At 33.1% G+C, this 119797-nt stretch overlaps 13 protein-coding genes, 1 long non-coding RNA gene, 1 other non-coding gene and 1 pseudogene across 28 annotated transcripts; 8 read left to right on the top strand and 8 right to left on the bottom strand.

The window, feature by feature from the left end:
* The first annotated feature begins 2164 nt into the window (after positions 1 to 2164).
* LOC100796293 (chaperone protein DnaJ) lies at positions 2165 to 5087 on the top strand. The gene is made up of 3 exons (XM_006585422.4): positions 2165 to 2572; positions 2800 to 3365; positions 3571 to 5087. Exons 1-3 carry the CDS (start codon positions 2432 to 2434, stop codon positions 4016 to 4018), a joined length of 1155 nt encoding a protein of 384 aa, XP_006585485.1. The 5' UTR covers positions 2165 to 2431; the 3' UTR covers positions 4019 to 5087.
* A 622-nt stretch (positions 5088 to 5709) lies between these two features.
* Positions 5710 to 12566, bottom strand: LOC100810658 (membralin-like protein At1g60995). Of its 2 annotated transcripts, XM_003531543.5 has the most exons (15): positions 11885 to 12566; positions 11320 to 11382; positions 10227 to 10664; positions 9995 to 10076; positions 9557 to 9618; positions 9278 to 9372; positions 8978 to 9057; positions 8762 to 8845; positions 8488 to 8604; positions 8003 to 8088; positions 7778 to 7884; positions 6858 to 6949; positions 6698 to 6774; positions 6064 to 6370; positions 5710 to 5963 (listed from the first exon to the last, which is right to left on the bottom strand). In XM_003531543.5, the coding sequence occupies exons 1-15, from the start codon at positions 12035 to 12037 to the stop codon at positions 5956 to 5958; spliced, it is 1851 nt and encodes a 616-aa protein (XP_003531591.1). In that variant the 5' UTR covers positions 12038 to 12566; the 3' UTR covers positions 5710 to 5955. The 2 variants fall into 2 exon arrangements, with proteins under 2 accessions (XP_003531591.1, XP_006585484.1); XM_006585421.4 differs by having other exon boundaries at positions 5710 to 6370; positions 11885 to 12564.
* Positions 12567 to 14011: 1445 nt separating this feature from the next.
* LOC100795772 (importin-4) lies at positions 14012 to 21319 on the bottom strand. 2 transcript variants are annotated; one of them, XM_041018278.1, is made up of 21 exons: positions 20925 to 21319; positions 20681 to 20813; positions 20276 to 20412; positions 20132 to 20177; positions 19111 to 19323; positions 18508 to 19011; positions 18248 to 18382; positions 17921 to 18136; positions 17744 to 17833; positions 17424 to 17668; positions 17220 to 17308; positions 16719 to 16759; positions 16539 to 16569; positions 16325 to 16447; positions 16029 to 16246; positions 15862 to 15957; positions 15624 to 15736; positions 15305 to 15440; positions 15042 to 15146; positions 14611 to 14954; positions 14012 to 14387 (listed from the first exon to the last, which is right to left on the bottom strand). In XM_041018278.1, the coding sequence occupies exons 1-20, from the start codon at positions 21197 to 21199 to the stop codon at positions 14754 to 14756; spliced, it is 3147 nt and encodes a 1048-aa protein (XP_040874212.1). In that variant the 5' UTR covers positions 21200 to 21319; the 3' UTR covers positions 14012 to 14387; positions 14611 to 14753. The 2 variants fall into 2 exon arrangements, with proteins under 2 accessions (XP_040874212.1, XP_040874211.1); XM_041018277.1 differs by having other exon boundaries at positions 14611 to 15146.
* Positions 21320 to 22548: 1229 nt separating this feature from the next.
* LOC100810128 (uncharacterized) lies at positions 22549 to 25386 on the top strand. Its single transcript, XM_003531542.5, has 7 exons — positions 22549 to 22799; positions 22969 to 23068; positions 23442 to 23562; positions 23677 to 23798; positions 24120 to 24241; positions 24328 to 24487; positions 25091 to 25386. Exons 1-7 carry the CDS (start codon positions 22673 to 22675, stop codon positions 25203 to 25205), a joined length of 867 nt encoding a protein of 288 aa, XP_003531590.1. The 5' UTR covers positions 22549 to 22672; the 3' UTR covers positions 25206 to 25386.
* A 3673-nt stretch (positions 25387 to 29059) lies between these two features.
* On the top strand, positions 29060 to 36863 carry LOC100809594 (cell division control protein 48 homolog C). 2 transcript variants are annotated; one of them, XM_003531541.5, is made up of 10 exons: positions 29060 to 30046; positions 30276 to 30886; positions 31136 to 31288; positions 32319 to 32435; positions 32535 to 32639; positions 32930 to 32995; positions 33090 to 33154; positions 33240 to 33441; positions 36360 to 36503; positions 36603 to 36863. In XM_003531541.5, the coding sequence occupies exons 1-10, from the start codon at positions 29182 to 29184 to the stop codon at positions 36648 to 36650; spliced, it is 2376 nt and encodes a 791-aa protein (XP_003531589.1). In that variant the 5' UTR covers positions 29060 to 29181; the 3' UTR covers positions 36651 to 36863. The 2 variants fall into 2 exon arrangements, 1 of the variants encoding a protein (XP_003531589.1); XR_415550.4 differs by lacking the exons at positions 36360 to 36503; positions 36603 to 36863 and having other exon boundaries at positions 33074 to 33154; positions 33240 to 33324.
* A 1352-nt stretch (positions 36864 to 38215) lies between these two features.
* LOC100795234 (3-ketoacyl-CoA synthase 7-like) lies at positions 38216 to 40518 on the top strand (annotated as a pseudogene).
* A 167-nt stretch (positions 40519 to 40685) lies between these two features.
* LOC100809049 (pentatricopeptide repeat-containing protein At1g10910, chloroplastic) lies at positions 40686 to 46651 on the bottom strand. Its single transcript, XM_003531540.4, has 10 exons — positions 46401 to 46651; positions 46239 to 46323; positions 45426 to 45692; positions 44745 to 45047; positions 43734 to 43838; positions 43426 to 43525; positions 42551 to 42870; positions 41679 to 41855; positions 41469 to 41597; positions 40686 to 41129 (listed from the first exon to the last, which is right to left on the bottom strand). The coding sequence occupies exons 1-10, from the start codon at positions 46634 to 46636 to the stop codon at positions 40911 to 40913; spliced, it is 1941 nt and encodes a 646-aa protein (XP_003531588.2). The 5' UTR covers positions 46637 to 46651; the 3' UTR covers positions 40686 to 40910.
* Positions 46652 to 47610: 959 nt separating this feature from the next.
* LOC100306211 (RNA demethylase ALKBH9B) lies at positions 47611 to 52992 on the top strand. Of its 4 annotated transcripts, none has more exons than XM_014779092.3 (6): positions 47611 to 47835; positions 48416 to 48928; positions 49759 to 49844; positions 49930 to 50240; positions 51784 to 51841; positions 52019 to 52992. In XM_014779092.3, the coding sequence occupies exons 1-6, from the start codon at positions 47724 to 47726 to the stop codon at positions 52091 to 52093; spliced, it is 1155 nt and encodes a 384-aa protein (XP_014634578.1). In that variant the 5' UTR covers positions 47611 to 47723; the 3' UTR covers positions 52094 to 52992. The 4 variants fall into 4 exon arrangements, with proteins under 4 accessions (XP_014634578.1, XP_014634577.1, XP_003531587.1 ...); XM_014779091.3 differs by having other exon boundaries at positions 47612 to 47835; positions 52016 to 52992; XM_003531539.5 differs by lacking the exons at positions 51784 to 51841; positions 52019 to 52992 and adding exons at positions 50623 to 50694; positions 50786 to 51264 and having other exon boundaries at positions 47613 to 47835.
* A 7992-nt stretch (positions 52993 to 60984) lies between these two features.
* Positions 60985 to 69927, top strand: LOC100794706 (phosphatidylinositol 4-phosphate 5-kinase 7). Of its 2 annotated transcripts, XM_006585419.4 has the most exons (11): positions 60985 to 61048; positions 61264 to 61427; positions 63094 to 63270; positions 63396 to 64460; positions 65143 to 65310; positions 65851 to 66016; positions 66249 to 66359; positions 66438 to 66625; positions 67497 to 67651; positions 68954 to 69110; positions 69546 to 69927. In XM_006585419.4, the coding sequence occupies exons 3-11, from the start codon at positions 63251 to 63253 to the stop codon at positions 69823 to 69825; spliced, it is 2310 nt and encodes a 769-aa protein (XP_006585482.1). In that variant the 5' UTR covers positions 60985 to 61048; positions 61264 to 61427; positions 63094 to 63250; the 3' UTR covers positions 69826 to 69927. The 2 variants fall into 2 exon arrangements, with proteins under 2 accessions (XP_006585482.1, XP_014634575.1); XM_014779089.3 differs by lacking the exons at positions 60985 to 61048; positions 61264 to 61427 and adding an exon at positions 61663 to 62989.
* A 5318-nt stretch (positions 69928 to 75245) lies between these two features.
* On the bottom strand, positions 75246 to 76956 carry LOC121175313 (uncharacterized). Of its 3 annotated transcripts, none has more exons than XR_005892602.1 (3): positions 76706 to 76956; positions 75821 to 76621; positions 75246 to 75743 (listed from the first exon to the last, which is right to left on the bottom strand). It is a non-coding gene; the product is annotated as an uncharacterized lncRNA (long non-coding RNA). The 3 variants fall into 3 exon arrangements; XR_005892601.1 differs by having other exon boundaries at positions 75246 to 75728; XR_005892600.1 differs by having other exon boundaries at positions 75246 to 76621.
* Positions 76547 to 76736, bottom strand: MIR166H (microRNA MIR166h). Its single transcript, NR_048781.1, has one exon. It is a non-coding gene; the product is annotated as a microRNA MIR166h (primary transcript).
* A 5157-nt stretch (positions 76957 to 82113) lies between the features above and the next one.
* LOC100807984 (uncharacterized protein At1g10890) lies at positions 82114 to 87138 on the bottom strand. Of its 2 annotated transcripts, XM_003531538.5 has the most exons (5): positions 86908 to 87136; positions 86408 to 86650; positions 85009 to 85224; positions 82900 to 83119; positions 82114 to 82517 (listed from the first exon to the last, which is right to left on the bottom strand). In XM_003531538.5, the coding sequence occupies exons 2-5, from the start codon at positions 86542 to 86544 to the stop codon at positions 82251 to 82253; spliced, it is 840 nt and encodes a 279-aa protein (XP_003531586.1). In that variant the 5' UTR covers positions 86545 to 86650; positions 86908 to 87136; the 3' UTR covers positions 82114 to 82250. The 2 variants fall into 2 exon arrangements, with proteins under 2 accessions (XP_003531586.1, XP_025985449.1); XM_026129664.2 differs by having other exon boundaries at positions 85009 to 86650; positions 86908 to 87138.
* A 6942-nt stretch (positions 87139 to 94080) lies between these two features.
* Positions 94081 to 96915, top strand: LOC100807443 (transmembrane emp24 domain-containing protein p24delta3). The gene is made up of 4 exons (XM_003531537.5): positions 94081 to 94451; positions 95147 to 95356; positions 96352 to 96428; positions 96538 to 96915. Exons 1-4 carry the CDS (start codon positions 94143 to 94145, stop codon positions 96680 to 96682), a joined length of 741 nt encoding a protein of 246 aa, XP_003531585.1. The 5' UTR covers positions 94081 to 94142; the 3' UTR covers positions 96683 to 96915.
* A 2805-nt stretch (positions 96916 to 99720) lies between these two features.
* On the bottom strand, positions 99721 to 102843 carry LOC100806911 (F-box protein At1g10780). Its single transcript, XM_003531536.5, has 4 exons — positions 102053 to 102843; positions 100643 to 101386; positions 100224 to 100504; positions 99721 to 100135 (listed from the first exon to the last, which is right to left on the bottom strand). Exons 2-4 carry the CDS (start codon positions 101382 to 101384, stop codon positions 99899 to 99901), a joined length of 1260 nt encoding a protein of 419 aa, XP_003531584.1. The 5' UTR covers positions 101385 to 101386; positions 102053 to 102843; the 3' UTR covers positions 99721 to 99898.
* A 684-nt stretch (positions 102844 to 103527) lies between these two features.
* Positions 103528 to 106095, bottom strand: LOC100306679 (uncharacterized). The gene is made up of 6 exons (NM_001251692.2): positions 105770 to 106095; positions 105342 to 105455; positions 104459 to 104554; positions 104290 to 104364; positions 103906 to 103973; positions 103528 to 103750 (listed from the first exon to the last, which is right to left on the bottom strand). The coding sequence occupies exons 1-6, from the start codon at positions 106070 to 106072 to the stop codon at positions 103678 to 103680; spliced, it is 729 nt and encodes a 242-aa protein (NP_001238621.1). The 5' UTR covers positions 106073 to 106095; the 3' UTR covers positions 103528 to 103677.
* Positions 106096 to 107821: 1726 nt separating this feature from the next.
* On the top strand, positions 107822 to 118618 carry LOC100794179 (uncharacterized). Of its 4 annotated transcripts, none has more exons than XM_006585413.4 (11): positions 107822 to 108234; positions 109308 to 109536; positions 110487 to 110634; positions 111345 to 111443; positions 111811 to 111968; positions 112272 to 112437; positions 113488 to 113624; positions 114388 to 115066; positions 116629 to 116741; positions 117831 to 118086; positions 118202 to 118618. In XM_006585413.4, the coding sequence occupies exons 1-11, from the start codon at positions 108054 to 108056 to the stop codon at positions 118496 to 118498; spliced, it is 2463 nt and encodes an 820-aa protein (XP_006585476.1). In that variant the 5' UTR covers positions 107822 to 108053; the 3' UTR covers positions 118499 to 118618. The 4 variants fall into 4 exon arrangements, 3 of the variants coding, with proteins under 3 accessions (XP_006585476.1, XP_040874210.1, XP_040874209.1); XR_415548.4 differs by lacking the exon at positions 118202 to 118618 and adding an exon at positions 117121 to 117233 and having other exon boundaries at positions 107842 to 108234; positions 117831 to 117970; XM_041018275.1 differs by lacking the exon at positions 107822 to 108234 and adding an exon at positions 110224 to 110309 and having other exon boundaries at positions 109414 to 109536; positions 110479 to 110634.
* Positions 118619 to 119797: the final 1179 nt, after the last annotated feature.

Genomic DNA, 119797 nt, shown 5'->3' with positions numbered 1-119797 from the left:
TAAAAATGTCAAAGATAGCTTCCATTATTCTCATCACAATGTCACATAGATACCGTTACCAATTTTTTTTCTTGATATAACTAGGAAGTGTATCTTACCATCTTTCATTTGTCACTTCATGCCCAAATCAGAATCAAATCTTAGACATTAGTTAAAGAATCTAAGTGTTGAATCATGTTTGTCAACAACTTTTGATATACTGTTACCAAATGATACCTTAACAAACTAACAATCATGTACAAAATAACATTATTGAGAACTAAGCCAAAGTATGATTGTGAACAGAACATGAACATTCAGGATGAAATTGCAAATAACGGGGACACAACTATTCAAGCAAATTCTGCTGCTAAGGGAGTTACCTCTGTCTCCTTTGCACCAGGAAGAATCTCACAATACCGTCGTCGTCGCCGCCGTCGCAGTGTAGAATGTAAGCCGAGTACTGATCCAGATAGACTCTGCACAAATACTTATTGTAAAACAAGAAGAACTCCCTTGTGGCGCAAGGGACCTCTGGGACCAAAGGTAAATAGTGAATATGTAACATCAATACATGTATGTATGTCTGTCTTTTTTGGTAATGTATGTATATCTGACCAAACCCGGTTTGTTATCTGTTTTTTATATAGAATTTAATTAGAATTGATCCTGCCGTCTATTTACATATCCACACCTAGTTTACTTTTATAATAACTCCTTTAAGATCAAATTTATCGTTTTAGTTTTTAGAAATATAGCATTGTCCCATTAATTCCTGAAATTAAGATTTTTTTAAAACCCCCTACAATTTTCAGTTATTTTATATAAGTCCCTAAACTCAACTGTTTAATGTCATTTTAGTCTCTAAACACATGTTAATATTATAATGTATGTCACGCTCTTTTTAAAAAAATTTTTTTGGACTAATGTAATTGGCGCGGATTACATTTTTTATATACTTTTAAGGATTAAAATTGCAGTTTACTTATTTTTGATTAACTGAGAATGTAAATGATAACATATGAAAATTAAACTTTTTTATGTGATATTCATACATGCAAGTGTTATTGGATACAAATACAATTTTAAAGCTCATTCAACATATGAATGAGCATGCATGGTTAATTGAAGACCAATGAGTTTGTTTTAGTATTATTTTTTTGCAGACTTTTTTCTTTGATCGATAAATGTTAATGGTTAAGTTTTTGTGAGTAGGAAAATTGAATTTGTCATCTTTTTTTTTTCTTCTCTTAGCCATTCAACTAATCTTTTATATATATATATATATATATATTTTCTGCAGACTTTGTGCAATGCTTGTGGCATTCAATATCTTAAGATAGTGAAGGGTACAGGCAGTGGCCTCCCTGCTGCAGTTGCAGATGATGAAGGTGATGCTTCTCCTGGTCCTGTCCCAGCTGCTGAAATCGTGGAAGAAGGGGATTCAAATCTCTAAATGAAGGGCCAATGTGCTGCTCCACCTTTTGTACTTCATGATCATTTCTCCATTTTTGAATTACATAGTTCGACTATTTGTGTGTTTCTCTTGCAGTTTGGGATTTGTTTTTATGGATAAAAATGATAGAATGAAGGCACTTTCAATATGCTAGGACTGCCAGCATTCAAAGCCCACCCGTATTTTGCTTTTCAATATAAGTATCACATTTTGGGGTGATAATCATATCCCCATGACATTATATATGGTGGTTTTTCAATATAAATTATATTTTCTTTTTGCTGAACAATATTACAGTATGTGACAATACTTGGAGACTAATCTTGGAATAAATTAAGAATACTACACCTTCAGTATTTTTTAAAGAGCTAGATAATTAAGTAATAGTATATTTTATATTATATTTCTTATAAAAAAAGACTAGAAGTAGTATATAACCTTGCAGTATGGTATGGTATTGTCGCCTAAATGATTAAGTAAATAAAATTGAAAAGCTAGTATATATGCAATTTCTTTCAAAATATTGATTATGTTGTGCGTGTGTTTCTACGTACCGTGAGACTATTGAAGTTTTAATATTCATTCAATTTTTCTATATTTTGAACAAATTTTGTTGTTGCATACATTATTTTATCCACCATCTAAAATTTCTAGCTAAATCGGCCAAATTAATGAACATATAAGACTAAAATGATTGGTGTGTTGATAACAACCGTAAGAAGCATTCTAATTACAATTAGTTTCGTTCGTTTAGCACAAGTTGTACGTGTTTTGGAATAGAGATTATCACGTCTCACCACACTAAATATAGGGTAAAGTCCACGTAACATGAAAACAATAACACAATGAAACGTGCCTGTTCCAAACTTTCTTCACCTTTGTTTCCTTTTCCACCAAACTCTTGTCTTCCTCTTCCCCCTCTTGTCTTTAATTTCTTCATCCCTGTTTACAATATATCTTCTTTTTCTTACCTTTAATCTCTGCTCCTCAAGTCCAATGGGAGATCACCCACGTTCTCAACCATTGGATTTGCACAACCTCTTTAAGATTCCAAAAAACAAATCCTTGAAAGATGTTAGCAAGGCTTACAAATCGCTTGTATCCAAACGGAACCATCATGACAAGAAAACCCCCGAGGTAATTAATAATCTTAAAAATGTGTGCAATATTGTGCATACTAGCTCCTCCTCAACATAATTTTCTCAAACAACACATATAACAGACATTGCTACATATTATATAGTTTTGAGTTAATGAAAATAAATAATCATGCATATGGATTCATATAAAGTTACAATATATATGCATCATATGATGTTATCAGATATTATTGTCATTCTGATGATGATCTTTGATGCATGCAGGAGCCAACAACACCCCCAAGGTTTGAGGAGAGTGATAATAAAAGAGTGGATCAAGACAATTGGAGTCCTAAGTTATTTTCAAGGGCTGCAAGCAGAAGATCTAAAACGCCAACGCCAAAATCAAGGCCTATGTCAAGGCACGGAAGCAGGCGATGCACGACACCAACCTCTCTATCGAGAAGTTCTTCTAGTTCTGGTCGAAGGAGTGCCACAGAAATTGCTGCATCATCTCTCAAAAGGATTATGAGCAAAAGGGTTTCTCCGCCTTCTTTATCAAGTAATAAGTTGGACATCTCTGAACCTGAGTTAACCAACCATGTAGCATCTCCAACAAAAGATGCAGATGCTGGCGCAAAGACAACCACCCGAAAGACTCAACATATTCCTGCAGTCTCTCTGTCAAGCAATATGAGTTGTAGGTCAACAACACCTATCATATTTTCACAGACGACAACTAGAAGGAAACCCCCACAAGTTGAGAGGACGCTCTATTGCACGCTTGAGAACTTATGCTTTGGATGCAAAAAAAATGTTAAAGTTACTAGAGATGCCATCAAATTTCCCGGGTACATATGTTTCTGTCAACTGATCTTTTTATAGATGAATATACTTTTGTGTTGCTAAGATAAGATTGCTCTAGTTATTAGGCAAATTGCATATGCAGATGCTATTCTCTATATATGGAGTGTGTTAGTGTACATAGGGTGTAGAAATTCAATGTTTCTTTGAAGTGCATTGATTAATTAATTACTAACTTAAATTTTTCAATAGGGTAATTATCCAAGAGGAGGAGATTTTAAAAATTGAGGTGAAGCCTGGATGGAGAAAAGGAACAAAGATTACATTTGAAGGGGTAGGTGACGAGAAACCTGGATACCTCCCTGCTGATATAGTATTCTTGATTGATGAAAAGAAACACCCTTTGTTTAGGAGAGAAGGCATTGATTTGGAAATAGGTGTTGAGATTCCACTAGTAGATGCACTTACAGGATGCTTCATATCAATCCCTCTATTAGGAGGGGAAAATATGGGTTTGTCATTTGAGAATGATGTCATATACCCAGGATATGAGAAGGTTATTAAAGGTCAAGGAATGCCAGACCCCAAAAATAACGGGATAAGAGGTGATCTTCTTGTCAGATTCCTCATTGAATTCCCCAGAGAATTAAGCGAAGAACGACGGAAAGAAGCTGCTAGTATCCTGCAAGACTGTTGCTAATAATGACCATAGTTGTATGCAGATGCACTAATTTTTTTTGCCACAACAAGACAGAGGACAAACAAACAAGTATTTTTATTATCATTCATGCATAGTCGGTCCTATATCAGATTACCAACACACTGAAGCACAACAATAATGGATGCATTTCGTGCCGAGAGAATGAAGATGTTGTTGAGCTTCCATATGGGGATGGTCAGGGCTGTTGAAAAAGAGAAAAGAAACTTCCATCAGTGACTCCACTGATGTTGTCTTCAACAGTTTACAGTTACTGTCTCCTTCCTAAGATAAGAAGCTTGCATCTTGATGTGGCCAAATTCAAAATCTTTAGATTGCTTCCTTCCAATCCAGATCGAATATGTAACTTGTCAAATTGCCTATACGAGCACAGTTTGCACCATTATTAGCACTAGGTTACTGACTCGTAGGAGGACATAACTGTTACTTAACCAAATATTTGAGGAGATCAATGTCTCCAAAGATATAATTTATGTATCTATCTTTAAAATAGTCAACAAAAGTAACTAGTTTTTCACCAGGTCTCTGTTACTTCAGCATCTGCCGGAAATTACTATGAGCAAAAATCCATTTTCCTATTTTCAACCAAACAAGACAAGGGAGAGAGAAATTATTAAAGTGAAAGTAGTAGCAATTAGCAACCTTTTTATATTGGCTGTATTAATATGCTTCAAGGTTGTTGCATATGAAGTCGCATTATTAAACTATGCTAGCCTGCTGTGTTATAACTAAGCCTACATTTATATTTTCCCCTTCCTAAGAGCTTAGAATATTCAAGATATAAGATGAGTTGAATGGTTAAAAAAGAAGGGAAGAGGGAAAAAAGGTTGTGGGTTGGATCCTCACAGCTAACAAAATTAACATTTGTCTATCCAAAAAAAAAAAGAGCTTAGAAGATCAGAATCAGATTAATTATTTCATGCAGAAGGGGAGTGACAGAAGAACAAATACCCTTCATTGTTTAGAGAAATTGAGTTCAATAGACGGGTAGCCGCATTCCATCAGGAAGGAAGCAGACCTTCCTGAGAAGTCAAGTTACCAACTGACGATCACTAGTGGACATAAAATGATATGATACTAGAAATTTATGCAATAGCAAAATATAACCAAATTTCAAATAAAGAGTATTATATTCCAAGCTCTTTACGTTAGAGTAATAAAACAAAAAGTTCTTTAAGTTAGTCTTTTAAAGTACCGAAAGCAATATTTTTATAACCAAAAGTTATGAAACTAACTCTGACAGCATGAAGATTAACAAAATAAATTTTATCTCTCTCAACAGAATCATTTTCACATGCACAACTAGGAAATCAACTCTATGGACCTTGTTGGTCCTTTTGAATTATGTTCTTGTTGGTGAGAGGAAAAAAAACTCGTTGCATTCACAGGTCGTTTTTTTAGCGGAAATTACACTAACATAACTCGTAACATAACTGTTATTTTAGGACGGAGCACCCTGAGAATTTTCGGAACCGTACCCTAGTATTTTGGATAAAATGCTAAAAAAATTATATACTTATTCAATAAGTTAATGAAAATAATAATTTGTTTATAATTTTAACCGTAAAAATAATGGGAACATGTTAAAAAAATATAATTTTCTTTTATAAGATCAAATAAACTCTTCCAAATGCTCCCATTCGGTAAAACTGTGTTTCAGTACAGAACAAAACTCGCATAAATTTTTAGCATTTATAAAGCAAAGGCTATAAAGAATATATATTATACAAACATTTTGTTGAGCTTTTTCATTTGGACCGTCGTTGACCTATATGACATCACGTACATTGTTTTGTTCCTTCCTATATTAACAAGCTCTCCACTTGTTCACCGCCGCTATCTGTTGTCGATATTATCCTGATTCTCAGGGTTTTCATTCGCAGCCCCAGGTGTTTCATTAAAAACTTGTCCTTGCTCTCTCACGTCTCTGAACATGGAAAAAAACGAGTTTAGGCCCTCAGACGAAGCACCTCCTAAGATCCATAATAATAAAGAACTGAATGAATTCATGGATCCAGGGTTCAGACCCCTTTCTGCTTGTCGAATGTCAGCTTGCCCAGGAATCTGGGCAGGGTTCGCAACCCTGTCTCGGTTGTTTTCTGACCGACCTTGAGGGTCGGCAACTCCTGGTCCATTTTGGGGCATTGATTGATCAAAACCAGGTCTCAACCCTGCTCCAGTTGGCAAGTCGGTGTTATTTAATCCCTGGTTTCTTGTGTTCAATCTTGTGATGTGTAACGTTGATGCAAGAATGGTCGAAGAGGTAATGTGGAAGTCTGGGTGTTGTTGAAGTTGTGACCGTCGATTTTGCATGTACCTTTGCAGTGCCGGTACCTTAATAACATAGTATTTACATTTCAGTAAAGTAAATGTCAGCAAATTTATAATTAACATATATAAAGCTTCTACCAGAAACGTGATTACAATAATAGAAATTTTAAATATAAACAAGAATTAAACTCTGAAAATCACAATTCTTTTTCCCAATTCTAGAATGAATTCGTTAGCATTTTTTTTCAAACCTCACCTAGCCCACGTTTTCCTATCCCCTCATCAAGTCTCTTAAGACAAAAAATCACCAACAAAAAAATTATTATAAAAAACCCAAATGGAAAGAAAAACATTGAGATTTGTAATAAGCCAATGGTCATCACTCATTACCTCAAACCGATTCCAAAAGTACAGGATAAGGTGTTGCATAAAAGCTGCAGTTGTAGAAAGGGCCAAATATGAAAAACCTGGAAATTTAAAACTCATTATTTCCAAATGAAATTAACTTAAGCCAACTAAACCAAAAAATAGAAAAATAGTACGAACATACCATAAGCATAAGAGAAGAAATATATGTGGAAGACCAGGAAATACAGCAAAAAGAAGCGAGGAAAGAACTTCATTGATATTGGTGTTCGGACACTGCAAGTTACAATACACTTGTATTATCATACGCTGGACCACAACCCTACAAATGTGCATGAAAATGTATAATAGATACTGGTCCAGATATTAAAAGAACAAACAAAAATATAACTTGATTGATGTGATCCCCCCTTATCCAAGGTTCAAGGAACTGGGGTTAGGAAGAGAGTTATTACAGAACTTTCTTCCCAAGGAATACCAAAAGAACTGATCAACACCATCCCTCTACCTTCTCTGTCGTCTTTTTATACTAGCCTAACTAATTAACTATTCAAATAGATTACAAGCTTAACCAAGTAACTAACAGGGGTTGGCCCACTTCATTTCTAGGGCTCATTGTTATTTCTTTTCTAAATCTTCCTGATTAGGGATCAAGTGCAAACAATGTTGCCAGATTAATCATTTGTTAATTAAGTACAGTCATCAGAATAATAAATTAATAAATTGGCATATAAACACCAGTAAAAGGCATCTTTTTAATTATGGATGAAATATAAAAAGGTAGTTTTGCTATAGTTGTATTCCCTTTTAACCAATCCAAAATCTGGAAAAGTACATTTGGACTTGCCCTCTGAAAGGAATAGTAGTCCAATGGCCAAAAGCTAAAAATAAATAGTAAACTTATGATGCAATAAATGAATATAGCTCACAATACTTTAGGGAACAAAAATTACAATACATGCTAATTGAATTGGATAAATATGCAACTTAATGACCCAACTAGCATTTACCAAAAATAATTTTTGAGCAACAAACCCACCGGACATGCTGTCTAAATAACATACTTGATTACTCACATAATATTGAGAGAAAAGAGAAACAGACCTAATGAGAGTAAAAAGTTCACACAACCAGACAAGAATCAAGACCATGAAAGCAAGTAGCTGATCATCATAAAACTCAAAGAGAAAAAACAGAATGCCAATCATAATCTGCAGAAATCAATAAACAATTTATCAGCAAAGCTAATAAAATAAGAAATAGCACAAACACGAGACAATTTAAATAGAAACTTTTGACAAAAGTAAATCAATTAAAATGAGTGCTTACAGGAACAAAAACTAGTGATTCAATCACATGTACAAAGATCAGCTGAAATGTTGGCAGGCGATGCCGTGCATGATGTTGAAGCTGCACTGTAAAGACTAGCAGAGGTGAAAAACTAATCTCGGGTCATTTGCAGAAAAGTATGGCAAAATCATGAACAGCATTGGCATATTTGATAGTGGCAAATGACTTTATAGTTAGCACACTTAATCCATAAGATTTTGATGACGAATGACCTTTTGAATAAACCTTCCAATCACTATTAGAGATCAATTCTCATGCTTTCAATCACTCGATCACAAAGTGATAGCACCTCTGGACAACCCTCACTTAATGATTGCCTCTAAATTTATTTTAGGTGAATTTAAAAGCAAGAAATTATCACATGGGGCAATGGGCAAAATAATAGGATAGATGCAACGCAAGCAGGAATCACCAAATCAATTTTCACATAATAAAACCTCTGTATAATGAACAAACAATCCTACCCGTGAACTTCAGCATGCGAGTCTGTGTTTCTCTTAATGTAAATGATACTGACATTGTGGTAGTAAAAAATACAAACAAGGACATCATCAGCACACCACACTTTGTTACAAGGTAGTCTGCACAGGCAAAATGACACATGTTAGTTGTTACAAGCCAACAGTAGGAGTTCTGAATTATTGGGCAAACAGGAGAAACTCAAATAATGTTGAGGTCATGAAAACAATCTCTTCAAATATGGGGTGCTCAAGCAAATAGAAGGATAAATTAGCAAACCTCCAAACCTAGCTGGCCCTTCTGGAACTTCTTGTGCATAACTAAGGTTATAGAATTCCTTTGTTTGATAGTTATAAAGATAACCTGCCATGAAGTCCAAAAAGAATTTGAGCGATAATTAAATTCTGAAAGTTCAAAGTATGTCAATGACGAAGTTCAAAGCAGTTGTTAGTGGACAATTATATAAATTAGTTTATCCAGAAAAGGGGCAGTTACCTTGACCATGAGAACTCAATAAACTATTGATTAAAATCGTATCATATCCAACAAATCTGTTTATTAGTAGTTGCTGCCACCTAAAATGAAAAATATATTCAATTGAAAAATACAGGATAAAATATTAAACATTACTATATAATATCAATGAAATCCTGAGAAAAAATGTCCTATCAGCAAAACAATTTAGTTCAATTTACACCTTTTGCCATCAAAACTATGTAAAAGTAGGCTCTCAATGGAGATAACTTGTCACTTTCTAGATTGAAACAATATAATCATGCTAATACTTATTCTTACTTGTTTCCAAAGCAGGAGTACCAGGCTGATATGCTAACATTCACAGTATGTATATTATGATGAGACTTAGCACTTTCAGGTAACAAGAAATACCCCTGCAGAATAAGATTACAAAATCAACAATAGAGAAGAGAAGTCTCCAACAAATTACAGAATCAACATCAAAAGTAGCTTCAACAAACTGACAGAATCTACTTCAGAAATACATGTATGTACTATGTTTCAGAAATTTCAGTCTTAATCAACTTAAAAGTTGAATACAGAAGAAAAATAACATACCTTTTCCATAGTATAAAGATATGTGGGTTCAAATAACTTGCCTTTCTTGTTAAGCCATTGCACTGAAATTGAAAACAAAACTTATTGAACAATAATACAAACACAGAATGTCAGAAACAAAGAGAGAGGAGTGAGTCAGATAAAAATTATACACATTCATTTAGGTCAAATTCATAAGGCACATTGCAAAGGCTCGGAAATTAATTATTTTCAATATCCTATACTTCATAAATTTCTAATTAAGACAATAAAACATAAAAAGCCTTTTATGTTTCCTAATTAATTTTCGTAAGTAAATAGATTCTGAAAATCCAAGAATACATATAGAACCCTTTTTACACTAGCAATAATTATCAGCATGTGAAATTTATTAAGTGAGGGACACAAATTGCAAAGGTAAATTATAATTTAAACATAAGAGGAAAATATTTTCATTACCTGCATTAGTGTTAAGCCTGTCCAAACGAAGGATATGCATCCATTTGGGGATATCAAGATTTAGGTGTACACCAGCAATATTCTACACTTGAAAATTCAAAGCTTAGCAGATTTTTTTAGTAAAATTGATATTGACTTAAATTTTATAAATTCTGGCTAGAAAGAATCAGAATTCATCAGCATAACATATATGGTCTAATCTAGCTCCAAGAAATAATATAATTCTACTTACCCACAGCTTCTGAAAACTTCCGATGATCTGCATTGTGTGTCTCCAAATGAATGAGATACGCCTATACCACTTTTTACCAAAATGTATAATTGCTGCTTTTAATGTCTCTTTGGCTGATAAAGTAAAACTTTTTGGTGGGTCCTCTTTATCAATTTTGATGACAGAATCCTCACCCACAGACCTGGTGTTTTGATTACTTGTAGAGGTTTCAGCTTGATGTTCAAGAAACTCAGTCTGAGTTTTCCAAAACTTCAATACCAATTTTCCTCTCCTAGCACCTGAACCGATCCAGTTCCCCCAAAGCTTGGAAGCCAAAAATGTCAATTTATCTCCACTGACATCAGAAATCTCCATTTTATCTTTTACAATTTTGGTTTCAGGGGGATCTATTCTGTTTGATTCAGAATCATTATGAGACCACAGGCCGGCACTGGTTATCTAAAACAAGGAATTTACATGTGTCATGTATGCAACAAAGCAACTAAAGGAACATAGAAAAATGATCTCCCAAATAATAGTTAAACCTTAAAGTATGTTAATTGCTACCAAAATGAAAGATGAAAGAAACTGGCAATTTCAGGCTTTTACCTAGGAGAAAAGTGATATGTTTAAAAACAAATGACCAAAATTGCGATTTTGGCCCCCTTATTTATTTTCCACAATTTTAGTCCCCAAATTTTAGAAAATCCATAAATTTGGTCCAATCCTCAATTTTGCATACGCTCATTTCTTTGATTTTTTTACATTTTAATCAATTAATTTTTTTTATATTGTTAAATGTTAATTTTCAACCCATCACAATACTGACACATCATTAGTCAACCATTAAGTTAAACGGTAAACATATGCAAAATTGCAGATTTTTTTAAAATTTAGGTACTAAAACCGCGGAAAAAAATAAGGGAGCGAAATCACAGATCAAGAATTAAAGGAGGACCAAAATTGCAATTTAGCCAAAACAAATATATATGCTTGAAGTATGTCAATATTAAACTTACTATAGCATAATAGACAGTATTTATTCACATAGTTTGATTCAAGGAGAAAAACTTTTAAAAGCACACATTTAGTATGTGCATTTAAAAGCACATACCTTAATCTGAATAAGTTGGGCTTCTGATGTCACGACTCCAGATAGCTCACTTGAACATCCAGGCTTCACATAGAGAAGAAAAATATATAAGAAACCAAAGCTAACTTACTTGAATAGGCAAAAACTAAGATGGACTATAGGTTCTGATACCATGTTAGATTTTAACTTAAAACCAATTAGCATTAAGTGAAGTTGACCAACAGATATACAAGCTGCACCCCGAAAATTGAGACAGAAGATGTGAGACTTCCTAACAATTCAAACCCAAGCAGCAAACCACGAATAATTACGAACTATGAAGTAAACTGGAACTAGCTGGATTCTTGGGTTACCAAACAAAAAACACTAAAATCCTCACATAGGATAAGGAACAAGTAAGTTTTCTAACCGCTCATTCATGGTTAAGGCTGGCGTCTACTGTGGACTAATGAAAATGTTGCAACAACAATTAGAGTGTTTGTTCAAAAGAAGTCGGTTTGCATTTCCCAAAAAGTAGGTTCAATGTTGAGGTATATTGAGGCGATCAAAACCCTAAATAAAAAGAAAGGAAGTTGAAATTGAATACCTGTTGAACGTAATTGGCATGCATAACAACGAGAATGCAGAACAAGGTTATGGCGATGAATAGGTAGAGATACTCCAAAGCAACTCTGACTTTGGGAGTCAGCATCTGCGAAAACCTCTCCTGCACGCGTATGAACGTCTGCTCCGGGTCCATCAATACATACGAATGAAACCGAAAAATCAAATTAGAGGTTTTGTTTGTTGTGGATGATCATCATCATCTTCAAGTTTCCCACGAGGAACTGGATTAGTACCAAAATACAAATACAATATTTTATGATCTGTTTGTCTTGTCGTGCGTCACCTGTTTGGTGAAGGGAATGAGATAAACTATGTATTCTAGCGCAGCGCAATCAGTCATCAGATCGGGAATAATATTATACCGTCTATGCGTCCTGCTTCATTTCCAGCTCTACATGCATTACTCTTTTTTTTTTTTTCTTCTTCTATATTTCCTTCTCTAAATTACAATTTTGGTTCCCTTCAGATTTTTTTTTATGTACAAATGTTAATTGTTAATCCTTTTTTTTTTAGAATATTAATGGTGCAATTTTTTTTTCAACCACTTAATTAATTTTATATCTCTTTGTTTCCTATAATTCTTCATCCATAATTTATTCTTCTTGTTTAAATTGTTTTTATAATTTTAGTTTGATATTTAATTTTGCATATATTTTTTCTTTTATTTTAATCTAATTCAACCTTAAATCTAACATATTCCCATTTTATAAACAAAACTTTCATAAACATAAGATATCAAAATAAAATATTTAAAATTTAATGTGTTAAAACAAAATAACAATAAAATATAATCGACCAAAACTAACATTTGGTCTTTTTATATATATAATAATTGACAATAATTTAAGTTAACTTATTTTTTTCTAAAAAAAATTAAAAACAACTTCATGTTACAAATTAAATTATTCTTTTTATATTTAAAGATGTTTTTTTATTATAATTTTAATTATAATATAATATATTTTAAAAATATTTGTTTGTGATAAATGTTAATTATATAAAATATAAATGTTTAATGTACAATTTAGAAATACAATTTTTTTAAAACAAAAACTGGCAATTTTTTTTAAAAAAAATTATTAAAATACAAATAAAAATTGGAATAGAAAAAGATATACTAAAATACATATTAAGAAAACCAAGTACAGAGAATATGAAACAGGATGAAAATTTTGGGATAGTTGAAGAAGAAAATTTTCATCTACTTGCATGAGTAATTAGTGAAATACATATCTAAATCTAAATGAGATAAGAATAACCTTTTCTCTATTTGTATATACCAATAAGATCATGCAACTTCGGTGATCTTTACCACTCAAGGATTAGTCCCATAATTTTCAACTGTAAGAATATCTTATTTAAAAAACAAACTATCTATATAAATTAAAAAAATTTGCATAAAAGCATATTTACAAGTTATTTACCAATGAGAATGTTTTAATTTCTTGTCTCTTCTGATCTATTGTTTTCAATCTTTATTTCTAAGTTGAATCTATGTTTAAAACAAAAAGGAAAACAATATATTAACAAGCTTTATACGTGTTAAAAGGATGCAGATAAATTTAAAATGTCTGTTTATAGTATTATAATAGAGAGAGCGCTCAAAATAATTGTTTTACTATATTTTCGAAAAGACTTTAAAACAACTTGAAAAAAATTACATCATACAATCACTTTTCAAGATAGTCTAACAAAAGCTTAATATTGCACCTAATTTATTCTCATAGATATTCATTTAAAAGTATGTTTAAATAAATTTCATACATATACACGTTATCGTTATTCATTTGATTCAAGTGCAAATTTAATTTGGTAACCTGGAATCAATCACTTTCAGAAATTTAATTCGGTAAATAGTTGTTGAATACATTCCAAAATTTCACGAATATTTAATACATTCTGAAGTGTGTTTAAAAATCTTCCTAAAATTTTAATTCCAACATATCCTGAAATTTAATTCTGGAACTGATTTGATCACTTCCAGAATTAAATTTCAGAAGAAAAAAAAAATCCAAAATTATAATTCCAAAAAGCAGCACTTATCTTGTTCAGACAAGAATAATTTTGAAAGAACAAGAGGTGGTGCAATTAACGCAAAAAAACAATCTCCCCTCATGTTCGAGGGCTTTCGGAAGATACAATACTATTCAGTATTCAATCAGTCACAGTGTTTGGCCCACAAACCAGTCAATTACAGTGGATGGTGTTTGAAAATAAAAACAACTAGCATATCACAAAACTGTAGAATATATCACAAATACCTTTGGAAGAACCTATAGTTTCTCGGTACATAAACCTCAACACGACACAACTCTCACTCACCCCTCCAAGCCAGTGCGAAAGCGCACCAAACAAAATTTCATAATATGGAAGAAAGGAAAATTAATATACTTTAAAAACTAAAGAATAACACAAGAAATAATTAATTAAAAAATGGGGGGAAAGTGTCTCCCAAAAAAAAAAACGAGAAGGCACTCAGCATCCTGCAGAAAGAAAAGAATCAAAACTCAAAAGTAAGTAGTTGATTGAACTTCAACAGCATTTTTGATTGAAAGGATAATACAATCACAAGGCAATAATTTAGCCAAGGTTGTCAGGAAAACACAGGGAAATTTTGTCTTGCAAGGAAAACTCTACCTACCAAATCAGTTCCTACATTGGAATAACATGTCAACCAATTGGTAACATTTTCCAAAAGTAGCATACCTGGTAAAGGCAATGGACTTCTGGCCGACCCAAACAGCTCCACTTAAAACTGTGTAACAGGACATTTCTTCAAAAACATACTTGATAAGTAAAACAAGTAAAATAATTGCATAAAATTTTCAATTTGCTCATTGTTTGCACGATCAACTCCGTTGAGCAAATGCAGATAATGCATTTGCATGTGCAGGTGGGAGATTGCTCAGAAGAGGTTGAATTTGTTGCCCATATAATGAAATTAGATGAGAAAAAGCTCTGCCTACTACAGCTTTAACTTCAGGCGTCTCCACAGGTGATACCACCACTAGAGCAAAAAGATTAACTAATTCAGGGACTAGGGACAGGATCTGCGTTACATTTAGAAAAGGACAAACAGAATTAGGTAAGACAATATTATCATTGAGGAAACAACAAAACAAGGAAAGAACCTTTACCTGGGGATTGGATGAGAATACAAGAGTGGAGACACAGCTATAGACAGCCATAGACTCCTCGCGGTCTTCTTTTAATGGAAGAACTCGCAAGAAAACAGGAAGAACCTGTAAAAAGCATCAAAGAGATTGAATACCAACAATTGGCTATCAAGTATACACCACAAAATTAAACTTGAAGAAATTAGAGCAATGTACCATCAGTTTAAGTATTCATGACAGAGTTCTCATTGAGAAAGCATGATCCATATAAATAAAGACATTACCTGATTTAATGGGATAGATTCAGGGTGTACCATGATCATCCTTGCCACGGCACCAGCAGCATTATCTCTCACTGCATCATCAGGCTCAGACTCACCAAACAAGGGATAAAGTCCACGTAAAATATTGTCATAGTATCTGGTATCGGATTTAAGAAAATGTAAAGCATACGGGAAAAGAACCTTACCCCCAAAAGCGCATATATATATATATATATATATATTGACATGAATCATCATGTACATAGTACTCTTGTAAACTAACCCAAAACATAGAAAGATAAGTGTAAAACTATCAAATGGGTGGCATGAAAAAGGATACTTCAAAGCTGGTTCATGACCATTTTTGCACAATTCTCCAACACAAAATGCAGCATTCCTTCTATTAGTTGCCTCGGATGATGCTAGTTCTTTAAGTACCAAGGGCATCACCCTCTGAGAAAGATAATATCACGTTTTACAAATCAATTACAATTGTCAAAATTCCTACTTTAATTGAAAAATGAAATCACAAAAGGAAAAAGTAAGAGAGAGATCAAGAAAAAGTGTAACAAAATTACATCAACATAGCTTGCAATAGGAAAACCCATGTTCTGAGCAACTTCAGCAAGGCAGGCAACTACCATAGTCCTATCTTGAGGAGGACGAGAAGATTTCTGCATTTCAAAGTGAGGATATTAATTTGTGATTTATTCCTAACAATAAAAGTTATTGGTTGTGAACTCACTGCAAATTTCATTAGAGGTTCAAATAGCTGTGCAAAAATGGGAGCAAATTGAGCACCAATGGACTTTGCAAATGCAGGGAGAAGATCTGAAACTGCATCCATAAGCACTTCATCGTGTGCACTATCAACATCATCAATTTCACTGTCTGACTCTATCTGCTGACAAGAAGATTTCTCCTGAAGCAACAATGAAGTTGCATCAACAAGCTGGGACAAGTCTGATAGTAGAGTAAACCTCACATTAGCATCAGCTCAGCAAAATAAATTTAAATGAGAGGTCAAAATTGTATGCTTACACGGCTCAAGAGTTGCATAACCAAAATCTCTAATGATGTCAGCCACACTAGTGCATGCTTGAGCAACCACTTCCTTGTCATCATCTTCAACCATAGTCTTGATGTAAATATTCATCACAGTATCTGAGGAATCAAACAGCCTCAATAGGTTATACAGATAAAATGAACTGTCTTATCATTACCATATACAAAATCAGAGAGTAAATGTTCTCACCAAGAAGTTCTTTTGCTTTAGCAGCCCCTTCCTGAAAAACAAAGCCAGTGTCAATTGTGGTGTTAAAATCAAACAGAAGATGGGAATGGGACTAAGAACAAAATGATTAAATAAAAAGAAGTCCATCTATGAAAAAGTAAGAATGTGAAGTTAAAACAAGGAGGTATTGGACAAACTTACATTTTGACTTTGGAAGATTCCATGGGCCGCAGTTAAAATATCTGCAGTTAAAATAAAAAAACAAATCAGCAATCAATGGCAATATAAATGTATGAAAAAAACTGAGGTATTTATTTGAGAACCCAAGTAATGTAGAAGGACACGTATACAAATTTGCAGGAGAAAACATATAAATTATCATACTCAAACAATAAAGGCAGTTTACTTCCACTGAATTATATTTTTCCCTCTTTTCCTCATTGCTTTTGTATGAATATATGGTTTGATTGATAGGTTCATATATCATCATGGGACTCTTGGGCATGTTAATCAGCATCATTCAGATGAATATTCTACATGGTACGATGCATTTTGCACAGAACCAACCAGAAACAATTATTTAAAAAAGTACAATGTTCCTACCATGCATAAATGAGGGAAACTGCAGAAAACGAGAATAGGAAAAACAAACAAGCACAATTTTAAGAACAGAACAACATTCTGAAAGTAGTTTCCCCTTACGTTTTAAAGAAATGATAGCCTGAAGTCTAACGTCTTCATGGAAATAACTGGAGTGTTTAACCAAGATTCTTAGTGTCTCCTCCAAGTAGCTTGAAATGATTAAAGAATTCAAACATAACTAATAGTGTTATTTTGTTGTTTGTTGTCAAAGGAGTAACCAGAACCAGACTATATATAAAAAAAAAAAAATCAGTTAAAGGATACGGTGCATAAGAAGTCTTTGTGTGCTGTGCAAACAGGCCAAGGGCCTGGGTTGCAGCTGCCTTTTCATCCAACACACCAGTTCTAATACTTATATTTCGAACTCTTGGTTCATCGTGAGCTTCATCATCTGATGAAACTCCTCCAAATCCATTAGTGATTTCATCGTCACACTCATCAATGTCAACCGCAGAGCCATCATCAAGATTGCAGGAAGAAAATGCAAGAGGCACAACATGAGGAAGATACTGTTTACCAATACAAAATTTCAACTGTAAGAGTAAGCAAGATATAGGAATAATGAATAGTGAATCTATGCATACATGTGCAAAACTGTCATCCAAAATCTCAGCAACATTGCTGAAGAATCCATGGGTGTACTCCCGAAGCTCACTAAACTCCAGCCCAAATCCCTGAAAATAACAGAAGAAAATTCAAATTATTCCAGGACGAAGGCATATAGCACAATCAGTGACAGAGTTAAGTGATAAGGCAATTACAGAAATTGCAGCTTCTATGTAAGGAGGTAATATTGGTTCCATTCTCACTCTCCCTACAGACATTGCAACAATTCCAACTAGTTCAGTTGCTCTTGCACGGGAACGAAGATCCTCGTCATTAGTTAACACCATGAAAATTTTCATCAACTCTAAAACCCTTTCGGCATAAGGAATGAATGCTTGCTCTGCAGCAGAAGCTATAGAACCAATGGCAGACTGCAAGGACATCCAGTGGACAATATAAATTTAAATTAGAAAAATAACAAACCAATAGCTGATACATTGTAATTGTGACAATCTTTACAGCATACTAAATCTTCCCCATACCATGCATGTTTCCTGCAAAACTCGGGAACTATTTTGGAGAGCTGTCAACAGTCTTTTCATCAAAGGATCTAAGAAAGGAAGGATGTCTTCACCCATGTTCTCGCAAAAAGCAGCCAACGCATAATATGACTTCTCCTGCATGAATATAAATCTAATGCTTAGACAACATGCAGGCAATCTATTTAATTTTTAGCTTTGGTAGTAGCATCTAAGGTAACATTCTTTTGTATTGATAGGCCACTCTCTTCTCCAATGCTTACCTTTACTTCATCAGAGGCATCCTCAAGAGCATTTAAAATGCAGGGAAGAACACTCTCATAATGGGATACAATTTCAGGCTGTAAGTGCTCAGCAAATTGACCCAAAGCAAAGGAAGCTGCCCCTCGGACCATTTGTTCTGGGTCCCTTAGAGCTCCCAGGACAATATGGAGAACAGGTTCCAGCTTAGTTTTCATGAGTTCCAAACAACCTTCTGAAATGACACCCAAAGCAGTAACAGAAGCTTCCCGAAACTTCGGGTTTGCATTTTGACAGCTTACAGAAGCAAATTCAAAAACTGGTTGGAAAACATGCTTCGGGATGTTTAAAGCCATGGTATCAATAACTTCGGCAGCAGCCCGATCCGGTGCAAGATCATCATCTTCAGTTTCATTAGTTGATTCAGCAAGCAAAGGGCATAAAACTTGTAGAATAGGTGTGATCAGCTTATGCTTTTTCAAAGTACTGGACTTGTACTTTGCCAGCCATGAAATGATTTGAATTGCCTGTTAGATGGAGCAAATAACATGAACCTAGTGAATGAAACAACCATAACAGCAGGAGTATAAAAAGTCCTAGCAATATACTTTATGATCCTAACCAACCTGATGACGTGTGTTAGACTCTAAATTTTGACTTGAGCAAACCTCAAGGGAGAACTGCACTATAGATTTCACTGAATCTCCGAGAAGAGGTGCAGGAGATTCTATCAGCTCATCAAAAATTTCAAAAGCAAGTATGGCAACATCTTCTTCTCCTGAGGCAAGGCACTGTCGTGATACATTCAAGATGCTTGGAATGAACTCACGAAACTTAATCTGTACACATGATAATACGAGTCAAGGAAAAAAAAACTAGGAGAAAATACACAAAATACAGCTCCAGCTGAACAGGTAACATAATTTTAGAGGCAGCTTGCAAAACTGAAAAATTGCACACAAAGCACCAAGTTTACTTCACTATAGATGTACCAAATGAATGCAATGAACATCAAGATTCCAAAACAAAGATGATTACTTCTCATGATGAATAGCTTCATTAACAACACAAGTATTGCGTTTGGAAAGATCACTACAGCTAACACAAGTGCAAAATACCATGCATGACATGCAATCACTAAGACTATGTACTAGTACCAATAATGTAACTCATTCCAAAACTTGCAGATTATCCCATAAACCACTCATAATAGAGAAAAAAATCTACTATAATTATTGTGCCAGCAAGTTTCTTGGCAAACTGTGATAGTTCAACAGCTCGTATAAGTACAACAAAAACAGAGATTTAAAAGGCGTTATAATAGAAGCATTAAATAGCATTGATATTTTAAAGTAAATGTGAATTTGTTGCCTGGTACAGTTGAAATTGTTATTGCGTATTTCTTCCTTTGCCCCTCTCTCTGAAGGTTCTAAATTCTAATCTGGGAGTTGATTGCAGTAGATTAATTCTCATTGATACACTATGCATTAAAATTTCCGAGTTATGAACTTATTACAGCCAATATGGAAATCCTTCACTAACTAGTGATAAAATTAACATAGTTTGCTAACACTAAAAAAATGAAAACGAATAGCAATACATTTTTTTTTTGCCTTTTATTTAACTACTGAAACAGCACTGACTCACCACTTCAATCTCGTCATGAGTGAATTCCAGAAAAGATCCCACTGCCCTGACAGAACAGGTATAATTCTCAATAAACAAACAACAGGATACTAAAATAATTGCTTATTGTGGACAAGCTTACACCAAGAAAGAATATCAACTCACTTGAGGGCAGCAACTCTAACCCGGTTGCTAGTCTCGTCCTGCAAGCACTTGAGCAGAAGATCTTGCAGACGAGTAAAATACGGCCGGAAAGTATTCCCAATTGTTTCGGTTAAAGAGCTGAAGAGAATTAATGCCACCTTACATCCCAAAAAAGCAACAAACAAACAAACAGCACTTGGTTAGATGCTAAGCTCATCATACAACCGACATAGTATTAAAGGCATAATGAAATATGAAGTCAGTAAAAACAAAAACATCATTCATTGATTCATTCATCTTCTCTAATAAGTCATTCTAAAATTCAACTACATTATCCTATTCTAACAAGAAATGCTAAGTGCGTAGCAATCACGTAGTTTAGAACATGCCACATCATATGGCGGTGATGATGAAGAAGGCACTTACTTCTCGATGGTCTTCCTGCGCACTCTGACTACGTTCGAAGAGAAAGGGCAACAAATCGGGCCACTCGCCGGAGGGAACGGCGTACTTGGCAACGATACTGACAACGTTGGCACTGGCTTTCCTAACAGGGGGACTGCACAGCACACAATTCAATAGTAAATAAGCAGATAATAATAATAATAAGAAGAAGAAGAAGAAGAAGATAGATGATTATTAAAGAAATAGGTAGGTAGGAAGTAGGAACCTGTGCTCCATGGTAATGGTTTCGATGAGGGACTGCATGACGAGTTGTTTGAGTTGGGGAGAGAGCTTGGCCCAGTGGCCGGTGATCTTCTTGCGGAGGAGGACGGCGGCGAGCTGGCGGACGTTGGGGGTTTTGGCGGTGCGCATGTGCTGAACGAGGGCGGGAACCACCTGGGGGTCCTTGGCCAGACGCTTAATTTGGTCCTCGGCTTGACGGCGGGCGTCGTTGTCGGGCATGAGGAACTGAATCAGCAACAGCTCGAGAGACTGCGCCATCTGATGCGAGTGAGGGTTTTTGGTGCCTTTGCTTTCTCTCTCGCTCTGAGGTGGGAAGGAAAGGGAAGCGCTTTTATATTGTGTCTGCCCTGCTGCCGCAAATACTTCACACACCACAACTTAGCAGGGTTTTGGTTTTGGTAAATTATTATTAGCAGCTATATTAACATGTGGTAAATATTAATATGCTGTCCTAATCCTTGTCCTACCCCGCCATACTCACCGCTTCTTTTTCTTTTAATTTCAAAATATAGAATTAAATAATATGAAATTTATCTTTTTAAAATATTTATTTTGGTCATTTTAACTCTCAATTTTTTATTTTTATATTTTGACTAAATGTGAGAAATCTCAATTCAATTATAGGTAATGCATTTTTAAAAAACGAATAATTTTAAATGTGTTAAAGTCTTGGACAAAAAATTAATCATATAATCAATCTAATAACATCCAATCCAATTAAAATTTTACGGATTTGGTCGAGTCAGGCTTGTGAACTTTTTTTTTTACATGCCCGACTCAATATAACCTGATCATAAATGATATGGGTTGTGTTGGATTAATCAAGTCTGGATATTTAAAATTTATTTTTTATTTTGTAAAAAGTAAATTGTTTTAAAATAATAATTTGTTATTATTTAAAGTTTTGTAAGTATATAATAACTAAAGGCATTTAAAGATTTTAAATTATGATAATATTTGACTAATATAATTAATGATTTCAATGCTGATATAATATTTTATTTTAGATAAAAAAAAAGTGTTTGTATTAGCATGAGAAAATATAAACAAAATAAAGACAATGTTAAAAACAACAACTTAATAAGGAAAAAATCATGGATGATTTAATTTAATAAATAATGCGAGTTAAAAATTAATGTGATTTATATATAATAATAAATTTAATTATATAGTATGAGTTGAATCGAGTTGAAAAAAATACAACATATTATCTAATCCGTATATAATCAAGTCTTTATTAGATTAGGTCAAATTCAACTTTAAAAATTTAATCAAATTTAATTAGGTCAAGTTGATCCAGACCCATAAATAACTTACAAATGACCTAAATATAGTGTTACAAGAAAAAAAAAATTCCAATTGTTGTTAAAAGAGTCATAAATCATTTTTATTAATACCTTTGTTGAAAGATTTAAAAAAAAACCGAAAATATTGCAGGTGCACAAAAATTATAATTTACCTAGATATTAATATTAAATATTAATGTGATGCCATTGTCAACAAACTTACAAATTTAATAGACTAAAATTGTAGAATTAAAAATTGAAAATTATAGACCCTAAAGTGCAATTTAATATATATATATATATAAAAGCAATTCAGAAAGAGTAAAAGAAACGCAAAGGGAAAGAGAGGAAAACTGAGAATGCTGGAGGGGAGTATTCAACACCCACTGCACACGGCTTCATAACTAAACCGCCATCGCTATCTTCGACTTTCTGCGCCCCAAAGATGAGAAAACGCACCGTTTACGCATGGCTTGTAGCACTTCTTTGCTTCCTAGTTCTCATGATCGTCACCCCATCCATCCCCCAGTCCCAAGAATACCATGATTTCGCCGACCACCGCACCTTCCTCGGTTATTAATTATTACTTTCTTTTATGTTTCCTATTTTTATTTAACCTTTCTTTCACTTCTTTTCATTTCGGTTACCTAAATAAATATTTTTAACTCCACTCTACTGTATACGATTTTAGAGGATGGAGATTTATTTATTCTTTCTAAAATGTTCGCTGTTAATTTCCAGGTATTCCTAATGCACTTAACGTCATATCCAATTTCCCTTTTCTGGTTATTGGCCTCGTTGGACTTGTGCTCTGTTATCATGGAAATTACTTTAGGCTCAGGTACTGTACTGTGACAATCAATTTCTCACTGCTTGCAAAAAACCATGATCCTATTTGTTGTTATATGTTTGAGGTCCCTCATATATATCATTATATTACTGATTTTTGTTTTGAGTACCTGATAATTTTTGTTGTTGTTCTGAGTATCTAATGTATTAAAAGTTTTATTACGGGTCCATGTTAACTGATAACATGGCACCATCTTAATGGCTCTTTCAATATATATCCGCTGTTGGGATGGTGTCATGTGATGACTTAACTGACGATAAGTACCTGAAATAAAACTTTTAATATATCAAAACAACGAAAAAATTTATCAGCCCAAATGTTATTTAAGGCATATAAATATAAATATGCATGCCATTGCCAAAAGCTTGCAAGGTGAACTATGGGGATGGACATGCTTCTATGTTGGTGTGGCTGCAGTTGCAGTTGGATCTTCATTCTATCATCTCAAGCCAGATGATGCTCGCCTTGTGTGGGATCGCTTGCCCGTGAGTTCATGCTAACTTCTATTTAGTTATTGTACAAATCCTTTCCGTTTGCCCCCTTTTTTTGGGCCCATTTTAGTTTGTTAACTTGAATTCCCATACTGATTATCATTACAGATGACTGTCGCTTTTACATCAATCATGGCAATATTCATCATTGAGCGGATTGATGAGAGGAAGGGAACAGTTTCAATTATACCTCTAGTTTTGGCGGGTATAATAAGCATTGTGTATTGGAGGCAAGCCCACTGTTTATTTTGTTCCATCTTTTATGACTATAATTGAAGACAGTTGTTCTTTCTTTGTATGGATAAAACATGAACTACTTGTGAATTCTGCTAATATATTTGCCATATATAGTTACATGATTCATTGTGAGGGATAGTAAAATCATGGAATAATTCAGATTGCCAAAAGTTAGATTAGTCATTTTCAATGTTATTATTCTTTTATGCGATTTCCATTTGAGGCTAATTGTTAAGTAATCAACCATTCAGTTGAGTTAGTTACCTGAACTGCAAACTCTTGAAATAATTGCTGTTATCTTCCATTTACCCCAGATTCTTTGATGACCTGCGCCCATATGCTCTAGTCCAATTTGTGCCATGCATTGTCATTCCTCTAATGGCTATTTTGTTGCCTCCAATGTACACACATTCAACATATTGGCTCTGGGCTGCAGGTTTGGATTTTATGTTATGGTATAATTCCCTCTCAATATTCATTATAAACGCAAGCCATGCTTAGATTTTAAAAATTTATTTCCAGGGTCTTATCTTCTAGCTAAGGTGCTAGAGGCTACTGATGATGTGATCTACGAATGGACGCGACATATTGTCAGTGGTCACACACTTAAGCATCTGGTTGCAGCAATGGTTCCTGTCTTCTTAACATTCATGCTTGCTAAGAGGAGTGTTGAACCTGAGAGGTATTTGCATGTCTGCATGACTGCAACATTAAAACTGCATATAATTAATGGATTTAATTATTTCTGAATATGAACTGTGTGCAAGAAAACAGTCTCTAATTGCGGGAATGCAAGATGTAGTTAGCGGACAATGAATTCATATTAGGCTTATGTGCTCTATTGAAATGTCTCAGCCTTGGTTATTAGGATGTACATGGAGCAGTGTTGTTAAATAGCCGCTATGGCCCTGCCATGGTGGAATGGCATGTTTATATGGTGGAATTTTTTGCCTTCCTCCATGTTCCACCATTGATAACACAAAAAGAAACATTAATAAACTTTAAGAAAGGGAACCTAGTTGTTGATGATTTTTTCTGTTTCTGTGTCTGACTATGTGATATATATTTTGATTATGAACACTTTCTTGTAGTTCTTTTATTGCATTTGGATAAATTAAACTTCTACTTTCTTGTTAGCTCCAATATTCACCCACGATTGTAGCATTAGTGGAGAACTTGTAGTTCCTTACTTCATTTTCCGTTGTTTATCGGAAACTAATTTACAATTGCAATATCAGTTTGACTACTATCTTGATGTCATCTGATTGCTGTGACCTGCATGCAGGCAAAGTTTGCTTAAAACGTGGAGGGTTTCCTGGACGAAGTTCAGAGAGGGCAACTCCAACACTGAAAGCTACTCTTACTCTTACACAAATGTGCAGGCTGTGGAGCCCCAGTGATGTGCTACTTTCCCATAGAACAAAAAATAATAAAGGCTTATACTGGATTACGGAATATTGTTACACTTGACTGTGGACTAGGTAAAACAAGACATACCAAGTTAGCTTTTACACAAAAATATTAACTGTAAACTTTGTATAGTTCCCGATCTTTATCACATAGAGAGGACCATTTTAGATCTGTGATTCTGTATGTGTTGTCTATTTTTTGTTCAGCATGGTTATAATCTGCACACCTTCAAAGTTCAAACTCTTGTAGTGCTTGACATGGGAAATCATACTAACTGATATTAATTAGGAATTTAGGATATTCCTGGTAAATTACTTGACACTGTTTTCAATTTTCAATTTTCACAGATAAAAAAAATATTTTTGTCTTATCTGATGAGATTTTTTTAAAAAAATATCCTTCATTTGATTGGAAGTTTATGTTTGATATCAAGTTTTATTTTCAATGAAGGGTAGTTTAAAAGTTTGTTTTTAAGTGAAATTGACACAATTTAGTGAAATCTATTTTTCAAAATTTTCAATAAATATGTATCAGTTTTGTTTTGTTTTGTTTTTTTTTATAAAAGAGAACGGAGGAAATACTTATTTTTCCTTATCATATTATTAGAATATTAAAAATCTAACACATTGATTGATTTAGTTGTACTTTGATACTGTCATTCTCAATGAGCCTGATACTGGAGTGCCTTAATGACTTCACTATCTATACAATCTTGTTTGTTAAACTTAACTTTCTTAAAACTTGAATTTTATGTGATCTTTCATATGTTTAGAAAAATTATGGGTGTTATAATTTCTCTATATTTTATCAATATAAATAAAATTCATTCATTGTGTTATAATTTTGAAAACAAAAAAAAGGTTTTTTATGTCTTTTTTGTTTATTTGTGTTATGTTTTTATTTTTAAAATTATATTCAATATTTTTATAAAAATACTTTTTCTATAGTGTATGTATAGTAATTTTTATTTTAAAACAACACTTGTTAATTAAATATGTTATATTTTTTTTATCAATTGAAATATGTTATTATAATTATAGATACATCCACTTTTTGGATAGTATATCAAAGTCTTTACAACTTAGTTGTAGTAATTTATCTACTAATTTTTTTTGGTACATCGTGAAGATTCTTACATCAATCTGGCTCTATCAAACGTTTCATTACTGAATATACAATTATTTCTCATATTCCAAGTGCACCAAATCACAGCACTCCACACAATCCTCTATTTGCTAATCTCAGTGTTATACTTTAAACAAACCGGATATTGGTGAAAATGATCAACGAACAAGTTTGTAGAAGCACTAGAATAGTTAAACCATTTGAAACAATTATTCCAAATCTGCATTATTTCCTGACATTGCACAAACACATGGTCCAACGTCTCCATATGATGGAGGCAGAATGCACAGCAGCTAGAATATTGTAGAACCACATTCCTTCTTAATAGATTGTTTCTACACAGGAAAGCTCTCCAAGGCAGGAATTGTACCTTCGGTGGAATATCAATTTTCCACACCATAGACCACATTAAAGGCCTTGAGTTTGATACATGTATTTTCATGGGCACAAGGGAATGCCATACTGTTCAATACACAGACTGGTATCAAAGTTTCGTATCAGCAACCCTTTATAAGTTTGAATAAAAAACAGAAGAAAAAAAATGTACATCAGATAGACCCGGGTTGCCAACTTTCAAATACACTTTTAAGATATTTTCACCCAATGATGTCTCCAATTCACATCTCTTCATTGAAACATTCCTCCAAAACACAGCCTGCTCCTTAAAACTGTCATGACTTCCATAAAAATTGTCAAAACATCTTCGCAAGCAGCGCAACAAGCCCACCAGCTATTTTTGCAAATATCAGGACAGACTTAATGCTTGTTTGATTTAATATTGGAGAAATAATTTTAAGTTTAAAATTGATTTTATATATATTTTTATATGTTTGATTTTACGTTAGAGAAGAATTCAAAATTAATTCTGGATTAATTTTTTTTAATTAAAATAATTTTAAATAACTTCTATGTTCAATCTAAAATTTTATAGTAAATTTTATTTTTAACTTATTTTATAATAAAACATCTCAACATAAATTATGTCACTTCAAAATGAATTTCATTTTAAATTAATTTTGTTAAGGTCCTTCTAAATACACATTTAATGATTTTGATTCATTTTACTAGATAAGATTTAATAAATATTCTAATACTAATGGTGTTGATTCATTTTACGTAGTGAGAACAATATTAAAAAATTAAATTATAAAAAAAATATGTATTAAAATATATAATTTTTTCAAATATATTCATTGTTTGTTGACATTTGCTATTGACAAAGGCAACCGTTCCATCTCATGTACACAGATGTTACTTTTAAAAATCACCCATAATTACAAGTAGTTACTCTATGATTATCATCGAGGGTGTATTTAATTAGAATTTTAAAGAATTTTAAAAGATTTTTATATAAAAATCTTAAGGTATTCCATCAAGTAATAAAAATACGTACCGTGGTATTTAATCAAGATTATTAGGATTTTTTTTAAAAATTTAATAAAGTTTGTTAGTATTCAATTAAAAATTTTTACAACTTAAAAAAAGTCTTTTGTTATTCAAAGTTATAAATTTTCAATGGATTTTTTCATAAGATGAATTTCATGAAAAAAATACACATTAAACAATCTCACATAAACCCTTGAGATTTCATGAGATATTTTTTTATTTCTTTTTTTGTAAATCAACATGCTTTTCTTTTTTCATTACACATAATTTCTTATCTCTATTTAAAAGAGTAGACATTCATATTTTTTTTTTACCCTTTCCACCAATTGTTAACATGTTCTAAAATATATGATAAGAGAGATTTTCTCAATTCTTTGAATTTGAGGACATCTTAATTATATGCTAATACATATAAATGAATATGAAAAATATACAATTTTAATGAATTTGGGGGCATCTTAACTACATGCTTATATATATGAACATAAAAATATATAATTTTAATGGACCTGAAAAGTTGACTAATATATAAGTGGATAAATATATAAATGGAATTTGGAATAATTGTCTGATGGAATCATTATTGTGGGGATGATTACAAAATTTCATACTACCTATCTATATTGTGGTTGCAATTTTTATACAATTAACATGATTGAACGAAAATGAACCTATTATACTTATAAATATGCTAGGAAAAAATTGATTTATTATTTAACATGTTATAATTATTTGTATAAAATGAGTTTTATTTAAATTGTTAAGTAAGAAAAATTTATGGATCTTTATCAATTTTGAATATTTTTTTTAAAATTCACAAAATCCTTTAAAATATTAAAAATCCACAATGCCTTTTCAAATTTTATGAATTTATAAATTTATATTTTATAAATACATTCAAATTTGAACTATAAAATTCTAATCATATAAAAATCTTTTAAAAACATCTTAAAAATCATTATATTTTTATAAAATCTTTTAAAATCAATATGATTTTTATATTAAAATAATATTTTAAAATCTCGATCCACCTCCTATAATTACATTTAACTTAAAAAAAGCAATTAATTTTTTTTAGAATAAGTATTGAACACAATATCAAATATTTATAACATTCACATGTTCAATCAAATTTAATTTGACAATCAAATTTTTGAAATTTTCAAAACTAAATTAATTTGTTTTTAATAATTTGAGGATGAAATTAAATATTTTAAAAATTTAATTGTCAAGTTAATTAATTTTAAACTTGGACATGTTAAAGATTTGTGAACTAAATTAAATCATTTAAAATAATATAAGATCAAATTAATAATTAAGCCGAAAATAATTGAGAATTACTAGCAATTTCAAAGATTTTTTTAAATAAGGTTGCAGATGACTGATGACTGCGATTATTGTTAGGGTTTATCAGGTGAAGAAGAAGAAGATAACAGAAAGAAAGGGTTTGTGAAGATGGGAAGAAGAAACGGTGGTAGGTCCCTTCAAGAAACCCTCCGTCGCCGACTTGAGTCATGCAAATCCAAATACTCCACCGCCGAAGAATTCGCCAACCATCTCCGTTCAACTTATCCCGATTACCACCGAACCAAGCACCAAACCCTAATTCGATTTGTTCAGGAAGCTCTTCATTCCACCGCCAAGCTTAATCACACTCCCACACCCAAGCACTGCGACGGCGACGACGATGACGACGAAGAAGGAGAGGCTCAAAGCGCGTCTCGAAAGCGGCGGAAGAAAATCGATGGGAGTGAAGAGAGATTGCAGAGGATGGAAGCGTTACACGTCCGAAGCAAGGTGCAGAGATCTTCCTCATCGTCCTCTGCTTCGGAGAGCGACGATGAAGATGAAGAAGAAACCGTGTCGACTTCGGAGGACGCAATTTACGGGGAGAAGGTGGAGCCTGAGTTTGATTTGATGAAGACAATGCTGCGAAAGTCGTATACGCCGAAGAAGGTTGCCGCGGAGGAAAAAAACGTTGAATTGGAGGTGGGGAATAGCAGTAAGGACACTCTTGTGAACGAGGAAAGGAAGGAAGTGAAGGGCTCAAGTTCGGGTTCGGTTTCGAACAGGAAGGACGGACCGAGGTTTAAGGATTTGGGTGGGATGAAGGAGGTTTTGGAGGAACTGAAGATGGAAGTGATCGTGCCTTTGTTCCACCCCCAATTGCCAAGACAGTTGGGAGTGAGACCAATGGCTGGCATTTTGTTGCATGGACCACCTGGCTGTGGGAAGACTAAACTTGCTCATGCCATAGCTCATGAGACTGGTCTTCCTTTCTATCAGATTTCAGCTACTGAGGTGGTTTCTGGAGTTTCAGGTATTAGGCTAAACACTTGATTGGACATGAATTTTTACTTGTCTTTTGGATTAGTTCGAACCTAAAGTGCATAACAGTATAGTAAGTAATAACCCTTTTTAATGGAGTTTTAGATGATGCAGAGTGTTTGTGCTTTGTTTGATTGTTTAGATTTATTGTTTTTATTACTATACTACCATAAGATGATTTGGATGTAATCTCTGAAGTATTTGTGTCTTTTCGTGATTAGGTGCATCTGAAGAAAATATTAGAGAGCTTTTTGCTAAAGCGTACAGGTCTGCGCCTGCTATTGTCTTTATTGACGAGATTGATGCAATTGCATCTAAAAGAGAGAATTTGCAGCGTGAGATGGAGAAACGTATTGTGACGCAATTAATGACTTGCATGGATCAATCAAATAGGCTTCTTCAACCAGCGGATGATGTGGAGAGTTCTGGTGATGATCATCATCCTGGCTATGTTCTTGTAATTGGAGCTACTAATAGGCCTGATGCTGTTGACCCTGCCCTAAGAAGGCCCGGCCGGTTTGATCGTGAGATTATCATTGGCAATCCCGATGAATCTGCCAGGGAGGAGATCCTTTCTGTGCTCACTTGCGATCTTAGACTTGAGGGTTTATTTGATCTACGGAAAATAGCCAGGGCTACATCAGGATTCGTTGGTGCTGATTTGGCGGCTCTGGTTGACAAGGCTGGTAATCTTGCTATGAAGAGAATAATTGATGAAAGGAAACGTGAATTATCTCAAGATCTCACGAGTGAGCATGCTGAAGACTGGTGGAGGGAACCTTGGTCGGTTGAAGAAATAAACAAGCTTGCCATCAAAATGTCCGATTTCGAGGTGCTTTAGATTTGTGTCCTTGTTTACTTTTTTATACTTATTATGATTATTTGTAATCTGCCAGAATTCTCTAGGTTTGTGTCAGATATCACCACAACTATTTTTAAGCCCAGTTTTTAATATCCTATGTTTGGGAAGATATCTTATTCTCTAGCTCTTCTTCTTGCTAATGATTTTTCTCTCTATAACCTGTGTAATATTTTCCTTGAACATTTTATAATCATTATATTTATCTGTGCATGTATGCAGGAAGCAGCTAATAAGGTGCAACCTTCATTAAGAAGAGAAGGGTTCTCTTCCATTCCTAATGTAAAATGGGACGACGTTGGAGGGCTTGATCTTTTAAGAAAGGAGTTTGAACGTTACATTGTAAGACGTATAAAATATCCTGAAGATTATGAGGTAATCTTTAAATACTAAACTTTTTAATATTGCATTTCTGTTAAATTTTATTTCCTTTCTATTTTCCTTCTATCTTGATTTCTTAGAAATGGTTTAGTTTTTCACACTACCCAAATCTCTTGCTGAAATTTATGTGCATGTATGATTGAGTCTATATTGCCTGCATCTCTGTTCTAGGGCAATAGTTTTGAGTAGCTCTAAATCTAATAATGTTTGGATCCAATTGCAAGGTATGAGACTTGAGTCTTGCGTTAGAAGTGTGGGATTCTAATATGATGTTTATAAGGCCTTGGGTTCTCCTACTAAAACAGTTAGCTTTGTGGCAGAGTTTTCCCACGGTTCTTATCATAATGTGTCTCTTTGAATTTGATTCTTGAACTTGGTTGTTGACTGGAGTTCTCCTCCCCCCTTCCCCCTACAAAAAACTTGTGCTTATATAGTGGTGTTCTTCCTGCACACCAACTGAAGGGTTTGCACGCCTCAGCTTTGCTCTACACTTTTGGGTTCCTGAAGCTTTAATATGAAAATTTCTTTATAAGGATGAAGTTGGCTGTTGTTGAGTACTACATAGTACATAGTTAAGTCATGACACAAAGAAGTAGTTTGGTCTTGTTTAATCTCCCTTTATTTCATCACCAAGAGAATAATGTCACTCCCTTTACCGTTGAACAGAAGTTGTGATTGAATAATAGGCTACCATGGTGTTAATTGTGTAAATTTTAGAATTTTCTTCTTAATACAAAGTCACGTGATTGGTCAGAATTATCAATATATTTTTTTCCCTCAAGTTTAAGAGTTACTAATCTAGATCAACCTTACAATTAGATGCCCTTCCTTATCTTTGTAAGTATCCACAAATTCTCTGATCAATATTCAATAGTTTGGTAGCTGTATATTTAAATTCTCTTGATAAGTTTCATGTTCTATTTCTTAAAGTTGATCAATTGTTTTTTTCTTTGCCATTTCAACAAAAAGTATAGTAAGCTGTAAATCACAGGCTGATCACCGTTCTTGAATTCATTTATTTCAGGAGCTTGGGGTGGATCTCGAGACGGGATTTTTGCTTTATGGACCTCCTGGGTGTGGTAAAACACTGATTGCCAAAGCTGTTGCCAATGAGGCAGGGGCTACTTTTATTCATATTAAGGTCAGTCATTTACTCCACCCTTTTCTCATTAGTTTTGGTATTGTCTTGTTTTGAATAAATCATTTTTAAATGATTAAATTGCTTTTGTTGGATTTTTAGGGACCTGAACTTTTAAATAAATATGTTGGAGAAAGTGAGCTTGCAGTTCGTACAATGTTTAGCCGTGCAAGGACATGTGCGCCTTGCATACTTTTTTTTGATGAGGTTTGTGGTTTTCTTCTTAATAATGTTGGTTAACTTGAATATTTTACCATGACATGCCAATTTTATTTAAAATTTGTGAACTATATAAAAAAATATTATTGTCTGGAATTTTCTTTCTTTGAAGGAACTATCCTGCACTACCGTTACTGATTTTATTGTATTATCTATTTCCTTGATCTATGAATGGCTCTAACAAGTTCTCAGCATACAATTTGTTGTAGAATGGTATATTAGTGTTCATAGTATTGTCAATACAATGAGTGTTAAATTTATTTTTATGCCATTTTCAGATTGATGCTTTGACAACCAAACGTGGTAAAGAAGGTGGTTGGGTTGTTGAACGACTATTGAACCAGGTAAAATATTTATTAGTCTTTCGGAATATGAAAAAACATAGCCATTTTAACTGATAACAACATCGATAAATGATACAGTTATATGAAATTGCAGTTGCTTGTTGAGTTAGATGGCGCTGAACAACGAAAAGGTGTTTTTGTGATTGGTGCTACAAATAGGTACATTTTGTTCACCATATGTTTTCTCTAATTAGTTATTTAACTTCACATCACACTGTATTCAAGTCAGTTTCTCATTTTACAGGCCTGAGGTGATGGATCGTGCTGTCCTACGGCCCGGAAGGTTTGGTAAACTTCTTTATGTTCCACTTCCAAGCCCAGATGAACGAGTTTTGATATTGAAAGCTCTTGCAAGGAAGAAGGCTGTTGATGCCTCTGTGGATTTGAGTGCCATAGCAAAAATGGAAGCTTGTGAAAACCTAAGTGGCGCAGATCTTGCTGCATTGGTTTGTGTCTGCCCTTTATTAATGTTGCATGTTGCATCCCTTTACCATTGTTGTATGTTGTGTTTATATTTTTTTTTTTTTTTTTTTTGAACCGCCAAAAGTAATAATATATTAATATAAAGGAGTACCAGGGGTACTACAAATAACAGAGGAGATATATCTCCTGATATAGAACATAAGACAAAAAACCCCACAAAGGAAACAACACCACCCCAACCATACACAATAACAACTTAAGCAAAGGCTAAAGGCATTGCTGATGACCATTGATGATAAGGAACATTGAAGTCCTTGTCCCACCCTTAGAGGAGTCAAAAGGATGATTGTGAAACAACAAGTCATTCCTGGAGTGCCATATTGACTTTGTAGCAGCCAACCACCAAATCTTCCATCTTCTATTAGTGTCTTTTCCTCCAGCTACAGATGAGTGTTGAAGAAAGTTATCCATTGGCCTATAATGAAGAGCTGTATCTTGCTTGACCCAGGAAAAGAATTCCCACCACAGAGGCAACACTTTCTCACATGTGAAGAATAAATGAGAGGCAGTTTCTGGTTGAGTTTGGCAAAAAGGACATAGATTATTATCTAGCTGAATTTGTCTCCTAACCAGATTATCCTTAGTAGGGAGTCTATCCCACAGCAGCCTCCAAGCAAAGGATAAGGCTTTAGGAGGAACTTTCAGGTCCCAAAGCTGATGATAACCAAAGACTTGAGCCTCAGGGAACTGCTCAGCTTTAATAAGGTTGTAAGCTGATTTGGTAGAGAATATCCCATTAGGTTCAGCCCCCCACAGCCAGGTGTCTTTCAAGTTGGCATGAATTGTGATACCTGCAGTAACGTCCAGAAAAGTTGAAGCTACCCCCATCTCACTTTCGAACAGATTACGCCTCCAAGAGAAGTTCCATTCCCAGCCATAATCAGAGAAATACCCCATGTCTTCCACAACATGAAATCTTTGGGAAGGAATTTGATAAAGCTCTGGAAATTGCTCTTTAAGGGGAGCCCCTCCGTCAACCCAAGAATCTTCCCAGAAAAAAATTTGGTCTCCCCTACCCACCTTCCAACAGAAATGCTTGGAGACATCCTCCATTTCCGGGTGCTGGTTAACAAGCCTTAAATCAGACCACCACTGGGAAAAGTATTTCTTTGATGGCCCCTGGTCCAAGCCTCTCCATCCGTTATACTTGGAAAATAAAATCCTGCACCAAAGCTGGTCTGATTGATTAAACATCAGCCACTTCCATTTAATTAACAAAGCATTATTAAGTGCCTTGATGTCTTTAATTCCCAAGCCTCCCATATCTCTAGAGGCACAGACTTTACTCCAAGCTATCCAAGGAATTTTCTTCCCTTCACAGCTGCCACCCCAGAGAAAATTCCTTTGGATTGCAGTTAGCCTATTAATCACTGCTGAAGGGGCCCTGAAAAAGGACAAATAAAACAAAGGCAGAGCTGTGAGGACAGCTTTAATTAGAGTAATTCTGCCAGCCATAGAGATGCTTCTCTGTTTCCATTTATTGAGTCTAGCCTCAAATTTTCTGATAATAGGCTCCCACACCACCAATCTTCTCGGATTAACTCCAATAGGAATCCCAAGATAGCAGAAAGGAAAGTTGAGCATAGCACAATTTAAGAAAGCAGCAGCAGATATGCACCAATCCTCAGATTTCCCTATAGCTCCAAATTGACTTTTAGCAAAGTTGATTCGCAGGCCAGACACCATCTCAAAACATCTAAGCATTGCCTTCACAGCTTTGACATTTTCCATAGAAGCTTCTCCAAAAAAAATAGTATCGTCGGCATATTGGAGAATATTAACAGGCACTTTATTCTTCCCCACCAGAAAGCTTTGGAAGCAATTTTTGCTGATTGCTTCCCTCATCAAACCTGTCAAACCTTCAGCAACCAGGTCAAAAAGGAGTGGGGCCAAAGGGTCCCCTTGTCTCAAGCCTCTTTGAGGCTTAAACTCTGAGGTTGGGCTTCCATTAACAAGGATTGACACGGAAGCTGAAGTAATGCACCCCTTGATCCAGCTAATCCATCTCTCATTAAAGCCCATTCTTCTCAACATATAGAAGAGGAACTGCCATGACACAGAGTCATAGGCCTTTTCAAAGTCAACTTTAAAGACCATACAAGACCTGTTGGTCCTCCTTGCCTCCTCCACTACCTCATTAGCAACCAAAGCCCCAAACAACAGCTTTCTATCCTTTACAAAGGCTGACTGCCTTTCATCAATAAGATGGGTTAAGACCTTTCTCAACCTATTAGCTAGCAGTTTAGCAATGACTTTATAAACACACCCTATGAGGGAAATAGGTCTAAAGTCACTAATAGACTGGGGGTCCTTTAGCTTAGGGATGAGAGCAATAAAAGAGGAATTGCTGCCCTTAGGGAAAGAAGCATTGACATAAAATTCTGCAATAAATCTTAAAAAATCAGGTTTTAGCTCCTTCCAAAAATATTTGATGAATCTGAAGTTAAACCCATTTGTACCCGGGCTTTTGTCGCTTCCACAGCTCCACACAGCACTCCTTATCTCTTCTTCAGAAAAAGGCTGAACCAACATATCCCTCTGGGTATCAGATAAGACATTAAACTGCACTCCATCTAAGTTGGGTCTGCTTGAATGGGGTTCATGAAATCTGTTCTGAAAATGCTGTAGAACTTCATTCCTAATCAAATCAGGGTTTTCTACCCAATTACCATCCATCATCAGCCCCCTCAAGGTGTTTCTTCTCCTACTGAAATTAATAATTTTATGGAAGTAGGAGCTGTTGCTATCTCCCTCCTCTGAGTATGTTGTGTTTATATGTGTATGCTTGTTTGATTATTAGCGGGTACAAACTACAAATGTTGGACTACAGAAAAAGTGGGTAGTCAGTTTGAGAGAGATACTGATTTTATTGACTTTACAGATGAATGAAGCAGCAATGGCTGCTCTTGAAGAGAGATTGACCTCTATTGAGACAACTTGTGATACATTGACCATCAAGAGGACCATCAAGAGGCACCATTTTGAGGTAGCACTGAGTAAAGTGTCTCCGTCTGTGTCAGACAGGGTATGGCTTATTCTGCTATATTTCTTTCATATAATGCCTTATTGCGAATAAATTAGTTTTGGAAATTTACATTGAAATTTATTTCGATTTTTGGAGCAGCAAAAGCAGTATTATCAGCATTTGTCAGAGGGCTTTAAAGCAGCATGAGCAGCATGACATTCACTTTGTTATTTTAGCAGGTGTCGACATTCCTTTAAAGAATGGGGTGAAAGAAATCATTTATATGAGCGTCAAGTATTTAGAGTATTTGCTTTTGTAATGAGATGTACATGTTTCCTGCAGTCAGGACATAATTTTTGGCAAATGGTTATAATTTATGGTTCACTTTATCCAATAATATTGTTCCAAATTTTTTGTTAACAGTGTTTTGTTTTCCGTTTTTTTTTAACCCATGTGGCAGATAATGACGTTTAGCACTTTTTATGTTCAAACACCACTTCAAGTTGTAATGCTATAATTTTTTATTTCAAATGATCAATCGATAGTTAAAATTAAAAATAAAGAAGATCCTAATAATAAAAAAATGATATCTTCAAGTAATGTATTTGTCGACTATACCCCCCCCCCCCCCCCCCCCCCCCCAAATAAATACCAGAAATCAATTTTTTTCCCCCAAAATTGTTGTGTTATTTCATTATTGGTTGTATCTAATAATGATACGTTGAATGTGTCAATCGAGTTTCTCTTTTTATGCGTATGATAAGAAGTTGAATCATAATCAACATGGTGTTAAATCAAAGTAGTAGAAGTGTAGAACTATAAATAAACTAAACCAATTTGACATTACTAGAGAAAAAATTATGGGACTCAATTATTAAAGAGTGCTTCTTTTAAATTTTTTTTTTTAAGTTCGAACAAACTCACCTTATATAAGCATCATTATCTCTGCATTGATCATTATTTTTTTCATTGTAATTTATAATTTCAAATACTCACAAATCTATTTTTGTTGTAATTTATTTATAGATTGTAATTTTAAAGCATGAGTTATTACACAAGTAACATTTTAATACACGGTGTTAGAATTAACCCAAAATGTTACAGATGGTTAATTATGATTAATCATATCAATTGTCATAAAATACTTAACTCCCTCAATTCAAAAAATAATAATTTTTGCACTTCTCATCGTCTTCAATTATCATAAATTCCATTCAAGTAACTCATGATTTGCTAAAATTTATTTTATATATTTTTTACATTTTTCCCATGATACTACAGTATTTTTACTACTTTAAACAACTCAATTAGCACTTTATTTTTTACTGAACCTAACTCACACTTAAAAGGCAAGATATATAGTTAAAAAATGATTAATAAATAGTGGTTTGCTGTATTAATGTTGGATTGGTCATCAATGTTCATAATTAAGTGGGGAGCTTCACTGCACTAACACTTCTTGCCCGTCTGATTCCTCTGCTCATTTGTTGGCTGATGCTGCAGGCATTCAGTTTTTGCGTGAAGTATAGCTAGTTTTTTTTTTCTTTTGTTTTGTTCTTGTATTTGATATGCATAAAAAAAATAAAAATGAAAAAGTCAAATGCCCACTCGATAGAAGTAGGGAAGAGAAAAATAGAAATGAAAAAATTGAATAGAAAAAAAAAGTAAAAAATGTGATGAGTGATATGATTAAAAAGAAAAAGAAAAAGAAAGCTAAAAAGAAAAACAAGGCAGAAAAAATATGAAAGAAATGTATAGTATAATCACTTTATTATTATTTTATTATTTTTTTATTCAATTGCTTTTATTTTTTGCGTGTATATACAGTATTTTTGAGATGTTAAATGCACTTTATTCTTTTTAAATGTGTCTTTTTAGTTACACAATTTAAGGTTAGAATACCAAACCAAACTCAATTTTTTGATAAATTCTTTTAACACGACTCTTACAATTTACAACGTAAATTTAAATAGGTTGCAAATTTCTTAGTTGTTTGTTCATCACATTAAACTTTGTGATAACAACGGATTATGTTGCATTTCCTAGTGGAAGAGAATTGCCTCTGTTTTGGAGGGAAAAGGGGAGAACAACAACGCATGAGATATAGAGCGCTGTTGCATTTTAAAAAAGTTTCCTACTTAGCACCAAAATGAGCTGATTCTTTACATTAGAACTAATACATGATATATCAAATCCAAAGTTCAAATGGTTCAGTTTAAGCTTATGACAATGGAAGCTCTTCTATCCAAATACTTTCCTTTCTATAACCTATCAGAAGGCTCAATCTCTGTCACACGCTCCTTAGCAGCCATAACAGCATTAATTCTCATATTATTACTTTGCTTCTGTTTCAGACCTGCAGGTATCTACCTTCTTGACTATGTTATATGCCTCCTGATAATCTTCGCCTCCCCTACTCCCATATCATAGAACACTTTGAAATGTGCAATTTTGACCCTGAACTCGTAGACTTTGAATTGAAAGTGTTGGAAAGATCTGGCATTGGCGTCGAGGCCTGCGTGCCAGCATTGGTTCATGAGCTCCCCCCGGACGATTCCATGAGGCGCGCGCAAGCAGAAGGTGAATCGTTTCTATTCAGAATTGTCAAAGACCTCCTTTTGAAACACAAAGTGTATCCAAGAGCTTTGACATCCTTGTGTCAAACTGTAGCCTATTCTGTCCTACACCATCCATTACATCAATGATCATTAACAAGTTTGGATTCCGGAGCAACGTAAAGAGTGTGAACCTGAGTGGAATGGGTTGCAGCGCCAGATTGCTGCCAATAAGCCTGGCCAAAGATCTGCCGAGAGTTCACAAAATTTCACTGGCTTTAGTTCTTAGCATGGAAGCTGTAGCCCCAAATGGCTACAGAGGTAATACCAAGTCCAAGCTTATTGCCAATGTATTGTTTAGGATGGGGGGAGCAGCCATTTTACTATCTAACAGAAAACAACACAAGCCAGTGCCCAGGTACAAGCTTGAGCATCTTGTGAGAACTCACATCGGATCAAACGACAAAGCATATCAGTCTGTTTATGAGGAACCTGATGAAGACGGGTTGTTGGTGTTTCCCTCTCGCGATCACTCCTAACTGTAGCTGCTTCAGCTTTGAGGACCAATATAACAGACTTAGGCCCTCTTGTCTTGCCGTATTCGGAGCAGCTGCGCTATGGATGATCAGTGATTTGCAGGAATATCTTGGCAAGGGTGAACAAGGAAATGTATGTGCCGAATTTCAGGAAGGCTTTTGAGCATTTCTGCATAGATGCCGGTGGTAAGTCAGTTGTCGACGCCATAGAGGAAAGTCTCAGGCTGCAGAAGAAAGACGGCCTCCAGGATGGCACTATACAGATTTGGCAATACTTCATCTTCTTCTGTGGTATGAGCCGTGCTATTTGGAGGCAAAAGGAAGAGTAAAAAAAGGAGACAGGGTGTGGCAAATTGCCTTTGGAAGTGGATTCAAGTGTAACAGTGCAGTCTGGAAGTGCCTCTCTGATATTGATCCAAATGTAAGGAATGCATGGTCAGATAGAATCCATTTGTATCCAGTTGACATACCTGTGTTTGACTGTTGAAGTTGTAGTAGCTTTAAGAACAAGCATTAGCAGCTCATTAAATACTTTCTGTTTTCCCCTGTAAAATAATAACTTGCTAATTCCATATGAATGTGCAAGCTAAATTATAAAATTTTAACCATACTCTGCTTTTTTGTCAAAAAAAAGCAAAATAAAGATTATACATTAGATAAAGGGTACAAGGGTACCCCAACCCATTTCATACGTCTGCTTTATTTATTTGATTTTAAGTGTAAATTTTGTTAATCTGTGTTCTTTATGGTACGTGTTAACGAATACTAAAAAGATATAAAACTATCAAATAAAAAATACAAATATTTAATGTCTTGAAAATTTGAAAACATTTAATACTTTTTTCCTCAAGTGATTATAGTTTTTTTTTTTTTTTAATTCCCAATGTCTTTCTGACAGAATCGACCTTTTATTCAATTCGGTTCGTCTGATCAACATAAAAAACAGACATTGCAAGGAAAGTATGAATTGCCGTTTGTGATTGAGATACCACCGGAAACCAGATATTACCAGGTATCATTTTTTTTTTTTTGTTGGGTGGGGCTGGGGGATAAAAGGTTTCTACTTGTTAATGCGAGGGAAAATTAGGAAACGATGGTTAACAGCCATAAGCATTTTGATGAGGTTTCAATTTGCAAAACAAGACAGGTTATTGACCAAGTTATTCGACGCGATATATTTACATCTATTATAATACACTCATCAATCCACAGCACAAGAACTTGGGTGTGGATAAGCTATTTATCACAGCTCAATCGAAAAAATTCAAGAGGGAAAACTTAAGTGATGCAATGTACCATAGAGCTAGGGACTAAGGGGCATAAGAAAGGTCATCTAGGACTAGCACTGCCTCCTCAATTGTAGAGTTTTGGATGCTTTAACTAGTGAGATTTTTGTGTTTTAACTTCACTTGTTGCTTGGACAAAACCTCAGCAATGAGCTGACGGCCAAATAAGTGAGAATTCTTGAGGATTAAATTCCTTGTTGATGAATCAACCGCGTAACCTTGTCCTGCCATCCATTGTAGTAAGTGTAGAAGCAAATCCTTCTTTTCAGGCTGATCTAAATAGCGTGACACGGCCATCGCAAATAAATCCTGTCAAGATAAAAAGCCCCCCCGAAAGAATATGATTAATTCTGGAGTAAAAAGTTGAGACAAAAAAAAAAAAAACCCAAGCTCCAGAATTTCTGAAAATCTTTGAACTTGGATCTAGTTATCAAATTAAGCCAGTTATACTAGTTTATTCAAACTGTCAAAAAGCAGTTAAGTTTATTTTAGAATTTTTGCATTGTAATGGCATGATTTCTGGTTTTAGAAGTTCTTTAGGGTGGGTGTGATTATGAAAAGGAAAAAAAAGTAAAAATAAAGAAAACAAGTCATGAATTAAATGTCATTCTAATAACAGTCTTCAAATTGCTATATAGTTGAGGTTACCTGATCAAGCTTGTAGCCACAATCATGGAGGGTCTTTAGAACATCATTTATATAGTTGAGGTTACCTGACTTCATAAATGCACTAGCAAATTTTTTGGTGGCTGGACGAGAAATAAATTTTGCATTATCCTGAACAGGATAAGATTCATCAGATGAACTGCAATGGCAAGAGAAAAACTAGGATTTATGTATACTTTAAATCTGGAATACCTTGACTACTACATACGCATCCTTCAAAAGCTGTCCTGCTAAGAGAATGTGCAGAATCTTCTCATGAAGTGACTTGCACATTGTTCTCTTGCTATATTTCAACATATTGTAAACAGAGAATGCCTCTGAATAAGCATTTACCTGACCAAGGTGGGATATTAAAGAGGAGCAGAGTTCCTACAAAGAAAGGAAAGCATTAGAAACTTTTATTTAGTCACTGAACTGATAACAAATGAAAAAAATTGCAGTATCTTTATTATATGAAGCATTCTCAGTTTCTTAAATCAGTTTAAATTCAGACTCTTTTCCCTTTCCTTATCATTCTTTTATAGATCTTTCACTTTTTCTTCAGGAATGCAGCCATTTTAAACAGGTAAAACTGTAATAGGCTCACTTGTAGATTAGAACAATTAACAATATCTTAGTGGAATAAAATAAACGAATAGAAAACCCTCAATCTCAAATAACACTCAACAGAATATATAATTGTAGTTTGTAGAAAGCAGAAGTCTACAAAATATTCTCAATTATGAACATGTGAAAATCCCTAACGAGGATGCAAAAATATATATATAAAAAAAGAGACCCAGCACATGAGTCTTCTTCCACCTAGTGGGTCTAGGGAGGATAGCTGTATATAGCCTTAAGTAGAGAGGCTGCTTCTAGGATTTGAACCTGTGATCTCTAGGTGCTATCAAGGTAGCAACCTTATGATTGGCTCGTTATCACAAGTCACAAGGATCCAAAAAGATGTGTACAAAATAGAAATAATAAAATTAAAAGCAAAAATTTCAATCACATACTGAGGAAGACCAAGTTCAATCATACAAGGGGCTCCATTCTAGTATTAGTACTTGGATAAAACACCATACCTCCACAGGTTGATGGCCTTTACTATGCATGTCCTTCATGGTTCGATAAGCTAATAGATACATTTTTTCTCTACAGAAATATTTGATTAGAATATGGAAGGTATTGTAGCCAGGATTGATTGCCAATTCATCCATCTTTTTTAGAGTTTCCATCACTCTTTCCATTTCACCTACTCTACAGAAAGCACAGAGCATTGAATTCAGTATAACTAGGTCATATTTGTTGGAAGTAGTTTCAAAATCCTTGGCTAACTGCTTTGCCTCCCGAAAAAGCTTGGCTCGGCAAAATGCTGATATCATGATACTATGGGCATAGCCATCTGCATGTGGGGAATAAATCTGTAAATTATTACCAATTGAAAATCTCATGTCTGTAGAGTTACTAGGACTAAAGCTTAGCAGCATAAAGAAAAACAGAAAGCTCAATTAAGAGTTATGAAGATATGTTTATTATTAGTTCCAAGAACAGAGATTCCTGCAGGACTTCAAAAAATGGAATGATAGGAATAAGTATAGTAACAAGAAGGATAGTCTGTAAACATATTTCCACAAGGATCAACTTCACTAAAAGCTTAAGATCCAAGGGTGGTTATATATATGTATATATCAAGAAGAAGCAAATAAATTTGAAAAATAATATTAGACCACCAATAAAAACTGAAGGAAAAAGGAATTACTTTTTCTAGTTCATTGCATCACAATGAAAAAGTTGAGCCATGTAACCAAAACAAATATATATGGCTAATCAACTTTATATTGTTTTGGTTCCTTAAAATCCATGGGACTAGTGAATAGCTAGAGAATAACAAAATATTTATCTGGATACTTATCATATCATATTAATTTATTGAAGCAAACTCCAAAAGAAAACTTACCTGATCTTACATGGTTTTTCATCATTTCATCAAAAATTAGTTTGGCTTCATGTATTTGTCCTGCCTTAGCTAGGCCATCCATGAATATACAATATGGCATCTGCATATAAATTCAAACTAGTAAAAATTGGTAGTCAGAAAAGAAGACACGGGAAAAGAAAAAAGTTTAAAAGGATATATAATTTATGATATGAAATAAATTTTAGGGCATCAATTAAGTATAGATAACGATGATATGTATTAAATGATTTTGCAATGTTTCAGGCCAAAAACAACCTTTAATTGTTCATTTCAAAGGTTTTTGTTACCTCATCTTCAGCATAGCCCAAAGATTTCAGTTCAGCTAATAATTCTCTTGACTTTTCAAACAAGCCTCCTTTAACATATACCTTCAGTAAGGTTGTCAAAATGACCTGCAATTCATTATTTAATATAAACACAATTATAGTAAAGGCTAGCTCTGTAGTCAAATATTAATAAGCGATATAAAGGAAACATATAAAAAGTTTTGCATTTCAATGAGACAGACAAACAGATTAAACAAGAATCATAGCATAGCATTGAGCAGGATGAATGTGCAAAAAGTTTATAGATCAAAGAAACAAAAAGGGCTTCAGTTTTTGACTTCTTTGTTAGAGCAGGTTATAATATTCCATTTCTATGGGCTTAACTAGATCAACATGTTGACTTAGGAAGCTGTATATACTATACTCTTCTACTTTTAGCTCAGAGGCATATATATTATTTTCTTGATTCCAAATAAAATACACATATTATGGTTTGGGTTGAATGTTATTTCAGGTTTCAATGGATAAAGTTTTGGTGCAGAAGTGAAGAGAGGACAAGACAACCACTTCAAAGAAAGAAAGAGCAAGAAAATAAAAAATAAAAAGAATATTATAAAACTTCCCTGGAATTCCTCTCCAACCATAGTAAGCACAAAACTAACATTTTACATCCTATTGTTAAGGATAATACAAGTTTTAACATAAATGCTTAATGAATTAGGACTCTCCTCCAAATCCTTACATGTGAGCAGTAGAAACTAGAAACATTATTTATACTTATTGATGTGTGATGCTTTATTGTAACAAGTGACTATTACCATGAAAACTTCATAACCTACGGAGTTTGATTTCTTAAGATATCCTACAAATGTCTCTATTTCAAATTAATTCACAGTTATTCTTTGACTTCTAAGGGTTGGTTAATCAAAACAGCCAACTCTACCATTCTATGATGTAGAGCTATAAATAGCCACAGTATGATATTCTAGTTGATTGTCATCTTACAATTAGTAAATGAAAAGAAAAACAAACCTTGTTTGGTACTAACCCTTCAGATTTCATATCTTGTATCAACATATCCGCTTTTTTGTAGTTTCCACATGCTGAATAAGCATTGATCAAAGAGCTATAGTGATAAACGTTTGGCGTGTGACCTTCATCCTTCATCTGGTTAAAATAGTATTCGGCTTCTTCCCATTTAGTATTGGAAGCACACACTGCCATAATTGTTCCATAAATCACTCCATCCATCTGCAGTTTATTGTGTTGCAATTCCTGAATTAACTCTAATGCCTTAGCATATCCATTTTCTATTTTAATGCAACCTGCAAGAAGCTAAAGAGGAAAACAACCAAAATTAGACAACAGGAAATGATTAGCTGTGCATACCAAAATATAAAAAAATTCAATATTTAGATGGAAAATCAAGCAGAGAATAAAAAATATTCAAATATTAGGCAGTTTATATTTCCCTCTTTTTTGAAGTTATAACTTCAAGCATGCTGAATTAATTAGTATCATAAGGTACTAGAGAACAATTACTCAAATATATACAAGTAACACTATAAACTACAGAATTACACATCTTATGATATTTCGAGAGAGAAAGAATCAGAGACAAAAAAGTAAAGTATGTAATTGGACAAACACAAGCAAACAGCTAATTTTGACAAATTTAAGGAAAGTATGTTGCAAGACTAAGAAGGACATTACCGTGGTATAGGTAACAAGATCAGGAAGTAGACCGTCTAGTTTCATCTGCTGAAAGAGATTTAAGGCGGAATTGAACTTGGCTTTCTTGATTAAACAACTGAGAACAGAATTACATACAAGGACATTTATCTTGGCTGACTGATTTTGAATGCTGTGGTAGAGTTGTAGCATCTTAGCAGCGTCAAGATTATGACTTGCCATGAACCTTATGTAATGGGAATAAGACAAGGCATCAAGCTTGTTGTTCTCTTGCATCCACGAAAATAGCTGCAATTGCAATAATAATATATCATAAAAAGTTATGGAACAAAACATGTATGTATATGTATGTGCTGTGCAATTGAGGGAGAAATGTCGGGAGATTTATACCAATGGACTGTGAGCAACATATAAATAAACTTGACACCACACTTTAATTCAAAACTCTTAAGGTTCTGATTTATGGGTCTTTCCTTGATGCTTGTTTTGAGTGTTTTTTGTTTTCATTTTCAAAGAAAACAGACCCAAAACTGAAAACAACAACAACAAATCAAAGTATAGACTTTTCTAAAGAAGTGAAAAAGCAATAACACCTTAGAGTACTTTCTTTTGGATAGATGTTTTCTAAATCTTAAAAATTTCAAAATGGAGATTATTTTTCAGAAAATAAAAATAGAAAACCAAAATAGGAAATAAACACTCAAACGTCAAGCGCCACTTTTATATTGTTCAACTTTCTCATTCCTTTCCCAAGGTGGGACTTCAAGTCACTCTTGTACTTCAACAGTATGCATGTATGTATGGTTTTACAACAAGTAGAAGGAAGCAGCTGACCTGAGAGATATGGTTGAATTTGTTTGACTTTTTAAAGTGATACAAAGCGGCATTGAGGTCTTTGACCGTCAACGCGTCTCCTACCCTGAAAATTACTAGAACAAATTATAGAGTGTGAAAATGTTGAAGGAAGAACGAATAATAGGTAACTAGTAAGAGTACCTTGCGAGAGCTGAGGCCAAATCAGAAGCGTTCCGAACTTCGAGTGTGGCTGCTTTTCTTGCGGAGGAGAAGGTTTTGGAGCTTCCAAGTTTGACGGAATTTCTGTAAGGTTGAGTGTGTGGCTCCGTTGTTGACACAGAAGCCGAAATTGCGAGAGAAGAAGGGATTGGTGAATGACGAAACGCCATTCCGAATGCAATAAGTGCAGATGATGAAGATGATGATGATACCTCCATTTTTCATTTGAGTTACAGACACTGATTTGGATTGGGCTTCCGTATCTTTTTAGGCCCGGCCCGATTCTCCTCAAATGTAGCCCAAAAAAAAGATGGCAAGTGATACGTCTCCCAGTAAAGCATGTACAATATAATAATAAGAGTTTAATATTTATATATTAATGATGTAAAATAATTTCACAGTGTAATTTAATTAAAATTATTATTTGAATTATTTTAAAATTTAAAAAATTTAAATTTAAATGAATTTATAAAATTTACACTGTAAATACATAATTTTTAAAAAATAATATTACTGATTCTCCAAAATGTAAATGTAAAACAAAATATGATGGACTAAATGTGAATGTTACATAACTTTGTGTTTACCGTGACTACCGGTTATCCATCCATGCGGACACCTATGTGCCTAAGTGTCTATTCCAGTTACAATTTAAATTTACTTTTAGCTATCAAAAATAATTTTTTGGTATACTAAATTTAAATTAATTTAATAATATATAGAATAAAATTATAATTAAAATATATTAATAACAAATATATTATTAATAGGTTTTTTTTACTAAAAGATATATTTTTAAGTGTAATTTTTCAATTGGGATGAGTTTTAGATAATTTTTTAAAACTCACTCCAATTGAAAAATTACACTTAAAAATAGCCCTTTTAGTAAAAAAGTTATTATTAATATATAAATAAGCTATAACTAATAATTATTTAAACTATTTAACTTTAACCTTATCACTTTAATCATTTTCGTCCAACCGCTTAATTAATACATAATTATTTAAAAAGTTACACTTCTAAAAAAAAAAATACATTAAATTAAACTTTTTGAATACTTGGAAAATTTGCCCAAAGCAATCCAAGTAAAGTGATTGTTAAATTAAGTAAGTTGAAGTGGGACCATAGACAATTAATCGTGTCTCGGGCAAAACGTTTTTTTACGCAATTGGAAGTTGCAAATTAGTTCAATGAATGTTATGTCTCTTTTAATATATTCTCTCTCCGTCGACTTGACTTGGCAAGTACTTCAGTCATCAATAATATCAGTATGGAAGTTGAAATCAGTGATGCTTTGCGGTGGCCATGGAGCTGCTCAGCTCTTTGAGGAAGGAGGACATACTGGAGCTCTTCTCTCATGGCTTCTGTTCCCACTGCGAGGATATTCTGCATACTCGAATTACAAACCTTCGTAAAAGTAACATTTTCTCTTTCTTTTTCTTTCTTTTGTACAATCATGCTAGTTGTTAGTTTTCCACACTTAGATCAGCCAACTGTGTTTCTTAGTTGTTACTATGATATAATTGATTCATAAGTCACTGCTTCTTTACAACTTATTTGTTCCTGGACTTCCAATTCAATTCCAGTTTTTACCTTCCTTCTTCCTTCTATTTTTCTAATATATGCTTATTTTTTTAATTGGTTAAATATGCTTTTTGGTTCATGTAAGTCTGTATCTTTTCAATTTTGGTCTCTGTAAGATATTTTATTCATTTTTAGTACATGTAAATTTATATTTTTCCAATGTTGATTCCTGTAAGTACAAACTTATGAGTTATGAGAACTGTAAATTAAAAATTTAGAATCTCAAAAGAAACTAAAATTAAAAAAATTATAAATTTACAAGGATTAAAATTAGAAAAATAAACATAGGGGAACCAAAAATGAAAAAGGGTTAACTTAACCAAAAACATATTTAGCATTTTTTAATTAATAATAATGAACATCGTAGCATTAGCATGTGCATATATTGCCTAATGCTATGCCTCTGCATGTAGGAAAGTTGGATGAAACTTCATCTCCGGATGAAGAAGGCTTTGAATCTTCTGGGGATCATGTAGTAGACAAGCCAGTGAATATTGGTAATGTTTCAAATTCAGAATCTTTGACTAAAAACCATGAAAAACAATGGGATAGTCCTAGGAACTCCTCACAAAGGCGTGATTCTACTACACCAATGAAGGATGATATCAAAAACATTTTTTATTCTTCACCTAAGTGTTTAGTAGGCTGCAAACAATCTGATTTCAAGTTGTTGTTAAATGATGGAATTTGTGGAGATTCTTCATTTGAAAATGGTGGGTTATCAGAGGAAGAAAAGGAGCAGATCAGGTATTCTCAGGTTCACTGTAAAAAGGACTTTACCTTCGTTGAAAGGGTAAATAGGAGATACGTAAATGTACTCCGGGGGCTTGAACTTCACACTGGAGTTTTCAATGCTGTGGAGCAGAGGAAAATTGTTGAGTGGATTTACAGATTGCAATGGAGGGGACAACAAGGGAAACTGAAAGGTATGTGTGGGATCATGTGGAACTTCTTTTTCTTTCTTTATTTGTGAACTACATTGTACACCTTTTGTTTTTCATATTTTAGTTTTATACACATGTTTGTTGCACTTTTTAAGTTCTTGTTAACAACATTGTACACCTTTGTTTTTTATATTTTAGATTTATACACATGCTTGTTGCACTTTTTAAGTTCATGTTTGACAGTGCTAAAATTGGAGCTAAGATCGAAAGGAATCATTTGGTCTTCAAGATTATGAAATGTGGAATTAATTGTTCCTTTAACATGCATCTGATTTGACTAATTTTACTTAGGTAGTTCACTTCAGAAACCATTTTTTTTTCCTTTCGTATGTGTGATTTCACCATAGTTGCAAGTTGACCGGCTTCTGAAATCTGAATCCATGCAATCTATATTCCATAATTGTACACATTGCAATCTCTTTAAGCATGTTCTGCTCAAGAGTATGGCAATGATATTGCATCTCATTTAGCATGTTGTAATCTGTTTTTGGGAGTACATACTAGATATACTATCATTTAGCAGATCTCAGAGTCTACTCTAACCACCTGTACTTGTAGCAAGAGTTTCTCGACACTAGTGAAAAAATGTCTGGTTTTTATACATTACATGGGATGCATGTGGAATAAAAAATGATACATTTTTCCAGTTTAGCTGTGCATAGCTTCAATGAATCAATATAACTTAAAGATAATTGTTTTTGCGTTAGATTAAATTTTTGACATCTCAAAGAATCAACGGCCATTGTGTCTCTGCTACTTCTTTTATAAAATTGTGAATCTTACATCTACTGGTCTTTCCTGTGTGTGTACAGATCGAACATATTCAGAACCAAGAAAGTGGATGCGTGGTAAGGGCCGCGTGACAATACAATTTGGTTGCTGTTACAATTATGCAGTGGTATGACATAATTTAATTCTTCTCCCATTCTTATTTGACATTTTACTTATTTATTCAACTTATTTTTTTTTGTAAAATGTTACAGGACAAAAATGGTAGCCCTCCTGGCATAATGAGAGATGAAGAGGTTGATCCATTACCACCTGTGTTCAAGCAAATGATAAAGAGGATGGTTAGGTGGAACATAATTCCTTCCACATGCATTCCTGATAGTTGCATTGTGAACATATACGAAGAAGGAGACTGCATTCCTCCTCATATTGACCATCACGATTTTGTGAGGCCATTTTACACTGTGTCATTCTTGAACGAGTGTAAAATATTATTTGGTTCAAATTTGCAAGTTGTTTGTCCTGGAGAATTTGCCGGTCCCGTTTCTATTCCTTTGCCTGTTGGGTAAGCTTCTATTCCCTCCTCGTCTTCCAATCAAATATGAATTTACTTTTGATCATGATAATTTTTTTTCTAGCTTTACCTTGCTCCTTCCGTCCCATTATAATTATCATTTTAAATTATTTTACATAGATTAAGAAAAACTAATAAATAGACTAATAAAATTATCAATTCATTTTTAGTTTTTTTACCCATATCACTAATATTATAAGGGATATAAATGAAAAAAAAAGTAATTAATATTACATGGAAAAGTTAAAATGACAAATTTTTTTCTTACACGACGATTATTACGAGGCGGAGGGAGTAGTGACTAAATATCGTGGTTGTTTGATCATGAGCCTATTATATTTGTCATTGTTTAAACAAACTGGTGATCATGCAGATCAGTGTTTGTTTTGAATGGCAATGGAGCTGACATTGCTAAGCATTGTATTCCATCCGTGTCGTCAAAAAGGTCCTTTTAATATGGAAAATTTAATTGAAAATATTTTTAATTTTTTTCCTGTTTTACTGTTAATGTTTTCTTAAACATTTGTCTTGAACAGAATTTCTATTACTTTTAGAAAGATGGACGAGAGCAAGTTACCATATAAGTTTTCACCTGATCCTGACTTAGTGGGAATCAAGCCACTTATAATTTCACCTCTAAACAAAGGACAAGATGAAGTTGGGAACCTAGATAATAAGGCTGACAGTGTTGAATCTGAATCTGATACAGGATAACAAGAGGAAGGCATTGTTTCATGTAAAATAAATTAATTTACTTCTTCTCTCAATGGAAGCTTTTGAAAGACAAAGAGGTCAACAAATTTGGACGGAGGTCCAGGCAAAATAGGTTTAGGGGGCTTGTTTTTAATTTTATTAATTCTAGTATCGCATGTGTTTAATTTTCACAGGTGACTTTTCTTAAATCTGCATCCAATCAAAATTGTTTATGGTTTGAAGGATCAAATGCTATGTGCCTATGTGTGAGGTTCTTATACTGTAATGTACTTTGTTAAAGGAAGTTGTTCATTACTTTGTACATATGGTTCAACTCGTTATTTTTCTCTGGAAAAAAAAGAGTATTCAACCCACTTACTTATTTTACAAATAGACATTTTAAACATTAATTTTGTGCCAATTGATCTTTATGCTTCATCTCTTTTGTAAATAGCCACCGTAAATTTTAATTTCGTTTAAATCAATTCTTAAATTTTATCTTTGCACATAGACACCTAAATTTCAATTTCATCTCAATTAATTCTTAAAATTTACCCCTTTCATAAATAATATCTTATATTAAATTGGAGTTAAATTACTAAAAAAAATATCAACTGTTAATTGATTTAATTTCAACTATTTATTAATTTTATTTGTATAAATCACTTTTCAAACATTAAAACATAATAAAATCTAGAATTGAAAAATCAAATAATTTTTTTATTAATGCTATAATTTCCCCTTTTTTATATATATCTTCTAAATTTATATTCTTTATTATATGTCCCACCTGTATTGTAGTTTGGACACTAACTCTATTTGTGAGTATTATTTGTTGCAGATGTTTGACCGTCTTTGTTAATACCACTAAACCACAAAAGAAAAAGATAAAGGAGGAGGTAATTTTGAAATTCACCTGCAAAAACAATAATTCAATATTATGAGATGCTCAAACGTGATATTCTTAGCTTTCAATATTGTTCTACCAAAACATGAGTTGTCGTTTTTTTTGTTGGTATTTTTGTAGTCTCTGTCGTAACTTATAAAACTACAACTTTTTTTTTATTGTGCAGAAGAAATTAAAAAGAAACAAACTAGCTACAACGCAAGAAGGAGATGGCTATAGCATCTCCAGGGGAGGTGAGGGATAAGTGACCAAGGAGGTAGAGTCCATTGCACCATGTTTTGCAAGGATATCAGCGACCCCATTGCCTTCACGTAAGGTGTGATTAAATGACAGACTCCAACTGAGGGACATGAAGCTTTGAATTCTTGAAACCAAAGGAGCATATGGATGCCATTACTGGACACCTTGCAGCACTAATTGGAGAGCTGGCTTAGTTGTGTCACAAGAACGTGCACTCGTAACACGATTAGAACAATCTTTAATAACTTGGGACACAACTAAGCTGGTGTTGACTGATTTGTCTTCAAAGATCTCGGAATTGCGCACCTTCCAGATGAACCAGCACGCAATGGAGAGAAGATAATTCCATGACCACCCGTTGCCAAACACCTGAGCTAATGAGAGCTATCAAGATCAGTGTCATGATGGGAGACATCTAACCTGAGAGCATTCCAAACAACAACAGTTTTTATGCAATCTCTCAACCAATGGAGGATTGTTTCATCACCAACGCTGCAACAAAGAGAAACAGACGAAAAGCATTAGTTGGAATACTTTTATATATGGTGGGTGAGTTTATGAATGAAAACTCAGAGCATGATGCAACAAAGCTTGAGGCAGAAGCAAAAGAAGAAGAAGAACACAGAAGGACAAAAAGGGTAATTAGTAAACCACGGTACCTTGAGGATTATGCAACCAAATGATGGTGAGCTGGCAATACTCTTCTAGAAGCAGAAACCAAGAATTCCTCTGTGCCATTAGAGGCTGTCTCCATGATTAGCGCAATGTTTATTTTCCTCCAAGGCATATAATACCAAATTCTGTTAGAATATGTATCCAGAATGTGCACATTGGAATATCTATATATATATATATATGAGGATATGTAATTCTAATAGAGGCAATAAAACAGTTTTATCCTTACCTTCTTCTCTTCTCTGGAGGTCCTAGGCCTCGAATCCTAGGTTAACTCTGTAGTCTACAACAACTCGGTGCTTTCATTGACCCTCATGGCTGAATCCACGCGTTCTAAATCAAACTTGGAGCACCTAGAGGAAGCAATGGCCAAACTAGCCTCAAACCACCTCTATATCAACGAAAAGCTTGATGCCTTGATTCTTCGTATCGAGAACCTAGAAAACAAAGTCCATCACGCCCACACCCCATCTTCGTCCTCAGCCACACCTACACCAAGCACAACCATCAGTAACCCTCCTCGAATGAAGCTTGATGTACCAAGATTCGATGGGTCAAACCTTTCGGGCTGGGTATTCAAAATTACTCAGTTCTTTGAATACCACTCAACTCCATAATCCGAAAGACTCACCATCGCCTCCTTCTATATGGAAGGGTCGGCCTTAGCGTGGTTCCAGCGGATGATGCGGAATTATCAACTCACCACTTGGCCTAGCTTTCTTTAAGCCATTGAAATCCGTTTTGCCTATTCACCATATGAAGACCCTACTGGTCTTTTATACAAACTCACACAGCAGGGTTCAGTAAAAGATTACCTCCATCAATTCGAAGTTTTAGCCAATAGAATTGTTGGATTACCACCCTCATTTCTCCTGAGCTGCTTCGTCTCCGGGCTCGACCTCGAGATTCACCGGGAGGTCCAGGCTCTGCAACCATTCACACTTGTGCACGCCGCCGGGCTTGCGCGCCTTCAGGAGGAAAAACTCCTTGAATCCTGCATGAAACCTCGCCCTCGCCCACCTTCGACCACCAATTTTCCTCCACCATTACCCGTTCTCGTCCCCACCCCTACTTCCACTCTACCCCTTTTATCGTCACCAGTCAAGCCCCCACCCCTTCCCCTCAAACGCCTTACCCTGAGGAATTAGCCAGCCGGCGGGAGCGCGACTTATGTTTCTATTGCAACGAAAGGTTCACGAGGGGCCATCATTTCACCTCACAAATTTTCCTCCTCGTCGCAGATGAGGACCATAGTGACAACTCCACAAGCCCTAATATAGCCCTTCTTTTACCCAATGTTGATGACCCGACCTAACCCGAAAACCAACTTAACCCGCAACTTAGCCAAAATCCACCCAACCCGCCTCAGGCCCAAATTAGCCTCCACGCTTTAGCAGGCCACACAGCCCCAGAAACCTTACGCATGGTGGGTTGGATCTCTCATCGGAATGTCATGCTCTTGGTGGACGGCGGTAGCACACATAATTTCGTGCAAGAATGCCTCATGAAATCCTTGAATCTTCAAGCTAAATCAACTCATACCTTGCGCGTCATGGTCGAAAATGGAAATGAAGTGGAATGTTGCTTCCTTTGTTGAGATGTTAACCTGCTTGTACAGGGCCACACCTTCACAATGGACCTCCATGTACTTCCATTGTGCGACACTAACATTGTGCTTGGCGTTCAGTGGCTCAAAGCACTCGGACCAGTGTTGACCGATTATAACGACTTGAGCATGAAGTTTGTTTTTAATGGCATCTTAATTGAACTTAAAGGCAATTCCGACAATGCATTACTGGCACTCACTCCTTCTCAACTCCAGCGACTGAACCAAACCCACAACGCGAGTGAATATTTTCACATTCGACTTTGTTCTTCAGTTTCTCCTTCCCCACCCACACACCCTGCCATCCTTACCTTGACCCATCAACTTTCCTCCCTTTTTCAGACACCAACTTTTCTACCCCCATCTCGCACCACCAACCATTCAATACACCTTTCACCTTACTCATCTCTGGTCAATGTCTGCCCTTACAGGTACCCTCACTTCCAGAAACAAGAAATTGAGTCTCAGGTATCGCGCATGCTTCAACATGGCATTATTTGCCCAAGCACCAGCCCTTTTTTCTCACCGGTCCTCTTAGTCAAGAAACGCGACGGCACCTGGCGATTCTGTGTGGACTACAGAGCTCTCAATGTGATCACCATCATGGATCGCTTTTCAATTCCGACGGTAGACGAGCTGCTCGGTGAACTCGGTGGAGCATGGTGGTTTTCAAAATTGGATTTACTGCAGGGTTATCACCAGATTCTCATGACTCCGGCGGATGTGAGCAAAACTGCATTCAGAACTCATCACAATCATTATGAATTCCTCGTTATGCCCTTTGGCCTATGCAACACACCTTCTTCATTCCAAGCAACGATGAATACTACCTTTGGTCCTTATTTGCGTAAATTTATCATCATCTTTTTTGATGATATCTTAATTTATAGCAAATCCTTCTCCGACCACCTTGAACATTTGAAAATAGCTTTCCAAACTCTTAGCGATCATAGCTTTTTCCTCAAATTATCCAAATGTTCCCTTGCCACTCAATAGGTGGAATATTTGGGTCATTTTGTGTCGGAGCGTGGAGTGGAACCTGTTCCTGCCAAGGTCGAAGCTGTCCTTCAATGGCCGCCACCAACATCAGTCAGAGCATTGCATGGTTTTTTGGGCCTCTTAGGATTCTAGCGCGGCTTCATCCAAGGGTATGCCACCTTGGCGGCGCCTCTCACCGCCTTGTTGGCCAAAGATTCATTTCACTGGTCACCCACTGTCGAACAAGCTTTTCTTCGACTAAAAGAGGCCCTATGTAAGGCTCCATTTTTGCGGCTGTCAGACTTTTCACTGCCCTTTGTAATCGAGACTGATGCCTCTAGAATTGGTATGAGGGCGATATTATCCCAGCAACATCACCCCATAGCTTATTTTAGCAGACCGTTCTGTCCAAAGTTGCTTCGCGCTTCCACCTATGTCCACGAACTAGTGGCGATGACGGCGGCAATAAAAAAATGGCGCCAATACCTCCTGGGCCACCACTTACAGACCATAGAAGTCTTAAGGAACTCATGGCACAAGCAATCCAAACTCCAGAGCAGCAGACATACCTTGTGCGCTTAATAGGTTATGACTATACGATTCAATATCGTGCTGGTAATTAGTAAACCACGGTACCTTGAGGATTATGCAACCAAATGACGCTGAGCTGGCAATACTCTTCTAGAAGCAGAATCCAGGAATTCCTCTGTGCTGTTAGAGGCTGTCTCCATGATTAGCGCAATGTTTATTTTCCTCCAAGGCATATAATGCCAAATTCTGTTAGAATATGTATCCAGAATGTGCACTGGAATATTTATATATATGAGGATATGTAATTCTAATAGAGGCAATAAAACAGTTTTATCCTTACCTTTTTCTCTTCTCTGGAGGTCCTAGGCCTCGAATCCTAGGTTAACTATGTAGTCTACAACAGTGAGCCACAAAAAGTGTTTGATATGTTCAGGTATAGGCTAGGGAGTGACCACATTCAGGAGTCTTGAGATATTGGGTTCCCATGGAGGAGGGAACGACAAGCTGTTTTGGTCGAGTACACACCGTTGGGGGAGGCATCCCAAATCACAACATCAGATGTGTTATCTTGTCAAGTTCCACCAACACAAATATCACACAATCTTAACTCAACATCTTGAAATTGCACATAATCAACCATCCCACATAAATGACCATTGGATGACCAACGATCAAACCAAATAGAGACATCACCTTCGCCAACTCGATAGCGGAAGCCCTCTTGAAGGTAACGAGAAGTTTTAATAATGGAGTTTCATGTATAGGAAGAGTTATGATAATCCCTATCGTAGAAGACAGAGTTACCATGAATATGTTTGTTATCCAGCATAAAGGTCCAGAGTTTATCAGGCTCATTAACAAGCGACCAGACATGCTTGCCTAGCATTGCAACATTGACTTTCCTAAAAGTTTGAACTCCCAAACCACCATCTTTTTTGGCTTCGTAACAATCTCCCAGTTGACCCAATGGGTCGAAGGTTTACCCCAAATAAAAGCACGAGTGGCCTTATCAATTGAGTCACAAATTCCCTCAAGCAACCACAAATTTTGCATAGCATAGATAGTAATAGAATTCAACACAAATTTGGCCAAAGTAACCCTACCTGCTCTATTCAATAGTTTTGCTTTCCACCCGGCTAATCTAGAGTTAATCTGATCCATGATGAAAGAAAACTCCTTATTCTTTACCTGACCAACTAGTATAGGAAAGCCCAAATACTTGTCAATATTATTAGTATGGGTAAAGCCAGAGATATTACCAAACAGAGAAATTGCCTTTTTGCTCACATTCTTAGAGGTGACAAACTTAGATTTCTGAATATTAATTTTAAGACCAGAAGCATTGCAAAAAGTATCCAAAGTCTGATGAACTAAATGCACTTGAAGGGCAAGCCTTAGTAAAGAGAAGGCAGTCATCTGCAAAGAAGAGATGAGAGAAGGTTGGGCCACTTCTGGATACCCCCACCGGCTTCCAGTCACCTTCCTAAACCTTCTACAAGATACAAAGAGCCAATTTTTCCATACAAAACACAAATAGATAAAGGACAAGGATCCCCCTAGCAAATACTTCTCTTGGGAGAAAAACTGTCAAAATTCATTATTCCACTTTAAAGACAAAGATGTGGAAGTTGTACAATTCATGATGAGATTAATAATGCCAAAAGGGAAGCCAAACTAAGCTAAAGTGAGCCTCAAAAAATTCCAATCAACTTTATCATATGTCTTTTCAAAACCAATTTTAAAGAGTACATAACCTTCCTTATCCTTCTGGTTATGCATGTGGTGAATGATCTCTTGAGCAATAAGAGCATTATCTATTGTACCTCTTCTAGGGGTAAAGTTACTCTGGAACGGTCCAATGAAATCACTTAGATGAGGTCTAATGCGATGAACAGGGACTTTAGACACCACTTTAAGGAGCACATTGCAGAGACTAATAGGCCTGAAATTCCTCAAGGATAAGAGTTGATCCACCTTAGAAATATGAATAATGGGAGTTTCTGCCAGAGAAGGATTAATGTTACCAATAACAAAGGCTTGAGCAACCATCTCCCAAACATCATTACCAACAATATCCCAATAAGTATGATAGAAAACCATTTGGAGCACCAAGAGCTTTATAAGGTCCCATAGAAAACATGTCACTCTTCACCTCCTCAATAGTAATAGGCTTCAACAAATCCTCAAAAAAAAGGTTCTCGTCAATCATGGGAATATTATCTAAAACAAGGCAATTGGGATTACAATGGGAGGTCTCCTGAAAAAGCTTTTTAAAATAAAGAACAACTTCTCTTTTCAACACATGGTCGTCATCACACCAAATGTCGTCAATGAATAAATAAATCACCTTATTTCTCCTCCTCCTAATCAAGTTCTGAGTGTGAAAAAATTTGGTATTTATGTTACCAAATTTGACCCACTTTTCCCTAGATTTTTTATACCAAAGCATCACCTTATAAAATTACAACTAATTATACTTATTTTATCTAATAAGCGTTATTCTAAAATTTACTTTAAAACAAACTCCTAATTTGTTAAATTAAGAAATACACCACGCAACACATGATTCTTAATTATAAAATATTTAATTTAATTTCAATAATGAAACGATGGTTACTAAATAAAGGTTGGAGAGGGAAAAATCATTGAAAGTCCATGGAGAGGGTGAAACTTCACATAAGAGGTTAATGATCCATATAAAACCAGTAGATACTGTATCCAAATGTGACATACACAGGGACTAAATGGATAATGCTTACACATATAAGATTGATTTATTAAAGTTTTAAGCATATAAACCAAATTTAAAATGTTTTGTATGTATAGGGACTAAGTTAACATTACTCTATACGTATATAACTAAATTAAGAATGCATAGAAGATTAATAGTACTCCATTTTGAACCATTTGAGACAATGAACAAACTAATAATATTTACATATATAGAGATAGACTTAATAAGTTTCTATATGTACATGAACCAAATCAAGAATACACAACAAAAGCTAAGAACCAAAATATGTATTAAACCAATAAATAATTATTTTGAAAAATATATCTTTTTCGAATATATATATACGCTGTCCTGTCATTAATGCCAAATGCCAATACTCAAGTATATAACATGACATGTTTGCAAAGACACAAAACATAACCTTAATTATTAATGCAGATTTTTTTCTCAATAAACGTGCTCCATCATATATGTGCTTCATCATTATCATTATTTTCTACAATCCATATATTAACAATATTAACAAAGTATACATTTATACTGAGGTGTAATATTTAAAAGAATAATTAAAGATGTAAGCAACGCGTTACATAAGTAATTGGTACATTTAATTTAAGTAAAGGAAAAAAAGATGATTGAATTATACTCAAAGCACATATTCCAATCATTTTCATTACTTGGAGGGAGAATAAGAATTTAGTTGGTGGTCTTAAGTTAAGTTCTGAAAATATAATTATGCTAAATAAATAAAGAGAATATTGTATATATTACTCACATTAATCTTATTTATCTCGGATATACTAATATAAAAGATAATGTAGTCTTAACAAAATAAAATAATCAGAGTGTAAATATTTCCTCTTTTAATGATTTACTTTTATTAAGATCAATTTCTTTTTAGACACTAAGGCCTGTTCGACGACTAGGATATATCTTATATATTCCTATTAATTGTAAACAACTTGTTATATGGATGGGTATATATTTTTTTTTTGGGCGTGATATGGGTGGGTATATATTATACTTCAACTATATATAACTTGATATATATTAATAAATTTCACCTATCTAAATTTTGTCCTCAAATGATCATTTGGCATGGCCCCACAAGGCAGCAAGCTTTTGTAGTTTTATAATTTTAATTTTTGGGTCATCCCAATCATATATAATATTTTTAAATTTTATACTTTAAAATCAGCAATAAATTATAAATAATATTAAACTAAATTAATGATATTTTACTATATTATTGTAAATTTCCTTTACTTTTATTTTTAATTTTAATTTTTTATTAAATTAATAATAATATTTAAATAATAGAAATTAGATTGATGATCTTTCCTAAGCTTATTAATCAAGCCATAGTTTATATCAAATTGGAGTTTAAAAATTGATCCAACTAAAGTATCCAATCAAATTAAGACAACGTAAAATGATCATATAGTGTTTTTTTTTTGTTGTAAGGTGATTTAATCTATCTCTTGTCGGATCAATTTATTTTTAAAATAAAATGATACATCTAATTATCATGTAATATTCAAGTTGAAACAGAACCCCAAATCTTAACTAAAAATCCAAGTGTCTAATTACTGGTATCAATAACTTTTGGTGTTGTTTGATGTTAAGTGAATTACATAATAATACACAATACACAGCATTATTATTTACCAGTTAGATACAGTAGAGGTAAGATTTCCCTAATATAAAAAGAATACGATAAAGCAAGGACGCATGTTGGCGTCCACAGAACAGAATCAGAATCAAGTTCTGCGGTGGCCTTTTGTCCTTTTCGTGATCGCGCATATCACTTTGGTCTACAAAGAAGCCAAATTCTGCCCACTCCGTAGTCGATTTTCGCATTGCATGGGATTTTATTTTATTCATCAATAATTTTACTTTATTGAAAAGAAAAGCGAATTTAAACTTTAAAGGGAAGTGGGTTTATATTTGAAAGTGACTTAGTGACAACTAATATATTATTAGATAAATGATAAAGACTTAAACATCTAATATATTCCTTTTTCATATTTCTATCTAAAGAATATTGTTTTTAATTTTATTATCTAATATTTTTTAATTTTTATTTTAGTACTTGTAATTAGTCTTAATCTTTTAAATAATGAAGTGACAAACTAATAAAATGTCACAATATAATTAAGTGATGAATCCGACGAGTTAATAAAATTGTGTGTTATTACTTAACGAACTTATATTAATAGATGCTATAAGTAAAATAATAAAATAAAAACAATATTTTTAAATAATAAACTGAAAAAAAAAAGAATATAAAAGTATTCAAAACATATTTTAAGTCGACGATAAACCATGAAAATAAGAATAAGACATGACAATCAGACAACATCATTACACAAACACTGAGTGTGTGATGGTTGAGGTGTCTCCATTTGAGGTTGCTCACTCTTGCCATATAATTGGTACAAATACGAGGAGGGGCAGTATATTTATTTACATACATGCATATATACTAGTGGAAACTTATGCTAAATATCTGAAACTTTACTCATTAAAAATACTATAACTAATGTTTTGTTTGACGACCAAAAAACTCTTTGAAAAAGAATCTAGCTACGTAATATATGAAGAATCCTGAAACTTTGCTTGATCAATTTTTTATGGTGGCACATGGCAGGGTTGTTGTCGGCTTGAGAATGGATAAAAGTATATCTGACAAGGATTCGGGAGCTCTTGTAGAAGGTTTTGATTTTTGTTTGCCTGAGGTTTTGATTCATGGGAGGTTCTTCTGAGTTTGAGACTTTGGATAGATAATACTGATCTTCACTCAATCCTTTCAAGGTCAGTTAATTAAGTCATTCATGTAATTAATTATTTCAATTTGTTTACTGTTATATCATTGTTATGTATTAAATATAAGGATTCATCACATCCAACAATAATTGATTCTTTTATTGGATTATTAAGCTAACCCAGTTGGCATTTCTGGTAGAATATTGGTTTATTCATTTTCTGTAAACAGGAAATGCAAGTTGGGTTATTTAAGTTCTACATTATTCTTTTCTTTAAGGAGAAGATTGGATTTTTTATTTTTTTTTTACTTCTGATTTAGTGTTTCTGGACTGGATCTGATTATATTCATTTTTTTCTTTATCAGTTGAACTCCATATGGTTTATTCATATACGATTGTAACAGAAACTTAATACATACATGCTTTTAGTTTCTAACCAACATTCATGTATGGTTTGTCTTTTCTTTTCTTTTCTTTCAGTTGATTCATAATTATGAATGGGTTCATATTTATTATGAAATTGATGAATGGAAGAATTTAGACTTTTTTTTTCATTTCTTTTTAGTAATTTTACTCTTCTAATAACATATACAGAAAAAAAAAACCATGGGTTAAGGGCTTTCATTGATGCAGTTATAGTACATGGGTTAACCTGATATTCGTTCTAATTTACAAGTAAACACCATCTACAGATTAATCCATTGAAGACAGGAAAGTTTATAGATTACATTATTACATGTTGTTGATATGCTGGGTGCATGGGATTTTTAAATGTAGCATTCGTTTATCAGGCTAGTTGTTGTAAAACTGGTGAGGGGCTTAAATATTTTGTATAAGTTCACAGGTTCAAATTTTAGTGCCACCAATGTATAAAAAGGAAAAGCTAGTTGTTCTAATCAAGGTGACTCGATAAGTATAAGCTTAGGAGTCCAGAAATTTTTTGAGCACTTGTTACTATAATCAGGGTGGGGTTTAAATTCAACAAAACTGTGAGCAGAGCAAGCTCTGCCGTTCCACCTGAGACGAGAATATATGAAAAATCCATAAATAAGAAAGAAGAAAAACATTACACAAAGTTATGTAATTGAGATTCTCTGAAGTTTTAAACAAACTGCATGAAATCTTAGCCATAGAAAACGTTTCATTTTATATGAAATTGAAAATTATAAATATATTGCAACAAATATAAAGCATTAGATGTACAACTGTACCATCTTGCAGCTATTATAAAACTCTGGAGGATCAGAATCTAAAGATATGAGAGAATAAAAAAAATCCTGATTATGCAATATTTCTCTCTCTGATAGACGCATTTTCCCTCTATAATCTCAAAAGTGACTTTCTGTAGAGGCTGTTGAAAAGAAAACTCAGATTCTGTAATTAGCATATGAAACTTTACTTTTCTACTATTTAAACAAATCCATACTTCAAGATCCTCTTCTTTAATTTATCAGAGAAATTTCAAGTCTGTACTGTACAGGCACATTGCTAGCCAAATTCACTAACTTCCTCTTGGAACCTTGATTCTATTTGGATATGAAATTAACAATTTGTACTAGAGGGGAAGTTTTTTTTTGGTTATTTGTGGGAAGGTTTCAGAAAGCATTCTTAGTAAGAGGAAAGCTACTTAATTCTCCCTTTTAACAAGTCCTCTTACTGCAATTTTTTCTTCCCTAGCATTTTGAGACTCACTATGATGTTTGTGTATGTCCCAGAGTTCATCATTGGCAATAACGTTGTAAGGCTGGTGAAAGGGGGGATGGATTTCCTTATCACAGCACTGAGGGACATTTTTAACCTTTAGATAAAAGAAAGGTGATACTTCCTATAGTTATCCTAATAGTGATCTAGATCAGAGAAAGGCTGCAATTCATGGAGGATAGCACTGGAAGGTAATACTCATGGAAACTCATTCTCTGATGCATTCATCTTCTTGTGTTGTGTATATAATAATAATCTTTTGAGTGTTACTACTTTAAGCTTGTACTAGGATTTTACTGTTTGTTGTAAATTGTAGGTTTGATGAGAAGTCCTTTTCAAATGGGGATGTCTACATAGGTATGATCAAGGGCATACTGCCCCATGACAAGGGAAAGTACACATGGTCAGATGGAACGGTATTCGAGGGCAATTGGGAAGGCGAGAAAATGACGGGAAAGGGACTGATTGTGTGGTCATCAGGAGCACAGTATGAGGGTGAAATCTCTGGAGGTTACCTAGATGGTTATGGCACACTTACAACATCTGCTGGATGTATTTATCGAGGGGGGTGGAGGATGAATGCTCAGCATGGGATTGGACGGAAGCAGTATTCCAATTCTGATGTTTATGAGGGTTTATGGAAAGAAGGAGTTCATGAAGGGAGTGGCAGGTATACTTGGAATAATGGAAATATGTATGTTGGGAATTGGAAAAATGGGAAAATAGATGGTAGAGGGGTTATGAAGTGGGTTAATGGTGATACTTTTGATGGTTTATGGTTAAATGGGCTTATGCATGGATCAGGAGTTTATAGATTTGGAGATGGGGGTCTTTATATTGGGGCATGGAATAAAGGCTTAAAGGATGGAAAAGGAGTATTCTATCCTGCAGGTAGTAAACATCCATCCTTAAAGAAGTTGCATAGCCCTCATGATAGTGATCATAACGGTTTCTTGTTGAATGTAGAAAAACAAGAGGCTCCAAAAGCCAGAGTTAAGCGTAGCCTTTCTGAAAACATGCCGGTCATTAGTAGATTTAAAAGTTTCCGTCAAATATCTCACAGGACCTCGTCATTGAAAATAAATTTGATCCGTAATGATTCTGCTCAAGATTGTGTATGTCATGATTCTTCTCTTCCATTATCCAATGCCGTGGATGATGACCAATCTGAGGCATCGAGTGAAAGTACTTTGGTTTATGAAAGGGAATATGTACAAGGAGTTCTAATTATGGAGAGAATTAGTGAGTGCTCTGAGTCATCACGTAGAAAGAAACAGCAAAACAAGTTTAGTGTGAAGCAAGTAAAGAAGAGTTCATGTTTGGACATTTTTGAAGGACGGCAAAGCTATTATCTTAAGCTTAATTTGCAGCTTGGCATCAGGTAAAATAATAGATTAAATGTTTATAGTGACCCCTTCTAAATAATTTTTGGGAAAATTCATAGTTATGTTAACATTAATAGTTGTCGATGTCGCCATACTTTCAAGTAACTTGGCTCATGATTTAGATGGATTGAAGTCTCGGCTGAGAAAAGTTCAATGATACCAACCTACTTGCTGTTTAATTTATAAATTAAATATACGGAATACTTGCTGTTTGTTGTTCACAGTTCTGTTTGATATTTAGGGTCGGATAGAAAATGTAAGTAGGTTGAAGTACAGGTATTCATTCATAAAGAAAATAAAGCAAGCTGATTGTCTGTTGAAAGGGTTTTCACAGTTGTTTTGGTCATAGTATTGAAAAACTTAACAGCTAGCTGAAGAAATGTTGGCATCCTCTTCTCTGTAAACCAGTATTTGTGTTTTTGAAATATTTCTATTTGTTGAGATCTCCAATGAGATTGAAAAAAACAATCACTCCAGGAAAGTTTAAATTTAGTTTATGATATGGCTCAAGTATTTTAGCGCACATATTATAGTATGCATATTTTCACGTCATATTTTGAATGCTAATGTGGTCTATACTCTATAGAAGCTAGACTGCCATAAGGATTGTGTCTTGTTGTGTTTGGCATGGTGTGCCATATAGTGTTTTGGGTTGAATTAATGTAGATAAATTCACAGGTATACCGTTGGCAAAATTACACCAGTGCCTGCACGCGAAGTTCGATCATCTGATTTTGGGGATCGAGCTAGAATAAGGATGTACTTCCCAAGGGCTGGTTCAAAGCTTACTCCTCCGCATTGTTCAATAAACTTCTACTGGAAAGATTATTGCCCTATGGTCTTCAGGTATTTATTAACTTTAAGTATGCCATGCTTTTATAACTTAGAAACTATTTTATTAAGAAATTATAAGAGGTGAATTTATAATATATTCTTGTAAGTTTTTCTTTTTTTTGGGTTTCATTTGTGAACCGTTGTTGAACCTTGATTTAATGAAGTGGCTCCACAGTAAAACACCTATGGAGAATGACCAAATTGATGGAGTTTTAGTCAAGTCCCAATCCTTACGAGAAAAATACTTTTAAGTAACCTTGGTGATACAGAATGCCAACAAATTATGCTAGATAATGATTTATGATTATAATGGCATGCATGTTGCGCCAAAAAAGGAAAACCTAGTCAGCGATCTATGCATTGGTAGGATCCACATAAACAACAGAAGATTTCCCAACACTTTGTGCATTTAATGCTGTTGAAGGTCTCATGCACGTGACTAATTCATGCCTCCTCCAGTGATATTGCTCATGTAGGCTGTAGCTTTGCAGATATGTTGGTCTCTTCTTCTTTCTTTGCATAATTAGTAATTACACAAGCATATATTTCCAGGAATTTGAGAGAGATGTTCAGGTTAGATGCTGCAGAGTACATGATGTCCATTTGTGGAGATAGTGGACTAAGGGACTTGTCTTCTCCTGGAAAAAGTGGTAGCATCTTCTATCTTTCTAAAGATGATAGATTTGTGATAAAGACTGTGAATAAATCTGAACTAAAGGTTTGTAGTCCCTTCATTATAGTTTATGAACATGGATTAGTTTCTAAAACACATTTAAAGTTTTCCCTCTTTCCTATTACATGTATTGGTCTTGTGAGAAAGTATAGTTAGTACTTAGTATCAGTCAGCTTCCCTTGATTACAGTTTTGTACCTTTTAAAAAATAATAACAAATCAATTCTAATAAAGAAGGAAGCACACATGGTAATGTACATATGTTTCTTTTCTTGTAGGTTCTGCTCAATATGCTTCCCAAATATTACCGTCATGTAGGAGATCATGAGAATACTCTTATAACAAAATTCTTCGGGCTCCATCAAATAACATTAAGAGGTGGCAAAAAGGTATCACTTGTTATCTCTCTTGAGCTTCTTTCATCTCTTTTCTTTCAATTTGAAATAAATGATTATTTTGTTTACCAGGTCCGTTTTGTCGTCATGGGGAATGTGTTTTGCACCGAACTACAAATCCACCGTCGTTATGATCTGAAAGGGTCTTCACAAGGAAGATATACAAACAACGATAAAATCAATTGCAACACAACATTGAAAGATCTTGATCTAAAATATGAGTTTCAGATGGATAAAAAATTGCGAGAATCCCTACTCAAGTAAGTTTGCTCCTAACCCTAAACCACCTACATTAGAGACAAGAATGCAATGCTTTTGTTTGTATAATTGGTGAATATTTGTTGATAAATTTCATGGGTATTACATTCATGTTCTTCTAGAATGCATTATCCATATATTGCTTCATAGCATTGCATGGCTTATGTTAATTTGTTCTTTCCTATTGGAAATTCATAACCAAGTTAAGTGTTTTTATCAAAGGAATCTACTAAGCAATACTAGTAAATCTTTTGTCTTAGTGAATTATTAATACCAGTCACAATATTGTAATATTTATCTATTACGATTCAGAATTTATCATGCTCCTTCTTTGTTCATCAGTTAGAGTCCACAAATATCTAGAATATGATGTCACTAATGTAGCATCTAGGGATTCCATTTTTCTGGTTGATTTCTAAGTATTTCAGAAGTAACATAATCTTCTAGTCACTTCATATTTTTCAAATTGAAACCATTCAACGAAAACAGAAGTTTGTGTAAGATTGGTAAACTGCTCTGTGTGATTAAAAGAGGTGATGCATTAGAATTTATCATGAAAAAATTATCCAAAGGTGCCACTTTTTTCAGTGATCTCTCTATTTAATTTGTCAGTGGAGAATCTATTGCATGGTAAAATTTCCAATTCATATTGAGTAGTTATCAATAACTGGTACACGTCTCTGAAAATCAAATACTAACATGGATCTTGGCATGTGTTGGTACTGAGTTGTTATTACTAAACTTGGGCGTAATGGGGTATGTGCTGTAAAAAATGTATCATGACAAATTGACAATTGCATTCAATATCCCATTAACTGCATAGTTGGTAAATTGACCTTCTAATCATAACCAGAATTTGATTTTCTGTTGAAGGCAAATTTCCCTAGATTGCAAGTTCTTGGAGTCTCAGCATATAATTGATTACAGCCTTCTGTTGGGATTACATTTCCGAGCTCCAGAGAATATGAAGGCCTTCGTAGAACATCATGAATCAGTGCAGCGTCAAGAGAGTTTACCTTCTGGAGATGGTAAATACCTCCACTGATGCAAGTTATTTAAAATGTGATATGGAATTTTTTATGAAAAAAAAAGAGCTATATTTTGGTATAAATCTTGGTAAATTGACATCTTAAGTGCATAAACTTTTTATTTACTTATAGTTCTATAGAATGTAAATATGACATTGAGATTGTCTGGAATATTCTGCATTGTACAAAAATGTTCTGATGCGAAGTCAGTGTAAGATTAGGCATGGACATCAACTTGTGATATATATTTTAAATATGTTCTTTTCATGAATTAAATAAGACAACTAGCATCCAACACAATGGTTTACACAACAGCAGTTATATCCTTTATTTCTTAACTTATCCCCCTCTGTGATATAGGTGGGAATTCAGCTCTAAGTCCTCAAATCACTAGAAAAGAATAGACCAACTGAACTTACTTATTGCCTTCCTAATTGTGAGCTTAGTTGTCTAATGTCTATGGAATAAAGGTTGTTTCTTTGTGTTGAATGCCCTGTTTGGAAAGGAAACCAAAACAATTGTTGTGTTTATTGATTGTGCATGCACTTTGTGTTTGTGGACACCTCATTCTATCTATCTCTTGCCTGAGTATGGTGATCATCAATTGAGAATTTATTTATATGAAGGACCAATTCTCTCTTATAAAGTTTAAGATTGGAGAAGGTCTAGGAATGATTTTATATCTCTAAGACTCTTAACAACTTGGAAGACTTTTGAAATAAAGGTTGATTTAAAACAATATATTGATTATTCCATCCTCATTCAATCCATTCACATTTGAATTTCTTGCTTTCAACCTTTGATTTTGCATTAGTGCAGATGCACTTTATTAGATCTCCTTGCACTCCATATCTTTTGTTTTCTCTAGTCTTGACTCAGATGTGAATAAAAGGTTTAGGATACCCCCAGCAGTATAAAATTGACCTTAGGGAATGGAACGTTGTTGTTATTGCTAATATCCTCTTTACCATTTGTGGAGCATATTAAGGAAATTACAAAATGAAAAGAAGAAATAACTACTTCTCCATGTTCCCAAATATTTATCAATGAATTAATGACTACTGAGGTGCTTGTTTATGTGCTAAGCATCTGCAGTGTGTAATTTATTTCTTACCTTGTCTGATATCTCTGCTTGTGAGTACTCAGTTATAGGTAATCTTGTATCTTTTACTGTATAAAGCTCACTATAAATTGATTCTCATTCTTTTCTTTCTACATTTGGACCTCAGTTTCTTGCTTTTTAATAAATGACTCACTATTAAGTATTTTTCATCGTGCTTTGCTTTCACTATGCATTCAAAGAAGGGGAGCTCTTGATTCTTCCTAAAGGCTTACTATTAGTTTCCCACGAACCAAGTATAGTCAACACGGCACCTGGACCCCACATTAGAGGGAATACATTGAGGGCATACTCCATGGGTGATAATGAAGTTGATCTTCTACTGCCTGGTACTGCAAGGTTAGTTTCTATGATTCTTTCAAACTGGTTTCTCTTGTGCAGTAGTGAGTAGACTGCATTTTATGGTTGTTTGCATTTGTCAAGAGAATCTTAAACCTGCACCTTTACATGGATTTTCATCCATCATAGTATGTAATTCAGATCCTCATATTTAATATATTCCATCTAGTTTGTGTATGAGAGAGGTTGGTCCCTTAAGTGACTTTTTTACATTAAACCTTGGTCCCTTAAGTGACTTTTTTACATTAAACCTTAAACCCTTAACCCTCCATATATGACTGTCCAGATTTAATCCTCTCATTCTCATAAAAGATGTTTTTTCTTGTAAGATATGTTATGACAGCTGCGAGCTTAATTCAGGGACATGCATGCCATAGGCTGTTTGCCATTTTGTATAAATGCCCGATCTTTTGGATCGTTGATTTTGTGACTCAGGTTGCGAGTGCAGCTTGGAGTGAACATGCCAGCTCAAGCTACTCGGAAGGTTGAGGAGGAGGTGGAGGCAAAAGAAGTAGAGCTTTTTGAGGTATATGATGTTGTCCTCTACATGGGCGTAATTGATATATTGCAGAACTATAATCTGAGAAAGAAAATTGAGCATGCATACAAATCGCTGCAATTTGACCCTATGACAATATCAGTAGTTGAACCCAAGATGTATGATGAACGTTTCATCAAATTTTTAGAGGAAAAAGTTTTCCCCGAGACCCCCTGATTTTATTTTAATTTCTCCCCTAAGCCACTTTTTGGTTTAATCCTTATATGTAATTATTTAATTTGTTTCTAATTAAAGGAAGAGTGTTTTTTGTTTTTTTTACACACTCAGTCTCATCCACTATATAGTTTCTTTCCACGTAATTCTCCCATAATCATTTTTGTTAAGCCTTCCAATATTCTGCTCTCCAATTTTACTTATTTCACAAATAATTAATTTACAACAAAAGTTATGATTGCCTTTCCAAGAAATTAAGGAGTGTGTCTTCATGATGAGTCTATGCTTAGTGTTTTCTTTCTTCGACAAGGGAACCAAATTTCACTATAAAAAGTTTGAGGGCATCCATCCTAGAATAGTATACGTTGGAAGAATTGAAAAATAATGTTATGAATATACTCTCCAGACACACTCTTTTAAATATATTCTTCTTATCTAAGTTAATTTAAAGTCACAAAATTTTAATGAATCTCTCTGTGGTGATTTTATATTTTTTAATAATTTTAACCAATAGAACAAAATATGTTAAAAAAAACTATGTTTCTAGTACTTCTATAAAAAAAATATTTTATTTAAGTTTATCTTATATCATTAACAAGTATAGATGTTTCAGGATGTGCTCTCTTTTGAAGAGAAAAAGACCTCAAAGAGCATATGAGAATAACTCATGAGTAGACGTGCAACACACGCTGGTTTATAAATAATTAAAGAAATATTTAAATAAATTATTTGTGTGGTAAATCAAATTTAAAAATATAATTGTCAATGATATTTTATATCATTTTCTATTAAAGAAGATAAAAAAAATTATGTATAAATTAAAATATTTTTTATTTATTAATACATTTATAAGAAAATATTCTAAAATTTGAGTCTCTACATTCCTAAAATTAATTAACATGAAGATAAAAGTAAACGTTATGTACAAATTTTATAAGAATAATATAAGAATTAAAGTGAAATTGACATAATAAAACAACCAAAGAAATATATTTAATGAAAGAAAAATAGTCAACCATAATGATAAAACACAAAAATATAAATATTATAAATATAGTTATTTGTTTAATTTCTTTGAAGAAAGAATCATGTTGAATGATGTTTTTTGGGATAAAAGTTCTTATGACGGTATAAGTTTGAAATCTTTCCTTCAAGTTGTGAGTTGTGAGCTTCATTTCAAAAATAAGAGTGTGTTTGCAAAAGGTATATAATATTGGGGGTATGTTAACCTTATTTGCATTTTGGGTGTGAAAGAGTTCAAATGTTGTTAAGACAACTTTATCATCCACCCTTTGAGCTAGAGTTTCCATTGAACCAAACTCAAAATAGTGTAGAGGAATACTAATGGATATGTTATTGATTTTCTTGATAACAGTGGTAAACAAAAATAATCCTTTGAAAGGTTTATATGCTTCATTAGTTGAGATAATTTTTAAATTATGTATGGTGTATAAGTCCCCTTCTTGTAAAATACCATTGAATTTTGAAATTATATTTTCCCGTATCGTTACATGTAGTGAAGTTTTTTATTGCAATATATTTAAAAGTATAAATCAGATTAAAATTAAAAATATTAAATAAATTTAATCAATGTAAAATTTGTTTAAAGTAATTTAATGTGTTTTTTTTTTGCATTTTGTGATATCTAATATTAGAGATAGTAAATAAAAAATATATTTGTAATATTTAAAGTTAAAGTGAAATATATTTTTTACATACTAATGTGAAAAATAAATAATTTTCAACTTTGTTTAACCAACATATTTTTTATAGATTAGTTTGAAAACTAATTTTAGATCATAAACTTTGTTGATGTTAAATATTTATTTTTATTTATATTTATAGAGCATAAAATATATTAGAATAAATTTAGAAATTACTAATATGAAAAAATTGAATGATATGTAAAATATAAAAGAAAATGATTACCTTTTCTTCTAGCAACACCATTTCCAATATCATTGGATGTTGTTCATCTTTCTTGTTATAAACATTCCACAATCGAGCAATACGCACTTTTAGAAATCAATCATCACAATCTGTGTTGAGGTCTTTGATAAATTTATATTTCATTTTACTTTGTTAGATTCTTATGTAAAGAAAGAGGATATAGTAGATGAAACTTGTATGTAATTAGAAAATATTTCTAATTACATAGTAGTATGATATGTAAGGTAATAAATAATTTTATTATGTATTGAGTTAAGAAATTGAAATTTAAAATTTAAAATCGTGTTGTACATTAATAATGAAATTAAATATGAATCAAATAATTAATATAAATAATCAAAAATCAAATTTTGTCATAATGAGACATAACAATGAAATAAATTTAAATTTAAAATTCAAAAGTTTATCATACATTAATAATCATAAAATTAAATCTGAATTAAGTATTTTAATATGAAAATCAATAAAACAAATTGTGTTCTAATGAAAATTTAAAATGTAGTAAAAAATTTTACAACTGCTAATGAATAGTTTTAATTTTTAAATTCTATTTAATTATTAATTAAATATTAATTGTTAATTGATTTTGAGAGGCGTATATATTTATTAAAATATATAATGTAAAAAAAATATAGAATGCATATAGTATTAAATATAAAAAACATATAGAAGGAAATGTAGAAGACTAGGGCATTTGCTCACGTGTTGCTACACTAAGATCAATGCATTGCGGCTTTGCTTGCGGTCGTGTGGTGCATATGGTGCTTCCATGACCATGCAGAGTCTGTGGTACTCTTGTTGGGTAAGGCTTGTGATGGCGGGTCATGTTCCTTTTTTTTATTGCCATTGCCGATGCATGTGAACATGAGAAGAATTTGGAGGTGAGTAAGTTTGAATTGAAATGTAGTGGTATAAAGTTTTGTAAGATTGTGAGTAACATTGAAGAATGAGGATTGTGAACCTGAGAAGCATTTGGAAGTCAATAAAATTGAAGTGAAATGTTTTGATATAAGATTTTATTATGTTGTAAGTAATATTGAAAAAGAAAGAAGGAAAAAAAAGTGATAAACACAATACGAGAATGTTCTTCTTCCAAATCATCAATTTTGCTGATGTGATAGTCTAATAATGAGAAATTCAACTTTTATATATTATAAATAGATATGTCCATTGATTATTTTCAACTTATTTATAATCATATATAAATGGAATAAAATATTTTGGTGTACAGATCTTTATACTCATTTTATCTTCTTAATTAGATTCGTAAGTTATTATCTTATCCCTACAAATACATCCAGAAACCCCCTAACTTCTATTATCTTTCTTAAAAAAAAACCATGAAAAACTTCCCCTAACTTTAATAAGATTTATATTATAACTTATATGAAAACTATTTAACTCTTTCTATTATAATTATTGAAACAATATATACATGACAAGTGTTTCTATCATAAACACTTATTTAATAAATGTTTAATTAGATTGTTTACTGATCAAATGACTCTTTAGTATATTTACACAAGAAAATGTGCAAAAGGAATCCATATCACCAATGAATATTAGACAATTTCTCAAACTGCTCCTAAATTTTGTATGTAGTAGCGGGTTTTTTTTTTTCCCCTAGAACCATCGATGTTTGGATACTAAATTTAAGATGCAAAATTAAGACTAAAGTTATATAATGAAAACAAGAAGTATTAAAACTCTCCGTGATTACATTTAAGATGCAAAATTAAGACTTCTCACTTAAAGAAGCTTGTGATTAGGATTCTTCGCAATCTAAAAAATGGTAAGGTGCAATTAATATATTAAATAGTTTTGCGAAAAAAAAAATTTAAATTAAGCACATTTTCTATTTGAGTGGAAGGGCTCAGCCCATTAAGCATGCATGTGATGTTATTTGAGTGGAAGAAGGGGGCCCAAACCATTTTCTAGAGTGTATTTAGACGAACCTTAACAAAATTAATTTTATATTATTTACCATTAGTTGGCTTATGGAATTTACGCTATTTAGGTGAATGTTGAAAAAATTAATTTTAAAAGTTGTGTATGTAATTTTATATTTATTAGATGCTTTAATTATAAAAACAAGCTAGTTATAGTAAAAGTATTTTTTTTTCATTAAACATAAAAACTATCTAAAGTTGGTTCAAGAAAATGATTTGATAGCATTTCGCGCAATTCTATGAAACAAGAACTTCTTTTGAAATGTTCGAGTTATCTCTATGTAATACTCACCTTCTACACTTCTTTTTTTAAAAAAGAAAAGAAAAGAAAAGAAAGGTTAAACTCACAGTTAGATATTCTTGGCTTCTTGTGCAAAAAAGATCCAAACATTTGAATTATCAGATTAGAAATGGCCTGAGAAAAAAGAATTTAGATACAGTAATAAGAAATGATTACACAATTATCTCGTGGTATGTCTCAGCTTCCTCTACTTATTGGAAGCACAGATCAGGTAATCCGTACGTCTAAGCTAAAATAAAGTGAAACGGAGAATATTATTTTTTCAACTGAAACAAAAAAGTAAAATGTATATATACTTATCTTCTTTGATTTGAATTCAATGAACAATATTGAAAAAATTTGAAGAGGCCATGGTATACATGCATTCATTTTGAAAAGAATCACATGGGGTTTCATCACCGTATAAGATTAAAAAAAAAAAAGTAAATTAAGCTTTCTTTTCTTTTCCGTAACTTTTTCCTCCTAAAAGGCCTGTTTTCTGAATCTGCATTCAGAGAGGAATAAAAAGGTACCTGCATCTTCTGCAAGGTAACAACATCATTGTGATCGATGTACCATGTGCACCATATCACATGATATTATTATTCAATTCTGCTTAATGGTTAAATTTAACTTTCCAAACATATTAGTTTGGTTATTTTTGGGATGAGACACAAGTTCACACAAGACTACTCACTGTAATTAAGTGAACTACAATGAATGTAAATTTGTGGCGGCTTTACTTATAATAGTGTGTTTGAATAACATACATAATTGATTTTATCTTACAAAATTATGATAAAACTCATAAAAAAGTAGAGGTAATTATTTGTTGCTTAACTTTCACTATGATAAATGAAAAATTAATTGATTTTTTCTCACCATGAATCTATTTTAAACACACGTTAGTCTAGTTTGAGATACTAATGAGTGAATCTATCTTTATAGTCCAGGCATGCATTTTAATGACGTAATTAATTGAAGGCTAGCTTGAATTTCAGTCAATATATATAGATGCTAGTTGGCAGGATATGTTGGTCTGACAGTCTCACGTGATTAACATAATTTTTTTGAAGGATGGATTAATTGGTCATTATATTATGCTCATTATGAAGGTCCAATATATATGCTGATCATTATAGTCGAGATTAATTTTCCTCCATAGTACACATTTCCCATATTCAAGCTTTGAAAGAGCAAGGAAGCCAATAAAATTAATATTGGTAAACCACGCACATAGGCAATAAGACAAATAAATTTATATAAATTTTGGCTAGCTAGGTTTTGGAGATAATAAGATCCATAAGCTTGTGAGACAGCAAACGAAAAATCCAACAACAAAAACTGAATCATGTTTAGGAAAATTGTATAAAGGTTTTAAAGTGTGGTTGTGATTCCTGACATTGTGGAAAAATATGACCGATGATGTCACCACAAGATGCAATCGCCCACAAAGCTTGATATTGTGATTGAAATTCCTGTTACTGATATTTTTTAAAACCTTGGTAGGAATTACAATTTTTCAGGCTAGCCCAACCACCACCACAACACTCCCTCTTTCGCCTTTTATTTTGGTAGAAACAAGCAAGAAAAACGATGAAGTGATAACCAACAAATGAAAGGAAAATTCTGTATGCATTGTGTGCCACCAATTTTGTTATGTTTTAGATCCATTAATTCATCTTAACTTCATGCATCTTCTCAGCACTTTTCTCTATTCACCTGGGCTGAGAGGTCACAAACTAAAATAGTACTACAAATAATTATGAAAAGATGTATGTGAAGAAGTATTGTATAGAGAAAGGAAATATGTTATTACCTGAAAAAATGAAGCCAACCACATGGACTGAAACTTGACAGGAAGTAAAGATGGTTAGGAATCTCAAACCCTAAAGATGCTACAGCTGGGAAACCTATATACTGACAAAATACAGAATTTCAAAGATCCTTGGGTTTCTCAACGCAGAATATTTAACTTAAAAAAGTTAATACCAATTACTCACTAATCATAATCCAAGAAAAATAATTATATACTATATAAAGATTTTGGAGCCTGATCCTTTTAGATAGACATAATATATAATAGCACAAATCTCAAGTCTCAACCGTTAAATTAACTCACGATCGAGAGAGATGTTGAAAGAAATGAAGATATATAAAGTATAATGGAGCCATAAGAAAGATGACAAAAAACAAAGCACCAATTACAACAAGGTCAAAGGCATCTTGTTCAATAGAGTTCTTGACAAATGTTTCAAGTTTTGTCCCATGCAATGTCTGAATTTACAAACACAAACAAAACAAATAAGTATAGGAGATATATAATAGATTGGATGGTTAAGAAAAAAAATTACAGATCAATCTTAATAACAAAACTAATATTTTAACAAGTAACATATTTACCGATAAAAAATAACAAACAAGAGAGTTTTAATGTCATCATTGACCAGATATATCTATCACAAGAGTCTTGTTTTGACATCGCCTTAATTAATTACCATAAGCCATCACCCCTCCATGGGAGAAGATCTCAAGAGAGAGAGATAAGGTTGACGGGAATGAAGCCTGGTCCGAGATCACATAAAGGGATAGCCTCAAAATCCAACCTTTAAAGCTTTTTCTGTTTCAAGGGATCAAAAAAGATTGAAACCCATAAATAAATTAAAGCTTCAAAAGATGAACAAAATTAAGACCATGCAGTTACCTCGAGCCAAACAACATTCCCATCATCCCCAATCTCCCATTTCCAAACCATATCTGAGAAAGATGAAAGAACAAACAAGATATCTAAATAAACTTAACCATATGTATCCAAATTTTCTTCTCTGCAAGGGAAGAAACCCTTGGTTCTCTCAGCACAAACGAGTTTGAGAGAGAGAGAGAAAAAAAAAAGGAGATGGAACGTAAGCTACAGCAAGCAGTGATAGAGAAAGAGAAAGAGAGAGCAAAAACAAAGGAGACTCTCACCCATATATATAAAACCTAACCTTTATTTATTTTTTATTTATAATTCAATGTTTCTCTTCTAATTATTTTCATCACATAACATAACACGTCCCATCCATAAGCCATAAGGTGCATGTTATATACATCATATCATATCATATCATCATATTTATATAAAACTAACCTAACCCATCAACCTAATAATTTCTCGTGATTAAGGGTTCAGGTTGCTTCTATTGGCTCGTGTGATCAACGCTCTCTTTCTTAATTAACGGTCATCTCTCACTCTTTTATAAGTATTCTCTGAGAATACAGCGAAACATAATTTGGAAAATATTTATCAAATCACATCCCTACTTATTTAGGATCTCATGATACTAACATCGAATCTCATATATTTAAAACATCGATCTTGTCATTAAAACTTGAGTTGCAGAATTTTCTCTTTTCCCTTTTCAAAGTAATTTATTTATTCTATACCATAATTTGAAAAAGGTGATCATATATACATCTTATAGGTGTTTAATACATAAATGTGAAGTATTTTTTTTTTTTGCCTATTTTTAAAAGTTAATTTGATGCATGTACTATTTAATTATCTAAAAAAATCAATAAGCCTGATATGTTATAAAGAAGAGGAAAAGAGTAAATGAAGAAATAAAAAAGCAAAGAAATGTTGAAATTTGTTGGGATTCTTATAAAATACTAATAACTAGATTATCAAGAAGAGTATTAGAAATATCTGGATCCATAATAATTTATCAAAGAAACGCAGCGGAATCTGAATCCGTAAGTAATCGGTGGTTTCATGGTTCTTCCTCAGATGAAACCTCTTTATTCCTGCTCGATACTTCTTGCGGAGAAGAGAACTTATATGTGACGGCCCGGTATATTTGAGATCATATTCTTCTTATAACGTGTTAACCTAATATGGTATTCTCCTAATGGACCAACTGGTTGTTTAATTAACTCACTTAATTTGATTACATAAAATAAAATTCAATAATAATACATAATTAATACATTTGTCTTATGATATTAATTAAATTATATGAATGTAGAAACTAAATTTATTTTGTGTACAATATATTACAGTATAATTAATACAATTTTTGTTATGGTATAATATTCATAAATTTTATTAGCTTTACTCATATATTCTTACAAATCTTAAAAAACATTTGAATGATATTTATTTATTGTTAATTAATATTTGTCTAAAAGAACATAATTAATATTTGATATTTTTAATTATTACACGCAAAATAAAAAATTATTTATATAAGATTATAAAAATATTCAAAGTTGAATTTGTTAGTATGTTTATATGAAAATAGAAGCAAATAATAATTATTAAATTTCACCGCTTATTTTAGTACAATGTTGAACATTTAAATGCATAAAAAAATATTATATGCATTCAAAATAAAACTGTTAAATTATAATGGAAGAGACAAAATGTGCATAAATTTGAAAGCTGAATGATAAAATGAGTGGAAAAAATTGGGTGATAATGTGTGAAAAAAAGTTGATTGACAAAATATGCAAAATTTTAAAATGAGTGAAAAAAATTTGAATGACAAAATGTGTGAAAAAATTGATTGATAAAATATGTAAAATTTTAAAAAATGATAGTAAAATAGGAAATTTAATTTCCTTACCATAATGCCACATCAAGATCAGTTTATTCATAAAAAAATGTCACATCAAGATCGTATTAACTTTAACATTAGCATTGTCATGCCACATCATTCATACACATCAATCTTCAATTAACGGCTTCACAATATCAACAAATAAGATGACATAATGTATAAAATTTTAAAAATTTGATGTCAAAATATATAATTAAAATAGTTGAAAAACAAAATATACAATTAATTAAGTTTTTTAGTTTTTAAAATTTGGACCAAAATATCATGAAATCAAAATACATGTGCAAAAATGTCTATTAATAAAGTCTTAAGTAATGGAATTGAGAGAATATTTTATCTACTCAAATACTTGAGGCTTTTTTTTTCTCATAAATAACTATATTGAGTTTGCGTATAATAATGAAACTTTTTTGTCATATAAATTTTCATAAAGAACTAGTGTTATTTAAGAATTCTATTAATGTTTAAATTTTTTGACTCAAATATATTTTTTATACCTATAAAATAATTTATTTTGATTTTATTATCAAAACTTTTTTTCTTATTTTACAACTTAACATTTTGTTATGTTGAATTTTGGTACTTGTCATTAATGAGAATTTGTCTATTAAGTGATTATGTAATATTTCATTAAATTACGTAATTGATGTGACATTTTATTGGTCTCCCGTATTAGTATCATACAATAAAATGTACAACCAAAATAAAAAGATTGATAAAATTGAAATTGAAATATAATATATGGAAGGATGAAGGAGAGTATTACACTTCTTTTTCTTCCACAACTATACAAGAAATAATATGTTTTATTTTATTTTGATCGACCTAAATTCTCTGTTCCTATTTTTCTCTTGAAATAAACAGCGTAGATGATAGATATAAAGGAATTGAGGAATAGTTTAAAAAGCAAGCATATGAAATATATTTTTTTGTTTTTTATGATATGATAAATGTTTTTTTCAATAGAGACTTCTTTTTTTTTGTTGTTCGTTAACTTATGGAACTAGTGTGAAAAGATACAAAATTGGTTAAACAAATAAGATAAATATTAATAACACACTAAAGAGGATCTGAGGATGGAAGTTTTAGTTTAATAAGTCTCGTGTGAACTTTATCCAATGATCTAATAATAAAACAAGTATTGAAAAGAGAATATAAAAAAAATATAATATTAGTACTATTTTCTTTCTTTCCATTGGATTCATCATCCAAATATAAAGCGTCACAATGGGACTCATTATAAAAGATCATTCTTAACATAGATTTCTCCTAATAGTTTATAAATTAAAGAAAATCCAATATAATAGCGTTAAACTTCCCTCTAAAAAACGTTGAAGTTTGGAAGAAAGAAGAGTATAATTAATTTGTGGGAAAATAAAATGGTTAAGAAACTAAAAAAATGTTTAATGTAAAAATTATACTAGTAAAAAAATTCATAAATACTATAATATTTTATCTTTCAATAAAAAAATTATATTTTAAATTCATTAACTAGTATCCTTAAAACAGTTAACATTTATTTTAATCCGTATTTTTATAACAATAATTAAAAATGTAAAAAAAGTTATTATAAAATCATAAAAAGTTATAAACAGGACAATTTTATACATAAAAAAGAATTATTTTTTTTAAAAAAATCAATATTCAATATCACTCGTTAGTATTTGGTCTAAACAATATACTATGGTGGTGGTGTGAGGACAGGACAAAAAGTGTAGTAGATGACAGCCTCCAAACACAGAGCAGTGAAGTCAACGACATTGAAAGGACCGGACTGATCCACGTGAGGCGACAGCATTGGGCAGCACGAGCTTGAATTGAATGCATTGCAGTTTGCAGCATTTGCATTAAGGGGGCCCAGGGGACCAAACCATATTCCACGTACATTGTCTCGTAGCGTGGCGTCTTTCCATTGGTTCTAAGAGTCAGGCAATTATATGCTAATGATGATACATGTGGATGTGGGACACCAAAACTTTTCTCTTCTCTTCTCATTGCACTCTCTCTCACCCACTCTTCACTCCTCAACTCAAACCAACTAACATTCACTCAATTTCAATTTCTTTCTGAATTCAATACTTTCTAAGAGGAATACACTATGCCGAGGAATTTATTTTGGTTTTTTTATGGATCTCATAATATCACATAAAATATAAGAGTTTTTTTTTTTTGTCATTTTTGTTATAATGATAGAACTTAATTTAAGTTTTTAGATTTTATTCGCATAGAAAAAAATAAAACCTTTCTTTTCTCTCAAATAATATTAAAAAATAATTTTTTTTTATAAAAGTAAAATTCTCGAGAGTTCTTTCACTAAAATCAAACCTTCAGCATAAAAAACACTTGGAACAAAAATAATAGTAAATATGATGGATAAGAGTTCCTGAGTTTAACAATCTAGCTCATAAACCCTTATTAAAGATGTTGTAAGTTATTAGAAATACAAGTTGTTTACTAAAATGTTTTTTTATTAGACTTTTATATTTTTAATATATTAAATATTTTTACAACAATATTTTTTGTATATCTTAAGGGTCCATTTGATTCATAAAAAAATCTGGTATTGCAACTAGATAGAACAAATTTTTTTGTTTCATGTTTGATTTGAAAAAATATTAAGGAACAAGACAGATCAAACAGATAAAGACATAACAAAACTTTAATTTTTGTTACTTAAAAAATCATGGAACAACTTTTTGTCTCAGAAAATATTAAAATGACACATGTATTCATTATTTGTCAAACTCAAACAATGTACAAGATAAAAAGTTATCATGTAACTTGTATCTTTGTCATGTACTATTTCTCTTGTCATATTTTTAACAAATCAAATGTATCTTAAGATTTTGTGTTGACACAATTATTTGTTTACACTTTGTTTGGTTTGAGGAAAAAAAAAGGAAAGAAATAGAAGTAGATAGATGAGAAAAGAAAATAATATAAATACGACATGGTAAATAAGGTGAAAATGCAAGTTCTCTGATCGGAGAGAAATAAAGTGAAAAAAAACTTTTCAAATAGTTGTTTGATGAAAATGAAAAAAAATGATAAATTAATATCAAATAAAAATATATTATTATTATTTAATTTTAATTTCATTACTTGCTATATTTTTAAAGTTATTAATACATTATTATTATATATATGGTTGTGGATGTTTCATTTTGTTTTTATTTTCCTTGATGGTTCTCGTTCCAAACGATGATGGCTTAAGGAATGTTGCTATCCCAATTAAGCTTACTCAAACAGGTCCGTAACGCAAGTATCAATATTAAGCCCAATTAACTCGAAGGTATTAAAAACTTGTCACAGTTAGTCTTTCTATCATCTTGGGCCCAGGTCTGCTCTTTCAATGTTGCTATCACACAAGTCAACCACCATCGTTAAAAACCAAAAACGAACAGAGTCACTACTCAAGTTTGTGATGTTAAGGCGAAAGTATGATAACCATGGACGCGTAAATGGAGAATTTTGTGGCAATGACAAACAATGAAATCTAATGCAAACTGGAAACAGTAACAACGCTGTCACACTATAGCTGAGGAGGGCTGTATAATTTCCTCAAATTACAGACACAAATAGGGAATTAAATTAAGCCCATACACACTTTAGACTAAATAAATAGACACATGTTGCCGAAGCCCATGGTCATTTGGATCCAAGAGCAAATGACAATTTTGGTCGGGATTTGTTTTTACCCAACAACTTTATTTGGTTTAGACGTTCTTGCTCCTCCTCGTGTTTCTTCCTTCGCATGGCTTCTTCCTTCTGTCTTTGCATCTCTTCTAGCTCTTTATATCTTTCTTCCTCCCTTCTTTGCTGCTCTAAAGCTTCCCTTCTCTGAGCTTCTTCAACCTTCCTCCGGTTCTCCTCAAGCATCCTTTCAAGATCTTCTTTCTCTTTACGGGCTTGCTCCTGCAGATCAACATAAATGCAATCATAAGGTTTCCCGATGGTTTCAGCCGTAGTCCTATGAAAATAAGTAAACATGCAGAAGTTCACTGCAGTTCCAGCAACTGGAAGCGGAAATACATCATAGTCTGACTAAAACTACCTTCTTTTCTTTTTGGCGTTAAATGGAAACTCATAAACAAGGTAAAAAATAAAATAGACGATTCTGTCAGAATATCAAAAGAATTAAAATATTAAACCACACCCTAAAATGGTACTCATCTTGGTCTTGTTCTCTATGTAGAGAACGTAGGACAAATTAACAAGAAGCCCATCATGATATTCATATTCTTGTCACACAACAGAAAAAAATGAATTGGAGGATAAAGTGATTTGAAACAAATACCTCCTTCTGTTTAGCCTCAATAATAGCAGCTTCCTTTTCTTTTTCAAGTTGAGCTGCAACTTCATCATTAAGTCTCTTCCGTCCCTCTTCCAACCGCCTTTCAATCTCCACCTGAACCTCCTCAGATTTCAAGCTTTCTTCAACTCTCTTACGGATTGCTTCTTCAACTCTCTTTGCAGTCTCTTCTTCTATTAATTTCAACTCTGCTTCTAGTTGACGCCTGTGAAAACATACAAAATGTTAAGCAGGAAAAATGGCCTCTTGAACTGGGAAATGCCACATAAGTGGACTTGATGTTTTTCATAGTAGGCAAATAACATATAAACTGGACAATAGACATGAGACATGTCTTCTGCATTTTTTCTCCCTTTTTCTTTTTACCTTTTCCTAAACTACTTGATAGAAAACCACAATCAACGGCAAACTAACCTCCATGATGACAATGGCACTATTAAATGGTTATGCTTTTAAGGCATACCTCTATTGAATCCTGATCCAAACAAATGAGTTTCAAAACTGGTGAACAGTAGATAAATGAGGCAGCGAATTTGATCATCAAACATAACAAGTCCAATTATAGCAGTACCTTGCTTCAGACAAGCCTGTGAAGAAGAAATTCAAGTAACAGGCAGCAGTTTTAAACTAGTCATGGGAAAACTAGAATTTTTTACACTAGACATCTTTCACATGTTAGTTTTGAAGAAGCGACATTTTATTAGTTAGGTGCCCGAAGCATCAAAACAATTAAAAAAACCATATGTTCATCCTATTGAAAATAATATTTACTGTGTAGAGTGAGAAATTTACACTAATAATTGTCAGGTCAAAATTATAACTGAAATGCAACAAGGGATGAACTTTGCCTCTAACGGATCAGCCTAACAAAAATTTGAAGACAATCTAGTTCATAAACCTGATGACTAGACCCCCTTGGAGGTGATTCAGAGGATCAGGCCAATCTTTTCTGAGTGGGTGTGCTATAAAAACTAAGTCCATAACCATGTAAGCTCCTACTTCCCTGCAAGGCTCCAATCACCCCACCAAATGGGAACAAAAAAGTAAAACTTACTAAAAGTATTTACCAAAATAAACAGCAATTGGTCAAGTGGTTGTTAAACTTAATATATTTCAACACAAAATAACCACCTCAAGTGTTTTTTTCTTTTACGGAAAATATTTTTAACAGTGTTTCTTATTTATAATTCTCCCAGAAAAAGAACAAAAAAAAATCTTCTTCTCGAGTCAACTATTCATATTATCATATACCTCAAAGGAGATATTCATTGGTTGAAAAAAGAAAGCATAAAGCATTAGGACATCCAATGGAATCAGAAGTGAACCAAACACGCCACTATAATGAATACAAGGACATCTAGTCAGTAAATTGATGCATCACAAGTGAAGACAGAGAAAGGAGGGTTCATAAGATTAAACAATTTAAATAAGATGTTGATCCATTTTACTTTGAAATTGTAGTACGTGTGAGTACATATTCTAACCCTCAAGCCCTCAACCAATAAGCAACATAGAAGTGGCAACATAGAATGCCGAAAAAAAAAAAGCAACATAGAAGTGGCAACATGCCAGAAATGGAACAATGATGTAAAAACCTTTATGGACTAATAAATGGAATATCTTAGTAATTTGACACTGAAAGTGATAAAAGAAATGCATAAATCAAACAATATAGCTACACAACATGAAATTAAGCATAACATAAACCAATAGATATCAGAACATTATTAAAACACTGGTATGTAGAGTACATCAATATTTTAAATAGACATGTAGATGGGACATTTGAAACTAGAACTATTTCACCAAGAAATTAGAACAAGAATTACAAAATTTTACCAATATAACCTTCCCTAATTTTCCAGGCAGTCTGTGTCTTAAAGATAATATGCACCTTTTTCATATGGGAGATATGCCCACTAATAGCATCAGTGTTCCAAAGTTCTAGCAATACATTATAAGTTACGCATAAAAGCCAGAAGTTCTCATCATAAACCAGAAGAACCTACCCATGATTTCCATCTTAAAGCATAACTCAAGGAACAGCGAAGAAAAGTTAGAGTTAGAAAAAAAAATAATAACCATTTAATCTACCTTTTCTTCTCTTCTTCTTTCTTTAGTTTTTCAGTGGCACTTTTGTGCTCTACTGACCCAAGACTTGGACTGGAAGATTTACGAGTAGGAGACAACGAGGAACTCCTACTTCTATGTCTTCTGTATCGTTTAGCAGATGGAGTTCGGCTTCTACGACGTCTTGGAGTAGTAGAAGGACTTCTGTGACCTCTTGGTGAAATAGAACGACTTTTTCGCCTGTATGATGACACATGATCATAAGCAATGAACCTCAGCAACAAAAAAGCTATCTTTAGAGAATATAAATGCTTCCCACCATCTAGCACACTAAATACAAAAACATGTACAGTTACCTCAGAAATTGCTAAGAATAACCATTGTGTGCTCCATCTTTTATCACATGAAGAAGCAAATGTCACAATCGAGCAATGAAAAAACACCCTATCAGCACCCATCACCTGTTCATATCCCTCACTTCCCATGTTATGGGAAAAAACTGATCTTTTTTATTTTGTTACAAATAGCATATATCCTATCTTGTTCTCTAAATTAAGCTCTATATGTGTTATTTTGATGAGTTTCTGCCTCCACATATAAGTAGGAAATCCCACAAAAGAAAGAAACTCAATACAAAGTCTTACAAAGTCAGCAACACCATCACCAGATACTTATGACAAGGCCATCAAATACTTGAATATTATCAATATCAATCATCCAGCAAAAACAGTATGTATCTCGTTGATTGGCTCAAGGAGCTTAACAGAAAAAGACAAACAGCATAATAACAGAAATATAACTGTCCATTCTTGTTCACTTGAGCATGTACAAAAAAGGAGGTGAATCATAAGCAAATACCAAGTAGATATTGAATTTAAATAACAATCCATAAATAACTAGCATTATCAACCATGTGATTCAACTTCAACCTACGTGCTTTGGTCATTAAAATACCATAGCTCTGTAATCCTGGAAATGTCATGTTCATTTCTTCAAACAAAAAAATAGTCAGTTCTAGAAAAATACTCAAACAAAGAAAATATTTTTTTTAAATGACATCTAAATACAGCATTAACATAATGGAAAGGGAAAAAAAAGGTCACTAAAACACATTGTTTTATACATTATGCCCAAGCCAATAACATAACCCTCGCCATGATCTCAAGTTCAAGTCTAATCCAGAATTCTAATTTGGTAGATATAAAATATTATAAGTCTATAACTGTTTAATGTCCTCGCCTCCTTGGTATGTCCAAAGAGTACAGTTTACAATTACATTATAAAAGAGAACAGCAACAAAATATAGATAAATAAAAGGTTTAAGTTACATAACAAATAAATTTGTAAAAACATTAATCCCCAATTCATCATAACTCGATACAAAATATATCATAAGCAAAAACAAACTTATGAACGGGGTCACCTGTTGTAAGAGTAGGATGAATAAGGAGATCTGCTTCTGTCTCTTCTGCTCCTCCTGCTATACCTGTGTCCCACAGGAGATGGTGAATGCCTCCGCCTATAGGGAGGTGATCGGGATCGCGACAAGTCTCGAGGCATCTCCCAATACCTGATCCCCAATAAGTTTCAGATATAGTTTTTGTATTGTTTTTTTTTTTCACTGGAGATGATTGGAAAAGAGAGGAAGGGGCAATAATTTGTTTCCCTGCAAAGTACATATCAATATAAAGCGATCAGTTAAGATAAGAATTACTTAAAAGTGCATCACACTGATTATTAAGTTATTAAATGATCATCAAAACCAAAATATGTTAAATTTAATTAGGGGGCGATGAAATTTGAAATGCATAAAAATCAAAGCCACAGAGGAACTACCGTTCCATGGATCACTCGTATACCAATTCAATTCTTAAAGCAGCATGAATATAAAATAAAATAAAATAACTAAGAACAAGGTTTCACCTGAAAAAAAAATCAGGGGAAGTTCAAAATCAGTATTCAGGGAACGAGATATGGTGCTATGGAGTAGGATTTTTACGAGTTATCAAAACAGAAACACGGAGGAATTGCGATATGATAATGAGAGTAAATTGAAACTCTGCAAAGTGGAAACCCTAACACGATGGAGGAAGGAAGACAACGACGATAGAAGAAGGAAGGTGGACCAAAATACTTTTTTCTATTTTTTATTTTCTATTTTCCATTTTTTCACTTTTTTTTATTGAACTCTAAACGGGTCATTCATTCTATCAAGAAGACCCAAAAATAGTTTTGGGCTTAAAAAAAGGGAGACTATACTATTGCCACAACCAATATTGCTATTAGCACTAACATCCGTTGCAAAATGACCATCCTACCCTTATGGATTTCCTATACCCCCAACCATTCTCCCTTCCTCTTTCATTTCTACCTCATGACACCCACACCCTTCCCCATCCTCTCTCACATTATTTTCTCTTCCAATTCTTTTGTTGGACACAATTGAGACTTGGTAAGTTTTTTTAGCAATTTTAACCAACAAAATCATGATTTCATTTTTTTTCGTGTATCACAATTGAATCATGATTCCGTTGTGATTTTTTTTGCTAAAAATGTATGATTTTTGTCCAATTTCTGAATTTATCAAATGTTTCTTTGTAGAGTATACTTAGATTGGAATACATTTATTTTTGATGAAGTTACAATGTCAAGTGGTTGGAAAAACATGATGGATGAAAGCCAAAATATTTTTTTACCATCCCAATCAAGCAGATGGAATGCATGTAGATAATGATGGTTTGGACATTGACCCCAAACATAATTATCCTAACTTTTCCAATAAATTCTCAACTTATGAGGTATATTGATTAATGGATAATTGATTTTATATGTGTGTTTTTGTATGTTTATTTTGTACAATGAATGAAAAATTTTGTTTTCAGGTATTTGTTGGATGAGATGATTTGTTGAAGTGAGTTCGAGATTTGAGATAATTATCCTCTGTCTCCTATTATACCACAATGGTGGAATACACAATATCCGGGTAAAACTTATTTATGACAAAGATTATACCTTCAATACATACAAGAATTCAACTTATTGTTGTTTCATTCAACCATAAGATCTCAATATATGATAAATATTATTGGACATTCATTTTAGTTAACTTCTCTTGTATTAAATATAATGTGTATTCATTTTAGATTTGATAAAAGTCAATAGCTAATGTTTTTAGTCCTTTAATGTTAACTGTAAAGTTTTTTTGATTGTTGTTACTTATTAGTCATAAATATTGTATTGTAATTTAAGCTTGTATTTCAACAATTTTGTTGATGGTAAAAAAACAAATATAACAGAAATACAATTTTATTCTGTTACACACAAGGGGTGGAAGAAAAATAAAGCCATGGAAATTTAATCCACCATTGTTTTGGATTTTAAACCCTAGTTTTCCAATATACAAACTCCATAAAACTACCTTTTATTCTACGGTTATTAACGTTCTGAAAAAATTGCTTCCTGTATGTGAGTGGCGACATCATCAACCAAATCTAAACTTTTACAAAGGCACATGGGATGTTTGGTCGTTGCGTAGCTAAGGAAGAATGAAATTAATAACCAAATTCATCGTTATTTTTACATAAGTTGTCCAAATTAATAATCAATAATTTATAAGTTCCCTGATAAATATGTTTCAATGACCTTTGTTCTTGTTCATAGCTGATTACAAGAGTTGATAAGCAAGAAGAGGAAGGACGAATGGGAGACCAGTTTTGCCATTAAAGCTAGTTAGTGTATCGAGTTGAGGGATAAGCCACACTGCGTGCTTCATTCCAAACCAAAGATTGAATTTGAATATATACCACCGAATCTTCTAATAAGAATTTACGAAGTTAATACGCGTAGACATCTTAAAAGTCTTAAGAAATAAAATCAATCTTACAGAAATCGATGGAGGAAATTAATAATATTAAAATTCAGAATAGGATAGGATAGTTTTATTTATTAGATTCCTGAAATAAGAATGTGGAGGTGAATGTTATAGTAAGTTTGCCATTCAGGGCCAGGTGCATCGTGCATGGTTGCACCAAGAAAGTTGGCTGAGTGCAAAGGAACTTAAATCTTCGGTGTCAGAACTCAGAAAGCATATTATATAAAATATTAATCATCTAGCTGGATACGCATTTTCTTCTTAACATATGAAGCTGCGTGTGACTGTGGCAAGTCTCACTAGCTGGTCATAAGGTGTATTTTTTTTCTTCTTAACTCTGTGTGATTAGTGCAAGAAAAAAGTGCATATCATATAATACCATGGTATCTAGCCTTTATAAGTTAGAATTTCTAGGGCCAGAATTTTCCACAAGGTCACATGCTTCTAACTTCTGAACCCATATTGGATGTCTCAAATTTTTCTTTATCTTTTTTTTTTTCTACCTCTCTTCTTTCCATCCATCCATCCATTCTCACAATAAGGGAATAAGGGGATGCAGGTTTAGTTTTTTTTTTTTTTTTGATAAATACTAAATAGTAAAATTCGTGAAGGTGTAAGTCGCTGAAATTAGTCTTTGAAAATATAAAATGTAAATTTAGTTTTTAAATATGTAAAAAGTGTAACATATTTAAAACAAACAAACAGTAATTTGACACATTTTTAATACATTCAAAGATTCAATTTGTATTTTTTATTTTTAAGTGACTAATTTATTATCACATCATACTTTTTAAGGATGGATTTAGTTATTTATTTATTTTAAAAAAAGTTGGGAAAGATTGGGCGTGTATGATGATTAAATAAATGACAAGGAAATCCAACTGCTTTTGCAAATGGAGGACAAGGAATTGTTTGGTTTTATTACAATATTGGATTTATAGGTTCCTCAAACTTGCGGATGAAAAGCACAAAACAAAAATCCTCTATTTTATTTGATCAGCTAAACGTTACAGGAAGTGGACGTCATTAATTTTGCTGTGAAAAGGACTTGGAAATGAACCGTTGAAGTTCCTTTTTTTTCTTTCTTATTTACCAAAAAGGTAAGGATTAATCGCCCTACTTTTATTTCTCTCTGACTCATAAGGTTTGGAGGATGCCTTTTCCTATCTACTCGTAGTTGGGGAATCTTAATCATAGTGGGAGAGGGGGGCCATCGCTTTGAAATTTTGATGTGTTCTCATTTCTCAAAATATGGATTGGTTTTAGACTTTCTGATCCTTAAAGTAAAATAATTCCCTTCATGATGCTAAAATACTATATAATTTAAGTGTGGAAGCTACGTTCGATTATGACCCTTCTTCAGCAAAAAATGGTCTCAAGTGACAAATGGTATTTCATAAATATATAATAGTTTTATATGAAAATAAAGTTTGGTATTTTTTTCTTAGGTTAGACATCTTCGTGTTACTTAATTCACTGGGTCATTAGGGTAAAAAATTAATTTCGTTTGTGGTGTGAGAGTGTCATTAGACTTAATTTTTTTTTACAAACAATAAAAATTAAACATGAGTTTCTTCCATTAAATAGATTCTATTTTCACGTGAACATAACACAATTATACACCACTAAGTTAATTCTTTGAATTAATAAAGTTTGGTATAATTCAGACGGTAAAACCTTTCTATTTTTTTCCAGAGTAAATAGACTACCGGACCACCTTAAAGAGAGAAAGAAGAAAGTATTTAAGAAAAATCATTTATTGGGGAAGAAAAGTGGTTTCATAACTCTTATTTAAGGCAACGACGTACGATAAGAGAAGCAATAAATAAAAACATGGCGAAGGAGATGCAGCTTTTGATCTTTGTGTTTGTGCTAATAATAACTTTGAGTTTCATGATGCTTTGTGCAGAGGCGAGAAACCTACATGCTTTTCAGCAACAGGCAATGGAATATGGTGCTGCTGGTTTGCGAACGCAAAGTTCATATCAATCAACAATATCTACTTTGGAATGTTGCGTAGGGGACTGGTTCCCCCATCTGGGCGTTCTACACCAATTCAACTCTGCTAGGGCATGCATATATTGCAACTACGAAGTTCAAAGCTAATTTCTCCATATCATTAATTATGTTTGTAGTCTTTTAAATTAGAGGGTTGTTTTTTAGTTCTATAAATGAAAAAAGAAATGTATTTTTAGTCTCTCAAATTTAAAAAATGTTCTTCTTACACTTTTTGTCAAAATTTGAAGAACTAGATCCTTTATTTTGAGTGACTGAAAACGTAATTAAGTCTTTTCTATTTCAATTTTTGGTTGTTTTAGTTTTTTATTTTAAAACTTTAGTTGTTTTGGAATTTTATTATGATTTGTGTAATTTTTTCAATTATACTTTTATATGTAGTTGATTATTAAGAACATTTTTAGAAAATATATAACTTAAATTGATAGTATCATATGTGACAAGTGCTGAATTGAAATATATATATATATATATATAACTTACATTAAAATATACAATTTAGAAAATGAGATGCTCATTCTCCTTGAACACTATATAGAAACTAATATTATTTTTTATCTCAACTATTTCAAACTACTCTTATTTTATATTTATTATTCCATCTATTTCATTTTATGATAAAATGGAGAGATATTTCAAATTAGCTGATGCATCTCATACTTTTATGAATAACAAATTTAGTATCCTCATTCATGCATTCACTCCGTATCTATATATTTATATTCACACACCTGACACTCACACTTTACTTATGTCTAAAATCAACAATTCAATAAAAAAGATAATTTGGTTAAAAAAATCTACTAAACTAAATTAAAAAACTCACTCTTGAAACATAATCTTATGCTATTAATCTACATGAAAAACAATTAACTATACTTTCATGTGGATATTATTTTATAGATATTATAGTACTCATACTCATACATATCTTTATTAATATTTATGGGTAATTCTCCATTTCATCACATCCTCCTTTACACTGATATTTACCCTACATGTTATGGATATTTTTTGTGAGTACCCATCAGGTTTGGATAGAATTATAATCCCTAATTATGAGTATCCCTCTTAGCAAAAATTGTCTCAAGTGATAAATGGTATTTGACATGCCAATTTTTTTTTTTTTAAAGTATCAACTACATCTTCATGTGTCAGTTTGTTGTTATTGTTGTTTTTCCCGTGCATCGATTAGTTTGTCAAAATTTTAGTTGTAGAGTTGCCATTCGAAAATCCCTAAGAATGCAGAATGTAGCTGTGATTGATAAAAATTTGGATACAATTTAGTTGTTTATTAAACATGATTTTGATTAATCAGATATTTAATGTCGTATTTAAATGTTAATAATCTTAGAAAAAAAATACTTCAAAAAGATCTCAAAAGATTATAATGTTAAATCAGAATATTATTTTAAAGAAGATGAGAAAGAATATTGTGTCGTAATAATAGTCAGTCCTAGAAATAAATTTCAGTGAACCTCTAGTCTAATCCGTATCCCATGATTGTAAAAACAAGTTTACAGTTCACCATAAAATAGTATATGAATTTTTGGCAAAAAAAAATTTTGGGAAAAGAAAATGGTGTCCTAATTCAAGAAAAAAAATTTGGGAGTGAAAGTATTTATAGAAATGAATAAGTTAACATTTAGAATTATTGATAATTTGATAAAAAAAAAATACTGTGATAGTTTTGTATGAAAATAAAGTTGGTATATTTAAAAAAAAAATATGAACTTTTTAAAATTCAATCACATCTCATTGTATATAATAAATTTGTTAACTTTTAAAATAATAATCTTATAATTCAAATGATGCCATTTTTCTTTGAATGAATTAGTACATGAATATTAAATTCACATAAAAATGTTTTTTTGGGTGAATTATATATATATATATATATATATATTTCAACTCGCACAAAACTTTCATGTATATAAAATATATATATTTATTATGACAAATCAGCGGGAAGAAAAGTGGTTTCATAATTCTTATTTAAGACAACGATAGTAAAAGCAATAAATTAAATTAAAGCATGGCGTTACTCTTAATTAAGGCCAATGAAGTTCTAGTCGATTCCTTTGCTGGCATCACTATTTAATAATGGTCTTCGGATCTTTGATGTTGTGTGCTTGATTTTACTGTTAGTGCCTTAAGGGTAGACTCTGCTATAGGGTTGGTTTTCTCCTAGGCTTTTAGTTGTCTCTGTTAATACTATATTTCATTCACAAAAATAATAATAAATAGATTAAAAACATGGCGAAGGAGATGCAGCAACAGTTGATCTTTGTGTTTGTGCTAATAATAACTTTGATGAGTTTCATGATGTTTTCTGCAGAGGCCAGAAACCTACATGATGCTTTTCAGCAGCAGCATGCAATGGCACCTAGTGCTGGTGGTTTGCAATTGAATTTGCAAATGCAAAGTTTAATTCAATCAACATTAATCGGCTTTGGGATGTTGCCAAGGGGAGCAATTCCCCCATCTGGGCCTTCTACACCAACTCACTCCTGCTACTACTACTGCTAGACCATGCAATTGCTATCGGTTGTTTTAATTTATTTTTTTATTTTAAAACTTTGGTTGTTTTTTAATTTTTAATTTGTATTTTTGTTATTTTTTTTCTTTCGATTATATTGTTATATGTAGTTGATTATTTAAGAGTGCTTTTAATGAAGCATTAACGACTTTAAATTTTATAAGGTGTTTATTGTGAAGCATTAATGCTTTTTCTTAAGTAGAAATAGTATAGAAAATTAAGTATTTCATACAAGTATAAATGAAGTAGCTGGAAATAATATAAAAAATCGTAAAATAATAAATGAGGGCATTTTTGTCTAAATTTATGTAAGTTAATTAAATGTTTCTCAATATTATCAGAGTTTTGAAATGGAGAGAATATTGTCTCCTCATTATAACTCTAGTTATATCGTTTCTCAATATAAATATAATCAGAGTTTTGATTTTCTTCCCCCTCGTTAAAGTGTAAGAGCAATGATATTTTAACATCTATTTTTTTAAACGCCAAATTATACTTGTTGTTTTTCTTTGTCTCTATATATTAAAAGTGATTCGAATTAAAAATACTCATAAAGTACATAATTCTGTTTGTGTTAATCTTTACATCTAATTAAGAAAAATACAAAGTATAATGTTAATGTGATAAATGGAAAAAAGGATAAAAGGAAATGGAAAAGGAAAAAAAGTATAATAGTGAGAAGAGAATAGCTAAAAAAAGGATAGGTAGGAGGAAAGACAGAACAGATGTTACATGTTACTACGTTGTTGGCCACATCGGAAGAACCTCAAATCAAAATTAGATCGATCGAACGAAGGAGAGGTTGATTTCACAAACAGTGTGTGTGTGGAGAAGAGAGCTATGTCAATGTCAATGTTAATTGTCTTCCTCTTCTTCTTCTCGTTCTTCTTCTCAACCTCTGGGGCTCTCGGGCTGACCATACCACCCTCCGGCACCAAGTGCGTTTCTGAAGAAATCCATAACAACGTCGTCGTTTTGGGCGATTACGCTGTCGTCACCACTGGGAATGATCATTCCCATAACTCCACCATTTCCGTCAAGGTTTCGCTTTTCGCGCACCCTTTTCTGATTTCTTTCCTTTCCTGCCTCGGATCTCTCTTCAAATTCAATACATTCATTCATTATTGTTTCGGCCTGAATGCTTGCATGCTAAACAAATAAGTCTCTGCGAGATACTGTTGCATTGTGATCTCAAATATTATATCATTCTTTCAAACGATTCATGCTCACCTTGTTTTAATCTATGTCAAGAGCAAGGAAGAGATATATAACAAGAGAGATAGACAAAAATAGAGTGTACGTTAATAAGTATATATAATGTATAGTGTCAACTTATATATCATTATTCTTTAATGGGGATTGAGCAATAACCTTGACACATTATTAGAAGGAAAATGGTGCATGATACCTATGTCCTATTTTACACTTACAGAGAGATAGAAATATAAATATGATAGAAACAAGATCCCGTAAGAAAAAAAATTAAGAGTGTCAAGTAGGCATATATATGCAGCGCAGATATTCGTGTATTATTATTCATGTACTAATTATACCTGATTTTCATACACCCAAACAGTATAAATATTACATCTTTTATTTTATTTTTTTTATCTTGCTGTTCTGATCGTATCACGGGATCAATCATATCAATCACTTGTAAGTATTATTTTCTCATCTCGGGTATCCCGTTGGTTGTTCCAATGATTTTTTTCCCTGTAGTAATATGTTTTAATCAGGTCACATCACCATATGGAAACAATCTTCATCATATGGAGAACATATCAATTGGTAATTTCGCCTTTACAACTCGAGAAAGTGGAAACTACTTAGCATGTTTCTGGCTGGGTCATAATGAACGAGGTGGAGACGTTAGTGTGAACCTTGATTGGAAAACTGGAATTGCAGCCAAGGATTGGGATTCGGTTGCTAAAAAGGAGAAGATTGAGGTAAATATTTCATTGGTATTTATAATCTATTAATATGCCTGATAATAATTTCATCTAGAATTTTTTGGTTCTACGTCACATCTGACCAGGACTATAACATTTATTTATTTTGGTCATCATCAAATACTATAAATATTTTTCATCTTATTAATTTAGAGATTAATCTCACATGATTGTTGTTGGTCTAAAGAAATTTTAGATACGATGAGAATTAAACACAAATTCTTTCACTAAATAGATCATTCACACTCATATAATTATAATAAAATCTTATATAATTACACCAATCTTTTTTACTACAAGAACTATAAATTTCTATAACATATTAACATATACTTAAAAGGCCTATTGATTATTATAGAATGAGTCTTAGACTCTCGGTGTTGTTTTTATATAGAATTCCATGATATGTAATTTAGTATTTCCTTGAATTGAAGTCTACCTTTCTTCTTTCATTAACTTTAGCTAAAATTGTAAATTTAGTCTCTTTAATTGTTTTTAATTTCAATTTTGATCTCCCTTTAAAATTATTCACACATTTTGTCTTCCTTTTTAATCCAATCAGATAATCTTGGTCCCTACGTCCAGATTTAGACGTTGACTATTACAAATAAATGTTAACTATCACGTGTCACGTTTTGATTGGACGATGACTAACATATGTCATGTTTTAATTGACTAATGACAACAACAATGCATTCCATCGTTTATAGAGTCGACATTCAATCAGAACATGAAACGTGATAGTCATTGTCTAATCAGAACGTGACACGTGACAATTAACATTCATTTGTAACAGTAAACATCTAAATCTAGACTTTAGAATTAAGATTGCGTGATTGTAAAAAAAAGTGGACAAAATGTGTGAATAATTTTAAAGGGATACCAAAATTAGAAATTACAGACAATTAGGAAACTAAAAATACAATTCTATCTCATCTTTATAATGCTCAATTTTGCTGACATGATCCTCCACACGTGATTGATATGACTAGGGAATAGAGCTTCAGTTGAGAAAGCTAGAAGGAACAGTGGAGGCTGTCCACGAGAATTTGATCTTTCTGAGGGGCAGGTAATTTTTGTTATGTCAACACCCTCCTCCCCAAAATATTATTTGTTGCAAATGATTTTAACTTTTCTGATGTATTATTTTTTGTTTTGTTTTTGGGATATTTACTCAGGGAAGCAGAGATAAGGAACGTGAGTGAGTCCACAAATGCCAGAGTGGCGTGGTTTAGTTTTATGTCCTTGGGTGTCTGCATTGCAGTTTCAGTTCTGCAGTTGTGGCATTTGAAGCGATACTTCCACAAGAAAAAGCTTATTTAGATGGTGCTAGTGATGATTCATATATTTATTTATTTATTTTTGGTTACAATGCTACTGCTGATTTAATTTTAAAGAAGGAATTTTATAACTTAGGCATTTTTATGAGCTTTGCGTCCTTAGTAAGGAATTATATTTGGAGTAATTGATCTTTATTCCAAACCATTCGTTGACCGTAGTCAACATTCTAAGGAATTGATCTTTCATCCTAGATTTGACCTTCAACTTGTCCAAAACATTTTGCCTTCAAATAAAATAACTTTTTGAGTAAATTTGCTGAAGTTTTTATATAATTTTTTTTCCAGCAAAAATACTTTTATGTAACCAAAAAGGTATAAGAGATACCCATTTACATATTACATGTCAAATGTTCCTGGACCCTTCTAGTGGTTATATCATATTTAGCAAACTACAAGATGAAAATATTAAATAACCATTATGCCCACTAAATATAGTTGTAATCCCAATAATTATTGCTTAGTTGAAACATAATAACTTTTTTCCCTAAATGTTAGCAAAACTTCACAATGGCTTCATCAATAACGCATTCATTTTATGATTCACCCAAGTCCAGCAGTGAAACAATACATCCTGTATGACCTCCTCTATGGGTGTAACCTTGCTCAGAAAAATTCTTTTATTTCTATTTCTCCACATAACATACACGATTGAGCACCACAAATACTTCCATCTTTCATTTGCTAGTAGTGTCTTACCCATAATCAAAATATGTTGTGAGAAGTGTTCCTTTTATATTTTCTGGTAACAAAAACAGATAATTCATTCCTCTAGTAACAAAGTTCCACACTCTCACAGCCTCTTTACATGAGAGAAGAATATGATTTGTTGTTTCATCTCCTTCTCCACACAAAGGGCATGAGTAATTCCAATTTTGTACTTGTATATTTCTTTTCCTTATATTTTCTCCCGTTGGCAGTTTATTTGACATTGTTCTCCACAAGAGTATGATTACTTTTGGTGGCAATTTAATTTTCCACATTTGTACATATGTATCCTCGAGCTGACTGCCCATCATTTCTCCAATTATAGCTTTATAGGCAGATTTCACCGTATATACAACAGAGCTATGTTGCAACCACTTCCATTAGTCTCCCTCCCCTCTGTCTAAAATTTCATTCTGCACTAGTCCACCAAAATTAACTTGCTCCATCTCCCTTTCAAACCACTCCCTATGCCACTCAAATTTCCACCTCCAAGTTAACCCTTCCCACCCTCCCATGTTTGCAACCATATCATTTTTTTTATTAGAGTTGAGAAACAGCCTAGGAAAGGATATTCCCAACAGTTGATCCCCTACCCAATTATCAAATAAAAAATTTGTCTTTTCACCATCTCCCACCTTCCACTCAATAAACTTCTCAAACCATTTTGACTCACTTTTTGCACAACAAACCTTTCTTAGGTCCCTCCACCATATAGATGAAGATGAAGGACATTCCTCTCATAAAGACCTCTCCACCCTCCATATTTTGATTTCAACCCTTCACTCCACAACAACCCCTTCTCTTGAAAAAATTCCCACCTCCATTTTGCTAGTAAAGCCTCATTATACAAGAAAACATTTTTAACACCCAACCTACCGCACTCTTTTGTCTTACAAATATCATCCCAACTATCCCAAGCTACTTTTCTCTTATCTTCATCTCCCCCCACAAAAAAATCATTTGAAGGCTAATAATCTTCTTTCCCACTATTTTTGGAAATTTAAAAAAAGAAAAAAAGAATAAAGGCAAAGAGGACATAATAGAGTTTGCGAGACACACTCTTACCGCTAAAGATAATACTTTATTTTTCCAAAGGGACAACTTTTTTGAGCATTTATCTACCACCAGTTTTCAAGAGGACTCTAACCTAGGGTTTGCTCCTATAGGAATACCTAGATAAACAAAAGGAATTTTTAAAAGTTTCCAATTTAGAAACTTTGCATACCTTTCCAGCACCTCTTCCCCAACACCACTTGCCCCAAGGTTGCTCCCGGAAAAAATTAACTTTTAGACGGGAGACAAGTTCGAAGCACCTTAGGATATTTTTAATGACCACCACATTATCGAACGTCAGTTCTTCCAATGTCATCTGGATATTGGAGAAAATTTACTTGCATCTCATTATCCTCCACCTTATAGTTTTGATAGAGATTCTTTTTAATTGCTTCCCTCATCATACCACATAAACATTCCGCCACAGTATTAAAAAGAAAAGCGGTCAATAGATCTCCTTGCCTCAATCTCTTTGATACCAAAAATTCATTTATAGGATTACCATTCACTAAAATCAACACCCTACTATTAACCAAGCACCCTTTCATTCACCCAATCCACTTGTCTTGGAAGCCCAATCTTTGTAACATGTACAAAAGAAAATCCCAATTTACTAAATCATTACATGATAATCCAATTTAACATTCAGACTAAATTTTGAATTGAATAAGTACCCGTAATGGCTATAGCCTTATTAATCGATAATTGATAATGATATAATCGATAGATAAGCAACGAGAAGAAAACCACTGTCTCTTTCCTCATACATTTGGCGTAGTGCACAGCGTTTACACCATTGGTTAAATAGCCTTTTTGCCTCCATAAATCAAAATAATTTAATTCTGATTCACTTGGTGCGCAATATATATATAATTGATTAAAAAAACACCGCACATCATTATTATTGAACGGCGTTTTACTAAATCATTAAGAATTTAATTATCATAGCAATTATGTAAATCTTTTAATGATGCAGTATCATATCATTGAACCATAATCATAATATTAATTAAATTGCATCAAATTTAAATTCAACTAATGTTATTGGAAAACTTATAGCGACATTATTATCTCATACTATTGGCAATCAACGGGAAATTGGCAAATCATTTTGGCTGAAAAGGATATTATCAATTTCAAATTATATTGTCAAAAGTTATTAATACTTGAATCTCTTAATCAAGGTTTAAGATTCAAACTCCAACTTAAAAATAGTGTAACAATTGAAGGTATCATTTTACTTCAAAAGATAAGTCGGCCCAATGGAAGGAAAATTCCACCTCTTGATTATAAAAAAAAAAGTTTCAAATTACATTTAAAATAAGAAATTAGCTCCTCAAAATTGAGACGCGATCAACTCAGCAGTCCATTTGAAACTGGAAACCAACACACAATGTCCTGTATTAAGAATGTATCAATAAATAATCGCATGCTCTAAGCTTTATTCTATTCGAACTATTCCATGGTTCATGTATCTCAATCGGCAAATCTCATCAAAAAAATCATCAGCGCTGCTATGAGAGCTCTTCATCTGAAGAATCTTGATTACCATAGTCCTTAGCTTTTTGCCATACTTCAACAAGGATTCAAGAGTACTCATTTTTTGTTCAGCATTTAGTGGTGACCTCACTGTGATCACAACCTCCTCCAAACATGGAATTAAAAATCCCGGATCCACCTGCAAATGAACATCATCATTAGATAAGATTTCATAGAACAACCACCTAAATCAGATTCGTAACATCAAAATGTTATTATGAATTTACATGTTTCAGGCTGTTCCTCTGGCAAAGTGCTGCAAACATGGCTCCATGGATGTCAAACTTGCGCAGCTTGGGATGGTTGTTGAAAAAATCAACAAAATCGATCTCTGGAAAGGATTGAAGAGCCTCATAGTCCCCAGTGAATTCCACCTTCATATAAATATGCTTCACCTCACTGGCCAATTTCAGCATTTTGCATATTGCATTCCAGCACCACTGGATCCCCCTCATAGACAGGAACACCAGAGCTGGAAGTTTTCCAAAATCAACCATATACACTCTCCCTGGAAACAATTGACATGAAAAGAGAGAAAATTAGGCTCACTAAACCAAAAAGACAATTACATAGTAGTGTACTTGGGAACAAAAATAAGGCCTATGAATAATAATAAATACAAGAATGACTTTAAAATTTCAATTACCTGCACTATTGGATATTGAAAGATTCCTCAAATGCTGGGTTTCAGGAACCCTAATCCAACTACAGCCTTGTACCTCAAGGGATTCAATTTTTGGGGAGGATAGCGTAAGTGAACAGTTCCCTGGACCATAAAAATCCAGCTTACACTGCTCTAAATAGGGAAGGTCAATTGAGATCGATGCTACCCCTTCACATCCAAGCAGTAGCAACCTTCTCAGATATGGACATGACTGAAGCACCACAGTCAATACAGGTTCTTCCAATCTTGCACCAATTATTTCAAGGGTTCTAAGATTTTGGAAGACATCCCATTTTGGGGAATGCATCATTAAGACACCCCAGAGTTTTAGAGATTCCAAATTCCTTGCTGCACCAATGCAATCCAATTTTGAAGGGCTTTCATGGGAGTCTTGACTTTCAGCAAGGTAGTCCATTCGAAGCTCGAGCTGAGAAAGAGACATACCAACAAGTGATAGCCATGAAGCAAGGCCGGATGTGGAGAAGGGGCTGTATACAACTAGTTCTTCCAATCGCACAACTGCTGATACCATTCTTTTCACAATGTCGTCCGTACTTTCACCAAGAGAAGGGTTATCAAATGAGTTGCGAGGGAAGTAGAGCATTCTGATGTAAGCCATTGAGTCCTTCCATCGCTTAGAAACACAATTGCAAGCCGCCACATCGCGGGCATTATTGATATGGGACAAGATGTATTGAAGAATGGCATCAGGGAGAGGTTCCATTGCTGAGGACAAAAATTAAAATAGATAAATGTCAGTATGTAGACAGATTCAAGAGTAAAAGATCATCATTCTCATCAAGCAATATGAATGGAGAGATGAAATCATAAAAAACATAATAAAGACGATGTAAAACTCAAGCACAAGTATTAGAAAAGTATGTAAGACTCAAGTTATTTTAATCTCAGAATCTGATTGAAGCATTTTCATCCTGGGAACTATCTTTCCTATGACAACTCCTTTGAGCCAGCTTAGAAATCCCAATTCTTTGAAAACTCAAAAAAGTAAAATTTGTTGAACTGTTTACTTGGCTGTTAGCAACAAAATTGAGTTCTAGTTATAAACAATTATGCACACAGGGAAACAGAACATATTAAAAAAGTAAAAAAACTCAGTGTGGTACAGTGGGATGTATAAGGAGAAAACCCAGAAGGGAAAAGGTAGAAAATTCTGCTTCTATAGAAACAAAAAACATAACTGGGGGAACCCAGATGAGATCTAAGCACTGGATCAAAAATTCAGACAGAAATAAAACCAAATCTTGTAAAATTGGTTGGAAAAACTAATGCATCATCGAACCCCGAAAAACAAAACATGGAACATAAATGTTTTTTTTTAATCCAATTCATCCAGCAAGACAGAAGCAAAAAAGGGTCAGAGAAAGAGCTTACAGAATATGAAATCGGAATAGAATGAAGATCTGAGGTTGGATGCCGAATCTCTCTGGGGATTGGTCGGGAGAGAGAGATTTGATTTGAGGGTTTTGGCGTGTTGGGTTTGTGAATTTATATGGGAAATGTATGTATTGATGATATTGCGAGGCTGTAAAGGAAATTTTGGGGAAGGAGGGTGGAATGAAAATTAGCCCGCGTTTTCTTTTAGGTTTTTCAAATTTATTTTACCGTTCAAACAGATTCTATGCGAGGCTATAATAATTAAACATATAAATAAATAAATAGCTAAATACATACTCTGTATAGGAAATTAAGAATAGCTCCTACTGATCACTTTTCCGGAAAACTCACATGATTTGTCCTTTCATGATATATAGTTTTTTTTTTCTTCTCACCTATCATTTTCGAGACAGAATTTGTTTGAGATATGATTAAATATAAAGATTTTTTCTAGTAAAAATTTGAATATTAATTTACTAATTGTAAGAAATTAGTTTTTTTTGTTATACCAATTATTTTTTAATTTCTACTTTTTTAAAGAAAAAATCATGATTTTGTAAGGCTTTTCCTCAAAGATTTTACATGAGTGGAAGATTTTTGGCATGACTTCTCCATATATACCTTATGTCGATTAATAAGAAAATTTATTAAACGGTCATAAACCATTATGTGTTTATACTTCCAGCTAATATTTATGTAACATTTAAATTTTATAATTTACAAAAAAAACACTTGATTATATATCATACAAGAGATTATCAGAAATCAAAATAATTCAATATCATCTAATAATTTCCAGGCCTTATCGTAAACTGATAGCATTTCTTTCTATTATCTAATATGCTAACCAAAGGTGAACTGTTTTGGAGGTAAAAATTGAAGAAAATTATATTTCTGCATGATTACCATTCTATTCAAAGTTTTGAATATGTAAATGATTTTAATATATATATATATATATATATATATATATATATATATATATATATATATATATATATATATATATGATAGTAAAAAAATCAATTGTGGTCTCTTGAAAAATTTTAAAATTTGAATTTGAATTGGAAGGTGACCTCTCTCGGGTGCACTTCAAAATAATCTCTCTTCTAAATCCTTTTCACACAAAAAAGTAATGGCAAGGCTAGCAAGTGACATAAATTATGTGATTAATTTAGTGCAATACTCAAGCTCAAATATCAAGCATCTAGGGGTGTGCAAACTGGGAAATGAAGAGATATTTTCTCTTATTTGTTTAGACGGAAAAATAAGTAGGGAAAAAATTGATAAGCTCACATAATTGTCACAAGTCACCAAGGCACAACTTTACCGCTGCACCAGGACTCGCCCTCATTAATATTAATGATTATTTTTTTTTATTTTATTCACCGACCTTGAGGAGATAAAGAGTAGAACTCATTACAGAGATTAAGATTATACTATTTCAGTTTATCTTTTGTACTGGAAGTCTGGAAGAACGGTCCCAAAATGCTTCAAGTCAACTTGAATAATAGTGCAGTGCTAGTATAAGCTCCAACGTGTATTTTCAGTGAGCTATGATGGTAGTTTGAATCCCTAGAGAGGAAGAACACAAGTACTGCATTGCAATGCTGACAATGCCATCATATAGGAACCCTGTAAGACGGATCCACCATTTTCAAGATGAACAAGTTTCCTTTATCACCTCTTGATAACCTGTTACATTAATTGTTACCACAAAGTATGACAACGAGTATTTGATATCTATACCAGATAAAAGGTCCAATGGTTTCATAAACATCTTTCTCTAAAAAGAATAAACATAAATCTAACTAAGATATTCTCTTCAAGTAATCTGGCTGGTAACTCACCGCAGTTCTTCGTCCAAATATGTTATTTCCAGTTCCCCACGAGCTCTTCCAGGTGCTTTAATAGGTATCTGCATGTGTACATTATGATGGAATAGATCATGCTCACAAGCTATTATTCAACCAGTGCATAGACACACATACACATTACTCACTAGTTCTTAAGCAGTTCCAAATTGCAGGTATAGGATAGTGACTATGACTAATGTAATGTGTATGGTTCTTAGATCATTAGAATTTGCAAAGAAATCTCTACAGAATTTGCAAAGAAATCTCTACAGAATTTGCAAATGCTTTTTTTCACTCCTAAAGGTTCTTAAGCCAATGTCAGCTAGCACATTACAAAATAGAATTTCAATGATAACTACTGAGACTCCGAATACTTACAATGCCTCCAATTTTGAAAGTATCAAATTTTACAGCTACTTTCCTTGGATTTAAAGGTGTTAAATCTGCTGTCACCTACACAATATTGATTTTTGATTACATACATAAGCAAATGTTTGAGTGAGAATGAATAAATGGTGAAAACTTGTCTCAATTTCACTAGTATTACCTGGTTGAAGAATGGCCAAGATTCCATATTTTGGGCCCTTAGAGTATCGACATTGATTGCTTGATAATTTGCAACTGATCTCAACAACTTTGGTCTCTGTAGTTGCATTATTGAAAAAGTTAGCAGGCAAAAAATGGGACATGGCAAGGTGGAGAAAAATTGTTTTTTTTTAATCTATTAGAGAATCATCTTATCTTGCAAAATGAAAAGGGAACAACAGAAGCAAAATAGATATTTTGGAATTTAGTGAAAGCTTGTTAAAATATGGGTCATGTATCGCACAAGATATAGTACTGAGGACTTCATTATAAGTGCAAAGACAATAACACATAGCGAAGCTAGTTTTGATACTAATGCTAGATTGCTAGTAAATGACTGAATACATGTAATAGATATTGGTTTTATATTTCCCTTTTCTGCAAAGATTTGCACATACATGACAATTCTATGATCTAAACTCTAGACAAAGTGAGAGATTTGGGTAGCATTGTTAGTGGAGGTGTGGGGCTATAATGGCAACTTCTTGAAAATTCTACCTTGAGTTTTTTTTTTTATTGGCAAATATTAGTCTGTTAATTTTTTGTTAGAAATTTCAGTGGGGGATTCGAACCCGCAACCTCTTGTCCCTCCCTTCTTCCTTCTCCGACCACTGGAACAACCTTATATTTCCCATTCTACCTTGAGCTTAACCATGTATATAATGGCGAATGTTCTATTAATGGAATTCAATGTGCATTCGGTGAAAATGAATTTTTGCTAGAAAAAAAATGTAAACACAGAATAGAAGGAAAGAACCTGCAATATGCTTGCAAACATTAGATATTTAGATGCATCATAATATCTAACATATCTTAGTTGATTTATCACCAGAATAATTGTTTACCTTGGTTTGTAAGATTGACTGCGAGGTAGTGTATATAAGCTCCCATTTTCCATCGAGTAGGTTAGATTTGAGGGGCTCCTTTATTGGAGTAACTGCCTCAAGTTCGCGCGCAATCTATTTTAGAAATTAATTCCACGAATCAAGGATAAAAATGTAAGTGAAGTTGAGAAATTTTTGTTGGAAGAAAATTAATGATAAAAATTAGAATGCAAGACAACATATATTCAGTACATCTTAGAGAATGGATAGAAAGCACGCAATATTACTTTTTTTTAAAGATCTTTCCTCTCTTTCCTTCTCCCTTAACCATCAAAATCCACCTTATATCTCATAAGTAAGTAACAATAATTAATTAGCTTTCATTGTAGACATGCAAAATTACGGTATGATTGAGGAAATTAATGAACAAAGCATGGAATTGAGCTGACCTGATCAACTGTTTGCTGGTCTTGGGGAGTGGCATCAGCCCCTCGATCAAGTGGTGCAATGGCCTCAAGGAGTTCTTCCTTGATGATCTTGGCATCTTTACCTTTCTGCTTCAAGAAGGAAGTGAAAAATGAAACTTTTGTTCTCCATTTGTGATTATGATCAGAGACAAGGACATGATGGGTGGAGGGTCTAACATTAATTGGAAAGTAAGAAGAAGAAAGTGAAAGTGGCAGTGCATGGAAATGGGGTACTGAATATGTGGCGTTTACAGCTGAAAAGAGGGAGGGAGAGGATAAGGCCATGCCTTATGTTGGTTGTGCCCTTCTTTATTAGACACGACACAACAGACTCATAAGTCATAACAACTCGTATCATATTGCCTTTCCAATTATTATAAAAATAATTAAACTTCTCCTTAGTATTTTTTTTAATAAGCATATCACAATCTCTATCAAAAAATTTAATTGATTATTTTTAATAAAAAACTTTCTTTAATTATATTTTTTATTCATAAAATTTAGATCTGATACCTTAAAAAAATCTAGTCAACTATCGGTCGAATTACTTACTTATTGGTAACTTTTTCCTTAGTATAATAAAGCTTCTCAACGCTCCTCTAGTATAAGAGTGAGAAGAAAAAAAGTAAAAGAAAAGATATCCTCCACCAAAAGAGAATTTAACAACTTTAACACATTTTTTTAAATATATATTTATTAGAATAAATTGCAATAACCTCCTCTAAGATGTACACTATGTTTTTTCTTCTTTTTTTCAAAATGCTCTATCTTTTATGATTTCATTATATTTTTATATTCTTCCTTCTTAATAATGTTAATTTCGTTTATTTTTTTAGATGATTTGGTAAGCATGTGATGTTTATTAAAATTTTATTTCGTTTATTTTTTTAGATGATTTGGTAAGCATGTGATGTTTATTAAAATTTTAATTCTAAAATTATTTTTTCTTTTATCTTCGTTTAAAACTCTTATCTTTTACATGTCATTATTAAATCTATAGGGCTATTGTTGTTGTTGAGCATGATGAAGCTGGTGCTAATTTGTTTTCATAGATTAATATTCATGAGGTTAATTTATTTTTTGTTTTTGATAATATTCAATTGTTCTATGATTTTTTTTTTTTATATTCTAGCCAAATAGGGAAAAGGGGTATCAAATATAATTTTTGTAAAATAGAGGGAAACATATATACTATTTGTAAAAGGGGTGCATGTGTAACATTTCTACAACTTCAGGGTGTATATGTGTAACATTTTTAAAACATCAAAGACTTACCTATCACCACTACGGAGGAGAGCATGCCTTCTACCATGACCATGGAGGAGAAACTTGCCTAGCACCACTATGGAGGAGAAAACAAGATCAAGAATGTAACTCCCCTTTGGTTAAGAGAAGAGGAGAAAGAAGAAAAAATACCTAATACAATTTCATTACTTTCTCTTTGTTTGATTCACTTAAAAATCAAGGACAATTTCAAATTTTCCTAAAAATAAATTAAAAAATAATATAAATATTTTTTAATTTTTAAATGACAACTTAAACATTATTACAATAGTTACAATATGAATGTTAATGTAATAATTTTAAAAGAAGACCAGATATGTGTAAATAGAACAAATCTGATAGACAATTTCTGTAATTTGTTCTATTTATTATTTACAAAAAATTTAAATTTTTAAAGACTTTAATTTTTATTTTATTTAATGAATCTTTCTCCTAATTTTATATTTTTTAAATAAATTTTAATTAATAATATATATATATATATATATATATATATATATATATAAATTGAAATTTGTTTATTAGTCTCCTCGTACAGTCTACCCAGGGACTGAGAAAAAAAAAACGAGTTCCATAATTTTAATGTCAGAAAAAATTATATGACATGTAATGATGCATATAACTATTTCTTCTGTCTTATATTATACTCTGTGGTTCGACGTAACATGTGATTTCATAAAAAAAAATGTTGCACAGAAATAAGAAAATTCAGAATATATATATATATATATATATATATATATATTCAATAACACGAGTAATATAATGTTTTTTTTTAACGGAATAAGACCACAAATGGTTCTTCGGTCGGTGACTCTCACAAAAAAGAAAAACAGAGCAAGAGTAGGCAGAAGGTGCAAAAGTATGAATTGATGATCTCTTCAAATCATTTTCTCTCTCAAGTCTCATCCTCTTTTTCTGTTGTAATCATTTCCTTGATGCTTCTTCTCAAGTTTGAATCTTGAATACCGAAAAAAAAATTATGGGGTCAAAGTTTCCGATGACCCAGTTGGGGACATCGCCCGGGTATATGATTTCTCCCCACAGAGATTTTTGTGTGTACAGCAAGTATTCCAGAAGAATATCCTCGGAGCAAAAGTTCCCATTTAAGTTCGTGGCGCAGTCTTTAGGGCATAAATGGAAGCTAAATGACATAAGTACTAGTACGTTCTCTTGTTACTTTTTTGTTTTTTTATTGGTAAATATTAATTGTTAGTTGATTAGTTTTTTGTTAGTACAACTCGAGACCTTTTCCTCTTTTTTAACCATCCAACCAACGTTAGTTTAGTTACTTCTTATGCTCACACTTTTTAAGCTTCTGCCTTCTTGTTTTAGTCACAATCTTGTTTTTGAGGTTTTTTTTAATCATGTTATTGTACGAAGTATCATGTAACTTCTTATGTTCACACTTTTTAAGCTTCTGCCTTCTTGTTTTAGTCACAATCTTGTTTTTGAGGTTTTTTTTAATCATGTTATTGTACGAAGTATCATGTAACTTCTTATGTTCACACTTTTTAAGCTTCTGCCTTCTTGTTTTAGTCACAATCTTGTTTTTGAGGTTTTTTTTAATCATGTTATTGTACAAAGTATCATTGGCTTTGCTGAGGACTAATCTCCGTCATAGAACCTGCCTATCCACCTTTATTGGAGTTTTCCCCTCTCAACCATATTTTTTCCATCTACAAGACTTGAATCTGATATCTTGTTTAAGGGGATCCAATTCAGTACGACTCGGACCAACGACTTGTTGATTGTCTCTGAGGTTAAAAGAATATAACCTATAAAGCATGGGCACCTTTCTTGTTCGAAGTGTTATCATGTCGGTCGGACACATTTTCAACACCAACACCTTGTTTCACACTTTCTGACCCTTCTTATTAGGTGCCTAATTCAAAAGTTACTTTTTGTTGGGTTGAGCAATTAAGCTATCACCTTTACACAACTAATACACTTGAAAAACATAGAATATTGGTTTAAAAAGATGAATATATCATCATTTAGAAATTCTGTTTTATGTTACTCACATTTCATTTAATTAGAATATCTCTGTTTGTATGTGTATGCGGTGTCTCCGTATCCTATATTTTAGACATTAGTTGTGTCAAAGTGTCCGTGTGAGAGTTCGTGCTTCATAGAATATAACATTTTTCCAAATTATAGTGTTTTTTTTTTCCTTTATCTCTCTCATTCTGGCTGTTTATTTTAATAAATTAAATTTTCCATTTCTTTTTCAAAGGTTCTATTCAAGAAAGATTGAATGTATTGATGTCGAGGACCCAAAATTTTTGGAATGAAGTTACTTTTCCACTTGCAAAACCTGGTCAAAGTAGGAAGCCTGATACTGAAAATGATTGTGGATTTCAAGTTATGGAAGACATATTCATGATAGAGCAGACAATGGACCGTAGAACACCTTGTGGGGTTCTTTCTCTAGCTGTTGTGATTTGTATTGAACAATTCAGCAGGTGCATACCCGTTAATCATTCTGTTTTGGATGTAAATTTTTTTATATTGGTCCTTGGGCCAGTGCATTCATCGAATGGAATTATATATTAACAGATTCAAGACTAAAGTATATAACTGAAGTGCTATATGATATATGTTTTTACTTTTGCACTTGAAATGCACAGTAAAATTATTTATTTGTCATCCCAAAATTACTGAAAAAGACTGTGTAATAACTAATAAGAGAAGACACTAAATAATGTTTATTTTCTACTCTTCCTTTCGTTCTTTTGCCTTAAAATGTTTATTATATACTAATACTAATATACTAAATGGTTCTGATTATTTCTTTAGTTTCTTTTCTTAAACTGTTTTCTGCAATCCAAAAATATAGGGTGGTTCTTGCTAGCTATGAGTTGAGTTATGACTGAGATACACAAGAATATAATTTTCAATTTATCATGCTAAATGTGTGGGTAAGCAGCTTTCCTATTAAGACTCATTACCTTTATTTTGTATTTTTTGGTTTACTTAGGAGGCTGATAGGGAAAAATCTGATTTATTAAGTAGTGTTGCAGAGTAAAAGGGAAATAAGATGTTAGACTGTTATTCCTTGTGTTTAGAAGGAGGAAACTCTTTCTTAGGGGGAACCCTGTGTTTGTACTCAAATCTGGCTTAAAAGCTAAATTATTTATATCTTTATTCAGAATTGAGTATGCTTATTTCTTGAGTCCAACAAGGTCCCAATGCCCACGAGCCTGAGAAGGAGGGGGGAGGCCAGGGAATTTTCCATGTGAGCTATCAATTATTTGGCATGTGTTGCTTTGTTAGTTTAATGTCAATTGAAAATTGAATCCTGGGAAGCACCGTTAACTAGGGTCCTGTCTTTTTTTTGTTTTGCTTGCTTGCTTCATGCCTATCAAACTGATAAAGAAATTATTATTTGACCTTTTGAAAATAAGATATGCAGGATGAATGGATTGACCGGGAAGAAAATGCAGAAAATTTTTGAAGCACTTGTGCCTGAATCTGTATATAATGATGCCCGTAATTTGGTTGAATATTGCTGCTTTAGATTTTTGTCAAGGGATGGTTCTGATATTCATCCTTCCCTCCAGGTATTGAAGACTCTGTTCTTTGGATGATTTGTTAGAAACCATGTCTGATGTTCATTTTCTGTTCTGTTTTATCTAAGTTCATCATGGTCTCATCAAACATGCATGTGATACTTTTTTTGTTTTTTATTTGAAAGGTTGATTTACTGAACACAATTTTCTAAAGAAAAAAAAATACTATTTCTTATTTCCTACTGATGCATTTTATTTTTCATCTGACCAACACCACTTCTCCTTGTGAACCCTCACTCTTTCCAATAGTTTTCCATACCTAAGCCCTGCTCTTTTTTGGTGAGCTCTTCTTTACATATTTTGCAATCTTTTTGATGAAGATTTGATTAATTTTTATTTTATCTCCTTCCAACAATTTAATATGGTGGTGTTTTGGAGTCAGTGGTCTTCAGTTTCACAAATGTCATTCAGCACTTTATCCCAACTATCTTGTGGTAACGAATTGTGCAACCTCCTTCAAAAGAAGAAAGCACGCATATACTATGAAATAATTTTTTGAAAAACTATTGTGAAAAACAATATGTGGTTTTTGGGAAATTTGAATTGCCAAAAAAGCAGCAGTGACAGATGAATCCTAACTCGCTGGAGTTCTTTGTTCCACTTGTCCATTTAATTATCAAATACTGTAATACTGAATAAACTTTATTATTTTATTTTCAAAAAATAAATGCAATGCTCATTGCTTTTGGACATGTCTATAGGACCCTGCATTCCAGAGGCTGATATTCATAACCATGCTTGCCTGGGAAAATCCTTACACTAATGACCTTTCCAGCAATTCAGAGAAGGCTTCTTTACAGGTTCACTTCTTTACATTTTTCCTTTGAATTCTCCCTCTAGTTTGTCCATTGAACTGTAACTCAATGTTTGAACTTTTAGATGTAGTAGACATGACTAACTGGATAGTTCACTTATAAATTTAAATTATCCTCTCTGTTGCAACCCAAAAATAGGGTCCTCCCTCTTCTTAATGATTATCTAGGAATAGTTATTTCATCTCAATCTTCTGAATTCAGTCAATGATATCATGATTGAACATTGAAGGTGGGAGATATTTTGGTACAAGGATTTCCAGTTATTTTTTCATCATAATCATTTCATTTGTTTCTTTTTTCTTTATGATATTGATAGATCACTTAATATATGTAACTTTTGTGGACTTTCCAGAATAAACTTGTCACTGAGGAGGCTTTTGTTCGTCTTGCTCCTGCAATCTCTGGTGTTGTTGACCGTCCCACAGTGCACAATCTTTTTAAGGCACTTGCTGGTGATCAAGAGGGCATTTCTGTGAGCTCGTGGCTGAATTACATTAATGAATTTGTCAAGTGAGTTTTTATTCATCTATTTGTCAATGATGTGATGATCTTAGGAGAAGACATCCTAGCAACATGTGTTTCTGAGCCAAAGTAGTTGAAATATAAATGGCCTGTAATGATTTGCCAATCTCAAATGCTTCTAGTGCACTAGGTATTCTCAATTTTTCTTGATAATTATTAGTACATGAAAGAATAGACAGAAAGAATGGAATTTCTTTTGGCATGATAAGGGGGAATTGTCATAATTCCATAAAAAAATATTCTCTGGTATGACATAACTTTTTTGCTGAACTTGTACTAATATTACTGCAGAGTGCGTCAAAAACTGATATCATATCAGATTCCAGAGTTTCCTCAACTTTCTGAGGAGAGAATTTTATGCATTGGTTCCAACAGTAAGCGGCCTGTTCTGAAATGGGAGAATAATATGGCCTGGCCTGGCAAGCTTACTCTTACTGATAAAGCAATCTATTTTGAGGTATTTTATGATTCTATGTGATGGTTATATAACATACTATATCATAAGCTTTAGGATTTTCCCTATAGCAATACAAAAAGACATGTGGATTTCTCTGTACAAAGCACAATTACTGTTCTTTATAATTTTAGATATTGCTTATAGTGCCTTTAATATGTGTAAGCATATTTTATGATTGAGGTGATTTGATTAAAAAAATTAGTATATCTGCTTGTTTTGTTGTTTGTTGGTGTTATGATACATAAGATTAATTTGTTTTCTAATATTCCTGGAACAGAACTGAATGCTTAAGCCTATAACAACCAAAAAATACATTTGACTTGTTGCAGCTTTAAGCCCATAATTTCCAATCTCTGTCTTGCCACATAATCTCTTGTTATGAGATCTCCTTGACTTACCACGTCTTAGCCCCCAAGTTCTCCTAATGCAGAGTTAAAATAATCAAATTCATGTATAATGTGTTTCTAGTTGTGCATATGAAAAATTGAATGTTTTAAGATTATGGCTTTAAAAAACTCCATGATCCTGCCAGTTTCAGACTGGTTTAGGAATCAAGGCCACCAATTTGATCAGTTTCTATAGGGCTCAAGGGCTGGCTTCCAGTTACAGCCAAGACTCATCGAAATGAGGCTCTGCAGGCCGAGACTTGGCATAAATATATGACTTCATGTTACAGCAGTCAGAGGTTGGCACCATCTTAACCTAGAATGATTATATTTGTTTCATAACAGAATTAAATTACCTAAAGGCTGCTCATAGTCTCATACAAACCCCAAGAAAACAATGTGGGCAAGGGATTTTATCATTTTAAGTTTGAGGAGATTGTTACTTGTTAGTAATTAATCTTTGAGAGCTTATTAAGATAGTTATCTATTAGAGAATACTCACTGTAAATAGGATTGATTATGCATGGCACTGACTGCTGTTGCTTGCTTGCTAGCTAATGTGTGTAAAAGTGAACTGGTGATAGATTATAAATTAAAAGATTTTCTATAAAAAGAAAAGTAGTCACCATCTTGTTTCAATGTCCTTTTCAAATCTTTGTTCCAGGCAGTTGGCATACTGGCAGAGAAGAGAGCCATGAGATTGGATCTTACGCATGATGGATTACAGGTAGAGAAGGCAAAGGTTGGGCCTTTAGGGTCTGCACTTTTTGACTCTGCTGTTTCTGTTTCTTCCGGCTCAGAGTGAGTAAGCTTCTTCAAGCATTTTTTATTAGTTATATCGAGTCTTGGATTTGTGGTTTATAATGTAAGAAAATTTGATGATCTAGCATGTTTTCTGATGTTCTTATTGCAAAATGATTAGGGTTTATAATTAATAAACTACTGCTTATCAAGTATCTTCTTACCATATTAATGTAGATCAATTAGAGTAAGATTATGCTTTATAATTAATTCATTATTAAACTATTTATTCTGAGATCCTTAGTTCCAATACATGGAATTCTTCATAAATTCTAACTAACTGATAATGTATATTTTCATTTTATTAATTCTCTTCTATATAAAATACTAGTTGACTTGCATGCCCATTTTAAACCTTGTGCATCCTTGTATTGACTCATGGAAGGAGAATTAACCAACTAAAATTCTACTAGATTTAGAAAGTCCTAGTTTCTACTTGCACAATCATTAAAACCTTGTTGATCCCTTGAAATTGAGCTCCCTTCTTCAGCTCATGGAACTCATCTTTATTACCAAAATCTCTCCAGGTAAAAAAGATCAATTCCAATTAAATATTCTAGATATTCAGGTGATAAAAAGTTATGGAGAATATCAGACTCGCTTTCCCCTTATCTCCTTTTCCCCATAAGAGAAGGGTGTATTAGGAGATGTGGGAGATTTTGATGTGTGGATAAAATAGCTCATTTGTAAAGTGCTTTGCTGCATTTAACATTATCATTTAAAAATAATTTATGTTTCTGTTTCTATTAATATTCATACTTAGGTTGAATCGGTGGGTGCTGGAATTCATCGACTTAGGAGGCGAGATGAGGAGGGATGTTTGGCATGCATTTATAAATGAAGTCATCGCTTTACATAGGTTCATACGCGAGTATGGACCTGATGATTCTGATGAGTCATTGTTTAATGTATATGGAGCTCGCAAAGGAAAGGATAGAGCAACAACCACTGCAATAAATGGTATTGCTAGACTCCAAGTCCTTCAATATTTGCGGAAGTTGCTTGATGATCCCACCAAGCTTGTTCAGTTCTCATATTTACAGAATGCACCACATGGTGACATTGTCCTCCAAACTTTAGCTGTTAATTATTGGGGAGGTCCACTAGTTACAGGATTTGTAAATACCCGGAATCAGCCAGAAACTCGACCTTCTGATGAAATAGCTGATAGCCGCAACCATGTATTTGATATAGATGGAAGTGTCTACTTGCAGAAGTGGATGAAATCTCCATCTTGGGGGTCTAGTATTTCCACTAGTTTTTGGAAGAACATTTCAGTAAAAGGTTTAATATTAAGTAAGAATCTTGTTGTGGCTGATTTATCACTCATAGAAAGAGCAGCAAAAACAAGCAAACATAAGTACCACATTGTGGAGAAGACTCAAGCCACCATTGATGCTGCAACTCTACAAGGCATACCCAGCAACATTGATCTTTTCAAGGTTGGATGCTTAACTTGCTCTTGTCTTCTTTGATAATTTTAAGTAACTAGTAACTACTAGATTATGATTGTGGCAAGTTGGCAGCATTCAAAGTTCAAAATTCAAATTACTGAAATTAGTAATCTATGCTCAATCTATATTATTGGAAAAAATCCAAGTCTCACATTGACTAGAGATATATAAGTGAAAGACAACCCTCTCCCTATGAGCTAGCTTTTAGGATTGAGTTAGGTCCATACTCGTATTCTAAGATGGTATCAGAATCTATCCTAGATCCATTCAAAGGACTGCCCACCATGTTATCCGTGCACCAAGCCCAAAAGTGCCTGGGCGTGAGGGGGTGTATTGGAAAAAATCCAAGTCCCACATTAGCTAGAGATAGGGCCAAGGTAGAGTATATAAGTGGAGGGCAACCCTTATTCTATGAGCTAGCTTTTGGGGTTGAGTTAGGTCCAAACACACATTCTAAGATGTTAGTATTAGGATTTAGAAATAGCTGTAATTTGTATAAGCACTGGGCAATAATTTGTTATTTCATTTCATTCCTCTATATTTTTGGCAGTAAAAAATCAGTGTTGAAAAGTTCTTACTAGCAGTGATCTTTAATTTATGAGAAGACTTTGATCAAATCAATTTCTAAAAATATATAGTTTGTCTGCTAATTTCATAAACTATACAAGTAATAGAAAAACTATGGGTTCACTTTTTCCTGAATCATGACAACGAAATTTTTTCTTTTTTAAAGTGGCTGGAGTTGTCTGATGTTTGAAAATTGCAATCCAGTATGCAAAAATAAATTGTAATTTTCGAAAGTTGTGCTATATCTCATATAATTATAAATAATATGTTGTTCTACATTATGTTGGGATCATTTTTGTCAGCGTGCAGATTGATGATGTCATCCTGTTCAACCTACATGGTACCACACACAATTCTAGCCTTCTAAGAAAACAAAAGAAAAATAAAATAAAAAGGAGAAAATTACACTCTGATCCCCTCTTATCTTAAAATATACATTCTCTGTTCTTGAAAGATGAATGCGTGTTACATTTGAGTCCATTTTAATGTAAATGGGTTTTTTGGAATTTTTTTCTCTCATTGATGCTTGACATGATTAATAACTAGTTTTAAATATCTACTTTTCTTTCAACTTTGTGACCTTAGAAGATGAAATAAAGATTAGAGGAAATTTTAAAGCTGATAATTGAGGAAACTTCATTATACTTTCTAAAATACTAAAATCAATAATAAGATGTTTATAAGGTAATGGTGATGCTAAAAGTTATATATTTCCTTTTTTTTTTTTCCTTTTACAAGCATTGAATTGAACTTAATATATTGCATTGCTGATGTTAACTGTATTAACTCATTCTTATATTCCAAATGACCTTTTAGTTTACTGTAGAAGTGTAGATCTAGTGTTCAGTTCATGGCATGAATCTTTATTAGCAATGTTGCCTTAGGCCATCATATTTGGTTGCTTCTTTTAATCTTCTTCTTGTTTTCTTTGAATGGGTTCCAAAAATCATAAGTTCTTAGACAGTGATCTTGTTCCTATGCAGGAGCTAGTGTTTCCTTTCACCTTGATTGTCAAAAACTTTGAAAAGCTTAGGCACTGGGAGGAGCCACACTTGACTGTTGCATTTCTTGGACTTACCTTTACAATTATTTATAGGTAGATTCTCACCTCATTTTTTTATTATGCTATTGATGATTGTTGTCTTCCCAGTCACAAGTCAGCCCAATGATCATATGGCAGTAGCTAGCTTTCTATTTTTCCTTCTGAAAGATGATTGTTTAAAATTTATTTATGGCTATTGATTAGTAGAGGTTTGCCATGGATAGAATGGTTTCATTGGTTTGTTTTTTCTTTTGTGTTAATTTATTTGGTAACACTTTTTCTCATTGAAGATTTATTAATTTATTTATTTTCCAACAATTTCGAATCGTTAATTCCTAAATTTGGACCTGGGTTTGAGCTTAACTACTTCATCCATTTATCATATCCTGATGTAGCAATAAATTGTTGATTGAAAGTATATTTCATATTGTAGAGGAAAGGTGGTTAAACGACAAAATGGCTGGGTTCTGTAGATGTGAAAACGCTTAAGACTCCATTTCTTCATGCACCTGACTGTAATAACAACAGTTTAGACCTTCAGAAAATGTGAGGACCATATAAAATGTGGTGTACTTTCCAAGCTCTGAAACTTATATTCTTAGCAACTTTGGTGAACAATGAATCTCATGGCGAATAACATCTCTAAGAATATTGTTTTTAACTGAGCTCAGTGGCATCATGTAATTCATGTAGATGACCTCACTTAGTGGAAAGCTTTTATTGTTTTTTTTTTAAAACAGCGGAAAGCTTTTATTGTTGTTGGTGGGGATCAATGAGTATGAGTATTCATAGATACTTAGGTAGTTTTGATAATTCGTTTTGAAGTCTTTGTGAGTAGTAAGGATGGATAATTTTATGGGGATATACCATATTTCCAGTGGTGATATGGAGGAAAAATGCCTGATTATCATGGAAAAATTTATGACATTCTACTCACAGAAACAGTTTCATTGTTTACATTCTTGGGGTTTAAAATCTTTTGGTTGGTGATATATGGCTTCCTTAGAGGACAATGCTTTGGACAACATATTTATAGCATATGTGTATTGCAAACTAATTGATGATCTTGCTAATTGTTTCTGTGCACCTTTTCCTTCATGCTGTTATTATTTTTTGAGCTGATGTTTTAATTTGCCTTTCCAGAAACCTGCTGTCATATATGTTTCCCGTGATGTTGATGATTTTGGCAGTTGGCATGCTGACAATCAGGGCCCTTAAAGAGCAAGGCCGCCTTGGTCGATCTTTTGGTGAAGTCACAATACGTGACCAGCCACCATCTAATACGATACAAAAGATTATTGCTGTAAAAGATGCCATGCGTGATGTCGAGAATTTTATGCAGCAAGTGAATGTCTCCCTCCTCAAAATACGTTCTATTTTACTTTCTGGCCATCCACAGGTATGAGCATTCAACCATGTTCTTTAATATGATCTGACACTTTGGGAGGGTTGTTTATATTATTTTGATCTTTATTCCTGTCTTAGAGGATGTTTAATATGATTACCTTTATCAGATAACTACTGAGGTTGCACTGGTGCTGATATCTTCTGCAACCATTCTCCTCATTGTCCCGTTCAAGTACATTTTTTCCTTTCTTCTCTTTGATATGTTCACAAGGGAGCTTGAGTTTCGGAGAGAAATGGTGAAGAAGTTCAGAAATTTTCTCAGAGAGAGGTGGCATACGGTTCCTGCTGTCCCCGTGTCAATTTTACCATTTGAAAATGAAGAATCCAGATCAGAAATTTACTTAAAGGAAATGGAGGATCAATCAAAATCACAAGGAAATCAGAGCAGTGGAAAGTCCAGATAGTTAGTGATACCATTTTCAGTGTTACTTACAGATATTGTAAATATGTAAATTTTGTTTCAATTTTTTGTAAAGAAAAATAGGAAGCTTTGGATTTGTTATACGGAATACTTGAGCTGGGTAGTTTTCAGTTTTAACTTCTCTCTCTAATTTTGAAACCGTCCTCAATGTTGGTTCTCATTGAAAAAAATATACGATTAGTTACAACAGAGAATTTCTAATTTACATGGCTGGTTTTATAGAGGCTTTTTAGGCATCCTCGAATAAATTGATGTTTCACTCAATAGAAGTCAATGAAGCAACAGAAGCCAAAAAAAGAAAATTACAAAAAATAGGAACCAGTCAAGTGTAACATTAAGAAGACCTTCAACATACATAATTGCTAGAACGTGATCCATGAAGTGAAAGTGAACATGTATACCAATGGGATCATGAATGGCTTTATAAGTTTGGGATTCATTGCATGCAACCGTCTTGCCATGATAGGAGCATACTGTTTGATTCATGCATTCAAAAAGATTATTAACAAGAATTATGTTATAGTTAAGAAGAGGACTAATTAAGAGGACAAACACACTCTCACGCCCTCACCTTATGTCTCCAGCATTTTAATTCCCTTTTTCTCTCCAAGTCCATGGCCACTACTAGGTCTTAAACAAAACCGCAACGCCCTCACCAAGAACCCTCACTCAGCCTCCACTATTTCAACAAGCAAAACCGCAAGCCACCACCAAACTGTCACATGCAAGTCTCATTCTCATGGTGCTTCTTCATATATAAGGCCCTGTTGCATGCAAGGTTTTTCCCTGGCTGTGTATGGACTAAGACGTCTAATTTCTAGAAATAATATAAGAATCAAAATATAAAAATAGTACAAGGACTAAATACCTTTTCTGATCTTCCTTCTCATCAACCTTCGTGGAGATCCCGAATGTTGATGGCCTTACCCTATCTGATCATGATGATGAGAATGATCTTGAAATTCATTTTGAACCAAATGAGGAGACAACTGTTGATCTCTCCATATGTTTGGTTGGTCGTTTTGCAACAAAAAGAATTGTTCGCACTCATAAAGAAATGATGAAGAGTATCTGGTGTCCTCTGAAAGAGTTACTATAACTGAGATTTAAGTTGTCCTTTTCATATTCCAGTTTAACCATCATGTGGACATCCAAAGGGTGTTGAAGGGGTGGACCGTGGAGTTTCGATAAGCATCTCTTAATCCTTAGGGGTGACTCGATTTTTCATAGATAAATGTAATATCTCTTTCAAAAAGTATTTCCCCATAATGGGAAGAAGGTG

This window comes from Glycine max, chromosome 8, assembly GCF_000004515.6.
Source record: "Glycine max cultivar Williams 82 chromosome 8, Glycine_max_v4.0, whole genome shotgun sequence".
In the NCBI taxonomy this organism is placed as follows: Eukaryota; Viridiplantae; Streptophyta; class Magnoliopsida; order Fabales; family Fabaceae; genus Glycine; species Glycine max.
This window is presented reverse-complemented; position numbering and strand designations above follow the sequence as displayed.

What these genes read in the sequence shown, in the direction of transcription:
- LOC100796293 (XM_006585422.4), top strand. Translation starts at nt 2,432, where the DNA reads ATGGGAGATCACCCACGTTCTCAACCATTGGATTTGCACAACCTCTTT. An exon ending in ATGACAAGAAAACCCCCGAG is followed by an intron (nt 2,573 to 2,799) that starts GTAATTAATAAT and finishes TGATGCATGCAG; the next exon opens with GAGCCAACAACACCCCCAAG. An exon ending in GATGCCATCAAATTTCCCGG is followed by an intron (nt 3,366 to 3,570) that starts GTACATATGTTT and finishes ATTTTTCAATAG; the next exon opens with GGTAATTATCCAAGAGGAGG.
- LOC100810658 (XM_006585421.4), bottom strand. Translation starts at nt 12,037, where the DNA reads ATGGACCCGGAGCAGACGTTCATACGCGTGCAGGAGAGGTTTTCGCAG. An exon ending in GAACTTTTTACTCTCATTAG is followed by an intron (nt 6,950 to 7,777) that starts GTCTGTTTCTCT and finishes TGTAACTTGCAG; the next exon opens with TGTCCGAACACCAATATCAA. An exon ending in ACTTTTGGAATCGGTTTGAG is followed by an intron (nt 6,371 to 6,697) that starts GTAATGAGTGAT and finishes TATGTTATTAAG; the next exon opens with GTACCGGCACTGCAAAGGTA.
- LOC100795772 (XM_041018277.1), bottom strand. Translation starts at nt 21,199, where the DNA reads ATGGCGCAGTCTCTCGAGCTGTTGCTGATTCAGTTCCTCATGCCCGAC. An exon ending in CTCATGACGAGATTGAAGTG is followed by an intron (nt 19,324 to 20,131) that starts GTGAGTCAGTGC and finishes TCATGTGTACAG; the next exon opens with ATTAAGTTTCGTGAGTTCAT. An exon ending in TGGATGACAGTTTTGCACAT is followed by an intron (nt 17,669 to 17,743) that starts GTATGCATAGAT and finishes ATTGGTAAACAG; the next exon opens with TATCTTCCTCATGTTGTGCC.
- LOC100810128 (XM_003531542.5), top strand. Translation starts at nt 22,673, where the DNA reads ATGAGAAAACGCACCGTTTACGCATGGCTTGTAGCACTTCTTTGCTTC. An exon ending in CGACCACCGCACCTTCCTCG is followed by an intron (nt 22,800 to 22,968) that starts GTTATTAATTAT and finishes GTTAATTTCCAG; the next exon opens with GTATTCCTAATGCACTTAAC. An exon ending in GGAAATTACTTTAGGCTCAG is followed by an intron (nt 23,069 to 23,441) that starts GTACTGTACTGT and finishes CATTGCCAAAAG; the next exon opens with CTTGCAAGGTGAACTATGGG.
- LOC100809594 (XM_003531541.5), top strand. Translation starts at nt 29,182, where the DNA reads ATGGGAAGAAGAAACGGTGGTAGGTCCCTTCAAGAAACCCTCCGTCGC. An exon ending in AATATCCTGAAGATTATGAG is followed by an intron (nt 31,289 to 32,318) that starts GTAATCTTTAAA and finishes CATTTATTTCAG; the next exon opens with GAGCTTGGGGTGGATCTCGA. An exon ending in CTCCGTCTGTGTCAGACAGG is followed by an intron (nt 36,504 to 36,602) that starts GTATGGCTTATT and finishes TTTTTGGAGCAG; the next exon opens with CAAAAGCAGTATTATCAGCA.
- LOC100809049 (XM_003531540.4), bottom strand. Translation starts at nt 46,636, where the DNA reads ATGGAGGTATCATCATCATCTTCATCATCTGCACTTATTGCATTCGGA. An exon ending in TGGGCTATGCTGAAGATGAG is followed by an intron (nt 43,526 to 43,733) that starts GTAACAAAAACC and finishes ATTTATATGCAG; the next exon opens with ATGCCATATTGTATATTCAT. An exon ending in GTGGCTACAAGCTTGATCAG is followed by an intron (nt 41,130 to 41,468) that starts GTAACCTCAACT and finishes TTATCTTGACAG; the next exon opens with GATTTATTTGCGATGGCCGT.
- LOC100306211 (XM_003531539.5), top strand. Translation starts at nt 47,724, where the DNA reads ATGGAGCTGCTCAGCTCTTTGAGGAAGGAGGACATACTGGAGCTCTTC. An exon ending in ACAACAAGGGAAACTGAAAG is followed by an intron (nt 48,929 to 49,758) that starts GTATGTGTGGGA and finishes GTGTGTGTACAG; the next exon opens with ATCGAACATATTCAGAACCA. An exon ending in CCATCCGTGTCGTCAAAAAG is followed by an intron (nt 50,695 to 50,785) that starts GTCCTTTTAATA and finishes TGTCTTGAACAG; the next exon opens with AATTTCTATTACTTTTAGAA.
- LOC100794706 (XM_006585419.4), top strand. Translation starts at nt 63,251, where the DNA reads ATGGAGGATAGCACTGGAAG. An exon ending in CATTAAGAGGTGGCAAAAAG is followed by an intron (nt 66,360 to 66,437) that starts GTATCACTTGTT and finishes TTTGTTTACCAG; the next exon opens with GTCCGTTTTGTCGTCATGGG. An exon ending in TTGCGAGAATCCCTACTCAA is followed by an intron (nt 66,626 to 67,496) that starts GTAAGTTTGCTC and finishes TTTCTGTTGAAG; the next exon opens with GCAAATTTCCCTAGATTGCA.
- LOC100807984 (XM_026129664.2), bottom strand. Translation starts at nt 85,469, where the DNA reads ATGGGAAGTGAGGGATATGAACAGGTGATGGGTGCTGATAGGGTGTTT. An exon ending in AAAGAAGAAGAGAAGAAAAG is followed by an intron (nt 83,120 to 85,008) that starts GTAGATTAAATG and finishes ATGTTTTCACAG; the next exon opens with GCGTCAACTAGAAGCAGAGT. An exon ending in TTGAGGCTAAACAGAAGGAG is followed by an intron (nt 82,518 to 82,899) that starts GTATTTGTTTCA and finishes GTTGATCTGCAG; the next exon opens with GAGCAAGCCCGTAAAGAGAA.
- LOC100807443 (XM_003531537.5), top strand. Translation starts at nt 94,143, where the DNA reads ATGTTACTACGTTGTTGGCCACATCGGAAGAACCTCAAATCAAAATTA. An exon ending in CTAAAAAGGAGAAGATTGAG is followed by an intron (nt 95,357 to 96,351) that starts GTAAATATTTCA and finishes TGATATGACTAG; the next exon opens with GGAATAGAGCTTCAGTTGAG. An exon ending in TTGATCTTTCTGAGGGGCAG is followed by an intron (nt 96,429 to 96,537) that starts GTAATTTTTGTT and finishes ATATTTACTCAG; the next exon opens with GGAAGCAGAGATAAGGAACG.
- LOC100806911 (XM_003531536.5), bottom strand. Translation starts at nt 101,384, where the DNA reads ATGGAACCTCTCCCTGATGCCATTCTTCAATACATCTTGTCCCATATC. An exon ending in TTCAATATCCAATAGTGCAG is followed by an intron (nt 100,505 to 100,642) that starts GTAATTGAAATT and finishes AATTGTTTCCAG; the next exon opens with GGAGAGTGTATATGGTTGAT. An exon ending in AGAGGAACAGCCTGAAACAT is followed by an intron (nt 100,136 to 100,223) that starts GTAAATTCATAA and finishes GTTCATTTGCAG; the next exon opens with GTGGATCCGGGATTTTTAAT.
- LOC100306679 (NM_001251692.2), bottom strand. Translation starts at nt 106,072, where the DNA reads ATGGCCTTATCCTCTCCCTCCCTCTTTTCAGCTGTAAACGCCACATAT. An exon ending in CTTGGCCATTCTTCAACCAG is followed by an intron (nt 104,365 to 104,458) that starts GTAATACTAGTG and finishes AATATTGTGTAG; the next exon opens with GTGACAGCAGATTTAACACC. An exon ending in CTTTCAAAATTGGAGGCATT is followed by an intron (nt 103,974 to 104,289) that starts GTAAGTATTCGG and finishes GTACACATGCAG; the next exon opens with ATACCTATTAAAGCACCTGG.
- LOC100794179 (XM_006585413.4), top strand. Translation starts at nt 108,054, where the DNA reads ATGGGGTCAAAGTTTCCGATGACCCAGTTGGGGACATCGCCCGGGTAT. An exon ending in ATATTCATCCTTCCCTCCAG is followed by an intron (nt 110,635 to 111,344) that starts GTATTGAAGACT and finishes ACATGTCTATAG; the next exon opens with GACCCTGCATTCCAGAGGCT. An exon ending in TACATTAATGAATTTGTCAA is followed by an intron (nt 111,969 to 112,271) that starts GTGAGTTTTTAT and finishes ATATTACTGCAG; the next exon opens with AGTGCGTCAAAAACTGATAT.